The following is a 142,075-nucleotide window of genomic DNA, read 5'->3' as shown; positions in this document are numbered from 1 at the left end:
ACTCAGTTCCTCCGGCCACCCCTGCCCCTAACATCCATCCCCGCTGTGCGACCCCTCAGCCTGATGGGCAGAGACTGCTCTGGTTGGGGCCATGGGGTGGGGGTGGGGGGGCGCAGAAGGCAAGACTGGCACCCACAGCATGTGGACAGGAAGAGAAGCTAGGGGGCAGACACTGGGGTCTGGAAACTAGACTTGGTCTGGACAGTGCTGGCCTGCACCCCGTGGGGCCTCCTCTGGCTGCTGAGATGTCTGCGAGCCATGCTGGAGAGGGCATCTGGGTGGGCCCAAGCTGGATCTCCAGCCGAGGAGGGCAGGGACAGGGCCTATCATGCCTGAGGACCTGAGGTGGGGGTGGGCTGGGCTGGGCTGGGCTGGGAGCGCCCCGTGACACACTGTGCTTTTCCCATGTGCTCTGTGTGTGTCTGGGCTGTGCCCAGGGTTTCACAAATAAAGTCGTGTGGCAGCAGTGGGGAAAAAAAAAAAGGACTTGCCTGGATGGTGCTGGTTTCCCACCCTGTGGGGTCTCCTTTGGCTCCTGAGAAGGGTAGTCATTCCCTTCTCCAGGGGATCTTGCCAATCCAGGGATCAAATCCAGGTCTCCCACATTGCAGGTGGATTCTTTACCAGCTGAGCCACAAAGGAAGAATATTGCAGTGGGTAGCGTATCCTTTCTCCAGCGGATCTTCCAGAACCCAGGAATTGAACTGGGGTTTCCTGCATTGCTGCTGCTGCTGCTGCTAAGTCGCTTCAGTCATGTCCAACTCTGTGCGACCCCAGAGATGGCAGCCCACCAGGCTCCACCGTCTCTGGGATTCTCCAGGCAAGAACACTGGAGTGGGTTGCCATTTCCTTCTCCAATGCATGAACGTGAAAAGTGAAAGTGAAGTCACTTGGTCGTGTCCGACTCCTATCGACCCCATGGACTGCAGCCTACCAGGCTCCTCCTGGTAGGAGGGATTTGCTATGGGATTTGCCAGGCAAGACTACTGGAGTGGGTTGCCATTGCATTATCCATTGAGAACAAAGAGCAGAGATAAAGTGACCACTGCAAGTGCAGCGGGCCAACAACTCCCGACAGGCCAGGGAGAGATGACAGGTTTTGCAGGTTAATAGCCGATTTTTAAGAAGCAAGGTCCAATGCTGTAAAGAGCAATATTTCATAGGAACCTGGAATGTCAGGTCCATGAATCAAGGCAAATTGGAAGTGGTCAAACAAGAGATGGCAAGAGTGAACATTGACATTCTAGGAATCAGCGAACTAAAATGGACTGGAATGGGTGAATTTAACTCAGATGACCATTATATCTACTACTATGGGCAGGAATCCCTCAGAAGAAAAGGACTAGCCATCATGGTCAACAAAAGAGTTTGAAATGCAGTACTCGGATGCAATCTCAAAAACAACAGAATGATCTCTGTTCGTTTCCAGGGCAGACCATTCAATATCACAGTAATCCAAGTCTATGCCCCAACCAGTAACGCTGAAGAAGCTGAAGTTGAATGGTTCTATGAAGACCTACAAGACCTTTTAGAACTAACACCCAAAAAAGATGTCCTTTTCATTAGAGGGCACTGGAATGCAAAAGTAGGAAGTCAAGAAACACCTGGAGTAACAGGCAAATTTGGCCTTGGAATACGGAATGAAGCAGGGCAAAGACTAATAGAGTTTTGCCAAGAAAATACACTGGTCATAGCAAACACCCTCTTCCAACAACACAAGAGAAGACTCTATACATGGACCTCACCAAATGGTCAACACCGAAATCAGATTGATTATATTCTTTGCAACCAAAGATGGAGAAGCTCTATACAGTCAACAAAAACAAGACCAGGAGCTGACTGTGGCTCAGATCATGAACTCCTTATTGCCAAATTCAGGCTTAAATTGAAAAAAGTAGGGAAAATCACTAGACCATTCAGGTAAGACCTAAATCAAATCCCTTATGATTATACAGTGGAAGTGAGAAACAGATTTAAGGGACTAGATCTGACAGATAGAGTGCCTGATGAACTATGGACTGAGGTTTGTTACACTGTACAGGAGACAGGGATCAAGACCATCCCCATGGAAAAGAAATGCAAGAAAGCAAAATGGCTGTCTGGGGAGGCCTTACAAATAGTTGTGAAAAGAAGAGAAGTGAAAAAAGCAAAGGAGAAAAGGAAAGATATAAGCATCTGAATGCAGAGTTCTGAAGAATAGCAAGAAGAGATACGAAAGCCTTCCTCAGCGATCAATGCAAAGAAATAGAGGAAAACAACAGAATGGGAAGGACTAGAAATCTCTTCAAGAAAATTAGAGATACCAAGGGAACATTTCATGCAAAGATGGGCTCAATAAAGGACAGAAATGGTATGGACCTAACAGAAGCAGAAGATATTAAGAAGAGGTGGCAAGAACACACAGAAGAACTGTACAAAAAAGATCTTCATGACCAAGATTATCACGATGGTGTGATCACTGACCAAGAGCCAGACATCCTGGAATGTGAAGTCAAGTGGGCCTTAGAAAGCAGCACCTGGCAGAAGGAGGGGGTTGGGAAGGGAATGATGTTCTAGGCAAGGGCTCAGCCTGAGCAAAGACACAATGCTCAGAACTTCCTCAACTTACTTAAGACAACTTACTCAGAGCAGCACAGCAGTGTAGGTGTTGCTGAAAAACCCAGTGCAAAAAAAACACAACTGGACGATCAGCTGGAGGGGAATCTGGACTTGATGCTGAGCTCTGAACAAGCACCGCTCCACCTGCACAAATATTCAGGGAGAACAAGGAAGTTGGCTTCATTACAAGGAAGGTAGGCTTTTGTCTGGTGGACTGGAATGGCTCTGTCTACAAGGGGACAAAGTTATCTCGACCATCCCTGTGATCTAGGGCTCCAAAATCATTCCTGCCTGGGATAACCGGTTTGCAAACATGCCACCAGGATGTCAGGGGCATGAAATCAGGTTTGGCTCCTTGCTTCTGGCATTGTCTTCCCTCTGCAGTGAGCTGAAAACTAAGTGCTTGCCTCAAAGTTTGCCCGGCGTCTGTGGTTAACCAGGCCTGTATCGGCGGGTGATCAAAATCATCTCAGAGCTCAACTTCAGCTCCCACCTGCAGCCCAGGCCAGAGCACTCAATTTTCCTGTGAGATTTCACCTCTCTTTGTGATTAATTTGGTGTAAACACGCTGACAAAGCATTGTTAGCAGTTAATGGGGGCTGGAGGTGAAGGTCAAAGCTGGTCTCTTCAGGAATGAAATTAACTAGCTACCATTAATACAAAGAATGATTAAGTCCATCTATCCCCAGCCTTTTGCTCTCACTAGCTCATCCATTGCCCCAGGTTTTTCAATGATTCTTGTGCACACAGAACTTGAAGCCTCTGGAGTGGGATAGGGTGAGGGTTGGGATGGGGAAGGAAGAATTTCCTACTTGAGTTAAAAGCAATTTTCCAAAATCACCATGACCTGCTCACAAACATGATTCTATTTTCCTTCTTTTTAAAAACATTTTATTAGAATATAGTTGATTTACAACGTGTCAGTTTGCTGTACAGCAGTGAATCAGTTAGACATAAATAAATACCCACTCTTTTTTAGATTATTTTCTCATATAGGCCATTAAAATATATTGAGTAGAGTTCCTCTGTGCTATACAGTGGTCCTTTTTAGTTATGTATTTTATGTATAGTGACGTGTATTTGTAAATCTCAGCCTCCCAATTCATTTCTTCCCCACCCTCTTTACTCCCTGGTAACCATTAGCTTGTTTTCTACATTTGTAACTCTATTTCTGTTTTGTGGAAAAGTTCATTTGTTCCCTTCTTTTAGATCGCAAGTATAAGCGATGTTATGTATTTGTCTTTTTCTGTCTTTCTTATTTCACTCAGTATGACGCACTGTAGGTCCATCCATGTTACTGCACGTGGCATTATTTTGCTGAGTAATGTTCCATTGCACACATGGCTAAGTAACGTTCCGTTGTACCTGTGCACCACATCTCCTGTATCCATTCCGGTGTCAGTGGATGTTTACTTGGCATCAGGTCTTGGCTACTGGAAACAGTGCTGCAATGAACGTTAGGGCGCATGTATCCTTTCGGATCTTGTTTTTCTCCAAATATATGCCCAGGAGTGGGATCGTGGGGTCAAAAGGTAGCTCTAGTTTTAGTTTTGAAAGGAAATAGCAGTATGTGTCGTGGTTGGCACGGGGGTGGCTACCCACCTGGACCATTGGTTGTCTCGGGGCAGGGGGAGCAGGTTCCCGTTGCTGCTGTAACAAATTGCCGCATGTGAGGGGTTTAAAACAACACAAACTCAGCATCTGGTCCTGGAGGCAGACTGGATGAAAGTCATGGCTTGAGCAAAGCCAGTTCCTCCGGAGATTTGGCAGAGAACCGTTCTCTTGCCTTTCCTAGCTTCCAGGGGCACCTGCTCTCCTGGCTCACGGCCCCTCCCTCTATCCCCAAATTGAGCAGCATCACATCTTCGATTCTCTCCCCTCCCTCCTCTTTCCACCTCTTCTAAGAACCCTTGTGATTACTGTCTGCCCATCCAGGATAATGGTCCTTTATCAAGGTCCCCTCAAGGTCCTTTATCACCTCCACACCCTGCAAGGATGAAAGGGTATCATGCACAGTGATTTTCAGCTCTCAGAACATCTAACAAATGCTGAGTTCCAGTCCACCCCAAATCGACTGATGACAGTCTCTGGGAGAGAGGCCTGGGCTGGGGTATGTTTTTTAAAGCTCCTCTGTGATCCCAAGGAGCCCCTTGGGGGCTGAGATATCCCTGCCTGGCTCCAGTTGGACATACCCAGGACACCAACAGACCACAGCTGTTAGGACCGCAGAAATCCCTCACCCAGCATCACCTTCTGGCTGGTGAGGGAGAGCGTCTAGAGGGAGCCACGTCCCAGCCAGGTTCAGGGTCCCAGGTCCCAGGTGGCCCTCAGCCTGGGCTGTGGAGGATTCGGGTTCAGCCTTTCACTGCTTTGGTTTGAGCGCCACCTGCTGGCGACAGACAACTTGGCCACTGGCCGGCTGCAGCCCCCACCAGGCTGGGCTTGTGAACTTCCAGGGTCCCAGTCTAGGGTGGGGTGGGCTGGGACCATTCCCTCCCATTAAAGTGGCCAGACTTACATCTGGGGCCCTGCCTCACAACCTAAACTTGTCCACAGACCCCAGATTAAGTCCCTGCACTGCCCTCCCTTCCCCCAGCTGCCAGCACTCCAAAATCAACAACCCAGTGCCCGCAAAAGCTGATTCTCTTTCCTCAAGAGGAATACCCCTATAAGCTTGGAGACCGACCCCCACCCCCTGGAAGATCCCAGCCCAACTTCTGCGGGAATCCCAGGGACCTGGTCTACAGCGTCACAGCTCTGAGTCCTGACATTTGTGGAACTCCTACTTGCACTAACTCACTTCATCCTTCCATCCAGCCTGTGAAGAAGGGAATTCTCATCCCATTTCACACAGTGGGAATACTGAGTCACAGACAGGTTAAGCTCCTTGCCCATGATCACACAGCCAGCATCCAATCCAGGGGACAAAGTGGGTGAAAACAGTCCCTCGGGGTGTAAAAGAAAACCTCTGTACATGGCAGGCCCACATGCTTGGGCAATGCCTTGGTCTAGGAGGTGGGGGTGGCTCCCAACTTTCCCCACCTAAGTGCAGTCAGCCACCTGTCCTCAGGCAGGCCCACCACGCAGGTGAATGCCCCCATGTCTCTGCAACAGTATAGGGCTGAAGGGAACAAGCTCGGGGCAGCCCGTTTCTGAGTTCAGCCGCTCCCTTTCCTGCTGTGTGATTTTGGGCAGGTGTCTGGTCTGTCTGTGCCTCAGATTCCATATGTGTGGAATGGGCTAATCATGGCTCTTCCTTCACAAGATGGTTTGCAGGATGAAATCAGTGTCTGGTTCTTAGGAACCAGAAGCCCCTGTGGCAGTGCTGTTGATAAGTGTGGCCCTCCCATATGGCCCCCTAGGAGACCCACATCTCAAAGGCTGCCCCTTTCCATGTTGCCCACCCCCAGGCCCCCATCCTCCTCCAAATCCTGGTATAGCCCCTGGTTTTACTCCAACATCAGTGTGGACAGGATGGTCAGAAGCTGCACCGCCCCTAGCAAGCCCCGTCAGGCCCAGTAGGCAGAAGCTTCACCCTCTGGGCTGCGACTCACCCTGAGTGATCTGCCACCTCGGGCCTCAGCACCTCAACTCCACAGTGCACACACAGCTCAGGGCCCAGGACAGAAGGGGTGCCCCTCCCGACAGGGAAGCCCCCTCCCACCGGGACGCGCGCACACACACACACACACACACACGCTTCTGGGCAATATCACCTCCTCCTGCCTACCCAGGGGTAGCCAGGCCTGGGACCATCAGGGCTCATATTCTTAGCAGAGGCTTGGCCCTGGAAACACTGTGCAGTCTTTCTGAGCTTCGGATTCCCCATCTGCAAAGCAGAGGTTAACACATGCTCCGTGGCAGTGTCCAGCGTGCAGTGAGCATTCCGCGGACATCTGTGGACGTGGCTGCTGTGATCCTGTGCTCACAGCTTCCCACACAGCCATGGCCACAGTGACAGCAAACAGCGAGCCTAAGCTGCTGTGACTTAATGCCATGTGCTGCTCAGGCCCCTCCTAGGAGGTATCCCGACCCTGTCTGCAGAGGACGAGAGCAGGCCAGGCCTCATCCCATAGCCTGTGACTCTGCGTTTGAATGCTGAGCTGTCCCTCCACACAGACGTCACCTGTTCAGCCCTCACACCAGCCCTAAGAAATGCACAAAGAGATTTTGCCCACTTCACAGATAAGGAAACTGAGGCCCAGGAAAGATCATATCTCGGTCTGACCAGCCCCCTGGTGGGTCAGGACCCTCCAACAGAACCTGGGGCAGGTTGTGGGGTGACTCATAGATGATGCTAGGAGGCTGGGTGGGCCTGGTCCCCAGAGCCATGAGGTGTGTGTCCAAATGTGGATTTGTCAAAACTCCCTTCTTATCACAGAGCCAATGGCTTTGAAGTTTCAATCTTCCTCAAGGGATGAGAAACTCTGGAAAACTCACTTTGCCCTAATAAATCCAACCTACAGTGCTCAGCCAGCCTGAATCACCCTTTGGCCACACCCAGAGGGCATGTGCAGCTGCTCAGATTATATTGTGAAAGAACCTTCAGTGACACGGAAGGAGACCCAGCATCTTGTGTGTGGGGACAATCCCGGCAGGTCCCAGAGCTCCATGTCGGGGGTGATGCACTTTTTGGATAAAAAGTATCTGGATGCATGGGAAAGAGACGGAAGAGTCGGTGTATGTGTGTACGTGAAGAAAGGCTCTCCTTGGCTGAAACTCCAGGTGCTTGGTTTCTTTCTGCTTTACCTGCGTCTTCGGCTTTCCCTGCAGGGCGAGTGCATTAATTGGGTAACTATAAACATGGGCTTCCCAAGTGGCACCAGTGGTCGAGATTCTGCCTGCAATGCAGGAGACACAGGAAACGCGGGTTCAATCCCTGAGTTGGAAAGATCCCCTGGAGGAGGGCGTGGCAACCCACTCCATTATTCTTACCTGGAGAATCCATGGAGAAAGGAGGCTGGCCAGCTACAGTCCATAGGGTTGCAAAGAGTTGGACATGACTGAGGGTCTTCCAGGACAGGAAACATCTGTCATAGGGCCTCCTGGGCCCCCCAACCCTGTGGGCCCTGACGTGGGCCATGGCCAGGGCTCTGACCACCAGGTGGCGCCCCCGATCTTCTTTTGCAAATCAAGCCCAAGTTTGGAATTAATGGGGCAGTGGGGCGAGTGCTCATGGGATTCAATTTTCTGCCTCTAGTGAGCCCAGGACACCCAGGGTCAGGACTGGGTCCTGAGATCCAGAGCTTCAGACTCTGAGAAGTGGGTAGGAGGTCTCTGTGGACTCGCCACACCCAAGTCAGCAGTTCTTCCATAGAGCAAGGCGATCACCCTGCACATCTCTTCCCTCTGCCCAGAGGTGTGTGTGTCCTCAAAGTGACCTTCAGGTGACCTTGTGTTCAGTCCCCGCAGGGATCCCACCTGTCCTGGCCCCTTCCCAGCCCTCACTGACCCCCTCATTCTGGTCAGTGTCACACCCCATGCAGGCCTGAAGTGCCATCAGCTCTTGTCTTCGGCTGCCTGTCTCTCTCAGCATTTCTATCTGATTTCCTCTCTCTGCCTCTGTCTGCCTCTCAGCATCCGCTCCTACCACATGAAATCTTACTGTCCAGCAAAGTCCAGGTGTCTGCACAGGCAGACTACCAGACCCCACCCTTGAGAATTCAGGTGAGTAGGTCCGGGTGGACCCTGGAATCAGCATTTCATGCAAATCTCATCAGCTGCAAACACTCCGTGGTGAGCTCACTGCTCAAGATCCCTGCCAGCCTAGGCTCTGGGTCTGACCTGGCTCTGCCAGCCCCTCGCCTTCCTCTCCTGACATCCCTCTGTCTCCCTCCCTGGCCTCAAATTGCATAGCCTTGAATTTACCCCAGGCCTCCTGCTCCAGGGCCTGTGCACACACAACTCCCTCCAGTATCCTGTCTCTGTGTCTTCCTGGCTCGCCTTCCAGGTCTCAGTTCAAGTGTCTCCTCCTTAGAGAGTCTCCCCTCAACCTCAGGCCCTCTTTGCCACACTCGCTGAGCTATTTCCATCTAAGCATCCAGAGTGATCTGCCATACCTTATGTCCCTGCTTCTTTCATTACCGTCTCTCCCTGGACCACATTCTTTGCTCTACCAGGGTAGAGATCTCGTCCATCAGTTTGTCTGAGATCCTCTCAGTGTCAAGAACTATATCTGGCTCTCATATACGACACAATATGTTTGTAATTCATAAATGAATGAGTGAACACCCCCAGGTGACTGATGCCCAGTGAGGGCTGGAACCTGGTCAGTTAGCCCGCCCTTCAGGGCCTTTGAAGGTCAGGGCTTCACTCCCTGCATTTTCCCCCAGGTGCTTCCCAGACCTGATCACTCCAGTCCAGGGTCACCCTTTCCAGCCCCTGAGCCTTGGCTTAGGCAGTGCCCTCCACCTGGGTGCTCTCTCAACTCTGCCATAGAACTCACTGTTAAGGCCCCACCTAACTTTGGACTCTACCAAGAAGCCTTCCTGGACTGTTCCTTGAGTCAATATTTATCATTCTGTCCCATAAACTCCACCCCATGCTTTATGGGTTTCTCAGGGCATTTGCTGTTTTCTCCAGGTGCAGCACCCCCAGGCACCTGGCCTGTATTGATCATCCTCAGACCCCAGTGTGGGTTCCATAGAAATGCTGGCTCAGGGGCCCCTGACGAAGAGGGGCAAGATGAGTGTAGCCCGGGAATCAGCATCAGCAGCCTGCTTTCTGGGACCTTATGTGGGCTGGTGGTTGGCTGAGCTCAGTGACTCATGTCTTACCAAGCCAGGAGCCCAAACCCAGAAGGAGCAGCTCTTGCCCTCTGCTCTCTGCCCTTTGCCTTCTGCAGGACCCAGGGCAAGCAGGGGAAATAGAGGCCTCCTTGCCCACCTTGTCCCAAGGGCAGGCGCTTTGTCCCAGAGTAGCCTCAGCAGTTCAAACCCTCTCCCAGGCTGTGCAGCCCGGGGCAAATGCACACCCTCTCTCTGCCCGGCTTCCCGCCTGCACTGAGCTCACAGGCTGCTGTGGTGGTTCAGGAAGCCCAGACACCTGACGTGCTTGAACCAGCCTGACACAGAGAGGCAAGAGCCGTTTACTGAAGAAGAAACAGTCCAAAGAGTGGGCAACTCTTCCAGTCCCCATACGACACACAAGGCAGAAGGGCGGGTGTGCTGGGGACCCTCCAAGGTCATAACAGGGACCCTCATCCATCCACCTCCCACCTGGACGGCAGGGAGGGACTTAGCTCAGCGCCTGTTCTCTCCACTGGAAAGTGAGATCTGAAGACAGCAACTGTGCCATCATTTGGGGACCCTGTCCCTGTGTGCAGTCCCAGATGATCCTGTCCCCTCGCCCTATAAGGGGAGTCCGTCCCAGCAGGACTGCATCTTAGATTCCTCAGGGGACCACAGTCACAATGCAGGAAGGTCAGGTGCCCCAGGAACCCCAGTCTCTGCACCCACCACTCTTGGGGCCCTGGCTGCTAAGCACCCCACAGAGTCGAGCAGGTGGACTTGAACCCAACTGGCGGGCCAGGACTTTGGGCTGGGACTTCGCTCTGGGCTGAGGTGTTTACAGAGACCCCGGGCCTGGTCCAAGTGCTGACACCGTGGCTGATGTCCCTGTTGGGTTAAGCATTGATGGTCCTGGCTGATTCCGGCTTTGGACAGGGGACGCCTAAGGGAACTGCTGGGGCCAGACATGACAGAAACGATTCAGAGTCTTTCCACCTGAGGTGGGGGCTGCCCTCCCACCCCAGACCCAGCTTCTCCTTTGCTGGCTTTCAAAGCCCGGACCAAACCTCCTCTCTGCCCTTGGCGCCAAGCTGCCCTCCCTCTTGCCCCAACTCCTTTGACCCTATCTCTCTCCTCCAGGCTGATCCCCCACCCCCTCTTCCAGCCTGCCCTTCCTCTGTGAGGGATGGGGTGGGGGGTGGGCTGAGCCAGTCTTCCCTGCCCCTTCCACTGCTCTGAGGTGGTCCTGGCTCCTCCTAGGTGAGACAGAAATCCTGAAGGGTGAGGCCTGGCACTCTGGGTCTCTGCCCTCCCAGTGCCCCGGAAGTAGGGGAGGGCCTGGCCAGGCAGCTCCAGGCATCCCCAACCCCTGCTCATCACATTCTTCCCAGGACCCTACAGATCTCTCTTGAGCAGTCTCCCCAGGGAGAGAGACAACCTTCACCCAGTAGAGCCCTCAAACCCACCATATCCCCCTGCTTCCAAATCCACCCGGCCCGGACGCCACCATCTTTCTACAAACACTGCAGGAGCCTCCCCACTGACCGCCCCTCTCTCACCTCTCTGCCCCTTCTCCACCCGGCATCCAAGAGACTTGGAAAATGCTACTCCAGTTCTGCTGCTCCTCCACTGCAGCCCTCAGTGGCTCCCCATTGCCCCCTCAAACTCGGCCCTCAGGCCAGCCAGAACCGGCCCTCCAGCCCCTCTGCCTCTTCTCCCCACTGCTTACCCCCAGCTCAGCCCACCACCCCTAACTACCGCTTCTCTTCCCCACATGCCTCGGCCTCACCCTGGCCTCCAAGCCTCTGCACAAGGCTATTCCCTCTTATGGGACGCCCTTCCCACTTCTTCATGTGGCTCAGCTCAGACATCTCTTTGCAGGCAGGAGGCTCCTGTCAGTCTCCCCGTCGAGGTGCTGTCTTGGCCCTGCATGTGGCCCTAGGACTGGCACTTGGCCTCCACTGGAGGCAGCTGTGTTGCACTGAGTGGGCCTGGGATGACCAGAGACTGTGAGTATCCCCGGGACAGAGCAGAGTGGGTGGACCCAGTTCCTGCCAGGCGCTCGTGGGGACATATTCCATCTGCTGCTCAGGTCCCCTCCCAGCGAAGCCTCCCCCACCCAGCTCTTCACTCCAGCTAATGGTAGCAGGTCTCAGCCCTGCCCCAGGTGGCCCTTCTGGGTCTGCGAGTCAGCGAGTCCTCAGCCACCCCCACATAACCTGCTGGGGAGCTGGCCATTGGCCAAGGGAACATGTCCGTGTCGCTATCCATCCCAGGCCTGCCCACAATTGGCTTACAGGTGACAAGGGGCTCAGAGCTTACCTGCTCTGCTGTTTCCTGGCAGGGGGCTGACCCCTCTGAGCTTCAGGCTGCCCTGGAGTGGAGCTAATGGTAATCTCCCCACGCAGGGGGCCAGGGTGAGCTGGGCAGTTGTTGAGAGCCTGGAAATAAGCCTGATATGTAGTAAAAGCTCAAAAAATGTGAGCATTTCCTTGTTAATTTCAACATCCTTTTACCAAGATTTCATTTTCACATTTGTGTCTGCCCCTGGTGTCTCATACCACCAGGTGTTCTGCAGGTGTTTAGTGAGTAAACAACGGTTCCTGGGCTCCAAGGAGACCCTGGCCCTCTTTACAGGCTGTGGCAGGAAGTGGGGGGTCTCTGGAGCTGCCCAGCTCCTGTGCCCCAGCCCCTGTTTCTCATCTAATCTCATCCCACCGCCTGTTGGCTCTGGAAGGAGTGTGAGACAGTGTGACCCCAGCCATAGGAACTCAGGCCTTCCCTGCAGACCCCAAAGTTCCCCCTTCCTCGGGCAGGTCACAAAACACCCCACGGGACTGATCACAGCCAGGCATGATGCTGGGGCCTGGGCTAGCTGGGCCTGGAAAGTTCTTCCAGGCAGGACTCCAATGGACAGGGAATGATTAATGGAGCTGGCTAGGGCTGGATCTCTGGCTGGAAACGTCCAAGCTCTTTGAAACAGTGGTTTGGATTAGCTGTGGCAGCCCGTCCCTACCCTAGCAGGTCTGCACCCCACTGCCCAGGACTTTGGTAAAGCAAAATCAGGCATGCAAAACCCTGTCCTAGCAGGGCAGGGGCAGTGCAGGGGACACCGGGGTGGCGGGGGGGAACCTCCCCCCACCTGCCAGGAAAGGAGAATTCCCCAGAACTGGTGGCATCCAAGGGGCAATGGGGCAGGGAGACTGTCCTCAAGTCCTTTGTCCTGACTGTGCTCTTTGACTGGCTCTGAACCTGAAGCCATTCCTGGGGAGCGGGTAGCTTGTTTGCAGACTGGGGCTCCTGGCTCCCCCAGCTCAGCCCTCTGCACTGATAAGCCCACCTCCGAGCTCTCCCCTGGGGCCACAGTCCTGATTCAGAGTGCAGCCCCTTAGGGTCAGGTTGGGCCAGGCCTGCTGTGTGCCCAGCTGGGATATGCCCCAATTCCTCCTCCCTACAGCCCCAAGGGTAGAGAAGGGTGGTAGGGAGGAGCCAAATCAGACTGGGAGCCTTTCCCAGCTGAGTCCAACCCCAGATGTGTCATGATGTTCTCTGAAAAATGGGCAATAATCCATCTCAGGGAGCTGCACTTGAAGCGGGGAGACCACTGGCCACGGATCACACAGCTGGGAAACAGCCCTGTAGGAATGCTGTCCACATATCTATCCATGACTCCCCCAGCCATCACTAGAATCTCTGCCCTCCTGCAGATGCTGTCTGAACTACAGCCACTTCCAGGCATACCCTGGGTGTCAGTGTAAAGGATGCTGGCTCAGAGTGGAGCCTGCTTTTTCTGTCCATGAGGAGGAAGTAGTAAGGATAGCACTGTGTGGTTGTTAATTACAGGGGCTCCGCTATTTGGGAATGCATGTTTGTGCTAAGCCACTTCAGTCCTGTCTGACTGTTTGAGGCCCTATGGACTATAGCCTACCAGGCTTCCCTGTCCATGGGATTCTCCAGGCAAGAATACTGGAATGGCTTGCCGTGCCCTGCTCCAGGGGATCTTCCCAACCCAGGGACTGAAGTCATGTCTCTTATGTCTCCTGCATTGGCAGGCGAGATCTTTATCACTAGCACCTCCTGGGACCTGAGTTCAAATCCTGCCTCCCTATGTGGCCTCAAGCAGGTCTAGTCTCCCTTGTCAGAGTGTCCCCATTTGTAATGAGGACAAAGACAGCTCCTCTTATGGGAGGTGATCCGAAAGCGACTCTGGGCCAGTCGCCAGAAGCATCTTCGTTTTCACCATTCATGTGCTTGACTTGATTCCTTAGAAGGTCTAGGTTAGTGTCCAGGGTTAATATCCAGGGTTCAGCCCAGGGCTCAGGAATATTGATCATAAGCCACTTGTGCTTTCTGGCCTTGGTTTCCTCTTCTGTTAGACAGAAATAGTAACAGTCCTCCTCGAGTGCTTAGAAGTTACCAGGCCCTGCTCTAAGCTGTTCATGTATATTTGTTGTTGTTCAGTCACTCAGTCACATCCGACTCCTTTCCATCCCATGGACTGTAGCACGCCAGGCCTCCTGTCTCTCACTATCTCCCAGAGTTTGCCCGAGTTCATGTCCATTGAATCGGTGATGCCATCCAACCATCTCTTTCTCTGCCATCCCCTTCTTCTGCCCTCAGTCTTTCCCAGCATCAGGGTCTTTTCCAATGAGTTGGCTCTTAGCATCAAGTGGTCAAAGTGCTGGAGCTTCAGCATCAGTCCTTCCAATGAAGATTCAAGGTTGATTTCCTTTAAGATTGACTGGTTTGATCTCCTTGCAGTCCAAGGGACTCTCAAAAGTGTCTTATCTCATTTAATTCTCACCACAGCCTAGTCTGTGCAGGTGTGGGGAGGGAGGGCCACACCTCCCCAGGCTGCTAAGAAGAGAATGTGGCTTAGTCCTTCTAAGAAGCTAAAACACTCCTGGCAACAGAGAGTGCCTTGTATGGGCACCCGTGTTACTATTCCCAAGGTGGGACTGTAGGTTTTACTTATGTCCTCGCCCCACCCCAGGACATACCAGTGTCCGCAGAGTCAGCCTGAGGGTCCAAGCTCACTGTCGTAGATGCCTTTCTTCCCCTCTTGCCTCTTCCAACTCCCAGACTGATGTGAAGCAACACGGGGATGCTGCAGGCTAAACCCCAGAAGCCTCCTTGGAAGACCAGGTCTGTTTCAGGCATTGTGTGAGGTAAACAAGGGAGGGGCCACCCACACCAGGGCAGCAGGATCTAAGGAGGAATTGCAGGGCTCAATGTTTTCTGGGACATAGACACAAAGCCCTTGAGGACGTGGAGGGGCTTCTGGCTCTTGACCCCTTTGGATATAGCCATTCTGCAGCTACTTGGGAAAGAGGGAGGAAGCTTCCCATCCCAGGATGAGATCAAGCAAGGAATGTACACTCCATTGTCTATGGTCTCGCAGTGGCTTGCCCTGGGTAAGAAGGTGAACTGATGGTTCCCTCAGGTGGCAGTTTGACAGTGGGAGTGAGTGGATAAATGAGTTAGTCCAGGTCAAGTGTCTACCATAGCGTCAAGCTTACAGCACCCTAATGTGCTGGTTTTTCCATAAATGTCCCTTCCTGGCCTGAATTGCATGAGTCTGTGACTTTGCATTGATGTGTGCTGTGTTTTAAGTAGCTTCAGTCATGTCCGACTCTTTGCAACCCTATGGACTGTAGCCCACCAGGCTCCTCTGTCCATGGGGATTCTCCAGGCAAGAATACTGGAGTGGGTTGCCATGCCCTCCTCCAGGGGATCTTCCCAACCCAGGGATCAAACCTGTGTCTCTTATGTCTCCTGCATTGGCAGGTGGGTTCTTTACTACTGAGCCACCTAGGAAGCCCTTTGTATTGATACATATGACCAATTGCATAGCATGGTGAAGAGACACCAGGTGAGAAAATGCTGAAGGATTTAGGTTTAAGTCAGAAACCAATTGGGAGAAGGCAATGGCACCCCACTCCAGTACTCTTGCTTGGAAAATCCCATGGATGGAGGAGCCTGGTGCGCTTCAGTCCATGGGGTTGCTAGGAGTCAGACATGACTGAGCAACTTCACTTTCACTTTTCACTTTCACGCATTGGAGAAGGAAATGGCAACCCACTCCAGTGTTCTTGCCTGGAGAATCCCACGGATGGGGCAGCCTGTGGGCTGCCGTCTATGGGGTCGCACAGAGTTGGACACGACTGACGCGACTTAGCAGCAGCAGCAGCAGCAGAAACCAATTAAGGAGTGAGTTGAGACACATCTCTGAGCCCCAACTCCCCAGGTGCTAGAACTTTGGTGGGAATGTGACAAATTGGAGAAATTCATATTTACTAGGGCTCCTCTCAGGAAGAGTGTGTTTGTGATTGCAAGAAATCTCAGGACAGACTGACTGGTCTGAAGATGAGACTCTTTTCCAAAGATGTGTTTAGATGATCAAAGCATCCCCTACAGCTGCTTCTAAAGAGGTGCAGCCATGGCTCCAAAGGACTGGTTTAACAGAGCAAGGCTTCCCTGGTGGCTCAGAAGGTAAAAAAACTGCCTGTAATGCAGGAGACCCAGGTTCAATCCCTGGGTCAGAAAAATCCCCTGGAGAAGGGAATGGCAACCCTCTCCAATATTCTTGCCTGGATAATTCTATGGACAGAGGAGCCTGGTGGGCTACAGTCCTATGTAAACAATCCTATGTATGGGCTATGGGGGCATAAAGAGTCAGACATGACTGAGTGGCTAACACTTTCACTTGCACTTTGGAGCTGAAGCAGAATAGCTCCAATGAAAAAAGAAGGTTAAATCCTATCCATCACCTTCTCAGTCTTAACATAGGAAACAGGCACAGGGACACCCAAGGAGGAGGAGTTTTCTGGGCCCGCTGTACTCTCTCTTCAAGAGTCAGTCCCAAATTGAGAAGCCTCCTTTTTGGATGGAGAAAGAGGCAGGGAGACAGATAGGTCCCTTATGGCAGCAAAAATGTGTCTCTCCTTCTTCTGGAAGAATCCACAGGGTGTACTGTTCAGTCCTCTTTGCTTGAGATACCTCCCAGCTATCCCAGCAGACACTGGAGGCCCCTGGGGTGCCCTCAACCTGCCCCCAGGGAGTAATTTCTCAAGGATGACCTCATATGATGACCCTTAGCTAGGCCACCCCACTGAACTGTGTGCTCTATGGGGACAGGGCTGTGTCTGTCTGCTCCGCCATTGTATCTACACGTGTGTAAAGTTGGTGGGTACTCAGTTAATATGTGCTGGATCAGGTTACACACAATCAAAGCCTTGTCCAGAGATGAGCATCTGTTTTCGTCCTCGATCTGACATTTCTGAGCTCCTATGTTCAGTGAACCTGAACTTCTCTGCCCAGCCTGATGGGCTACTCCACAGCTCAACCCTAGGCATCTTCTGAGCTCAGGGTGCCACCAGGCCAGTCGGTCCCCAAATGTGGTCCTTCCCACGTTGCTCCTTCCTGCCGCATCTGCCTGTTGTCACCGCTCTCCACTTAATTCCAGATTTCTGCAAGTCCCAAATACGCTCACTTCTCCCCTCCTCTCCATTCTGCATGAACATCCTCGGGCGGCATCAGACATTGTTTTCCTAAGCATGTAGATAATGGAATTATTTTTCAGCGCTTATTAAAAGTTATCATCTGGTTTTTAAGTTGGCTCTGACATCAGGATAACTCTGTTCTCCGACATGGACACCGTGGTGAGCCCACCGGTGTCCCAGACAAAGCCCTCTTCGTACCTCGGAACTGCCAGGATGTGGTCATCCTTGGAGGGCTCCACGTTTGGGTGGACAACCATCACTTTAAAGCTTGGAATGCAACTGTGGGACATAGCTGTTGAGTTTTTTTCCTGAGCAGGGGTACAGCCAGCCTCACCTGCAGTGTTCTCCACTCTAGAACTTACACCACAGCCTGGCTGAAGCCAAAAATCTAGGGAGCATCCTCGGTCCTTCTTGGTGTCCCACCATCAGCCTATCCATCTCCAGGCTGGTGGCCCAACCCTAGAGGTAGCCTGAATCTGACACATTCTTTCTACCCTCCTCTCTCTGCTGAAGCCCCTCCTCCATAGGATGGAGACCCTTTCTGTCCCCCTCACCCATCTCTCACATGACAGCCAGAAGGAACATTTGAAAACCGTCTACACTACTGTCTGCACTGTGTGTGCTCAGTCGCTTTAGGCATGTCTGAAGCTTTATGGCCCTACGGGCTATAGCCCACCAGGCTCCTCTGCCCATGGAATTCTCCAAGTAAGAATGCTGGACTAGGTTGCCCAGTATTCCTGTCTTCAGCCATCTTCCTGACCCAAGGATCAAACCCGGGTCTCCTGCATTGCAGACAGATTCTTTACCTTCTGAGCCACCAGGGAGGCCCTGCTCTGTTAAACCAGAGTCCTTTGGGTTGGCATCAGCAGGCAGGTTCTTTACCACTAGCGCCACCTGGGAGTGGTTCTCAAACTTGAGTGTGGGCCAGAGTCTGAATGGGGGGAGTAGTCCTGGGCCCCACCTCTAGTCTCTGATTCAGCATGTCAGGAGTGGGGCTCCCAAGACCGCCTTGGTAACGAGTCCCCAAGTCCTGCTGCTGCTGCTGCTGCTGCTGCTGCATGGGGCCCTGTGCTGACTTCAAACCAAAAGCAGAACCATACATCCAATACCCCGCTGGGCAGGGGTTAGCGCACAGACTCGGGAACCAGACTGTCTGGACTCAAGCCCTGGCTCTGCCACTTTCTGTGTGTCCTTAATCAAATGGCTTAACATCTCCGTGCTTCAGCTCGTTTTCCTTCTCTTCAAAATGGGAGCAATAATAGCATCTCCTTCCCAGGGTTTTGTGAGGATTGAATGAGCTAACACCATGTCTGGGTCAGGTTCTCCCGAGACCAGACTAGAGACAAGGATGGGAGTGACTCTGGAAGCCCCAGGGGAAGAGTAGGGAAGGGAGACCGGAAGCAGGAGGCAGGCAGTGCAGGGGCTTGGACGAGGTAGGTCATCCTCAGGGGCAGCTTGGACTTGGCCCTGTGGTGGGGAGTGGGGCTCCAGGACCCCATGCAGGACACACTGTTGGTAACTGTGAGATGGAGTTTATTCCCAGCAGGAGGTGAGGGAGACTTGGGGTTTACCCAACAACAGGAGGAGCTGTGGGTTGATGGCTGCCCCCAGCGGGATGCGGGGCAGTGTAACCAGCCTGCCCCACAGTGGGAAGAGCAGTTCCAGTGGCCTCAGAAAGCCCCCAGCACTCAGAGTCACAGCTGCTACTGGGAGAGAGCTAGGGGCACATGAGGACATCCTGAAAATACCAGCCTTGGCAGACAGAGCATGGGGAAGAGCTCATGGAGTTCAGCTCCCCTCGTAACCCCCCATGAACTGAGCCCTAATCGAATCGTCTTCCAGGCTTGCTGCCCCTCCCTGGCCAGCTTCCTGCTCCCCTGACATGCCCAGCCTGAGAGCCCTTGCCCTGGCAGCGACCTCTGCCCAGAGCATCATTCCCAGCTCCCACAGCCCCTCTTCCCCTCCTCCCTGCATTTCAACACCATCCCCTGCGCAGGGAGTGCCTCCCTACTGCTCTTGTAAAGCCCACCACCACCAACACATCCCTCTCAATTCCCATTCCCCTTTCACTCCCAGCCTAACCCACCTACTCTAGAACCTCCACATCCATTTCCTTGTTTATTGGTTCATAGTCTGTCTCCCACTGGAGACAACTGTCTACCTCACCCTGAATTCCAGAAACAGCAGTGTTTACCATTCTGTCCTCAGACTCTAGCAAGCACAGAATGGCCTTTACTAGATGAATAAATGACTAGAAGTACTTGCCTGAGAGGCAGAGAATCAGCAGTGTCATCTAAGGAAACTGCTGTCCTGAGCTGGCATTGTAAGGCTTGAATCTCAGCCCATTTCTCACTCCTGTGTCCTCCCTCTGACCCTCAGTGTATTGCTTTTCTCATGGGATCACTAATACCCCTCTCACTGTGGGACCTGGAGGCATTGACCATGACTGTGTAGAGGGGACTCCTCCTGCAAGGGTGAGACCCATAGATCTGAGGACAACCTGGACAGGGTCAAAAACATGTGCTTCCTCCTCTGTCCTGGGCACTCCCAAAAGCCTAGTTGAGTATGAGTTAGAAGTCAGAGCAGAGAAACCAAGGTAAAAGCAGCTTCAAGAGTAGCAACAGATTATTTACCCTCCTGTAGGAGAAGCTCAGAGGAAGGATGTCTGGGGTGAGTAAGGCACCTTGCAGAAGTCAGCAAAGTCCAGTGCTTTCTGCCTTGTTGCCCCTCTATCTGCAACACAGAGCTTCTACCTCATAGTCCAAGATTGTGGCTTGTGCTCCAGCCATCATGTCTGCATTCCAACCATCAGTTAAAAGAAAGAGGTGAAGAAAAGCTTGCTCTCTCCCAATATGGACACCTCCCAGAATGCCACACATAAGACTTCTGCTTATAACTCATTGGCCAGCATGTGACTGAACATTTATCAGACACTGATAAAACAGCAGGGGGCAAGATGAAGAAAGCCCTGCTTGCTGACTGATGGGACCCACACTCCAGAGAACGGGACAGAGAAGAATCAGATCAACACACACATGAGCTGGTGGCAGTGAAGCCCTCTGAAGAGAACAACAGTGATGAGAAGGAGCAGTGGGGAGTGAGGGGGTGGAAACCTACCCAAGCCGAGGAACACAGAGTCGGCCTTTCTGAAGAGGAGCCGTTTGGATGGAGCTACTGACCATTCCAAGAAGCAGGAGATGGCTTGCATGCCTCCACTGGGCTATGTGCCTGCTGTGTACCCCTGGGCATGTCCCAATATCTCTCTGAGCCTATCTTTTCTCCTCTATGAAGTGAAGAGCAGCCACTCTCTCACTGGGTTGTGGGGTGGAATCTTGCTCACAGAACTGGATCTCCACGAAGAAATGAAGCTTACAGAGACCAAAGAACCTGGTTCTAGACCAGTAATTCTCAACTGGAGGGGGGTGTATCCTAGGGGACATGTGTCAATGTATGGAGCCATTCCTGGTGGTTACAGAGAGAATCATGAACCCCAAAAGTCAGCAGTGCTGAGTCTGAGAAACCCCGCTCTCTGCAGTCACCTGGCCAGAAGGATCAGAGTCAGGGTCTGAATGCAGGGACAGTTCATTCAAAGTCCACTCTGTCTTCAGGGTGAGTTTCAGAATCCCTACCCCAGACCCCTTCTGTGTCCTCCAGACAATGGGGTTTAGGTGTCTGCTTTCTCAACAAACAACCACTTCAGTGATGACTCAGATATTCACTGTAGTTTAAGGAGAACTAAACTTTGTGCTTATAAAGTGCCAGGCACGTATTTGCCGCTTCCCCCCGGCTCCCCCACCACCACCCTCGCCCCCCCACACACCAAAATCCACACACCAAAATCCGTTACGAGTTTAAAGTACAGCTATTATTTTTACAGCATCGCTTAGAAATGGCTTGCAATCTCTAATTTGCTAAATTGATGTGTATATTGACTAAATAAATATTCGGCACGAAGCCCGAGTCCCCCTTCCACACTTATTAATCCTCAGGAAATGGAAACACAAGACATGAAATGAGCTTTTGCTCAGAGCTACAGACAGGAATACATTAGGTTGTTTTTCAAGTGCTCGGGGACTTGACGCGCTGCAGCAGAGGCGGGCCAATCAGCTGCCTCTATGGTTTCCATAACGCACGTGTCTGCCAGCAGGCGTGATTGTGTTGCTAAGGCTCTTCCTCTGACTTTGAGAGTCTAAGACAGAAGACTCTTATCTCAGTGGGGGGACATCTGGAGTGACTGCCTTTTGGGGAGTTGATTTGAGGGGCTGATGTCTGGCACCAATATTCATTAATAGAAATCAAAACTGCTATAGGACCCCCAAGAGATAACCTGGGGACAGTTTTCTTTCTTTAAGGACTGGGGTTGTTTTAGTTCTCTCAGCTATGGGGAGATAAGAGAGCTACCTGAGGCAGAGGAGGCAGGGGAACGTGTCTTCTGTCAACAGCCCCTCCCCCTGCAGCAGGGAATAAGGAGACAGAGGGGTGCAGTTCCCAGGGGCAAAGTTTGCTCTTAGTTTCTGGAGGCTCTGACCTGGCATGCTGATGAGTCCTGGGGCTGACATTATACCAGGATGGCCAAGGGGAACACTAGACAGGTAGGGGTGACCCAGGGGTAGAGAAGGTCTTGCAGGTACTACCATCTAAATGTTCTTAATCCACAGAACATTCACCTACCAGGCTGGCTGGCAGCAGCGAAGAAACAGAGCCCGGAGTTAGCAGACAAGTTTGTCTCACGAGAATCAGGAGATACTAAATGCTCTCTGGAGAGAAAAGGTGAGAACTTTGCTTTTGCCCTACTGGGAGGAAGTGAATCCCAAGAGGGAGGCATTTCTTCAAGTGTAGTCTCTGCCCAAAGCCAGCCCAGACTGCTCAGGGTCTCCTCCCCGAGGGGGAAGCCAGACTCCACGGACTAGAGATGGAGGGGGTTGTGGACATGGTGGAGACTTCAGTGTCCTGGTCTGTCTGATGGGCTTGTTCACAAGGGGACCACTGGCAGTGACCTCGCCTGGCACCTAATCCTGCAAGCAAGCCCCTCACTGCAGAGGACAGTGGTGACACCCCCTGGACATGCGTCCACTGACGGATGGAGCCAATGGATGGGAAGGCAGCAGAGGCTTCTCTGCAGACTGTGTTTAACCCCCAGTGAGCCTGTGGGACCCCAGGATGGAGCAGCTACAGAGGACACAGGGGTGAGAGAGCAGAAAACACAGATATCTCCAAGGGAGGCCCCTCACTCTCGGGGCAGGAGGAGCAGCCAGTGCAAAGGCCCTGGCTTAGGACCAGATCTGGTTAACAGGTGGGATGGTGGCCCGAGATGCGGGCAGAGGGAGCCTAGAAAGCCAACTCTCCTGCAGACCAGCAGAGACTTTGTGGATTAAATAAAGGGGAATCCTACGGCAGATGCCACCATCACACATCTGCTAGGGGAGGAGACAGACATCAGACCACACTGAGTGCTGGCCAGGGTGCCAACTTCTTGTCCACTTGGAAGTGTGCCTGACAGTTCCTTAAAAAGTTAACTCTGTATGTGCCCTACCCAAGAGTAAACGTCCGGAAGGAAAGACCAGGACAGGCATTCACAGCAGCCTTATCCTAAACAGGCAGCACTGGAAACAAACAAGGCAGCCATAGAGAGGGGAATGGCTCAATCAACTGTGCTCACTGCTTCCAGTGGAGAACCACACAGCCAACTCCCAGCAGTCTCTGCAGTGAGGTTGCCTCTCCTGAGACCAAGCACCAGGGAGGGCTTCTGGAAGTGCAGTCTGGTGAGGACTCAGGGCAAAACAAGCAGAAAACAAAACTGCGCACGGAGGGTGAACCCAAGTCGACCTGGGACTTTGTCTGCCATGGGTAAGGAGAACCTTGTTTCTAGTGACAGAAGGATCAGTGGTTCCCTGGGGCTTGGGGAGCTGGGGGTTAATAAAGAAGGGGACTTTCAGGGGTGAAGATGGAATGTTCTGGATCTTGCTCCAGATCTGGATCCAGGTGGTGGGTCCGCACAGGGGTCCAAACTGCTCCCACTTCCGACTTAACACCTGTGAGTTTTGCTGCAGGTAAAATATGCTTGAGTAAACAGTATCCGTGCAATGGGGTCTGCAGGTGGGTTTGGGATCCACACCTGCCCCTCCTCTGTCTCTCTCTCAAGCTGCCCAAGTTTCCCAGACAGAAGGCAGAAGTTCTAAGCAGGTGGAAAGTGCCTCACTCCAGGGCCGAGGGCTCCTGAGGCCACCGCGCCTGCCTGCCTGCGCCACATCCATCGTGTTATTGCCAGAGCCTGAGAACTGCTCCCCAGGCGGAATCTTGAATATTCATCTGATTTACTGCCCGCTGCCGACAGCTTTATGAATCCGCCCACCAGTACCTGCAGCCGGTCATCAATCTTCCCCCGAGACTGTGCTGCTGCCAGTAACTCATGAATTAAAGAGGCCCCTGGCGGCCCCCACACCTCCCTCCCCCATGCGGCGCGTCGTGATGGAGAAGAACCTGACCAGAAGTCAAAACACTGCTGCTGCCTCGCCTCGCAGCTCAGGCGACCTTGGATGACTCCCTCAGCCTGTCTGCAGTCAGGAAGAGAAACTCAGGGGCCCTCAAAGCAGCCCCTTCCGAGCTCCCAATCCCAGTTTCCCTGTCTGCAGAGACGCAGGGAGTGCTCAGCATCACCTCTGTCTGCTCACCTGGGCGAGGGGCTGAGGCAGTTGGGTGGGCAAGCCCAGGCGAATGCAGGATGCTTGCTACGATTCGACTTGGAGATGCTCACTGAACGAGAGAGGTGGTGGTCCTCGCAGCAAGCTCTCCTAGGCGTTCTTATCAAGAGTGGGAACGAAGGGAGCATCTCCCTCCAGGACTTTGGGGGTCTCCAAGTGCGCCCCCCGGCCCCCGTCCATAGGGAATAAACATGATGATGTTTGTCCAGGAAGGAACAAATCTCACAGACTTAGCTCTGGGCTTCAGGAAGCAGTCCCAAGGGTTGCAGAGCTGACTCCTGGGCAGGAACCCCTGGTCCTGAAGCTGCTACCCATGCCTTAGCCAGTCTGGCTCACCCAGGACCCCCAGCACCTGCCATGGGGACAACATTCAGCAAGTGGTCCCATGGCTGAGCAAACCTTCGCCAACAAGCAAGATGTTAGCGACCCATGCAAAAGCATCGGGTCAGCCCCTGCCTGGCTCCTCCCTGATCCGCAGGTGGCTGGGAAGCAGAGTGGTAGATGAGCCCCTCTGAACCCAGACACACCAGGGTTCAAAGCTGCTCTGCTCCTCAGCATCCAGCGACCTTGGCGAGTGGTCTGGCACTGCCTGACCCCCATCTCAGCCTCAAAAGCCAGACACATGGGTCACAGTTTCCTCAGAGAGTTGGTGGGGGGCTCGGAAAGGCAGCCTGTTGTCAGTGCCCCCACCGCCCCCCCGACCTGAGCCCTCGGGAATGTCTGCTCACTGTCTTCCTGACACTGGGCTGTGCTGGGTGCCAAGGTGGGGGCCCTGTTCCTCTGCAGGTCACTCAACAAATACTCATGCATCCCTCTGGATCACAAAAAACTCATAATACCTGTGCCTGAGGACAGGCTGAGGGAGGCCCCCCTCCCCAAGTGCATGCTCCCAGCAGTCTCTGCAACGAGGCTGCTTCTCCTGGGACTGTGACCTGTCGCCTGACTGAGGACCTCCAGCCCTGCCAGTGCCCTGCCAAGGCCTCTCAGAGGCACGGGCTTTCTGGGCCGCTTCAGGCCAGCTCCAAGTCAAGGTGTTGACAGGTTAACCAAGAGGCAATGGGAGCCCCCAGCACAATCCTGGGTTGTGGGGGACATGCACCAGCATGTCCGTCCCTCCTCCTTCCTCTGCTGTGGACCAGAATCCCCTTCCCCATGTGTCAGGAGTCAGGAGGTCAAGGAGCCCACCAACCACCAAACTGGTTCTAAGGATGGGGTATCGTGGAAGGAGGGGAGGGAGAGGCAGAGGCCAGAGCCAAGGGCACCAGTTTCTCTACTGGGCTTCCCTGAAATAGGGCAGAGCTCATGGGGAGAAAGGTCTCCGCTTCTGGGAACACTTCCCGGGGGGCTTGGCCTCAGCCTCTAAGGTTTCTGACCCGTGGACTTTTCACCTTGGCACCAGCTCCCTGACCACGCTGGCAGTGTTTACCTTGTGGGAAAGGCCAGATACGGGGGGCGAGTGTGTGTATGTGTATGTGTGTGTGTCAGCGTGCACACACCCACTGGGGCAGGAGATCAGAGCCAGGGCAGCCACACTCGGGCCCCTGAGAGCCTCTGGGCCCTGGAACCCTCTGTGGCCCCCTCCTCCTTCACATCTTGCACTTAGGGCTGAAATGCTGGTGAATGAATGACGCCAAAATCACCACCCTCCTCTCTGGGGATTTGCCCCCAGGATGGAGAGAAGAGTTAAAATCCAAGTCCCATCCTGGCTAGCCATTCTAGTGCCTCATCTATATAATGGGGACAATATTAACTCCCCAGCCTCAGCACTGAGCAAAGGAACCAAAGAGGCAGTGCTTGGCATGCTGTGAGCACGCTATAGAAGCTACTGTTGCCGGACCATGAATGCTCAGTAAATGTTTACTAACTAGATGGGTGGGTGGGCAGAGGATGGATGGATGGGCGGAGGATGGATGGATGAATTTATAAGCAAGTAGACCTCTAGATAAGTAAGTGGAGGTAGATGGATGGGAGAGTGGATATGCATTCATTCGCTACCCATCCCTGCATCCATCCATCCATGCGTTCTTCCATCCAACTCTCGGTTGTAGGGGCAGAAAGCGGATGGATAGGTAGACAGATAGACGGATGGGTAGATGAATAAATGCATGGGTGGATATCTGGTTTGGTGGGTGGATAGAGGAAGGGTAGATGGACATTCCGATGAACAATTAGATGAATGAACAGATGGAGAGAGAGATGAATGGGCAGATAACTTGCTGGATGACTGGGACCACAAGCGAACACCTAAATTGCCTCCCCCTGGAAGGTGGAGATAACAATTGCTTCAGCTGATGCCTGGCACCACAGCCATGAACAAGGCCGCAGGGGCCGGAACACCGCAGCCTGAACAATCTGCTCGTTAACTGGCTCACAAAGCTTTTCACCTATTCCAAGCCAACGGGGTAGCAGCGTGACATTTAAGGTTTCCTTTCAGCAATCACTTGTGTGCCTTTCACAGAACGCGCTGTGCAGCTGTTCTCTGGCTTGCATTCTCCTCCACAGGTGCCTTCAAGCCCCCAGGGTGCTAATAGGTCCAGCTTCCCCAGGGCCAAGGTGGGGGGTCCCCTGAAATGTTGGGGCCCCCCTTGCCATCTCCTCTGTCTGGAGCTGTGCCACCAATCACCTTAATCACCCTTCAGTTAGGGGGATTAATTTATAACAGGGTGGCAAGGAAGTATCAGAGAAAGGGTTTCCTTGGCAACCAAGGTTTTAAACCCAAGATCCTCTGGGTTTTAAAAGCCGCTTGGCATCTAATTTCCCCCCTCAAAATTAGCTTGAAACTTTTCAGATGCTGAGATTTTAGCATAGCAGCAGGCTAGCACTTACGTCAGAAACCACAAAAGGTAGATTTCTCCCCTGCCAGAGGCAAGACCCTGGCAAATTGTTCGGTTTCCTCTGCCACTTTGTTCTTGGTGGAAAACCAGGCCATTATGAAATGACCACAGAGATGTCGTTTTCTGAACTGCAGGCAGCCAAGCTCCCAACAGCAACTTGTTTTTTGGCTCAAGTTGCTTCAAATCCTGTTGAGTTCTGCTGTGAGGGCTGAATGGAGAGACCCTCGCCCCCGGCCCCTCTTTAGGCATGGCCAAATGGTCTCGGGCTGTACTCGCTGACAACCTGGGCCCATCTTCCCAGGTTGAGAAGGCTAGTGCCACCGGTACCCACCCCCCCAGAGGGGATAGCGCACGATTTCAGGGTCTCCTCTTGGCCCAGGTTTCTCTCACTGGATGTTCCCCATCACCAGCAGGCTTCCTACCTCCCTGTGTCAACAAATGAACCCCAGCCAACTCCGCGGCCTGGCTTTCTGTAGTCTGCACCAGCCTGGGACCCACTCTACCTTTCCCTCCTTCCACCATCCATATCCTTCACTCCGCCCAGGCCACACTCCATCCATTCTGCCTTTAACCACCCACACAGTATCTACCTTCTCTTCACCCTCCACCCATCAGCAAATATATTCCACCCTTGACCCACCCTGACACTCACTGACACCCCTCGCTCCACCTGGATTTCCTCTACTTTGCCCTTTAGATCTTGGTTTTCCAAATCTGACAGGAGTCTAAAAAGAGCTTCAGTCGCTCAGTCATATCCTACTCTTTGCGACCCTATGAACTGCAGCACAACAGGCTTCCCTCTCCTTTACTATCTCCTAGAGTTTTTTCAAACTCATGTGCATTGAGTCGATGACGCCATCCAACCAACCCATCCTCTGTTGTCCCCTTCTCCTCCTGCCCTCAATCTAGCCCAGCATCAGGGTCTTTTCTAATGAATCAACTCTTTGCTTCAGGTGGCCAAAGTATTGGAGCTTCAGCTTCAGCATCAGTCCTTCCAATGAATATTCAGGGTTGATTTCCTTTAGGGTTGATTGGTTTGATTTAGGAACACTGCTCAAATGCTGCTTCCTCTAGACCTCCTTCTTCACACCTCCCCTTTCTCTGAACCTTTATAGCAACCTGTCTTTACCCTGGAGGGCACCCAGCTCTTCCTCTCCATCCAGCTGAGCAGCTATTCTGGCCTGGAGGCATGTTGTCTAGAGAAAAATCAAGCTGAGTTGATTCAAATCCTGGCTCTCATAGCATCATAGCTGTATGGCCTTGGTGAGAAGATGGAAGGGTGGCTCAGGGATGGATGCTGAGTTTACGGCTGATTGACCCTGAGATTAGGTGAGCCCCTGAGTGGAGGTTGGATGGGTGTCCAGATGGAAGGTCTAAGGGGGCATAGATGGAGGACGCAAGAGTGGGTGATTAAGTGCAAGGGTAGGGCTGGATCGGTGAAAGGAAGGAAGGGAGGGAGGGAAGGAGGGCCGAAGATGAGCCCAGCTTCCAGGAAGATTTACAAAGTCTGAGGGACGGCCCAGGAGGCTGACTACCCAGAAATTCTGAACGGAGGAGAAAACAAACCTGTGGATTCTTTTTCACAGAGACTAATGCTCCTGATAACTTGAGGCTTGAAGTTTTTTGGTGACCCTGGAGAAAGGACAAGGCCTCCCTTGGGACCAATTCATTAAGAAGGACAGTCCTGATCAGCTCCTCTAAGCACTTGGGTTGACTCTAAGTGCCAGGCAGTCAGAGGGCGTTCAGTAACTGTTCATTGGAAAGTGACGAATTGATCTTGGAGACCAGCCATCGAGGGGGGGCGGCCAGCTGGAAACAGCCCATAGGAGCTCGTTTCCTCACTCTGAGTGGCAGGAAAGTCTTGTCCCACAGCAACAAGCCCAGACCCCAGTCTTCAGTTATTGGCCCCATGTTTGTGCAGTGACTGTAACCCCAGAGGCTCCAGGGGGTACATGCCTCCCAAAGAGAACTAACATCCACGGTTCCAGGAGGTTGAACCTTTGACCATCTGGGTTCAGGCATGAAGGACCTGAGGTGGGCCAAGTCAATTCAAGGCAACTTGAGTTATAAACTAGTTCTCAGGAGTCAATCTGCCTGTGAAGCCTGGAAGACCCCATAGATAAAGGGCAGTGATCGTGGCATTGAGTGACAACAGGCCTCTTCCACACAAAATGAGGCTCTCCTTTCCAGGAGGATAAACCACCATAGATGCTGATCAGAGATAGGCTCAGAGGTCCCAGGAAGGTACAGACCCCTCAGCTTGCCCGCCGAGGTCTGTTCTGACTTGGACAGTCTTACAGACTCTTGTCCGGGCACCTGAGAGAAGGTTACATTGCACAACCCCAGGGGGCACCCTTCACAGTGACTCAGGGGGAGGAGGGTGGGTTTCAGTGCACTTCATTGTGGGAGGGGGTCTGTGGGCCTCTGGTCTCCCAGTGATCCATCTAAAAAAACAAAGAAAACTTCCTAACATAAGTCACTGAGCCTTGTGTTGTTAATAAAACTGTCTCTTTTCTTCTTCCCTCAGACTCCCTCCCTGCCAGGAAATAAAGAAAGGGGTGAGGGGAGGGGGAAGGTACAAATTCACTTCTGCTTTATCTCTAAAGTGTTTAGCTAACTGCCAGGCACATAATAAGAACTCAATAAATAACCATTATTAGAGGAGGAAGAGATGGAAGAAATCGGACAGATCAGAATTTAATTCTGCCATGCGGATTTATTGTGCTTCTGCCCAAGGAAGAAGAGAGAAAGAATATCTCAGCTTTCCATCTTCTCTTTCCTGAGCTGACTCTGAGGTAGGCAGTGTCCTCTCGTCCCCTTTTGCCTGCAGCCTGTTGAAGGAAAAATAAAAAGAAGCACCGATCTAGCACGCTTGGCTGAGCCCCTGCTCCCAGCCCACAACTCCCTCTGACTTTATGTTTAATTTCCCCAGGTCGAGAGGAAGCACTCTGATGATCCGAGTTAATTCAAAATGTAAATTCATCTCCTATCACCTAATGGCTCTGACTCAGCTCTACAGGACGGGAGCAGCTGCCGCATGAGTCACCCGGGGCCCTGGCTCCCGGGACCCTGCTCCTAATGGTGATGAAGCCCTCGGCCAGGCTTCAGACAGACACTGCTGCCTCTGTGCCCACTGAGGCCAGACCACAGCTCACTTCGGAGGGCAGAGTGTTCCACTACCAGGGGGTGGGGGTGTGGTGGGGTGGGGAATGGGGGTGGGAGGGAAAACCACAGCGCAGGGGTCAGCCCAGGAGACCCCAAATGAGCCGAACTAGTCTCCCAAGAAACCCACTAACCGAGATTCGGGATCCTCAGCCCGGGCAGAGTCCACTACAGGCTGGGGTTCCCCACTGGGTACTGAGGACTATCTTCACCCAGATCCCAAAATATAGCCGTGAACCCTCCAGAAATCTTCACTTGAGTGACAGCCAAGGTCTTCCAGATGCTGGCTGGACGGCCCCAGAGCTGCCACAGAGCGGGTCCCCTCCCTCCCTGGGAGGTGTGAAGGCCCCACTGTGTAAGCTTTGTGCCAAAGACAAAACCAGCAGCAGGTTGTGAGTTTCTGTGGGGGAGCCAGGCTTTGGGTCAGGATGGGGGTGGAGGCGAGGGGACCTTGGGGGTGTGCTCATGAGTTTCCTGTTCCCCACTGTCCTTCCCTGGGTCTTAGCATTGGAAGATCTCAGCAGTACAGGAGGGACAGTGGAACAGACAGGGAGCAAGGGGGCGTCCCAGGGGTGGCAGGTTGGAGCGGGAGAGACTTTCTGGGGGCAAGACAGGGCAGTCTTGTACAGCTGGGGAAACCCAGGCTTGGAGAGGAAGTATTTACACTGCACCCAGCGCCTACCGTTAGTCCCTTCTACAGGCTTCTGCTCCCAGGTAGGGCTGAGGGCTCTCCTGCCGGGGCTGGAGCCTCTGGGTCCGGGGCACCAGAGTCTCGCCCTCCCCTGTGGGGTGACATGAGCCCCTCTTCCACTGTGAGAGCTTCCAATCCACTGTCAGAGGGGGCTGGGGCCCGTGACCCCCCAGACTCAGGAATCCTTCCCTTTGCTGAGGACCCCTCGACACCTGGAATCTGAGGTCTCAGCTCTGCCACCTGCTGGCCTCCATGAGTTCTGCAGGCTGCTGGTATGTTTCTCCTCTGCCAGTTGCTGTGATGACTTTTAGGGTGCTCATGATCATCTGAAACCAGGCCAGGCATTAAATGGCACTGAATCCCATAATGAATCAGCCCATCCTGTTTCCATTTCTCTGAATCCTCCTGGTGCTCTTCAGGAGAGAAGCTCAAGAGGCTGCCTCCAAGGTGGCCACATTCCCCTTCGCCCCCGCCATTATCTCTCTTTGTGACATGGCAAACCAGGCCTTCATCTCAGAGCCTTGGCAGATAATTGGTTTCTAACACAAGACCTGACTTTTGTTTTTATTGTATTTATTCTTTGTTTTAATCACTTTATGGAGCTTTAATTCACATGCCATCAAATTTACCCACTTACAATGTACAATTTAATGGTTTTTATTATAATATACTCACAGGATTGTGCAACCTTCGCCACAATCCAATTTTAGAACAGTTTCATCAGCCCCCAAAGAAACCCTGCATCCATTAGTGATTTCTCCCCAATCTCTCTCCCTGACCCCTGACCCCTGGAAACCACAAATGTTCTTCCTATCTCTGTGGATCTGCCTATTCTGGATATTTCATATCAATGGAACCACATAACGTACGTGTCTTTTGTGGCTCGCTCCTTCTACTCAGGCTTTATGTTTATATGCTTACTTTAGTGAGGAATTCTGGGTTTAATTAACCATTGGGATGTAATATTTTCTTCTTCATTCACTCTAAAGTATTGATCATTTGCTTAAGTTACCAGTTACCCAAGGAAGGTAGGATGTGCTTAGAACATTTGGAATACACAGTGCAAATCCTGTCTGAGAGGTGGGGTCCCATTGCTCTTGTTTCTCTGATTTGGGGAAATTTTCCCCTTTCTCCTCTTTTCAGAAGCCACTAAGCCCCTTCCTCCATCCTCTCTGACTTTTCTCCAAACCCTCATTGCACAGAGGAAAGACGGGGACCAGAGCAATATTTCCACAAACAAACCGTTTTGCCCCTCTATTCAACAAACACAGAGGAACAGATGTGGCCTCGGCTTCTCCCAACCATGCTGTCTGGAATCAGCATATACATCGAGTTTAATTATGCAATTAAAGTCATTTTCTTGAGCTGAACAAATATTTACAGCATATTTTGCTGAAAATGGCTTTGCCTGGAGAAAGGTTCTGCTGTTGGGCTGGCAGGTCTGGTGTGCGAATATTCACACATTTACAGACCCTGTTACCGGGGGGCCACATGGTGATGAGCAGGTGGCAGACAAGCAGGTCCCCAGGAACAAATATGTCAGTGAAAAATGTGGCAGGTGTCAGCCAGGCCTGTATGTTCTGGGCCTCACCATGGTGTCACTGTGGGTCAGTGACATCTGCTGTTCCTCCATGGCAGCCCTGAATCCCAGCTCTGCAGCATCAAAGAAACCTCTGGGCTGGGGCAGAGAGAACACAGAACCTGAGAGCAGCTGTGTGATAATCAGAACCATAGCCATCCTGCCCTGTGCTGTGATCCTGGGAGGTGATACTTAACAAAAACCCATGTAGAGCATCTCCCAGGGGTCCCACTGTGTTCAGCTTCCCATGCAAGAAAATGCAAGGCAAAATTTCCAAAATGCAGAAAAACCCACTTTGTAAATTTTACTCCCTCTGAACCTTGTCTCCTTATCAAGCCCCCAGTTTTCCCCTTGGAGGAAACTGGATCTCATTGCACTGCAATGAAGCCAGAGGACTTAAGGTTTTCTCAAGGGCTTCTTCTCCTCCTGCAGAGTTTTACAGTTTTCATCCGAATTCTGAGTTGGGGGGTGGTTGTGTAGCATCAGAACATTGGGGTGGGGCTAGGACAGGAGTTATGTTCAAAATACTTAAAAACCAGTGGGAGTGATGATCAGCCAGAGATAATCCAGAAGTCAGATTTGGGAGCCCCCCCCAGCTGTGTGGGAAGGTCTGGAGGTCCTGGGGGAGGACCTGGGATGGGTGATTTGGGGCCAGTCTGGGAGCTGGGGAGGGAGCTCCCCATCAGCCCATATGGGGGTGGGGGTTGGGTTTCAGCTTCTCACTTCCAGTCCCATTGTATTGAATGTCAGCCTAGAGTGGAGTGGAGCCCATTATACAGTTGAGGAAACTGAGGTTTCCAGAGTTGTGTGTCATCACCTGAGAATACCCTGCTACAGGGAAGGGGGGTAGTGACTCACACCCAGACCCTCTGCATCCCAGAACCGGTGCAGAGCTGGCCTGCTCATTTCATGCTCCTTGGACTCTAGCAGGGGCATTATTACTATTATGTCACGCTGCAGGTCCGGGTGTCACTTCAGGTGACACTGCTGGTCAAAGGCAGAGCTGGGAGGTGTCCAAGGTCACCAGTATTTACTACCTTCAAGGAGGGAAGGGGGCAGGAGGCTGGGGGCAGGCAGCCGGCCCTTTCCCATACATGACGGAACCCAGTCCCTGTTGCCGCAATCGCTGACAGTGAGGACAAAGCAGGGGTCACCGCCCTGGCGGGGCACAGCACCAGGAGCCTCCAGAGCCCGTGCCTGTGGCCTTAGAGCCCTGGAAGGTACATGTTGTGTGGCCCAGAGGTGGGGGGCAGCAGACCAGAGGCTCTGGGTTAGGGCAGGCTGAAGGAGAGAAGCGAGAAGGCCCCCAAGAGCCCCCTCCTCACCACCACCCCCCACTGCCCTGGATTCCCCTCAGATGCCCAGGTGAACATAGGGACAGGTTTGTTGTCCTGGTTCAATATGTGTTGTGTACCCACCGCATTCTGGTCTTTAACCCAGACCCCAGCAGGGCTCCGGGAACCCATGGAGGTCAGGGGGCAGCTGCCACCCTGGATTCCGGTAGAGGACGTCAGTACCAAACTCTGTTGGTTTGGATTCACGTGTACCGTGGGGAGAGCTGATCAGGAACTGGGAGCCTGACTTCTCATTCTTACCCTGACCCTGAGCAAAGGGCCACTCTCAAGGCCTCAGTCTGATCACCTGCAAATGGCCTTGGCCTTAGCTGACTTCCTACTACAATAGAACCTCAGCCATCAAGGTCCTGCTGCTACTGCTGCTAAGTCGCTTCAGTCATGTCCGACTCTGTGAGACCCCATAGACGGCAGCCCACCAGGCTACCCCGTCCCTGGGATTCTCCAGGCAAGAACACTGCAGTGGGTTGCCATTTCCTTCTCCATCAAGGTCCTAGCGTCCCTATTATTGTGGGCTCAGCACAGAAACTAGGACTTGGAGGTGAGTGGAGCACAGCTGGCTCGGTTTGGGGAAACCAACTTAGGTACCAACGGCGAGAGCTGAGTCCTTTTGGTTCCCTGAAAATTCTTATTCTGTTTAAGACACTTCCTCCAGGCTGTCTCCCTCGCTTCCTAGGCCAGGTGGCAACACAGTCCTGTGTGAGTCTGCTGGCTGGGTGGGTGATTCTGTGCGCAGGGAACTGTGAGATGGACGGCTTTGCTCGAAAAGAGATGAAGCCTCCGAGAGCCTAGAACATGATGCCAAAGTCTGGGGCCTGCATTTTAAAAATGGTGCCCCAACTATATCCTGAAAGTGCCTCTCAGGGGTCCAAGGAACTTCCTCAGAGGCCCCCAGGGAGTAGAAAAAAGGAAAACGGGAGGCCTGGGTCCCGACACCTGCCCAGCCTCAGGTGGGCAGCCTCCCGTTCTGTCTCCCTTAGAAGCTGGGTTTCTGAGTCAGAGTAGCTGTCAAGCATGGGTTCTGTAGTGAAAAGGAAGAAACAAGTTTGAAAGCCACTGATTTAAATTAATACAGCAGATAGCACTTAATTCAGTTAAATGATTTTTTGCTGTCAGTGATTTTGCTATCAGAACATGACACTTTGCCAGCGGAGCCCCGTCGGCTCTCAGCTCCTTAAAGGGGAAGAAAACTCTGGTTATGGTTTGGCAGCCCTGAAGGACCCACCTGGCCTTGGTTTCCCCACCTATAACATCGGGTGGATCTCAGCTTGCCCATCCACGTGGATCCCAGAAGAAACAGAGGACTTTAAGGGGACGGTGAGTCCATAAGCTGTGGAAGCGAGCAGAGCTGAGAAGAACTGACTTCCTGGTGTGTGCTGAGCAGGAGAGCTGGCCCAGAAAGGAGACTAGCAGCCAGAGAAAGCCCGGTGCATCTATTGAACACATGTGCCCGGTCCAGCATGTGGTCTGTTCAAACTGCCCGGAGGACCCGATAAACACTGGGGACAGAGGCACCAGAGGAGGGTGCAAGGCAGCCCACTTGAGCCCATCAAAGGCATGATGCCCTGTATACAGAAGGTGCTCCATCAATGCCTTTTGCTGTTTTCTTCTGAAGGATATTTCTGTCTCCACTCTCCTCCCCAGTGGATGACAGTGAAGAAAAGAGTTGCTGAAAAGGGCATTTATTGACAAAAGTCTGTGAAATTGGACACAATATAATTCTTATGAAAGGCCTAAGCCCCACACCCAAGGTTTTGTCAAGAAGCATGCTTTAAACTCTCCTGTTCCCCTTACCCAAGACCCACAATTTAAAGGTTTGTGGATGTTCAAGGGCACTAATGGATGGCTTCGAGTTAATTCAGAAAACCCAAAGCATGGTGCCGTGTCACCTCTGGGTGACAGTCTCTCTGCTCACACCTCCCCATCTGGCCCCCTCCACCCCCCAGCTCACCCCCTCCACCAAGGTGGTCCCACGTTCTTTGGAAGGGATTCTATCACAGAAGGTTTCATCAGAGTCCCCTCTTCTTGGCTGTTCAGATAAGAAAAACCAGGCAAACAAATTCATCTTTTCTATAAAAGTTTATTTTGTGATTTTTTTTTCCAAGAAGTGTTAGGGGAAAATGTTGAAATTATGTAAAGGTAAGGAACCATGGTATATAAAAATAATTTAAACACACATATTAATAAGAAAGCAACATTGCATTCTAGCAACAACTAGGAGGTAATCTTGCCCAAGATTTTTCCAAAGTCATTAAATACGTTTTAGACGACAGTACACAGACACACACGCATGTGCACACACACATATATACAGCTCAAGTGTCCTTTTTCTGTGCATCCTGGCTAACTGATACAGCTAAGGGGAAAAGACAAAGAAGACTGCTTGAGTGTCCCTAAGTTGAACAAACGTGCATTGTATCATGAATGTTTGCTATTTCCTGGAGCCTGCTATTTCCCTCCCCAACCTCTTTAGTGACTAGCTTCAGTCTGCTGTACGGTCTTATCTGAAAAATTAAGGGTTTCGATCAGCCCCTGGGTGCGCTCATTGCGGTGCTGCAGGCAGTGAGAATTCGGGAAGCGCCGTGTCTCCTGCTCCTGGTGCGTTGTGTGGATTGGAGGTGGACAGTCAGGCGAACCTGATTACATCTGGCTGATTCTCTGCTTCAGGGCCAGGACCTGATTCTTGATCTCTGGGGGTAGATCGACGTTCACTTGCTCCTCAAGGTACTTCTGTATTTCCTCCACCTCCTCCTCCCAGAACTCCTTGGAGATGTGGAAGAGCTCCTTCACGTCGACATCCCCCAGGCCCCGGAGGTCCAGGGCATCCTCATCGGGGATGTAGCCGATGGGCGTGAGCTTGGCGCCGCCTTCCCTGACCACGCGGTTGAACATCCACTCCAGCACCCGGGAGTTCTCGCCGAAGCCGGGCCAAAGGAACCTGCCGGCCTTGTCCTTTCGGAACCAGTTGACATGGAAGATCTTGGGCAGCTTGGCTGCGGGGCGCTGGGCCATGCTGAGCCAGTGTGCCAGGTACTGGCCGAAGTTGTAGCCGAAGAAGGGGCGCATGGCGAAGGGGTCGTGCATGATGACTTTGCCTGTTAACAGGGGACTCTGTGGGTAAGTGAGGCCTCACAGGACTATGGGCACACTTACTGTTGACACAGCCCCCTGGCTTTCTGTACCTCTCTGCATATACAGAGAGAGACAAGGGGAGACAGAGAGATAAAGAGACAGAGGGGCAACTGAGAGACAGAGATATAGAGACAGAAAGAGACAGAGAGACACAGAGATATAGAAACAGAGAGAGAGAGACAGAGAGACATAGAAACAGAGACAGAGAGAGACAGAGAAGCAGAGCAACAGAAAAAACAGAGAGTCGGAGAAACACAGAGATAGAGCTGTCACTGTCCCTTCTTGGTGGCCCCGGATCTTGGCCAGACTCACCCTTGTACTCCGCCGCTGCCGTGGCCTCAGATCTCATGGCCGCCCCCACAAACACACCGTGCTGCCAGCTGAGAGCCTCGTAGACCAGAGGGACACCTTTAGCAGGAGAAAGAAACACTCCTTAGAGGCCTTGACCCCCAGCCCCCTTCAGCCACGACGCCATCTCCCAAGTGGAAAGACATGCTGCATGTCGTCTCTCTTCTAAAGGGGCTGATGCTGGAGCGCCAGAGCTAAGGGCGGACACTGCCACGTCAGAGTCATGGCAGGAGGCCACGTGGCCAAAGTCAAACTAGGAGCCCCATCCCTGGACAAGGACCCCGGAGTTTCAGCGGCCAGAGACTAAGTTCTACGCCCGAGCTTGCTCATTACCCTGTCATTTGTGAAAGGAAGCTCCGTATCCCTGACATCCTTCAACCAGGTCACGGAACGTGAGCCCTTGTAGTGACACATCCCCCCATAGTGACACACCCGTGTCCCAGCCTGATTGCCCAGGAGCCTCACCAACAGGCCGGCGCCCTCCGAAGATGATGCCCTCAATGGGCACGCCCTCTGGAGACTCCCAGTCAGGGTCAATGATGGGGCACTGGCTGGCCGGAGTGCAGAACCGTGAGTTGGGGTGGGCACAAGGCTCCCCTACAGCAGCAAGGGAAGACAGGCCCTGAGCGTCTGGCCAAGCACACACACCCAAGGGCCGGGGCGCCGGGCCTCCTGGGGGGCTTACCATCCTTGGGGTCCCACTCCTTGCCCTTCCAGGAAATGAGCTTGATGCCTGAGGCCAGCGGCTGATCAATGCCTTCCCAGTAAACGCCCCCGTCACTGGTCTCGGCCACGTTGGTGAAGATGGTATTCTTCTGGATGGTCTTGATGGCGTTGGGATTTGTCTTCACAGAGGTTCCCGGAGCGACACCAAAAAACCCATTCTCTGGATTGATGGCCCGCAAGTTACCTGGAAAGTTTTAAACCAAGGAGTGGAAGTGAGTACCAAGGGAAGTGTACCATCTTATATCTTGCCAGGTTAATTTCTGCACCAAATTCTCAAGTCTTTATTTTTTCCCTCCTCCCCAGAATCTCTTTCTCTTGCCTCATGCCAGCATTATTAATCAACTTTGACTTTCTTACCAGTTTCCCATCAAACTATTTTAACCAACCCAGGTATCTAAGTGGTAAAGAATCTGCCTGTCAATGCAGGAGATGTGGGTTCGATCCCTGGGTCAGGAAGATCCTCTGGAGAAGGAAATGGCAACCCACTCCAGTATCCTTGCCTGGGAAATCCCATGGACAGAGGAGCCTGGCGGGCTACAGTCCATGGTGTTGCAAAGAGTCAGACATGACTTAGCAACTAAACAAAATATAAACAAACAGTGATAGAAGGTCCCATTTCAATCCAGATTGGATATGAGATTAAAGAAAGCTGATGGAATACATATGTCCGAGCTTTTGCAAGAACTAACTGAATTTAAAAATCCAGACACTGTGGACTTGGGAGGATTTGGCATGTTTAAACCCCAAAACTTCACTCAGGTCCAACGATTATCATCAACACCCGGGCCTAAAAGAGTCACCTTGTTGGTCAAATTTCATCCAGGCGATATCATCACCCACACACTCTACTTTCCATCCCGGGAGAGTAGGGTTCATCATGGCCAGGTTGGTCTTCCCACAGGCGCTGGGAAACGCAGCCGCGAAGTACTTCTTCTGGCCCTTGGGGTTGGTGATGCCCAGAATCTGTTGGAGACAAGATTTCTCCTGAAGCACTTGGTTCCTTTCTGCCCCAGAGGTCCATGCCCTAGTCTAGGAGGGGGCCTGGAAGCCATTCATCGTTACTGATGGAATTCCCAGTGTCCTTGGAGCACTGGAACTCTGATGCATACCAGGAATGCTAATGCAGTAGGGGTCTGCCACTTCCCCTCCTCTGCCCGACCCTCTGCTGCACACATTTAGAATTCCCTGCGTCTTACCAGCATGTGCTCTGCCAGCCACCCCTCCTCCTTGGCCAGCCGGCTGGCCATCCTGAGGGCAAAGCACTTCTTCCCAAGGAGCGAGTTCCCGCCGTACCCACTCCCAAAGGAGATGATTTCTCGGCGGTCGGGCAGGTGGGCGATGAGTGTGAGCTCGGGGTTACAGGCCCAGTTGTTAACCAAAGGCTCTGTGCAGGAGGACACGCCCACATGAGTGTGCCAGGTCCCCAAAGGAGTTTAAGGGCAGGCTTTTTCTTTTTTTAATTCTGGCTTTTGATTTTGAAATAATGTGCTTACTTTTTAAAGGCAAAGGGCACCCCACGGAGTGGAGGCACTTGACGAACTCGCCGTCCCCCAGCGCTTCCAGGACGCTGGTGCCCATCCTCGTCATGATGCGCATGCTGGTCACCACGTAGGGCGAGTCTGTCAGCTCGATGCCAATCTTGGACAGAGGAGAGCCCAGGGGCCCCATGCTGAACGGGATGACATACATGGTGCGACCTGTGGGGCCGGGAGGTGGGAGCTGGTGAGAAACAACCCCAGACTCACAGACAACCACCATCTGTGACCCTTCTCATGATCCCCCTCCGACAGCATCACGTCTTGCTTGCCACCAGCCCCTTGATTGGAAGAGTCCACTGAGAGTCCTGTGGACTTCAAGGAGATTACTCCAGTCAATCCTAAAGGAAATCAACCCTGAATACTCATTGGAAGGACTGATGCTGAAGCTCTAATACTTTGGCCACCTGATGCGAAGAACCAACTCATTGCAAAAGACACTGGGAAAGATTGAAGGCAAAAGTAGAAAGAAGTGGCAGAGGATGAGATGGTTGGATGGCATCACCAACTCAATGGACAAGAGTTTGAGCAAAGTCTAGGAGATAGTGGCGGACAGAAGAGCCTGGCATGCTGCAGTCCATGGGGTTACAAAAAAGTAGGACACAACTTAGCAACTCAACAACACCAAATGAAAAGGTGGACACAACAGCAAAATTAAAGAGTTTTCATAAATGTGCAGCTGGGTTCCACCAAGCTATCTTAAATTCACAAGCGTAGAAATTAGTCTATAAAACAAGAACTGAGATGTACGTTTTCAACATGTGGCCAGTTCTCATGTGGAATTTATAACTCTCTGAGCAATGGGAGTTCCTGGGACAATTACCAGTAGGACAGAGATGATAATAAAAGGTTTGCTGATATTGTACCCAGTCAAATAAATGTTTCACTCACCCTTCATGCACCCCGGAAATCGGATGTTGAATGCTTTTTCAAAATCCTCCTCGGACATCCAGCGGCCCAGCTGGCTGAGGCCGTTTTTGGGGATGGGCACCGTATCTCTTTGCTCTCGAGTGATGATGACCGTCTTGCTTTCAATTCTGGCCACATCCCTGGGGTCAGTGAGAGCCAACCAGCTGCAAAGAAAAAAAAAATAAAATACACAGATTAGGGGCTTCCCTAGTGGCTCAGTGGTAAAGAATCCACCTTGCAATGCAAGGGACACAGGTTCGATTTCTGATCCAGGAAGATCCTACATGCCATGGAGCAACTAAGCCCTTTCACCACAACTGTTGAGCCTGAGCCTGTGTGTAAGATCCCGGGAGCCTCAACTACTGACGCCCCCACACTCTAGAGCCCGTGCTCTGCAACAAGAGAAGCCACCACAATGAGAAGCCCTGGCACTGCAACCAGAGAGTAGCCCCTGCTTTCTGCAAGCAAAGAAAAGCCATCGCAGCAATGAAGAACCTGCACAGCGAAAAATAAATAAGTAAATAAAAATTTTAAATACACAGGTGGGGATTAGAGAAGTGCTGGTATTCTGCATGGCATCTGCTCCCTAGGTTCCCTCAGCCATGGACCATTCAGGAAGGGACCAGTGTTCTCATCATGTTCTTCCCACACATGGCAGGTACCAAGGGCACTAAGGATGCTGCATCAATGTGGACACAGCCACGTCCACTGCGAATAGTCGGAGGGACACTCACTAGACCAGGAGTTCATGTTTTAGGACAGGGCGTGTCTGACCTTCCCTTGAATCAGGGACCTGGTTTGCAAAGACAGTTTGCATGTGCCCCTTCATTGATGACTTGGACTGCTCTGCAAACATTGTAAAATTAAGTCTACACAGTTCTGGCTCTTTTACTAAGCTTTTCAAGAGTCTGCAAACCACACAGCCCCGCCCCAGCTCTGCTGAGGCCCTCCGCCCCCTTGTTCCACCTGCACCCTGGGTAGAGAGGAAAGCCGAATGCCAGGGGGCAGAGGCGTGCTCACCAGTTGTCATACTTCTTCAGCCTCTTGATCACACCCTCCTCCTCCATGTGGCTCAGCAGCTGCCGGTTCTCCTCCTCGGAGCCATCGCAGATGTGGACTTGGTCGGGCCGGCACAGCTTGGCGCTGCTCTCCACGAACTCCCTCACGGCCTGGGGCAGGCTGTCCAGGGAGCCCCGGACGATTTTGGCTGAGTAGTTGAGGCCGTCTGAGAGCTGAGGAGGCATCTCTGCAGAGCTGGGCTGGGGGGCACGGATGCCAAGGTTCCCTGCAATAGAAAAAGCACAGGCTTCCTGAACAAGATAACCATGGACACCCTCAACTCTGCACACTTGGTCGGGGTCACCGATGTGGCTGGGAGGAAAAAGAAAAGCAGTTCCAGTTAGCACTGAAGTCTGTTAGAAACGCATGTGAACAGGCTGTGCCTACCTTTCTCTTTGGACGATCAGGTCAGAGGCCAAAGGGTCCCTTGCAAGGCTCTTCCCGCGGGTGAGTGTGCGTTCCCAATGGGAAGGCCCTGTTTAGGGTTTGGAGGCAGAACTTCCTGGCCTTTAAATTCCAAGAAAGAGAGAGGCCTGGCCCCCAACCACACCCAGAGAGGCTCGACTCTGACGTCAGGGGCTGGTCTTTGGATCACGGCCACGATCAGTTATGCTTTGGACTGGCTCACCACAATAAACCCAGGCAGATAATCATTGAACAGACAGTCGTTAATGAGTGCCACGTGGCCTGCGGCCCCTGGACCAGCCATGGCAGGCCCTTACACAACTTCTGATTGATGGAGCTCTGCCCCAGTCCCCTGAAGATGCGAAACACAGGCCCTCCCATTGAAGGGCAGGGTGGAATGGCACAGAGCCTCGTGGGGGACCTCAGGGGTTTTGGCCATGCGTCTTGTGTACAGATGGCTGCTGGTTGCCAGAATAGAGCAGTGGTGAGGTGTCACCCCACAGGCAAAGGCCCATGGGAAGAACACCCCCAAATGTGGGATGGTGCCTGGCTTATTGGCAACTGTCTGACCTAATTAAGGGCTATTAACCTTATAGTGTCCATGGTGTGCCCCCTGCCCCTACCCCAAGTATAAATTCCACAAGGGCAAGGATCTCTATCTATTTTGTTCCTTTCTGTATGCACAGTTTCTGGCACACAGTAGGTGCTGAATGAATAAATGCAGAGCGTTGTTGTAAGTGCTCTGCATTGACTAACTCCTTGCACCCTAAGTGGAGTCCACAAGCCCCACTGTGTGCAGACAAGGACACTGAGGCATCAGGGATCTGGCGACTACCCCCCAATCCCAGACTGGACTCCCTGAGGACCCTCAGTCACACCTGCCTTGTGGATTTTTCAATATGTTCCTAGGTGGCCAGGGAAGGTGGGGGCTACCTCTGCCCAGCCCACTCTGTGAGCTGCATTTGTCGTTTCTACATTTGCAAACACCACAGAGACCCCTCCGCTTTCCTGGGGCCGTTTAAACATATCCTAAGGTACAAAGTTTCTCTTCTTTTAGAAAGCATCTAAAAGACCAAGATGGTTCAGACAGAGTTGCAGAGAGGGGCTGGAACACAAGCCGCCGAGCTCCGGACTGCCTCTTGTAAGGGACCTTTGCCCTTCCTGGAACCTTCCACGTATCATCCCAGGAGTTCTGGGCTGGGTGCAGTATTTCTGGAGTCAACTGTACACTTTTTTGTTGCCCTTGCAAATCCTAGCGTCCAGGGAGTGGAGGGGGCTTGGCAGTTTTGCTCGATTACACTTGAGCAATGAGACCTTTATAACAGCTGTAAAAAAAATTTGCTTTGCAAGCCATCACAACATCAGTCCAATTTAATGAGCTATGGAACTGCTGGCTAGCTTTTCGAGAACACTGGGTGAGAAGTCAGGAGAACAGGGCCAGGCCCCAACCACCGGCAGCCAGCCCCACAGCTCAGTGGGCGTCCTCTCACTGGAGGAGGTCAGTGGAAACCTGCCCTCGTGCCCCGTGGAGTGTGAGCCGAGACGGCTCCAAGACTGTGTCTGTGAGGAGCTGTGACAATCACAAGGCATTGGGAACAACAATCTCAGACCAGAAGTTCTTTGAGGACCATCCTATGGGACTTCACTCCCACCGCCGTGTTGAGTGTACACACGTCACCAACTTCCACCAAAACTATCAACCCATTGCTATGTTTCATTTACTCAGATTTTGTGTGTGTGTGTAACATAAGGCTTTGTTTGTAAAAGCCAAAGCTGAAAACAAGCCAAATGTCCACTAAGTGGGTAAGGAAATTGTGGGGCACCTATACAGGATAATACATGACTATAAAAAGAATGAAGCTATGAATTATGAAATAATAATGCAGCATTGAGGGAAAGTACAATTTTTAGAATGTAAACATTTTTATGATTCCCATCATATAAAATTCTACAAAACAAACTAATTTACTGTGAAAGTATAAATCAATAGTTGCTGTGAGGGCAGAAGGAGAGATTTTTTTAAAGGATACAAGCAAGTTCATTTATTCAGACTTTTAATTCAGCCAATTGAATCTTTCAGTGTAAGTACAACGGGAGATGTTTCTGTTTAGTTTAAAATCATTTGCCTAAATGGTCACTGAAATTCATTCATAACAATGCTGTCAACCAAACAGAAGCGTGTCCGGTCTAATTTCTACCACAACGTAACACTCCGTTGCTGGGGACACTTTCTGAGCATCTGACATGAGTGAAATTAGCCATTCAGAGGCACAACCTTTGAGTGAATACGAAGCACACACATTCACACCCGGGTGGCTGATCTTCCCAAGTGAGTAGAGATTCCCAGTTTGCTGATTAAAAACTGTAATAGTGAAACCGAGCCCCCCAAAATCGTGTTCCCTTACTCAGTTTATGATTAATCTCTCTACCCAAACTGTCCCCTTATCTGCCTCTTCTGACCTCAATCCTGTTCTTGTCCCCTCAGAACTCCATGCTGTGCTAACTGAGCACTAATCAACCCGAGTTAGATAACTAAGACCATTGTTGTCAGAACTTCATTAACGCACTGAGGTTGCTGCTGTAGGTCTCATCATTAACGTACAAACTCGGATTGTTTCTCCAAGGCCAGGTGAACTCACAGACCCCTGAGCCACAGATCACCTGGCCAGAGAGTCATAAACCAGAGAATCCTGACCCCTGAAAGTATGGTTAAGAAATGTCACAAAACAATGGTCAATTCCTGTTTCTTTGCTCTTCCTCTTTAAAAACACCCCAACTCAGAGACCAAGATGGAGCAGATCTGAGGCTTGTCTCCGGCTGCCCCACTTGATGCCCTCTGTTGATGATGACTCAGGACCCAGGTCTGTCCCTGTCCTCGGAGACTCCCTGCCCCAGAAGGGACTCACTGAGCAATGTTTTCAAAGGACTGACTGGTGATGTTGTGTCTTCCCCATTTACCCACGGGCTTCACTGTAAATGGGTTTCCCAGGTAGTTCAGACGGGAAAGAATCTGCCTGCAGTGCTGGAGACCTGGGTTCAGTCCTTGGTCCAGGAATATCCAATGGAGAAGGGAATGGCTACTCACACCAGTATTCTTACCTGGAGAATTCCATAGACAGAGGAGCCTGGCAGGCTATATATAATCCATGGGGTCGCAAAGTGTTGGACACGACTGAGTGACTAACACTGAGTTGTAAGTCAGTCTCAGAACTGAGTACCAGCCATGGGGACCTGCCGTGGCAGCTCTGCTATCGCTCTGCTGCTGGACTCCCTGAGGACCCTCAGTCACACCCGCCTTGTGGATTTTTCAATACATTCCTAGGTGGCCAGGGAAGGTGGGGGCTACCTCTGCCCAGGCCACTCTGTGAGCTGCATTTGTCGTTTCTACATTTGCAAACACCACAGAGACCCCTTGGCTTTCCTGGGGCCGTTTAAACATATCCTAAGGTACACAGTTTCTCTTCTTTTAGAAAGCATCTGAAAAGTTGAGCCCAGACACAAAACTGCTTTGTTGAAAGGAGAAAGATCAGACACTGAAAAAAAAAAAAAAAACAGTTTCACTACATCTCCTTGAGGTCACACACACTTTTTTTTGTTGTCCTAAGCTGTAGCTGGCTGACCCCAGGGTTCTGAGGAGTGAGGAAGCAAGACTTTGAAAAGCCTTTGTGTAATTTGTGCTGTGTCCGACTGTTTGCAGCCTCATAGACTGTAGCCTGCCAGTTCCTCTGTCCATGGGATTTCTTAGGCAAGAATACTGGAGTCGGTTGCCATTTCCTTCTCCAGGGAATATTCCTGACCCAGGGATGGAACCCAAGTTTCTTGCATCTCCTACACTGGCAGGCGGAATCTTTACCACTAGCGCCACCTGGGAAGCCCACTGAAAAGCCTTTATCGTGAAAAACCTTTATCATGTGCAAAACAGATAAGTAGTGGGAAGCTGTTATATAACACAGGGAGCCTATACGTATGTGTGTGTGTGTGTGTGTGTGTGTGTATAGACACACACACACATATATATATGTGTGTGTGTCATAGAGCCTGGTACTCTATGACAACCTGGAGGGGTGGGATGGGAGGAGGAGGGAGACTCAAGAGGGAGGAGATATATATATAATTATGGCTGATTTATGTTGTTGTACAGCAGAAAGCAACACAACATTGTAAAGCAATTATCCTATAATTAAAAAAGAAAAGAAAAGATTTAAGTTGCCTGTGTGGATGGAGCCGTCAGGAGGGCAACTCAGAATCCGAGGCAGGACCAGGATGAAAGGTATGAGCAGGTGAGGCGAGGGGTGGGGAATGGCTGCATTCCAGATAAGCAATGAAAAGCAAAGCCATGAACTTGGGCGGAATCTCCCAGAAGATTTTGAGAACAGTTTGATTGACATATATTGGAGTTTTCCTGGTTACCTTGAGGCCAATAAAATTAAAACAGAAATTCCCAAGACCAGCCAACCAGAACTTGGAGTTCCTGTAGAGTCAGGAGCCGTGGTATCCACCCTGTGTTCTGAGGGATTTAGGGGGCATTCTTCTGAGTCTTCTCAATGTTAGGTCCACGGATCAAGGCAAATTGGAAGTGGTCAAACAGGAGATGGCAAGAGTGAATGTCGACATTCTAGGAATCAGTGAACTAAAATGGACTGGAATGGGTGAATTTAACTCAGATGAGCATTATATCTACTACCGTGGGCAGGAAGGAGAAGGCAATGGCACCCCACTACAGTACACTTGCCTGGAAAATCCCATGGACGGAGGAGCCTGGTACGCTACAGTCCATGGGGTTGCTAAGAGTCAGACATAACTGAGCGACTTCACTTTCACTTTTCATTTTCATGCACTGGAGAAGGAAATGGCAACCCACTCCAGTGTTCTTGCCTGGAGAATCCCAGGGACGGGGGAGCCTGGTGGGCTGCTGTCTATGGGATCGCACAGAGTCGGACACAACTGAAGTGACTTAGCAGCAGCAGCAGCAATGGGCAGGAATCCCTTAGAAGAAATGGAGTAGCCATCATGGTCAACAAAAGAGTCTGAAATCCAGTACTTGGATGCAATCTCAAAAAAGACAGAATGATCTCTGTTCGTTTCCAAGGCAAACCATTCAATATCACAGTAATCCAAGTCTATTCCCAAACCAGTAATGCTGAAAAAGCTGAAGTTGAATGGTTCAATGAAGACCTACAAGACCTTTTAGAACTAACACCCAAAAAAGATGTCCTTTTCATTAGAGAGGAATAGAATGCAAAAGTAGGAAGTCAAGAAACACCTGAGGTAAAGGGAAATCTGGCCATGGAATATGGAATGAAGCAGGGCAAAGGCTAATAGAGTTTTGCAAAGAGAATGCACTGGTCATAGCAAACACCCTCTTCCAAAAACACAAGAGAAGATTCTACACATGGACATCACCAGATGGTCAACACTGAAATCAGATTGATTATATTCTTTGCAGACAAAGTTGGAGAAGCTCTATACAGTCAGCAAAAACAAGACTGGGAGCTAACTGTGGCTCAGATCATGAACTCTTTATTGCCAAATTCAGACTTAAATTGAAGAAAGTAGGGAAGACCACTAGACCATTAAGGTATGACCTAAATCAAATCCCTTGTGATTATACAGTGGAAGTGAGAGATAGATTTAAGGGACTAGATCTGATAGATAGAGTGCCTCATGAACTGTGGACGGAGGTTCGTGACATTGTACAGGAGACAGGGATCAAGACCATCCCCATGGAAAAGAAATGCAAAAAAGCAAAATGGCTGTCTGAGGAGGCCTTACAAATAGCTGTGAAAAGAAAAGAAGCGAAAAGCAAAGGAGAAAAGGAAAGATATACCCATCTGAATGCAGAGTTCCAAAGAATAGCAAGGAGAGATAAGAAAGCCTTCCTCAGCGATCAATGCAAAGAAATAGAGGAAAACAACAGAATGGGAAAGACTAGAGATCTCTTCAAGAAAATTAGAGATACCAAGGGAACATTTCATGCAAAGATGGGCTGGATAAAGGACAGAAATGGTATGGACCTAACAGAAGCAGAAGATATTAAGAAGAGGTGGCAAGAATACACAGAAGAACTGTACAAAAAAGACCTAGATAATCACGATGGTGTGATCACTGACCTAGAGCCAGACATCCTGGAATGTGAAGTCAAGTGGGCCTTAGAAAGCATCACTATGAACAAAGCTAGTGGAGGTGATGGAATTCCAGTTTAGCTATCTCAAATCCGGGAAGATGGTGCTGTGAAAGTGCTGCACTCAATATGCCAGCAAATTTGGAAAACTCAGCAGTGGCCACAGGACTGGAAAAGGTCAGTTTTCATTCCAATCCCAAAGAAAGGCAATGCCAAAGAATGCTCAAACTACCACACAATTGCACTCATCTCACATGCTAGTAAAGTAATGCTCAAAATTCTCCAAGCCAGGCTTCAGGAATACGTAAACTGTGAACTTCCAAATGTTCAAGCTGGTTTTAGAAAAGGCAGAGGAACCAGAGACCAAATTGCCAACATCTGCTGGATCATGGAAAAAGCAAGAGAGTTCCAGAAAATCAGCTACTTCTGCTTTACTGACTATGCAGAGTTCCAAAGAATAGCAAAGTCTTTGACTGTGTGGATCACAATAAACTGGAAAATTTTGAAAGAGATGGGAATACCAGACCACCTGACCTGCCTCTTGAGAAACCTATATGCAGGTCAGGAAGCAACAGTTAGAACTAGACATGGAACAACAGACTGGTTCCAAATCGGGAAAGGAGTACGTCAAGGCTGTATATTGTCACCCTGCTTATTTAACTTATATGCAGAGTACATCATGCGAAATGCTGGGCTTGAAGAAGCACAAGCTGGAATCAAGATTGCCAGGAGAAATATCAATAACCTCAGATATGCAGATGACACCACCCTTATGGCAGAAAGTGAAGAGGAACTAAAAAGCCTCTTGATGAAAGTGAAAGAGGAGAGTGAAAAAGTTGGCTTAAAGCTCAATGTTCAGAAAACAAAGATCATGGCATCTGGTCCCATCACTTCATGGGAAATAGATGGGGAAACAGTGGAAACAGTGGCTGACTTTATTTTGGGGGGCTCCAAAATCACTGCAGATGGTGATTGCAGCCATGAAATTAAAAGACGCTTACTCCTTGGAAGGAAAGTTATGACCAACCTAGATAGCATATTCAAAAGCAGAGACATTACTTTGCCAACAAAGGTCCGTCCAGTCAAGGCTATGGTTTTTCCAGTGGTCATGTATGGATGTGAGAGTTGGACTGTGAAGAAAGCTGAGCGCCAAAGAATTGATGCTTTTGAACTGTGGTGTTGGAGAAGACTCTTGAGAGTCCCTTGGATTGCAAGGAGATCCAACTAGTCCATTCTAAAGATCAGTCCTGTGTGTTCTTTGGAAGGACTGATGCTAAAGCTGAAACTCCAGTACTTTGGCCACCTCATTGAACTTCCTCCTAAGGAGGAGGAAGGGTGAATGGCCAGTGAGATGTGGTCAGAACCCTCCTCACCCACAGCATTTTGACCTCACCTGTGCTATATATTGGGTCTTCCCAAATGGCTCAGTGGCAAAGAATCTGCCTGCAATGCAGGAGATGCAGGTTTGATCCCTGGGGTGGGAAAACCTCCTGAAGGAGGAAATGGCAACCCACTCCTGTATTCTTGCTTGGGAAATCCCACAGACAGAGAAGCCTGGCAGGGCTACGGTCCATGGGGTCGCAAAGAGCTGGACACAATTGAGCACACACGCACATGGCACATATTGTATTAGAGGGACATACTAGATCTATGTTTGAGCAAGGAATTTCAGAAAACATTGGAAATCCACCGCTTACAATCAATTCTTTCATTGGAAGGATGGAACAGCTGAGACTCAGAGAGGACAAATTACACGACTCAGTGACTAAACACCAACAAGAGAGAGCAAATAAACCATTTTCCCAAGCTAGGGCTCTCAACTGCAAGCCCATGACCTCCCTTCAGTTCAGTTCAGTTCAGTTCATTCGCTCAGTCATGTCCGACTCTTTGCAACCCCATGAATTGCAGCACACCAGGCCTCCCTGTCCATCACCAACTCCCGGAGTTCACCCAAACTCTTGTCCATCGAGTCGGTGATGCCATCCAGCTATCTCATCCTCTATCGTCCCCTTCTCCTCCTGCCCTCAATCCCTCCCAGCATCAGGGTCTTTTCCAATGAGTCAACTCTTTACATGAGTCAGCTCTTCGAATGGCCAAAGTATTGGAGTTTCAGCTTTAGCATCAGTCCTTCCGAAGAACACACAGGACTGATCTCCTTTAGAATGGACTGGTTAGATCTCCTTGCAATCCAAGGGACTCTCAAGAGTCTTCTCCAACACCACAGTTCAAAAGCATCAATTCTTTGGCGCTCAGCTTTCTTCACAGTCCAACTCTCACATCCATACATGACCACTGGAAAAACCATAGCCTTGACTGGACGGACCTTTGTTGGCAAAGTAATGTCTCTGCTTTTGAATATGCTATCTAGGTTGGTCATAACTTTCCTTCCAAGGAGTAAGCGTCTTTTAATTTCATGGCTGCAATCACCATCTGCAGTGATTTTGGAGCCCCAAAAAATAAAGTCAGCCACTGTTTCCACTGTTTCCCCATCTATTTCCCATGAAGTGATGGGACCAGATGCCATGATCTTTGTTTTCTGAACATTGAGCTTTAAGCCAACTTTTTCACTCTCCTCTTTCACTTTCATCAAGAGGCTTTTTAGTTCCTCTTCACTTTCTGCCATAAGGGTGGTGTCATCTGCATGCTGCTGCTGCTGCTAAGTCACTTCAGTCGTGTCCGACTCTGTGCGATCCCATAGACGGCAGCCCACCAGGCTCCCCCGTCCCTGGGATTCTCCAGGCAAGAACACTGGAGTGGGTTGCCATTTCCTTCTCCAGTGCATGAAAGTGAAAAGTGAAAGTGAAGTCACTCAGTCGTGAAGAGTCTTGCCTGGAAAATCCCATGGATGGAGGAGTCTGGTAGGCTGCAGTGCATAGGGTCGCTAAGAGTCGGACACGACTGAGAGACTTCACTTTCACTTTTCACTTTCATGCATTGGAGAAGGAAATTGCATCTGCATATCTGAGGTTATTGATATTTCTCCCGGCAATCTTGATTCCAGTTTGTGCTTCTTCCAGCCCAGCGTTTCTCATGATGTACTCTGCATATAAGTTAAATAAGCAGGGTGACGATATACAGCCTTGACGTACTTCTTTCCTGATTTGGAACCAGTCTGTTGTTCCATGTCCAGTTCTAACTGTTGCTTCCTGACCTCTCTACTCTACCGCAAAACTGATGGGAGTGACCACAAAAATGTCCTTCAGTTCAGGAATCTGAATTCCTGTGTCAGCCTGCCCCTTTTCTGGTAAAGATCAAAGGGACAGTGGTTTTCTAGGAGATGATAAGAAACTAACAGTGTAAATCCCATGTCTTGTCCTGGTGTCAAAGGTTGTGCTCAAATCAACTCTGGGTGTCCATTGTCACGGATGCTGCTCCATGGGCACAGACTGGCCCAGCCGTGGAAGTTTCCAACAGCAGGAAAACACTGGCCAGTCCTGCAATGATCTGCGCGGAGTCATCTGCCCTGGGAAATTGCCATCAGCCACTCTGGCCATGTTTGTTAGAGACAAATATTTAGATATTCTACTTTTATGGGGAATCTTAAAATCTCTACAGCTCGGAGGGGTCTTGTTTTATCCTCTTTTGTTTTACAGAGCTAAATGAGTTGAGTTCCTATTTTAAAGCCATAGAGTCATACAATTGAGGTCCTTAAAAGATGATGCTCATCCAGCTTACTGAAGAAATAAAAATGGATCTAGAAGGAACCCATTTTGCCCCCGCATGTTAATAAAGCAAAATTTTTGCACCAAAGACATGCACATAATATGTGTTAAATGAATGCTAATAACCAAATGTTAGAATCTATCTAGGGGCTTGGCTATCTCCCCTTTCAGTCATTAGTGACCCATGGAAATAGCGACTCTATAAAGTCTTGTTTATTTCCTTTGAAGATTTCTCTGCCAGGTGTTTGGAGAGCTGTAAAGACCATCTGGGTGTGCAAGAGTGATGCACATGTTGGAATTCAACATCCCACCCCACATCCACCCCGTGAATGACCTCAGAGCACAGGGTCACCTCTGTGGGATGCTGACGCTTAACAGCTGTGGAAGCTGGGGCACCAAGCGGGGACAGGAGAATCACCCTCCAAGTCAGGATCAGCAGAAAAAGTCCACGACTCCTCTGGGCCACCTTTGCTAGATGGCTGTTTGAATTAGGTGGCTTATGGTTTGCAGCCAAAAACATCTTCTGTAAGACAAGATTCCAACCTACACAGAACCCCAACTCAGGAGACCCAGGTCGATTCTGGGCCCAGCTTCTCTGGAAACCTGAGACCGGCATCCATGCCTCACTCTATTCACCTGTGTGGGGAGGAGGCGAATGAGACACTGCACATGTTCATTGCCATGTATTCTGAGGTCCCCGGTGGCTTTGGTTTTCATCTTCTTCCCCTATCACTTACTTTGGAAAATCAGTGACTCTGTGTCTGCTAAGTCTCCTTTCTTGTTGGAGGCTGGGGAGGACTTAGTGTCCATGCTACGTATACGTATTAAAATGGGAAGTCAGAGTCACATGCCGGCTAACTTAGGTGCACAGCTACATCGGCTGGAGAATGGTCAAAAAAAAAAAAAAAAAAAAACTACAAAAGAAAATTAAAAACTCGGGTTTGCCCTAATTTTTTTTTTTTTTGCAACCTTGCCTTAGTTCTCTTCGTCAGTTTCATGCTGCATTCAGAGTGTAGCCAGATTTTGGCTCCAATCCCCAATCTTCTATTATTTCTATATTCCAACTTTCTACTCTGATTTTCAGTGTGGAGGGTGCTAGCTGGGCAAAACAGCTCCACATGGTCTTTGAAAATGCGTGTGCCCCCTGTGCTCAGTGTCCCTGGATCGGTCACCTACAGTCTCAGTTTCCTTATCTCTAAAATGAGATGGCCTTTCTGACTCTCAGTGCCCTTGGGATTTCAAGTGCTACAGAGGAAGTTAAGTCCATTTTCGCAGTGTCTGGGAGAACACAGAATACTGTTCCAAGCACACTAGCAGAGAAAAGACAGCACCACCAGGTGAGGTATGGAGCAAAGAGAACTCATTGCATCGTTACCACAAAAACAATCCAACACACTTGTTCTGCAGCGAGAAAATAGATCCACTTTGCAGCGCAGTTAACTGTCTCCGAAACAGTGACAATTGCTCGGGAACTGAACACTCCTCTTCCCCAGTGTTCCACAGTAACTATGCAAATTCTTCCGCACGCCCGCGATGTTACGGCTCAGAACTAAAATATCTTTTCTGATGTATGCTAGGGATAATTCTCCAAACTCAGTACATCAAACACTCTCAGCTCCTCTCCTGAGGGTGCGTGCATGCTAAATCACTTCACTCGTGTCCAACTCATTCACGACCCCATGGAATGTAGCCTGCCAGGCTCCTCTGTCCATGGGATTCTCCAGGCAAGAATGCTGGAGTGGGTTGCCGTGCCCTCCTCCAGGGCATCTTCTCAACCCAGGGATTGAACCTGCATCTCATACGTCTCCTGCATTGCAGACGGGTTCTTTACCACTGAGCCACTGTGGAAGCCAAGGGTTGGGGGCGGGAATTCACAACATCGAGACTCAGGGACACGTGACACAGGGTCGGGGTCCAGCCAGCACGTTTCATCAGGGACTGAAGCATCTAACTTAGGCATGATACCCTGAAGTATTTTCAAGTTGAAATATGGAGGAAATGGAAGTCCGTCAGGATGCTATTCTTACATCCTGGTACTGCATCAGAGTCCAACTTCATACACACAGAAAACCCTGTTTGAACAATGACCACAGAGTCTGATGGGGAAAGATGCCAGCCCATAAGCCCCCTTCACTAAACTAGTCTGTGTTGCTTTGAAGAGGCAACCAAGTAAAATAAATGGTAAAGGTGGAAAGGAACTTCCATTTTGGTGTTTTGGGTATTTCAGGAAAAAGTAAAATTGTCAAAGGGGTGAGAAATCTGCTGGAGGCACCTAGAATCAGGCCAACACAGATAGAGGAGATTCATCTCATCAGTGAGTCAGTGTTTCAGATGGGAAAATGGGAAGCAGGAGCTGGGGAGACCTCTGCCCCTTATATGTGTTAGTGTCTGTCATTCTTTAATTTTCAATCAGGCAGAATTCCAGGGACTTCCCTGGTGGTCAATCCAGTGGTTAAGACTTCAGCTTCCAATGCAGGGGGTGAGGATTTGATCTCTGGTCAGGGAGCTAGAATCCCACATGCTTCACAGCCAAAAATCCCAAACATAAAACAGAAGCAGTGTTGTAACAAGTTCAGTAAAGACTTTTAAAATGGTCCACATCAAAAAAAAAAAAAAACTTAAAAAAAAAATTCCATTCTGCAGTTCTGCCAAAAGCTGAGGTTAGGCCAGGTTACTTTCCCTGTATTGGCTCAGGGAAGCTGTGACGCAAGAGGCCTCTTTCTCAATCCTTCTCTGCCTTGTTGCGGGTGTGCCTGGCCAGGACCACAGGGTCTAGGGCACAGTCGTCTGTCTCAGGGGCTGACCTCAGCCCACAAGCCCCTGTGGGCTCCCTCTCCACGTGGCAGGGCCAACTGCTATGGGGCTGGAACACAGTGGGAAGTCTGGGCTCCCAGACACCAGTTTTAATACAGAGATGGGTCAACGTCGCTGAGCAGTGGACCCTCTCTGAGCATTCCAGTCATGAGAAACAGAGATTGGCTGGGTATTTCAACCTGAAGATGGGACCCCCAGTGTCCTTCAGGGAGGCATAGTAGCCAACAGCATGGACGCCAGAGTCCAACACTTCCATTGCTGCCTGGACCACGCGGCCTAGTCAAGTCATAGTCTTTGTATGCTTCTTCAGTCTCCTCACCCCTTAGGTGAGGATAATTATAGTACTTACATCAGAGGGTAGCCAGATCATACCTGGTAGCCCAAATAAACACCTTTATGTTTTTATTTTTTATTGGAGTATAATTGCTTTATGATGTTGTGCTAGTTTCTACTCTACAACAATGTGAATCAGCTATATGGATACATATATTTCCTCCCTCTTAGCCCTCCCTCCCACCCTTCCCATCCCACCGCTCTAGGTCATCACAGAGCACCTAGCTGAGCTCCCTGTGCTTTACAGCAGCTTCCCACTAGCTATCTATTTTACACGTGGCAATGTAAATACATCAATGCTACTCTCCCAATCCGACCTGCCCTCCCTTTCTCCCCACTATGTCTACAAGTTGGCTTTCTACATCTGCATCTCTATTTCTGCCTGCAAATAGGTTCATCTGTACCACTTTTCTAGATTCCACACTGTATGTTTTTTTTCGCAGGGACAGAAAGGCAAAGGCAAGACCCCTGATTTCTAGGAGTCTGTGTTCTCACTCCTTTCATCAAACTCCGCCCCCTTAAACCAAGCCCGGCACATAGTAGGTGTACAGCAAACGATCGCTAAACAAACCAAGCTGGAGGACAAGTTCTATACAAGGAGGAGTGGAACTTCCCACGGCCATAGTGACAAGCACATGGTGCAGGCGATAAATACGCCCAATCCATGCACCACCCCTACTAAATCCCTAACCGTGGAGCAACAGCAGCAGCACCTCAGGTTTTTATTTAACTTTTTCCATATGCTTTCCTGTCTACTCTTCTACCCTCTCATTTCCTGGAATCAGACTCATGTTATCATGTGTGGAGCGAGCGGCTCGTTTTTCACTCCATTCCCCTCGTTGCATCAGCTCCCTGGAGCACGGTCTACCTGGACTTATTCGAAGCTGCTGGGGAAGGCGTTTTTCTGAGCAGTGTTGTTTACTTTTCCAGAAGTCCCACAGTGCCTTCTCATAATTAAGACCATCAGCAACCACAGGAGTACCCACACTGAATCAAATAGGTGCACTAAATATCCCGAGTCGTTCCCCAAATCCAGAGTTCCAGCCAACCGGGCTTCTATTATCAGCCCGCAGAGCTCATTGTGAATATTGGTAAACAATTCTGGTGGGAGACGTGTCTTGACAGCTTTGATAAATGGCTGGAGTCATTTTCCATCTGGCCAGACGCATTCCAATCGCAAGCCGCTGAAAATACCCTTTTCACACCTGACCTTTGCTAAGTGCCGAGGCACGAACCAAAGTCCATTCCCAGGCTGGGTACCTAATTTTTATTAATAATATCTCCACTCTATCAATCATCGTTAACTAACGAGAACATTTGAAGAAATTAATTTAAGCCCGGGAAGAGGGAGCATGGCAGCCCACCACGCTTCCCTCCCCGCTTGATTCTGCATCATGGGCCACATCCCAAGTGCCCACGGTGACTCAGGTCCTCCTGACTTGACTTTCTCCAACAGAGGACGGTCTCTCCTTCACAGAGCCATGTCCTGGACTGGGGGGCTGTGCGAGCAGCATTTCTTAATGGTTTTCCATCCCTGATCTCATTCAGCACTGGGGAAGCCATTGGTCCTGACACTGTGGGTGCCACGGCTGGTCCACAGGTAAGGGTGAGCCGCCTGTCCAAGAATTCACCTGACAGCAAGGTCAGCCTTTTTCTCCCTGGGCTAAAGTCAGGCCTCCATATTTTGACCAAGGGTGGCAAGCAAAGAAGACATAAGAGACGCAGTTTTGATCCCTGGGTTGGGAAGAATCCCCTGGAGGAGGGCATGGCAACCCACGTCAGTATTCTTGCCTGGAGAAACTCACGAACAGAGGAGCCTGGTGGGCTATAGTCCATGGGGTCACACAGAATTGGACACGACTAAAGTGACTGAGCATGCACGCAAGGCAAAGGAAGAGAAAGAGGAAAAGGCTGAATCCCAGGCATAGGAACAGCTCTTTAGTACCCTTCCCACTGACCTGTTCCATCAACCCATCCTGTATTCAGGATGGGAAGACATTTGTCTTCCTGGTCCTCTGGCATTTCAGGAAAATGGTAGCCATGAACCAGTCCTTCAGGGACTCGTGTTTATTTCTTGTGTTTATTTCTATTCAGCAAATTATAACTTCTGGGTTCCAAGTTTCAAGATTCATGAGCGTTTTGAATGCTGTGGGCACCTGTGAAAAATGCAACGAGCCACAAACAAGCAAGCTTGGATTCTCCGTGAGCTGGCCTGTGGTGGTAAATTAAAATTTCACATGCTGAATACAATTATGTAAAGTTTAAAAATAAAATAAAATTTAAAAAATAAATAAATAAATAAAATTTCACATGCTGGAGGGCACGTCATGTTTGCAAAATACCTGTATTTAAAGATGCACGTCAAGCACTTCTGTGTTTAGAACATTTTTGCATACATTTTGAACACGCAAAACACAGCTGAGCAAATGTAATGCTTTGTTTTTTCCTTTCAAGTGAAAATTTCAGGTGTTGATTCTGTTAAAATGAGTCTTCAGAGCCTCCATTTGCAGAGAGAAAGAAAGAGAGAGAAATTAAATCACATTCAGTAGGCGTCCACATATAAAGTAGCTCATGTGAATTATTAATGATAGATTTTGGGGTGGGGGGAACTTCTTGGACTTTTTTTGTCGTACTTTTAACAATTGAATGCGATGCTCATCAGACGTCTCCTTGTGAGATGTCACATTATTTAAATGAGAGCACATCTGACATTTCCAGAAGAGCATGCTAAATTCTGAAAAGAGAATGTTCTTCTCACTGATTTGATGGGCACCACTTGGGCTTTTCAAAATAAAGGTTTTGAGCACTTTAATTTTGGAGTGACTTGCCTTAGTTCAACACAGAGATTTAAAATACTCTCAACTACTTTAAAGAAGAACAGCGAAAAAGTTTTCTTCAAGACAAACAGAGGAACACTCCACAAGTGACATTTGAAAGGCACTGATGGTGGATAATAACTGCTCCAAATATACTTAGAAACACTTGGCGTTTCATTGTTCTTTATGTATCTAATTATTCCAGGTATTGTCATGTCAAAAAAGTTTCATATGACACATGTTGTTCTTTTTTTTTTTAAGTGTAAGTCAGAGATGAAATCTAACTTTCCATGCAAATAGAGGCCTGGATGGGTAATCTCTGTGAGATGACCTTACTATCTCCAGTTGCAGGCACTCACATTTTAACAAAAGGGGATTTACTTTTGCTAAATAAGTTTTTGCCCATGCTGCTCCTTCCCTTTCTACAAGTGCCTGGGACATTTACTGATACATAAAGTGTGTTAATCACTCAGTCATGTCTGACTCTTTGCGACCCCATGGACTGTGGCCCACCAGGCTCCTCTGTCCATGGAATTTTCCAGTCAAGGATACTGGAGTGGGTTGCCATTCCCTTCTCCAGGGGATCTTACTGACCCAGGGATTGAACTCCACTCTCCTGTATTGCAGGTAGATTCTTTACCATCTGAGCCACCAGGGAAGCCCATATTCATGCAATTCATGAGGCCAGATACCGTGCTAACTGATGTGAAGGATGAGATGGGTGTGGGATGGTGCATAGAGCAACAAGAAGAATCTGAAAATTTTCAGTCCATTGGTTTTTTAATTTTTTTAATTTATTTTTTTCTAATTTTATTTTATTTTTAAACTTTACATAATTGTATTAGTTTTGCCAAATATCAAAATGAATCCGCCACAGGTATCAATATCAATATCAAAAAAACCGCCATTGGTTTTTTTAAATCTGCTTACCTCACCCTCCATATCAGTCTGTGATCAGCCCCTGGGAGCTACAAGGAGCTCTTCAGAACTCCAAAACCAGCTTCCTTTTTGTGAGTTAAACTTGGTCACATCCTTGAGCCACCTTTGTTTCTACCTCAGGGCCTTTGCACCTGCTCTTGTCTCTGCCTGGAGCATTCCTCCTGCCACTCGGGGCTCAGCCCTTCCCAGGACCCCCCAGCACACTGTCTCCTCATGTGTCTCTTTCCTTTACTTCCTTTACTACTACTTGACATTAGTGTCTTCAATTGTTACAGGTTAAATTCAGAATCCCTGACTCAATCATGATGAGCTCTGTGCTGGACAAACACCTTGTCAGTCTTGGTCATGATTATGTCCCAGATCTGATCATGGTAAATATCCAGTGGCTGCTGTTGTCTGCATAAGTAAATTCAGCTTATGCTAACCAACTCCTTTGCTTGAGTTCTCCACTCCTGGGCATGCTGAGAGTATAATTTGGCTTCTGAAAGCCATGCAGGATGTAGATGCCAGGAGCTCAGTCCCAGCACAGCTCTGGTCTCATTGCAGGTTAGCATGTTGGGGTTCTTGTTCTAAACATCAGTCTCATGAGCTTGGTTAAGAGGAGCCCAACTCTGAGTCATCTACTCCTGGGTTCCTCACAACATTGGGTTTAAGGATGGGAGCTTGGGACTTCCCTTGCAGCCTAGAGGTTAAGACTCCACATTTCTACTGCAGGGGGCATGGGTTGATCCCTTGTCGGAAAACTAAGATCCAGTATGCTGCATGGTGCTCCCCTGCCGACCCTGCCACCAAAAAAAATGATGGGAGCTTTGAGTCTTAACACTGGGCTAAGGGAAAATCAGCCAGAAGTAAATGTTCCCCTTAACATAACAGGAGGACAGCTCTGGGGGCCCTGCCCAGGCCCCAGATTCCTTGCCACTCTTATGTCTTGTGTGGACTTCCAAGCACATCAAGAAGGCTCCAGGTTTTATCCGTACTAAGTACTTTACCTCTCTAGTTTCCTGACTTTGTACAAGAATTCTTCTTTGAGTAAACAAAGTACCAAAAAACCCAAGCAAGTGTCTTGCTGGGAATAAATAACAACAGCACTAAATTAGATGATCGATGGTAAGTTAACAAAGGGATCAATACAGGCCTGCAAACTTGTTCCAAACTCCATCTCTGAAAAAGCAGTACCGTCATGAGTCACCATAGACATAAGAGCGAGAATGCAGAAACGCCTTTAAATTGGTGATTCATTTGTTTTTTAAACAATAATTTCCCTCATGTTCTGTGCATTTACATAACCACGCCATGAAAACTCTTAGGAGTCAGGAAGGAGAGTCAGCGTGGGTGGTGGGGGGGCTTAAGTTCATCTTTCATCATAAGATCATAAGACCGTCTCTATCTGCTAAATGTCAGCCAAAATGCCCCAAACACATACTGCTTTGCTGGGACCTTTCTCTGGTCATTTTTAATTTATTTATTCATTAAACCTTTCATGGTAATTTGCCATCTGAAAAAGAAAGATGATGGCAAAAGGTTTGTGGCGCAAAGTCTACAATATAAGCCTGAATGAGCCATTTGAAATGTTTAAAAGATTTTCAATGGTGAAAATATAAAAATTAAAGGAGGAAAAAAGGAAAGCTTTTGGTGCTAACTTATAATATGCTAACATATAAGAAATGCAATTACATATTCATCACTTGCAGTGAAATGGTTATTAAAACAGTATGGTATTCTAAAAATGATAGGGTTATTATAAAATAATAAGGAATTTATCTCACCTTCTTTTGCATTAAGATACAATAAAATTACACTCTGAAAACAAATTACTCTTCCTGTTATCTTCACAAAACAGCAAGGCCTGGGCCGTCCGCTAGAAACTTTCTTTGCCTTGCTGTGTCAAGGCATCAATTTCAAAGTCAGACTTTCTTCCTTCCTTTGGTCATGACATTTGAGAACTGGAGAGAAACTTCTAGAAGGAGACTGAAACCCTTCTTAGACTGCAGAGGCCACTGTGGCTGTGTGTGGTTGCCTGACTCTGTGGGCTAGAGAGAGATGGAGTGAGGAATCCCATCTTGCCAAGACCCTTCCTTTCACCTGGACGCTGAGCTAAGCTGCCCCATGCATCACCTGAGGCCCACCTGAACCCCAGGCTGTGGCCAGCTCTGCAGGCTGCTTGGGCATGGCTGGTGTTTGTTGGGGGGAGGGGGATGGGGGGTTTCTGTGCAGCTTGTTCCTGAGATACAATGAGACACACTCTGTGCAAGGCATTATTCTGAAGCCATTGCCAATGGAGAGAAGAAAAAGACAACTGAATGCAAAAAAAGATCAAGTGTTCAGAGTGGCCCTGTCCATTTCCTTTATGGTGTCAGGACAAGCGAAATCCATGTCATCCAAGTCCAGGTGGTCCCTGAAAACCCCTCCCTCCAGCCCTGGCTGGGAGAGGCATGTTCAACCATGCATGCAGTGGCTCCAGAAGGAGACCCAGGAAGGGAGACAGGTGTCAGGGAGGTTAGAAGCAGGGCATCCTTGGTGCGTGTGGTCATGCAAGCTGTCCCAGGGTTCTCGTATGGAACAGCACAATGAGAATAGCCCCATTGCACGGGGCCTTGGGAAAAATCAGAGCGATAAGGCCTGGCAGCCCACAGCTGAATACACAGCTCTCCCCTCCCCAATAACATTACTTGTCTTTGCCTCTGTCTGCTATTCTCTTTCTGAACAGAAAAATCCAGAGGTCCTGCAAAACCCCCAAGCATCACCCTGCTCTCACTCTTGCACTTCGCTGACACCTGCAAACCCTGTCAAGTCCTGACTGTCCCCAAAGGAGTCGGAGACGTCAACCCATAGGACCCCACAGCGCCACTCACCACCCCTCCAGGAGTGCCAACCTGAGACTGTCTGATCATGTTTCCCAGGGAAGATACACTTATAATTTGTCTGGCTTCTTAATTTCTCCAAAGACAATGTGACAGACTGCTCTTCCCCTCTGTGTTGGCTTTGATGATGTCTTCCTTTGTTTTTCCATCTCGCCCACTCTTCCCTCGCTCAGCCCCCACTTCTGTATTCAATTGTCACTTTAGTATTAGCCCACTGTCTGCCTGGCAACCCACTATTATGCACTTATTTTATTACTTGGTTTCCTACCCTGATCTGGTGATTCATTTCTAACCTTTACCGACTGTAACATAACTCCTTTTCTTTACTTTCTTTCCTCCCCACCAGCCCCCTCCACCTTTAACTTTCAGATGTCAGTTTCAGGTAAAGCTTGCTGTCCTCATGTCCCCAGAAACTGGCCTTATCTGCAGCTCTAAGTTGACAGTCTTGTTTTTTTCACTTAGAGCCATCAGTTTAATAGAATCAAGAGCTGTACCTAATGTTTTCAAGTCACTTTGAATAAGATCAGGAGACATAAACAGGAATCAAGAAAGAAAATAAGGTGATAAATTGATCCCACGGGCAGATACTGGACAAAAGTCCAGACACTCCTTTTTCTAACCTCACCTGGCTTGATTGTGTAACCAGAAGGTTACATAAACATAGGTCAATGGTCACAATTCTGATGACCCATGCATGATGTTTCTAAATAATTTTAGAATTGTATGGGACAGTTTAAGAAGAGTTAAGAATGTCCGGCTTTAAGGATATCCTGTGCAAAGGAAACCCAGCATATAAAACATTCAAAGTTATTTAACACAATAAGCCCTCTTCATGTCAGTGATAGCAGGGAGGTGTCAGGTGGAATTTTCTGGGGGTGATGCTTAGGAAGAAAGAAGATAGGAGGAGAATCTTGGAAATCACAGAACATTTAGAGTTGGAAAGGAACACATGGATCATTTTATCTAACTCCCTAAGGTTTCGATGAGGAAATTGAGGCCCTGGGAGTTTAAGAGATTTGCCTGAAGCTTAGAGGCAGGTCTCTGAATTCCAAACCCCAAACTCTTTCCAGCAACTCAGCAACTGGAAGTATTGCTTTTGTTAACAGAAATAATGATTATAAAAATCCTATTTCAAGTTTTTATGACCATAACCTCCTAATTCTCTCCCCCCCATAACATAATTCAGACACCCTAAAATAATTCATCCTTTAAAAGTACAGTGTACAGTTCAGTGGTTTTTAATATATTCACAGAAGTAAGCAACCATCACCCCACTCACTTTTAAAACATTTCATAACCTCAAAGGGAAATGAGTCGCTCATTCCCAGCTACTCCTCATTACTATCTCCTAACCCCTTAGCAACCACCAATCCCTTTTCCATCTCTATAGATTTGCCTGTAAATGAAATCAAATTTTCTATAAATGGAATCATACAAAATGTGGCCTTTTGGAGCTTCCTTCATTTAGCATAATATTTTCAAGGTTTATCCGCATTGTAGGATATGTCAATACTTCATACCTTTTTGTGGCTGAATAGTATTCCACTGTGTGTTTATATCGCGTTTTGCTTACCCATTGATGGACACTTGGGTTGTTTCCATTTTGGGGCTTTAAAGACTGATGCTGAAACTGAAGCTCCAATACTTTGGCCACCTGATGGAAAAGACCAACTCATTGGAAAAGACCCTGATGCTGGGAAAGATTGAAGGCAAATGGAAAAGGGGGCGGCAGAGGATAAAATGGTTAGATAGCATTGTCGACTCAATAGATAAGAATTTGAGCAAACTCCGGGACACAGTGGAGGACAGAGGAGCCTGGTGTGCTACAGTCCATGAAGTCACAAAGAATGGGACATTACTTAGCGACTGAACAACAACAACAAATGGTCGATGTTGCTGGCCTTGTATGAATTTACTTGGTAACTGTGGTTGGTGTCCCATCTTTCTCCTAATCTTGCCCTCCATCAGGGCATATACTAAAGACCCAATATTCCTGGGCCAGCCCCACCCCTCCACAGCCAGCACTGCCTCTCCAGCCTTAAACGTCACATTATCTCTAAATGGCTTAGAGAGCCATTTCATGTGTTTTATGAAACACCCTTTGTGACATTTCTGCCTTCTTCCATGGCTCCCCTTCTGCCCTCTCTCTCTTAAAGATCTTTTCAGAATTCTGTCATGCTAACCCATCCATTTTCATTTTGCAGATCTGAGAGATCCTGTGGACAGGATTTTATATGAAAACGTCCTGTTTTCTGCCTCTAGACCCCTTCTCTTCTTAAATCTGATCTTTATGATTCTGAGAAGGGAGAAAAATGGAAGATAATTCCAAAACACTGAAACTGAATATCGAAGAAATTAACACAGTTTGTTAGAGACCAGCGCAAATCTGACCCATGTCTAGACAAGCAAGCTTTCCGGGAGACCTCATGGCAATGATTCAAGTTCTAAGACAAAGAACAAGGAGCTGGTGTGGGTGAGCAGGAATTAAGATTTCCTGTTAAAAATATTCATTTACCTTTGAAAAATCCATAGTTAAAGCAGGACACACACAATTAAATTGGGTGCCCCAAATTAAATTATGTGAAGCAGTTATAAAAACGGTGTCATGACATGAACATTATGTATTTCAGGAATATGGAACTGTTGCCCTGGTAAGTGCAGCAGAGGTGGAAACAAGCTAAGTGAACTTCATCAGTTCTGCACCTCTAACGGCAATCCTGACAGAGGCCGAGTTAAAGTTTACCTTTTAAGATCCTTTGAGAAAGCCTTTGCTAAGCAAATTAACCGTGTCAACAGGATTTCTGGTGACTGTTGAAGCTCCTTAAGAGTTCAAGCTGTTCCCTAACACATTAAGCAGAGCAGAGATTATGGATACACTTATGTACTGGTGGGTACTGCACAGGGACAAAAAATGCACAGGCAATCCAGATCTTACAAAATGAAGTTCCCCGTCTTCTTCACCCATAGTTAACTAGCCCAGTTCTTGCTTGTTTTGAATGTGATAAAATACCTTATTTCGTAAATTGGAAAATTATTTGCACTTTTACTAATTCAGCCAAGCCTTCTCTGACATTAGTCCAAATTACAATGGGGCAAGCTCTTCTAGATGGGGCTTCCCTGGTGGTTCAGTGGTAAAGAATCCACCTGCCAATACGGGAGACACAAGTTCTATCCCTGATCCGGGAAGATCCCCTAGAGAAGGAAACGGCAACCCACTCAGTATTCTTGCCTGGGAAATCCCATGGACAGAGGAGCCTGGTGGGCTACAGTCCTTGGGGTTGCAAAGAGTCAGAGATGACTTAGCGACTCAGCAACAACAACAAAGTTATTCTGGCCATGATATAGAGATCTACAGACTACTGAGTTCTGCTGGTAAGGAGCATTTTGAAACTGGATGGTAATGCAGACAAATATAGGCATCAGGAATATAGAACCAAAAACTGAAGTTTAGACACGATAACTTAACCCTGTCTTTAAAAATCACTCTGTGGTAAATATCAAGCGGTCAGAGGAGGTACAATTGAGAACAAGGTTATCCTTAGAAAAGAGAGAGAACAGGTAAAAGGGCCTGGAATCTCGGTCCACCTGCATGCAAGCATCACCTGGGGGACACATCATTGTTCTCGTTTTACACAGGAACCTGTGGTCCAGCGAGGCTTATTCGCATCCCCCAGGATCACAATGCTAGAAGATGCCGTGGGCAATCACACGGGGGAAAAGATGAGCTCTCCAGAGAAGCGATTCTCTGCAGAGAAGTCTTGATTCCGAGGGGGCGAGGGGTGTCCTGGTCCAGGCTGAAGGGAGATTCCAAAAGCTGGAGTCAAGACAGAGACCCGAGCAGGAGAGTGTGGACGGAGGGCGTGAGGTGGAAGGTCTGGAGGGAGTGTCCCCGAGGGAGAGGCTGAGCCTCACTCCCCGATAAACTACCCGCCAGGTACTTGGTTCACTGTAGCCGTTCGGTATCTGTCATCAGACAAATGATAGCAGAGATTAGTCTGGAAAAGGGAAGATCAAAGCACACTTTCAGTCAGGGAGGAGTCTGCACAGGTGTGGACACTGAAGTGTGTTACAGAGGACAGTGGACTTCGGGGTGAGGCTGCCCCTTAGACTAGAGCTCCTCCAGTGGGGTGATTCTGTCCTCACTCTGGGGATATGTGTCAGTGTCTAAAACCCTGAGTATTCATTGGAAGGACTGAAGCTGAAGCTGAGACTCCAACACTTTGACCACCTGATGTAAAGTGCTGGAAAAGACCCTAATGCTGGGAAACATTGAGGGCAGGAGGAGAGGGTGACAGAGGATGAGATGGTTAGATAGTATCATCGACTCAATGGACATGAGCTTGAGCAAATTCTGGGAGACAGTGAAGGACAGGGAAGCCTGGCATGCTACAGTCCACCGGGTCACAAAGAGTTGGACACAACTTAGTGACTGAACAACAACATCTTTGGTCATCACAGTGGGGTGGTGATACTAGCATCTGGGGGTAGACACCAGAGATGCAACTCAGCCCTGGGTAATGGCACAAACAGCCCCACACAGAGAATCCCTCCGCCTGTTCAGTTCAGTTCAGTTCAGTCACTCAGTCGTGTCCAACTCTTTGCGATCCCATGGACTGCAGCATGCCAGGCTTCCCTGTCCATCACCAACTCCCAGAGCTTGTTCAAACCCATGTCCACCGGAAATACCAATAAATGATGGGTGGAGAAGCTCTGCCGGCTACAGTCAACCTCTTCACTCAGTTCTGTGCTCACCAGGCAACCTTCACCTCTTGCTTGTTCTGCTTGGTTGCTGGTGGTGTCACCATAGCTACTGTGGTTTCCACCAGCCAAACTACTGATTCCTCATGACAGGGCAGATTCTGTTCACCAGAGCCCATGCTATTTCCAGGCAGCACGATCACCACTCCATGTGTCCTTCAACATAAGAAGATCTATGCAAGAAAATCTATGCAGTAATAATATTCTGTTCAGTAAATGCTACTGTGATCCCATTTAGCAGATGAAAAGACTGAATCTCAGAAAAATGAACCAGTTTATTTCAGGGGACAACTGCTGGAACAGGAAGCCACTCGTTGACCCTGAAGTCTATACTCTTAAACCACTGGATTTAGCTGTCTCATTAAAACCATGCAATGCTTCTTTTTTGGACCCAGCAGTTTACATAAGTATTTTCCTTTAATCTTCCCAGTCATCCTATGAGTAGGAGGCCGGACGGCTGTCTTACAAAGGCAGAAAATGAGTCTCAGAAAAGTTGCAGCTTGCTGGAGCTAACCAGTGGAGCTAGGACTCACCTGGTCTGTCTGTCCACCAGCCACAGTACTAATCACAGTAGCTGCGAGAAATGAGAAACCCTAGATGGTAGAGTTGGGGCCTATCTTTCTAGAAAGGGAGTGTTTTGCTGTAAATTAAGAAATTGGCACCAACTGATACATCAGTGCCTTCCTGACAGAATTAAGTTCCTAGAACTTCATGGCAGCAAATCAGACCCTGAGCCCAAGCAACAGCCTCAAGGTGATCACCCCCTCACCCCATCCCATTGGTCACCCTGTGCCATCAACCCGTGACACAACCCGCACTCATTATAATGAAGCACAATGCCACACAAACAACTGTAGAAACAAATACCAATGCCACCTTATGAATATTAGCGTGTATAAGTTTGACATTTTTGCAGATAGCAACAGTGCAGAAAAACTTCCACTTGCAGAGTCAAGCTCCCATGAAAAATGTCCCAGCGATATCTTTAGGCATTATTATCTAGAATAAGCGTCAATAGCTATTACATCCTGAACATTTGCACTGATAATTCGGGCTCAGAATCGTTCCATCAGATGAAGATGAGCATTCTGATACTGCTAAGAACACAGACGTCCTTGAAGTGTGTTCCCTTCATCAGTTCTGCTAGGTTAACTTCCACGGCTGGCCCTATTGAACTCCACTCTCAAGCAGCCAAACTCTGCCCGGCACTGTCCCCTCATTAGTAAAAGAAGCAGAAAGCTAATTGGCTTTTAAGCTGTTGATTCCCTGCATTCATCACTAAGACACCACAACCGGTTCCTGCTGGAGTGAAGGCCCATTTGTGCCAAGGCAAAGACTCAGCGGTCTTTTGTCTGTTTATGTGACGACCACTGGTAATTGGAAAATTACCTCTAAATTCATCTTTCAAAACACAACTAAAGTCTGGGCTAACCGTTGAAGGGTGCTTAGTCTATAACTGCCTGACAGGCTACTGGAAAGAAGCCAGATGAAAGTCTCGGGAAGAAAGTGAACATATGGTGCTAAAGTAAACAGCGAGATGAAGGGTATCGGTACACGTCCACTCCAGAGCCTAGCGCCTTCTTTCTCTGGAATGTTCCTTGACTTGGAGAGCCTGTTTGCAAGAGCTAAATGCTTGCACAGTTTGATGAGAAGACTGAGTTTCAGGAATCACAAATGCTTATGTCTGCTGTTGTCAAGGAAGGTCAAGACCATCAGCAGTTGGGACATGCCTGGTGGTTCAGTGGCTAAGGCCATGAAGTCCCAAAGCAAGGGGCCCCTGTTCAAACTCTGGTCAGAGAATTAGATCCCACATGCTGTAACTAAAGCTCCTGTATGCCATAACTAAGACTTGGCATAGCCAAATAAATTAATTAATTAAAAATATTTTTTAAAAAGACCATCAGCAGTGCCTTGCTCTGTCTACCACAGGAACTCAAGACTTAAAAGTGTATTATATCAACTATAATTCAATTTTTTTTAAGTAACTGATAGATTTATAAAGTTTTTTTTAAAGGACATCGACATTTGGATTCTTCAAGTTCACTCAGCGGTTGAATGTCAGGTGCTGTTCACACCTCTGAGGGACAGAGGGGATCAAGGGAGCCCTTCCTTCCTGGAGCCACATTCTAAGCGGAAACAAACAATGATCAGGCAAACATATGAACAAGAATTCAGATGAAAGAGAAACTAACACACGGGGTGGTGATAGAAATCATGTGTTGGGGAGAGGAGCATTCTAGACTATGGCTCTACCAGGGAAAGCACACTTTTGTTGAGCAGGAGTTGCCATGTTTACATCAGAGGGAGGAGACCCCCCCCTCCCCGCAAGATGGGCCTGCATTTAGTATTTATGAGGAAAGCTGAGGCCAGGGAGTCTGTGGCCAAGAAACAGTGGGGCAGAGAGGGAGGCGGTGGGATAGCCCAGAGACCTCTGGCAGGTGCTGGACAGGGTGGGCATCGCCACCTCCTTCTAGATCAAGCTTTCAAGGTCAACAAACTGAAGACTAATTTCCTCATGCTCCAGCCCAGGCCGTTTAAAACAATAAAGACTAAATGGGTCCCAGGGAGCATCTCCATGAATGGTAACCTGATGAGAAAAATCTTTTGTCTGTAATAATGGATGTGTCTTTCATGGGAGAGAGAGAGAGATGAGCTGGGTCATGTTTATGATCTTTATGGCTGTAGGAAAATGATTCCTGCTCCTTAAGAAGTTAAGATGACCCAGCAGCTTGCCTCCTTGCCACCCAGTCATCTCATCCATCACCCTCGACAGAATGACACCTGTGTCATCTCTCTCCTGCAGTCAGAGGGGATAAGGCAGGCATTCCCATCAGCAAAGATCATGGTTACCATTGCTTGGTCAAAAGCATGAATCTAAGCACCCAAGGGTACAAAGAGACATGAGAGCAGAGATAAGGAAAGGAGAGAACTTCGTAAAATAACTTGGGTGGCATTACTCCCTGAGGCAAAGCCCACCCGTGGCTTTCTCTGGAACCCAAAGAGAGTTCAACTTCTGATCTGGGACCATCTGTGCCCCTGTAGGAGCTAGCCCTGTACTTCACCACCTCCCAGGAGCTCAGAGAGCAGGGAACGAGGGGTAGGGGCTTAGATGGGCTGTATGGCCCAGGCAGACACAGAAGAAGCAGACGTGAAGGAGTCCTGAGGGAATGCTTCAGAGTTGGACTAGTGAAGAGACAGGCAAGTGAGAAAACCTGCAGGATGCAAGTGTGTGTGTGTGTGTGTGTGTGTATGTGTGTAAGAAATGGGGGACATTTCCAGGAGGAAATGGGGGACACCTGCACCAGCATCGATGTGGTGAACCTGTCAGCACTATACAAAGTTTAATTATCATGACTCCAGAGCTGTCATTTGACAAAAACAATGACTTTATAAGTTCATAAAGCGCTTACGAGTACTCTTGGAATGATCCATGGTGCCAACATCCAGTCCCCTCCTTTTGTTACTAAGTAGTGGGAAGTGATGGGAAATATCCCATTTGGCTTGGGGCCAATCTGCCTCCTGCATCCTTTTGTTTGATTGACAAAGGACTTAAAACTTCTTTCAATTAGTTGCCACGGTTTGAAACTCAGAGGAGTTTACTTGTACGCTCAGGCCCTGACTTGTCTAGAAAAATAAGGCTCGAGGCATTGCCTCTCTGTGGCTGTGGCTGAGTGGGGCTGGAAGCATGGGACCCCTCAGGAGAGGACATCCCCCTGCTTCTGGCAGCCAGAGTCACCCATGGGCCTGGTCCCTAGGGGCCATGGCTTTGCTGCTTTGTCCTAGATTTTAAAACATATCCTTTATCCTTGGACAACAAGGAGATAAAATCAGTCAATCCTAAAGGAAATCAACCCTGAATATTTGTCATAAGGACTGAAGCTAAAGCTCCAAACTTTGGCCACCTGATACAAAGAGCCAACTTATTGGAAAAGATCCTGATGTTGGGAAAGACTGAGGGCAGGAGAAGGGGGCAACAGAGGATGAGTTGGTTGGATGGCATCATCAACTCAATGGGACATGAGTTTGAGCAAACTCCGAGAGATAGTGAAGGCCAGGGAAGCATGGCATGCTGTAGTCCATGGGGTTGCAAAGAGTCGGACATGACTGAGCAACTGAACAACAACAATCCTTTCTCCACAATGTTACCACTCTGGGGTGCTACATGGAACAATTGCTGTCACAGGGCATGGCATAGGTTTCCAAGGGTGTGGAGGAAATGACTCTGGTAAAACAGTCCCCAATGCTTCCACCTCCACGAGGCTCTCTTCCCATCTCCACGGACACCCTGGCACTCTGGGACCCAGCTGACAAGGCTTAGATCCCAGATGCTATCCCCACCCCTCGTCAGAAGCTGTCTACATGTGGACTTTGTGGGTGAGAGGACTTTGGAGTGTGAGCTATTTAGCACTGAAGTCATAGTCATTCTGTCACATCAGCGTAGTTCCAGGGCTGTGTTGCAAAGACCAACATGGCCCTCAATGTCAAGATAAGACAGGCGAGACATGGGAATGTTTGAGTTCTGTTGCACACACACAGACACACTCCCATGCAAGTTGTATGGAAAAATACAATATCCTTCCCAAGATTTCTGTCAATTTGCAAGGGGCTTAAATTCTTATGGTTACAGGGATGGGATGGGAAAGAGGGGGTGTGGCCATGGAGGGGGTCCTTCGAGGGATTCCGGGGGGTGATGGTACTTGGTATCTTGATGGTGGTGGTGCCTGCACAAATCTACATGTGTGAAAGAACTACACACACACACACACACACACAGAGGAGTGCAGGTAAAACGGAGAATTTAGGTAAACTCTGTGGACTGTACCCATGTCTGTTTCCTGGTTTTGATATCGCTCTGCAGGTACGTAAGATGTAACCACCACAGAGGACTTGACAAAGGGTACATGCCCCTCCCCTTCCACCCATTGGCGTACACTCTTTCTTGGCAACTTCCTGTCAATCCCTCATAGCTCAGTCGGTAAAGAATCTGCCTGCAATGCAGGAGACCTGCATTGTTTAAAAACAAAACCAACACTCTCATGGTGGCCTCTGTGTCCAAACCCCAGTTCTGGGTTAAATTTATGTGTGGACCATTCCGCCAACCCACACTGCCCTGCACTGCACACCTGAAGACGTGGAAGCCAGCCCTTCCTACACATACACAAACATCCCATAGCACACACATCACCCCCAAACTGAGGATTCTGTGTGTGCAGCAGAGCTCACTGACAGCTGGAAGGAGAGACACACAACCTGCAGCTTAATAAGATAACCTCAGCTTAGGAGATAACCTCAGCCTTCCCTGGTGGCTCAGATGGAAAAGAACCTGCCTGCAATGTGGAAGATCCAGGTTTGATCCCAGGGTTGGGAAGATCCCCTGGAGAAGGAAATGGCTACCCACTCCAGTATTCTTGCCTAGAGAATTCCATGGATAGAGGAGCCTGACGGGCTACAGTCCATGGGGTCACAAAGAGTCAGACACAACTGAGCGTCTAACACTTTCACTTCTAGGCAATACCTCAGCCATTTCACAGCACAGTTGACCCCCTGGACAACACTGGCTGGAACTACACAGTAGGTCCCCTAACAATGGGTGTTTTCAGTAGTAAATATGGCAAGGTTTGTCAGTTTGGGGGTGATGTGTGTTCTATGGGATGTTTGTGTATGTGTAGGAAGGGCTGGCTTCCACGTCTTCAGGTGTGCAGTGCAGGGCAGTGTAGGTTGGCGGAAGGTCCACACATAAATTTAACCCAGAACTGGGGTTTGGACACAGAGGCCACCATGAGAGTGTTGGTTTTGTTTTTAAACTTTCTGCTTGGATTGTTGGATGTGAATTCTGTTGGATCCCTGGATGTGAATGTAGGGGACCCCTGATGGGCGGGGAGAACTGCACGTTATGAGTGCTTTCAACTCTATGGGGGGGTCAGTGCCCCAATCCCTGTGCTGCTCAAGTGTCCACAGTATTGTCTGGTCGTCCCTCTCCCCCATTCTCTCTACTCTTTTCCCTGCTGCCCTCCTCTTTCGACATCAGACAAGGAAAGGCAAACGCAATAGAAGTGAATTCCCCAAGTCTAACGAGAGTAGTTTCCTTATCTCACCTAGGGTGTTGGCTGGGAACCTCTCCTACCCTCAGGCAATTTATCAAGGTGATTATCCACGTTAGGACAGTCCTGCTCTCCAGAGATATGAGTCAAGCTGCTTTAGACAATGGGTCTCCCCTTGGGTGGCTGCCAGAGGGGCTCCTGGCCTGCCCCAAGCAGCCTCTGGGAGACCTGGTTGATCTGCCAGCCTCCCACTGGCTCATCTGGGCTTCTAGTTTGCTTTCCAAGCCCCTTCCTTCCTTCTTTCTTTCCCCGCTTCCTTCCTTCCATCTATCCATTCACAAATATTTGGCTGAAATACAACCCTGAGGACCCCTAAACTAAAGAGAAGCCCATTGGCTCTGCATCTCAGGAGGCAAGCCCTACACACAGAGACTCTGAGTCCCTGTCAGCCACAATGCAGCCCTTGTTCCAAAGGAAAATGATCCCTTCCCCTTTCCAGAGTCATGATTCTGAATTTTAATTCTGTAGAATATATATTTTGGAACACGTCTTGATGAAAACCCAGAAGGACTTTGGGGAGAAGACAGAAACCATGAAAAGACTCTCAGCTTCCATCTGGGGATTGTTTCCTGTTGCTGTTTTATGGCAGGTAGCCTTTCTAAACCCTTCAGATTGAGAAGTTAAAGAAGTATTAGACACGTGTTATGTTACAAGGTTATAGACAGCTAACCTTAAAAGGTAAATGGAACCCACTACATATTTATTCTGAACACTTGACTCTTGAAACCAGGTAACTTTATTGCATAAAATGATTGCACAACTATTCATTCAGGTCCATTCATTCAACAGACATTTGTTGAGTGCCTTGCACGTGGCAGACCTGACCCAGTACCGGGAAGAAACAAACATCAGATTAAAAAGCACACACACACAGGAGGGACCTTGGCCCTCGGGGAGCATGCATTTTAGTGATATTTGTTGTGAGTACACCATGAGCCTTCAGGTTTTAGAGGAGATGCCAGCCACTCTGGAATGCTGGGGAACGTGGATCTGACAACAGACGGGGGGTTCAGTTTTAAACAGGGAGGTCAGAGAAGGATCAGAAGAACTGAGATCAAATTTTACGGGAGGCAAAACTTTTCCTTTGTCCTCAAAGGATCTCCAGCTGCGCCTGAGAATTAAATGATCTAAGACAGATTACCAGGCTTCCCAGGTGGTTCAGTGGTAAAGAAACCATCTGCCAATGCAGGAGATGCAGATTCGATCCTTGGATTGGGAAGATTCTCTGGAGAAGGAAATGGCAACCCACTCCAGTACTCTTGCCTAGAGAATCCCATGGACAGAGGATCCTGGTGGGCTACAGTCCATGGAGTCGCAGAGTCAGACACGACTTAGCAACTGAGCACTCACCCAAGACAGGTTAACAGGAGTAACGCAGATTGTTGCATGGACTTGGGTACCCCCAAGGGAACAAAGACCCAGTGAAGGGACCAGGTCTGGGTGTTTATCCACCAATTGAGCAAAGACAGGCAACCATGGAAAAGTAATAAAACCTGGGGAGACTAAAGGAAGATAGGAAGTATTTGAACAAGTCTGCTTGTTCAGATTTCTTTCTGCCTCCACATCCCATCTCTGTGACAAGACTGTTTCTCTCCTCCTAGTATCAGGAAAGCAGCAGGTGGGGGTTTCATCTCCTGCTTTCAGGAAGAAAGAAAAGGGAAGGGAGTTAGGGGCTCCTGCTTGCATCTGATCTTTTCCACATGCCTTTAGCTCAAAATAATCCTTATGCCAAAGCAAGGTCTTTGGGGTGGCACATTCTGCCATCTTTCAAACTCCAAAGTCCTCGAGGGACACCCTGCTTAGGGTGCGAGGGACAATAAGGGGCTGTGTGGCAGGAGCAGGTGGGAGAGAGGTGGTCACTTGACATCTGGGGGTGGATGGGAGACACCAACTCTCATGGCATCTGGGAGGCTCTGTGTGGGGCAGGGTGGTGTTTCGAGCAGAGGTGAGATTCTAGTCACCTGGGCTGAGTGGGAGCAGGGGAGGGTCGGAGGGGTGGTCAGAGCACTGGGAACCGAGCAGGGACCCATCGGTATGGTTACCATTGACCTTGACAAGAGCAAGAATGGAGTAGCTTCTGCGAAGACCAGGACATCCCAAGCTCTCCTCAGGACCGGGCAATGTTGGACCTTACTCATCTTAGGCTTTAGAGTAGGATTACCAGGGAGAATATCAGCGAGATAGCGAAGGATAGGGAAGTCTAGTGTTCTGCACTTCATGGGGTCACAAACAGTCGGACACGACTTAGCAACTGAACAACAACAACCATGTTGCTGAATTTAGACCTTTTTTTAACGCTGAACCTACAGGAGAAATATAAAAATGTAAAATAATACCTCTCTATCTGTTCTGTGCCAAAAGATTTAGGGATGTCATTTTGTTTTTAAGGCAGATTTAATTTTAGAACTAGCAAAAGAAATCTAAACAGTGAAGCTTAAAAGACTTACAGGATTCCAACGACATCAACTCATTTTATTATAAATAATAATCGTTGCACAAATCAGTGAAAAATATTAATACCTGACATTTATTTTGTATTTACTATATCCCCAGCACTGTGTTCTTTTTCAGCACTTGGCATGGATTATTTCATTTATTCCCCATAATAATAAAAGTAAGAAGGCACTATTTTTAGGCTCAAGTTAGAGATGGAAAAATAGAAGCTCAGAGAGGGTGAGTAAACAGTTGAAGGCCACACAGCAGGGAAGCAGGGTACCACTTTTACTGCTACTTTATGCTTCCTCTGGATGTTGAATAGCAGTGAGACACTTCCTTGGGACGTAGAGACAAATGGAACAGCCCATAAACCCCCAGCATGTATTTCAGACTTTTGAACCTACAGAATTTTTTTCCAACAACAAAAAAGTGAACCACCTTTTCTTCTGCATTAGTTTCTTGTACTATTTTTAAAAATGATGTACAGAAAAAGATCCTTTCCATTGACCTCTTCACCTCTTCAGCAGACCAGCCCGTAAGTTAACTACCAATCATGGGCTGCACTTTTCAGATTTTTACCCCCAAAATACGCTTGTTATCACACTCCATTTAATCAGACAATGTAATCAAGCATTAATTATTTATTTATCTATTTATTTCCCCAATGTTTCTTCATGTAGAAGCAGGACAAAGTAGAGGTCATAATGATAAAGTTCTGGGCAATTTCAGAATACTTCCTGAACTTGTGCTTAACAGTAAAACTGGGCTTCCCTGGTGGTGCGGCTGGTAAAGAATCCGCCTGCAATGCGGGAGACCTGGGTTTGATCCCTGGGTTGGGAAGATCCCCTCGAGAATGGAACAGATACCCACTCCAGTATTCTGGCCTGAAAAATTCCATGGACTGTATAGTCCATTGGGATCGCAAAGAGTTGGATATGACTGAACAACTTTCACTTTATTCCCATGCTTGTACCCTGCCACTTCCCTTCTCACAAACATCCCACACAATTTTAAGAATTCTCTCCCACACCTTCTCTGTCCCCAAACTCTTCCTCCGTCCACCAGCAATGCTGAATGGCTCATTATATAAAAGTACATTTGCTCTGCGTTCATACCAAAGGTCAAAGTATAAAGACCCGTATAACAACAACAGTGTTTGCCAAACAGGTTAACTGGCATGTTTGAAAACGGACACTCCTTGGCAACCCATTGGTTGAAGCCAGAATAACAGCAATCACATCTCGGGCAAAAGAGTGAGGCTGTTTAGGTACTCTTTTGGGATGAGTTATCTTTATGACGTGCAGAGGAGCCAATCCAGTCCTTGTAAAAGTGGATTAAAAAATAATTTACTACCAGTTGCTAGTCAGGCTTCAGTGCAACAGAAGTAAATAAATACAGAAACAACCAACTATGCAGAAGAAAACGTTGGTATCTGCTCTCCAATTCTTAATATTTAACAAAGTAAAAGTTAACTTTCACTCTCCTTTTTCTTAGAATTGAGTTGATTATAGTAATACCTGCAGTTGAGGATCTTAGCACCAGGGCTACCTCCTAACCTATTATGTGTTAAATTCTCTTTACCTTAGAGCAGGCCCACCATCCATTCAGGCAAATGGGCCATGGATGTTGAGTCCGGAAATTCTGGGATCAGATCTGCTTTTGAAAGATTCTTAGCGCCCCCATCTCCCCACAATGGAGCTATCTGAGTTTATTATCAACACCTACTGCAGGATGAACAGTTGTTGAAAACAGTAAAGAGTTCTAGGAAGGCTTCTTAAAATGAAGGGTTTCAGAGATGTCTTTCCATTGTTCAGGTGATTATCCCTGCAGGGTGATAATAGAAAACCACCCTGACATTTACTTATGTGAGACTCAGGATATAAAAATCACACTCACCCTTCATGGACGCTGGAGAAGCCAGAAAAATGAATGGTGAAGCGTTACAGGCGCCAACATCCAGCGATTCCACAAAGAGCTGTGGAGGGTCCCCTCTGTCCCAGATACACTGGATACACAACCACTGACAAAGACCCCTTGTCGCAGATTTTCTGGCAGTTCCAACCTTTAGTCAGCATTGCATCATCAAACTCCTTTTTCACTTGGGACGCTCAAATACTTCAATGTTTACCACGTGGCTTGTAAAGATTTTGCACTCAAGTTAGAGGGGCAGGGACTCATTAAGAGGTAAGGTCCATGACATCACATTGAGCAGACGGAATAATTTCAGAAGACGATGACAGCCTGGCCTGCCTCATTTAGTGCTGTCCTGCAAGACATTCATTTAGTATTTTTTGTTGTTTCAAAATATTTTTACATTGACCACATACATATATCTCTGTGTAAATCTATTACATTTCCAAATAATATTAATAATATATATCGTGTCTGTCCCACGCATCCATGCCTCCTGGGTCAAAAACAGACTCTAGAGGTAAAGCCTGTAGCCAAGAGAGCTAAGTAGAAGGTGCTCGGACACTTGCACCAAGCACTAACGTAGCTTCCTGCCCTTGTTCTATGTAAGCACCATACACTTGGCAGGACCCTTTTTTACTCTGAGCCACACTGGCTGATCAAAAGCTGATACTGTGGGCGGGCAGAGGAACAATGCTGCCCTGGATGCTAAAAGGCCAGAGGCTACAGGCCCCTGAGTGTCTCCCAGGAACCCATCCAGCAAGCAGCTGTCAACCACACAGAAGTCCCCTGACATCCTGTGCAAGAGACATGGTGAGCACCTTTGTCTTCTGGAGGAGCCAAATGACCGACAACTAAACGTGGGTACTGGAAGGACCGGAGACTGGCTCATCCCAACCCCAGGCATGTTTAGGAGATGAAATAGCACTTGCCTTAGGAAGAGCAGGCAGACCTCCCGGGTCTTGGCAGGGCTACATTACACCCATCAGTGCCATCAAGGACACCGATGACGGCAAAGCCCAGCCAGATGCAAAGCTCTGGATATTAGAACAGACACACAGCTCAGCTTACACCCTGTGTGGCCACTTGTGATAATTAGGAGATGGGTCTGGATGGAGCAGGGATAAGGAACTGCAGAAGAAAACATCTGGGAAGAGGTACGGAGGTAAGTGAAAGTGTTAGTTGCTCAGTCATGTCCGATTCTTTGCAATCCCATGAATTGTAGCCCATCAGGCTCCTCCATCCATGGAATTCTCCAGGCAAGAATACTGGAGGGGGTAGCCACTCCCTTCTCCAGGGAATCTTCTCGACCCAGGGAATCTTCCTGACCCAGAGATCAAACCTGGGTCTCCTGCATTGCAGGCAGGTTCTTTACCATCTGAGCTACCAGGAAACCCACCAAGGAGGCAACTAAATCGAATCTGGGGCATTTAGACTCAACCGTTGTGGGCCCAGGAGTTAATTGCTCTTTTCATTTTCAACTAAATGCAAGTGGCCTGCCTCCTTCTCTAACTCCTGATAAACAAGGATCAAGAGTTTAACTGGTGGAAACTGCCCCCCACACTCTGGGTGAAACAGGGTCACATCTCATTTTGCAAGTCTCCTGTGCTCCAAGAGCCTATTAGCAGAAGTTCAGCATCTTCTTCTGAAGATGCCCACCCCCCAACACACATCCCACCTCCCCTCATATTATATCATCCAAGATGGCAGGGAGGCTTAGGAAGCAGGAAGGGAAGGGTCAGTTCAGATTCCACAGAGAACCCGGAATGGACATGACAGTCACCTGCCTCATTGAAGAAGCAAGCCCTGCCAAAATCAAGCTTCCACATTCCAGATCCTTCCAGAGGCTGCCAGCCATGCCCACTGCCTTAGGATTGAGGTTGGCCAACAGGTGGGCTCCAAATACTGTCCATCTTTGGAATCCAGCCCTGGCGCTGCCTGGGGAGCAGCCTCACCAGCCCTTCATGGCAAGGGACAGGTTCACTTCATCGTGAATCACATGTGAGGGCTCCTCCCCATGCCCTGGTCAGTGGGGCTGCCTGGACATCCTGGAAGGAAGACAACCTTCTGGGGTGTCCCTCTTACCACTGCCTTCTGAACGAAGGCCTTTCGGAGGCTCCAAAGTGACATGTCCTTCAGCGGGAGGTCTTCCAGTGAGTCCCAGAGATATCTGAAAAGAGTAAAGGAAATGCTTTACAATCTTTGCTGGAACTTCCTACGTGAGAACCAGTTTGGAAAACCACAGGTCTGTCTCCTCTGCTTTATCTCCTTTGAGTAGTTCATCCACGTCACCCTTCTCTCCTTTTCAAGGAGGCTCTCTCTTGCTTGCCCTCCACCCCTTAAAGCCCCTACTTTTCCTTCCAAGTCTATTTCTGTTTCCCCTTTCTACGTCTCTCCTTTCCTTTAAAAAATGTGCTTTTAATCAGTAGTTGAAATTTCTAAACACAAATTTGTGATATAAATACTGGCAAAACATTGTAGCTGGATGAGCATTAGAGCAATAACACAAAATTACCCAAGATGACACTAAAGAGGTTGTGATTGTTCAAGGAGAAAAACTCATTTCAATGATTTAAAAGAAGTTATTGAAACACACTCTTTTCCCAGTAACCTTCAAATATTTATCTTCTCCTCATAAAGCATATAAATTGTCATAGAAACCCAGACATAGTGTTAAAATTAACCATCCAAGGTTTTAACCAACAATCCTATTACAGCTGGTATGTGAAGGGATTTTTTCTTAATTTTATTGGAGTATAGTTGATTTACAATGTTGTGTTAGTTTCAGATGAGTTTCTTTCAAAAGCAACTTTAGTTTTATCTTTTGTACTATCAAAAAACAACCCCCCAAAATGAGTATGTACTATACACAATAATGTGAAATAAAATGAGAAGAGGCTTGGAGAATGAATGGGCAGACACATAAAAGGCACGTTGATGGGCATAGTTCTCTGGCTGTGTATGGGAGGAAAACCCATCACCAGTTTGTTGGAAGATGTGCTCAAAGGCCATTGCTCCCCTGAGGTTCTGGAGGCACCCGCCCAAACCCATCCTCAAGACTGCTGTCTTCTTTAGTTTTTGTTTGTTTTCCAGGGTGCATTTTGTTTGTTTTCTAGTGTGGGAGGGTGCTAAGTCACGTGGTCATGTCCGACTCTTTTGTGATACCATGGACTGTAGCCCACTAGGCTCCTCTGTCCATGGGATTTTCCAGGGAAGAATACTGGAGTGGGTTGCCAGGCCCTCCTCCAGATTCAGGGATCTGACTCACGTTTCTTATCTCTTCTGCATTGGCAGGCAAGTTTTTTACCATTAGAGCCACCTGGGAAGCCCCATCCACGTATATTTATTCACAATCAGAAACTAAGACAATTGCACTAAATTTCAAGATTTTGAAAAGTAAAAACAACACGGAATGAAATTTTCCTGGAACCGTGTAAACCATAACTTAAAAAAAAAAAATGAGTGAACTGAAAATGATTTTAATCATCTGTTGGCTCCAAACTTGTATTTATTTGTATCTAGTGGAGACAGAATCCTGGAGAAATCAAAAATCAGTCATCTCCATTAAAAAGAACTTACTGAGGTGAAATTCCAACAGAAAGTAACCCCTTTAAAGCAAACAATTCAGGGACACATAGCTGGTGCACCATGGCTCCTTCTGAGTTTAAACTCTCTTCCTCCCATCTCCCCTACAGCGCTCCCTTTCTGCCCCTCCTCCTCAGTAATCTACTCCATTGATTTCCATTTCTTACCTCCCCACCATCATGTCCTGAGCTCCCTCCCGTTCTCCATCACACCCACCATATTTCTCCCCCTCTGCTCCCGCCCTTGCCCTCCTCCATAATCCACTGCTGACCCCAGCCCGGGCCTCAAGATCCTCCTAAGAGTTCCCTCCTCTTTCTTCAACCCACTCCATCTGTCAAAACTCACTTCAGTTCATTCTTGACTTTCTCCCATTGCCCCATTCATCCATCTATAGTCCCCCAGGTCCCAGCGCCCCCTGCAGGTCCCCCTCCACTCCCCCATCCATCTCCCCTCATGGTCTCCCAGCCCCCAGCAGGTCACCCTCTACTGCCCCATCCATCTCCCCTCATGTTCTCTCAGCTCCCCCTGCAGGTGCTCCCCAACTCCCCTGTCCATCTCTCCACGTGGTCTCAGCGCCCCCTGCAGGTCGCCCCCCACTTCCCCGTCCATCTCCCCACCTGGTCTCTCAGCGCCCCCTGCAGATTGCCCCCCACTCCCCCATCTATCTCCCCTCATGGTCTCTCAGCGCCCCCTGCAGATCCCCACCACTCCCCCATCCATCTCCCTTCATGGTCTCCCAGCCCCCAGCAGGTCATCCTCTACTCCCTGATCCATCTCCCCTCATGGTCTCTCAGCGCCCCCTGCAGGTTCCCGCCCCCCCACTCCCCCATCCATCTCCCCTCGTGGTCTCTCAGCGTCCCCTGCAGGTTCCCCCCCCTCCCCCATCCATCTCCCCTCGTGATCTCTCAGCGCCCCCTGCAGGTTCCCCGCCCCCCATCCATCTCCCCTCGTGATCTCTCAGCGCCCCCTGCAGGTTCCCCGCCGCCTTCCCCCATCCATCTCCCCTCGTGGTCTCTCAGCGCCCCCTGCAGGTTCCTCCCCCACTCCCCCATCCATCTTCCCTCGTGGTCTCTCAGCGCCCCCTGCAGGTTTCCCCTCCCTCCCCCATTCATCTCCCCTCGTGATCTCTCAGCACCCCCTGCAGGTTCCCCGCCGCCTTCCCCCATCCATCTCCCCTCGTGGTCTCTCAGCGCCCCCTGCAGGTTCCCCCCCTCCCCCATCCATCTCCCCTCGTGGTCTCTCAGCGCCCCCTGCAGGTTCCCCCCCCCCAGTCCCCCATCCATCTCCCCTCGTGGTCTCTCAGCGCCCCCTGCAGGTTCCTCCCCCATTCCCCCATCCATCTCCCCTCGTGGTCTCTCAGCGCCCCCTGTAGGTTCCCCCCCTCACTCCCCCATCCATCTCCTCTCATGGTCTCTCAGTGCCCCCTGCAGGTTCCTCCCCCACTCCCCCATCCATCTCCCCTCGTGGTCTCTCAGCGCCCCCTGTAGGTTCCCCCCTTCACTCCCCCATCCATCTCCTCTCATGGTCTCTCAGCGCCCCCTGCAGATCCCCACCACTCCCCCATCCATCTCCCCTCATGGTCTCTCAGAGCCCCCTGCAGGTTCCCCCCCCTCCCCCATCCATCTCCCCTCGTGATCTCTCAGCGCCCCCTGCAGGTTCCCCGCCGCCTTCCCCCATCCATCTCCCCTCGTGGTCTCTCAGCGCCCCCTGCAGGTTCCTCCCTTCACTCCCCCATCCATCTCCTCTCATGGTCTCTCAGCGCCCCCTGCAGATCCCCACCACTCCCCCATCCATCTCCCCTCGTGGTCTCTCAGCGCCCCCTGCAGGTTCCCCCCTCCCACTCCCCCATCCATCTCGCCTCGTGATCTCTCAGCGCCCCCTGCAGGTTCTCCCCTCCCACTCCCCCATCCATCTCGCCTCGTGATCTCTCAGCGCCCCCTGCAGGTTCCCCTCCCCCATCCATCTCCCCTCGTGGTCTCTCAGCGCCCCCTGCAGGTTCCCCCCCCATCCATCTCCCCTCGTGGTCTCTCAGCGCCCCCTGCAGGTTCCCCCCCTACACTCCCCCATCCATCTCCCCTCATGGTCTCTCAGCGCCCCCTGCAGGTTCCTCCCCCACTCCCCCATCCATCTCCCCTCGTGGTCTCTCAGCGCCCCCTGTAGGTTCCCCCCCTCACTCCCCCATCCATCTCCCCTCATGATCTCTCAGTGCCCTCTGCAGGTTCCTCCCCCACTCCCCCATCCATCTCCCCTCATGGTCTCTCAGCGCCCCCTGTAGGTTCCCCCCCTCACTCCCCCATCCATCTCCCCTCATGGTCTCTCAGCAACCCGTGCAGGTTGCCCCCCACTCCCCCATCCATCTCCCTTCATGGTCTCCCAGCCCCCAGCAGGTCATTCTCTACTCCCTGATCCATCTCCCCTCATGGTCTCTCAGCGCCCCCTGCAGATCCCCCCCACTCCCCCATCCATCTCCCCTCATGGTCTCTCAGCGCCCCCTGCAGATCCCCACCACTCCCCCATCCATCTCCCCTCGTGGTCTCTCAGCGCCCCCTGCAGGTTCCCCCCGACTCCACCGTCCATCTCCCCTCATGGTCTCTCAGCGCCCTCTGCAGGTTCCCGCCCCCACTCCCCCATCCATCTCCTCTCATGGTCTCTCAGCGCCCCCTGCAGATCCCCCCACTCCCCCGTCCATCTCCCCTCATGGTCTCTCAGAGCCCCCTGCAGGTTCCCCCCGCTCCCCCATCCATCTCCCCTCGTGGTCGCTCAGCGCCCCCTGCAGGTTCCTCCCTTCACTCCCCTATCCATCTCCTCTCATGGTCTCTCAGCGCCCCCTGCAGATCCCCACCACTCCCCCATCCATCTCCCCTCGTGGTCTCTCAGCGCCCCCTGCAGGTTCCCCCCCACTCCCCCATCCATCTCCCCTCATGGTCTCTCAGCGCCCCCTGCAGGTTCCTCCCCCACTCCCCCATCCATCTCCCTTCGTGGTCTCTCAGCGCCCCCTGTAGGTTCCCCTCCTCACTCCCTCATCCATCTCCTCTCATGGTCTCTCAGCGCCCCCTGCAGGTCCCCCTCCACGCCGCCCCCTCAGCTCCCCCGTCTCAGGGCCCTTTGCAGGTCCCCTCCACTCTCCCTCCATCCCCACTGGCCATTGTCTCAGCACTACCTGCCGCTCCCCGGGCACCTCTCACCTCCTCTCCCTCACTTTCTGCCTCCTCCATCACCCTCTCCCCAGGCCACGCCCCTTGCACGCCCCCCCCCCCTTTTTCCCACTCTGCGCCTGCGCACTGCACTGCCGTCTTTGACCCTCGAAGCCAGTCGGGCTGGCAGCAGCAGGCAGTGGACTGCCAGCATGCAGCACGAGGCGGATTCCAGTGGGCTTGGCGGGCGGCGCGTCCAGGCCACGCTTCTTGGGTGAGGACCCTCCCCAGGGGGGCCAGACTCCAGCCTCCTCTGGAGGAGGAGCTGCTCCGCGTGGACGCGGGTGTGGGAGTTGGCGGGATGGCGGAAAAGTTCCGGGAGCTGCACCAGAGAGGTGGGGGAGGGGCCCAGTCATGGAGGGACCAAGCCGGGAGAGGTGGTCCAAGAAGGGAACGATGCCCCAGGCCTGGACATGTGGTGAGCCTGAGGCCTGAAGGCCAAGGCTGCGTGGGTGGAGGCCCTAGGCCTGAAGCCTCCATGGCTCAAATGGTGCACAGTCTGTAATTGTGTCCTGGTGGGAAGCTGGTTCAAGCCACCCTTCTGGACCTGGAATGTGCATTTGCTGAAAGCCTGGCCAGTCTCAAGCCTTCCAGGCCTGGAATGTGCATTTGCTGAAAGCTTGCCCAGGCTCAAATCTTTTGGTTCTAGAATTTTCTAGACAAACACCTACTTTAGCCTAAATCCTGCTTAGCCTCAGCTCCTTCTCAGCCTAGGCTGAGTTAACTTAGTCCTGACCCATGTGAGCCCCCAAGTCTTTGGGGACTGGAACCTTATCAGGCCTTGATCAGCCCCAAAGCCTACTAGGCTGAACCCCCCACTGTGCCCACCCAGACAGGCTTGCTTCTTTCTCTGACAGAGGCGGAGTCATAATGGCAGGGGCTGAGCTGTCTGTCCCCCCTGAGCAGTTCACCCAAATCAAAGAACCAGAGTTGATACCAGACAGGGCCCTGGAGGAGGAGAAAGAAGAGGAAAATGACAATGACGGGGTGCGCCGAGTAAAGGAACAGTCGGGCTCTGCGGGTTTGGAGGTGGAGAGTGCTCAGGGACCCTTCCAGACCACGATCCTGGAGGAGGTGCCGGAGCTGGTGCTGGCTGCCCCGGAGGAGATCGAGAGGCACATCCTGACCCTGCAGACCGTGCACTTCCCCTCGGAAGAGGCTGAACTGCAGGACCTCAGCTGGCTGGATCCCCAGCAGGAGGACGAGATGCAGGTGAGGGTGCGCCAGGCCGGTAGTGGGGTGCAGTCGCTGGTGTGGCTCGAGGAGGCAGCCCAGCAGAGCCTGCACCAGTGTGTCCTCAATGTCCAGGAGGAGGTATACTCGCTGCAGCAGATGGAGGTGATGCAATTTCAGCTTCTGGAGGAGAATGTGACTGGGGCCGTTGAAGACTGTAAGTCGGCAGTGAGCCTGGAAGAAAGCACTGGATCCATAAAGGTACACCTGGTTTTAAGAAAAGGAAGGGGGAGCCACAAAACTATTTTTTAGAGTTCTCCTTCCCTGGGTTGGGGAGATCCCTCAGAAAGGCATGGCTACCCACTCCAGTGTTCTTGCCTGGAGAATCCTATGGACAGAGGAGCCTGGCGGGCTATAGTCCATGGAGTCGCAAAGAGTCGGAAATGACTGAGCGACTAACTTGTGCATTATTACATATGGACAAGGGGTTTAAATTTTGTATTTTAAACACAGGGACTTCTCAGGTGGTCAGTGGTTAAGACTTCTCATTTCAGTGCAGGGGGGTGCAGGTTTGATCCCTGGAAGCTAAGATCCCATATGCCTTAATGGCCAAGAAACCAAAACATAAAACAGAAGCAATATGTTAACAAATTTAATAAAGACTTTAAAAATGGTCCACATCCAAAAAAAAAAAAAAGATTAAATTGTTACAATAAAAATATGTCCCAGAAAAATCATGGAAGAACTTGTGCAGTTTTTTTAGAGTTTAAGAAGTTACACTAATTAGAATACGATAAGATCCATTGAGTTTCTAAACTGTATTAATGTTCCATTCAAACCCTTGATGCTTAATAATTACAGTTTAAGCATTTTGGTTACAACGGGCAATTTTCTGTACTTTTTTGTGTTTTCCTCTGTGGATTTTATGGTTTCATCAAGGCAAAGAGTTACACCAGGCTGTAATTAACAGTATTGTGCTTGTTTGAATACTTGTTTTTGTGTATTAGCTCCAGAAAGGTCAGGAAGAGGAACAGCTGCTGACTGAAGGTGGATTCAGTGAAAAAGCAGAAGAGCAGTTTTTTCTTGTGGAAGCAAGGCCAGGAGATGAAGGAAGAGATGAAATTGTTCTGACATTTTCAAACTTAAATATGGAAGAACAAAAAGAGAAACCTGAACTGAGTCAAGCACACCTTGAAAAACCCAGCACTACGAAAAATCGAAACAAGGCAAAGGGTAGGCCAGTTCCTTTGGTGCAAAAAGCTCTGCAAACAGCAGGGCAACTGATTCTCTTTAGTAGGGAGAGGGCAGTTTGAGTTTGTAGTGGTTGCTTTAGTCGTTTTCAGAATGGCAGGAAACTTTGAACTCTGTATTGTGAATCAAATGCAAAAGAGTTTTGCGTTTTGTGACCAAATGTTTTAAAAGCATAGTACAGAGACTCACTTCTACTTAGGTGCACTTAAATAGAAGCTTGGATTTCCAAGGTGGCTCAGTGGTAAAGAATTTACCTGCTCGTGCAGGAGATGCGAGTTGGGTTGGGAAGTTGATCCCTGGGTTGGGAAGATGCCCTGGAGAAGGAAATGACAACCCACTCCAGTATTCTTGCCTAGGAAATCCCCTGAACATAGGAGCCTGGCAGGTACAGTCCATGGGGTTGCAAAGAGTCGGAAACGACTTAGCAACTAAACAACAGCAACAGATAGAAGCTTGGGCCCCATCTGCCCCCTACTTTGCAGCCCTGGGGGCTGGGAGGTCTGATGGAGACCAAAGCCAGTGTGTCAGTGCTGGGAGATGGACAGAGTGATACCCAGAAGGCAGCCAAGACATCTTCTAAGGGAAGGGGATGTTTAGTTGAGGCTAGAAAAGAGGATAAACCTGACCCTCAAAATTTATTTGTTCAGGTTTTTAAAAAGTTTAGTTTCTCTCTTATCTAAATCAAGAGATTTCACCCTTGAAATTTCAATCTTTAGCTCTTTTATAAAAAGCTGTATCTGGCCACCCTTTGTTGTTTCCTCCTTCTAGCAACAGTTGGTCAGGGCTAAAAAGTGATTCAGTTTAGAAAACCACACTGCTACCACTGTCCCTTCTTACTTGTGGTTAGCATCATCTCAAAGTATTTTGCAATTTCTTCTTTGACCTATTGGTCCTTTAGGAGTGTATTGTTTAAATCTATATATTTGTGAATTTTCCAAATTTCTTTCTTTTATTGATTACTGACTTCAGTCTGTGATGGTCAAAGGGCAGATTGTTTCTGTCTTTTAAAATTAATTGACACTTGTTTCCTGGTTTATTCTATTGTCTTTCCTGGAGAAGGTTCCATATACACCTGTGAAAAATGTATATTTTGCTCTTGTTGAGTGGAGTGTTCATAGAAGTCTATTCTGTCAGATAGGTTTGTGTTGAGTCTTCTGTTTCCTTGATGATATTTTGCCCAGATGTGCTGTTCACTGTTGAGAGTGGGTTGTTGAAGTCTCCAACTGCTATTGAAGGCTCTCTTCGTACTTTCAATTCTTTCAGTTTTTGCTTCAAGTATTTTGGAGACCTATTTTTAGGTGCACATGTGTTTATAATTGTTATATCTTCGTGATGATTTGACTCTTTTACTATTATGTTCTTTTTTTTAAATGCTTTCTTGTTTATTTTTGACTGCGAGGGCTTTTCCCTCGCTGCAGCAGAGCAGGGACTACTTGCTGGTTTCCATGTGCAGGCGTCTCATTGTGGTGGCCTCTTGTGTTGTAGAGCACAGCATCTAGGGCGTGCGGGCTTTAGTAGTTGTGGTACATGGGCTTAGTTGCTCTGTAGCTGGTGGGATCTTCCCTGGATCAGGGATTGAACCCCATGTCTGCTACATTGGCAGGTGAATTCTTTCCCACTGAGTCACCCAGGAAGCCCTACATTATGTTCTTATCTGTCTCTTGTAACAGTTTTTGTTAGAGTCTATTTCGTCTATTAGTATAGCCACCCAGCTTTCTTTTGGTTACCATTTGCCTGGAATGTCTTTTGTTGGGTCACCACGTTAGGTTTAAAAAAAAAAAAGGATGTGCCAAGTTACTTTGATGTATTTAAGTGGAATCTGAGCACCTAAAGGAAAATGTTTACAAACACATAAATGTTGTCTCTCCCTCCCGCAGAAGTAAAACAAACCTTCCACTGCAACTTCTGCAAGTTCACGTCTTCTAGAATTTCGAGTGTCAATCGTCATATGAAAATTCACAGCACTGAAAAGCCCCACGTGTGTCACCTGTGCCTGAAAGCTTTCCGTACAGTCACCCTCCTTCGGAATCATGTCAACACCCATACAGGTAAACAGCTGAGGGGGGCATTTCCCTTGCAGGATGCGTGTTGAGACTTGTGTAAGAAGGCACATCCACCTGTTTCTAAATTAAAATGGTGTCTTTTTTTAGACTTTAGTTTTGTCTTTTTTTCTTCCACTTTGGTTAAAAACATTGGATGGTCCAAAGATTTTTCTTATATCTCTCTGGAGCATTTGGTTTAAAGAGCCTCTTCTGAATTTTTAAATCATTTTGAGACTGAGTATCGTTTATACATTATAATTGCCTAGAAAAATTGTTGTTAAATCTTGTTTGAAAGAATAAACTGTGTGCTTTTACAGGAACCAGGCCCCACAAGTGTGGTGATTGTGACATGGCATTTGTCACCAGTGGAGAACTCGTCCGGCATAGACGTTACAAACACACTCACGAGAAACCCTTTAAATGCTCCGTGTGCAAGTACGCTAGTGTAGAAGTAAGTTCACTCTTTGTAGTTAGTGTCTTATTAAGAAGTTTCTGTAAATCAAACTGCTAATAGAATCTCTTCCAATATCTCGTTCTTGTTTCTAAATTTAATTTTTAAAACATGATTCTTTTTTTTTTCTTTGACACAAACTAGTGAAAGTAATATATAATGGTGTACAGATTACAAGTAATCTATGGTCCTTGAGAAATAATTCTCATATTTGTGTAAACATTCTACCCAGCATTCCATGTAGCACTCATTCCACAAAACCAAAATGTATTTGCTCTAACACAGAGCACAGATCCGGTTTGAATTTTTGCTGAAATCTTTGAGCTTTCCTCAGTGGTACTTGGTTCCATGCAAAGCAACTTGCTTGAAGATTTAAACATGGCCATTTCTGTTCTTAAGGACAGAGACCACCTTTTTGAATCTTCGGTTTTATCATGATCATTTCAACTAGATTGGTTTACTTATACATCCCAGAAAACTGAGCTCATTCTCAGTGAAATGACAGCAGCAGGGTAGAGTCACTTTTTAAATTTCTTATTTATTTATTTTTATTTTTGTCTGTGCTGGGTCTTCGTTGCTGCACGCAGGTTTTCTCTAGTTGCAGCAAGTGGGGGCTACGCTGTAGTTGTGAAGCAATAGTCTCTAGGGCGTGTGGGCTTCAGGAATTGCGGCTCCCGGGCTCTAGAGCACAGGCCCAGCAGTTGTGACTCACAGACCCAGCTGCTCCGAGGCATGTGAGATCCTCCCCGACCAGGGGTCAAACCAGTGTCCCCTGTACTGCAAGGCAGATTCTTAACCACTGGACTGCAGTTACTTTCGAATGTCACTTTTCTGCAAGTTTTAAGGACTCTGCCGTCCAGTACAGCACATGCTGAGTCCTGAGCCCATTGGGCAAGGAAAAGACACTCGAACTCAACTAAGCCGAAGGGGACAGCGAAAGTTTAAATGCAGTAGTGATGCAACTGTGTTTCATCAACTAGGAAATTTCACAGACAGTGTCAGGATTTGATTCCAAAAATAATTTTCTTTTTTGCTATTACTATTTTTAAAAATTGTTTCTCATCTGAGTTAAAGGTTGTAACTGTATAATGAAAATGTAACCAAAAGAGTGTGTGTGGGGTCCAGCTGCTCGCCACTCAAAAGCCAATAAACAGGTCAGGTTGGTGGAAAGGAAAGTTTGCTTTATTTCAGGTGCCAGCATAGCCCAGTCAGTAAAGAATCTGCCTGCAATGCAGGTTCGATTCCTGGGTTGGGAAGATCCCCTGGAGAAGGAAATGGCAACCCACTCCAGTATTCTTGCCTGGAGAATCCCATGGACAGAGGAGCCTGGCGGGCTACAGTCCATGGGGTCACAGGAGTCAGACACACTTAGGGACTAAACCACCAGCAACTTGAGGGAGAGGGTGGCGAAAGTCTGTCCAAAGGCCGACTCCCCCAACCCCGACAAGCAGAGGGTGAGAGCCTTTATAAACAGAGTTGGGGGGTGGGGAGCTACATGCAGAAACAGCAGTCATCTGTAACACTCATCTTGAAATTGGTCATCACTGGTTGGACCAGCATCATCTTGGTTGTTTTAGGTACAGTTAATCTTCAGTTCCAGGATCCCTTTGTTCCCATTTCTTTGAGGCCATTTCTCAGAATTGTGGCAGCTCATGTCCTCGGTGCTATCTGGTCTTCATGTAGTTAACTTTTCCACCTGGTGTTTTAGTATCTATAAGACAGTTCACAGGATATGGCCCAGAATATTGTCTATAGCCCTTGAGAAAGAACTAAAGGTCCTTCACTATGCTGAATGAAAACATCGTTATTTAGTGTCTTTTGACTTTGTTTTTCTTTAGTTTCAGCATTTCTTGCTCTCTGGTTGAACTTATTCTTTTTTTTTTTTTTGAACTTATTCTTCGACTAAAGTTTTGCACAGACAAAAGGCAGGCAGAGAACATTTCGGGGGGAGGGGAGGGGACAAGGACCGTAGGATCCTGAAAGTGAAAGTGTGAGTCGCTCAGGTGTCCGGCTCCTTGTGACCCCCATAGACTGTAGCCCCCCGGGGTCCTCTGTCCATGGAATTCTCCAGGCAAAAATATTGAAGTGGGTTGCCTTCCCCTTCTCCAAGGAATCTTCCAAAGCCAGGAATCGAACTTGGGTCTCCTGCATTGCAGGCAGAATCTTTACTGTCTGAGCCACCAGAGAAGTATAGGCTCCTGCTCCATTTCAAAAACACAAATGGGGGGTTTCACAGAATGAAGCCACAGAATGAAGGTCTGCTCTAAGGAGGAGTAGCCCAGGTCCCCTCCCTAACATCACCCCTATACACAAGTGCCAGCAGGAGTAAGTAAGGCTGGGGTGTAGGTATAGCAGCTTCTGAACTCCCCTCTCTCCCCATCCTCGCTTTCACGGCTGTCCAGAGAAGGTTTATACACAGGCTTCTTTGATGGGCTTCCCTGGTGGCTCAGACAGTAAAGAATCTGCCTGCAGTGCAGGAGACCTGGGTTCGATCCCTGCGTCAGGAAGATCCCCTGGAAAAGGGAGTGGCTACCCACTCCAGTATTCTTGCCTGGAGAATTCCATGGAGAGAGGAGCCTGGCAGGCTACAGTCTATGGATGGGATCACAGAGTCGGACACGCCTATATGACTAACACTTTTCTTTGATCATTCACACCGTGCAACTTATCAAACCTTTTGTGCTATGATTTTAAAAGTTCTTTTTGTTTTGCTTTCTGGTACACTCAAAGATCTCTTTTTTTCTTCTAAAAATATAAGCTGGGACTTCCCTGGTGGCGCAGTGGATAAAGAATCAGCCTGCCAGTGCAGGGGTCCGATCGCTGGTCTGGGAAGATCCCACAGGCCACAGAGCTCCTAAGCCCGTGGGCCACAGCTACTGAGCCCACGTGCTGCAACTCCCAAAGCCCGTGCGCCTAGTACCTGTGCTCTGCAACAAGAAAAGCCACCGCAGTGAGAGGCCATCACACTGCGACCAAGAGCGCCCCCACTCACTGCAGCTAGAGAAAGCCTGCCCGCAGCAGCGAAGACCCAGTCCGACCAAAAATAAATAAAAATGAAAATCTAAAAGCCGAATTTCTTTGGTTCGGCTGTTGTTTTCCAAGTCTTCCCCTGTTCTAGAATGTTCTTCAGGCTTATTAGGGAACCCAACCCAGTGCAGCCCTCCTAAGATTACAGAGAGGCTGCTCAGGGCTTTCTGACATCTGTATTCCAGGCATGGGTGATTACCTTCTGTTCTACTAAAGGTAGATAAAGGCCCCAAATAAGTGATTACAGAGTAAGAACAGTTCTTGAAGGTAATAAAATAGGCAAAAAAAAAAAAAAGATCAAATGAGAGGCATGTCTGCCTTTTAACTAAGCAGGATACATACATTCTAATCAAATTAGAATGTGGTGTATTTTTTTTCTACTTAAATGTTACTTTTCTTCTACTTAAAAGTTACTTCTCTGGTGGTACAGAGGACAAGAATCTGCCTGCCAGTGCAGGGGACACGATTCGATCAATCCCTGATCTGGGAAGAGCCCACATGCCACGGAGCAAGCCCTTGGGCCACAACTACTGAAGGCTGAGTACCTAGAGCCCATGCTCCACAGCAAGAGAAGCCACTGGGCTGAGAAGCCCGTGCCCCACAACCAGAGAGGAGCCCTCGCGCTCTGCAACTAGAGAAAAGCCTGTGCAGCAAGAAAGACCCGATGCATTCAGAAATAAAATAAATAATTTTTTTAAAGTTACTTCTCATGGAGAAACTACTGCCGCGTGGAACCTATTCTTTTGTTAAAAGATAGTTATTTCACTCTTTGCTGTGGGTTGTGGCATGTGGGATCCAGTTCCCTGACCAGGGATTGAACCTGGGCTTCCTGCATTGGGAGCGTAGAGTCCTAGCCACTGGATCACCAGGGAAATCCTTGGAACCTCTTCTTAATTACCAAGAAGGCTTTCCTCCATCCCTGGGCTGTTTAGGGTCCACAGGACTTGGAGCTGTGAAGTGCCTCCAACAGATGCAGGTCCATTCAAGAGCTCATGTTTCAAGTTTCTCTATTTACACAAACAATAGTTTTATGGCCTCCGTGCTTCTGCAGCATAATCTAAACTTTGCCGCTTTTGAGAGGATGTTGCTTTAGAAATGAAAATAAAATCGTGTTTGCACTGAGTGTCTGGATTTCCATCTTCTCTTGCAAAGCGAAGCTGAAGATGAGAGTCTCTTGATCCTCCTGCTCATTATTGCCCGAGGATCTCAGTGCACACAACTCAGATGAAGAACACCATCCAACCCAGAAAGGAAAATGAAAGGCTTAGCGTGTTTTCCAGGGTGTGAAATGGGCTCTGATGTTAACGTTGGACTCATTTACATATCTTTTATAATGCTACTTTATTCAAGAGTCCGCAGGTTTGATGTTTCCATTGCAATAAATATCTTTCATTTGTTTACCAGGCAAGCAAGTTGAAGCGCCACATCCGCTCACACACGGGTGAGCGCCCCTTTCAGTGTTCCCTCTGCAGCTATGCCAGCAAAGACACCTACAAGCTGAAGCGGCACATGAGAACACATTCAGGTAGGACTTTCTCCTGCTTAAGGCCAAATAGGTACAGCATTGCTTTCTCTAAGGGCTTCCCAGTACAGAACCCACCTGCCAGCTCAGGAGACACAAGAGACGCGGGTTCCATCCCTGGTTCAGGAAGATCCCCTGGAAGAGGACATGGCAACCCAGTCCAGTATCTTGCCTGGAGAATCCCGTGGACAGAGGAGCCTGGCGGGCTATAGTCCATAGGGTCACAAAGAGTTGGACATGACTGGGCGACTGAGCACACAGGCACGCGTGGGTCTTGAACCATGAGCAGCCACCAGATGGTAGGAGAGTCGCTCCCTCTGGCCCACTGTCCACACAGCTGGACATGATGTTGTCCGGCTTGATTCAGGAATCTCGCGCTCACTGGAGAGTCAAATGTAGGATGAAGGAGCTGAAAAGGGAATATTGGGGGAAAGAAAGGCTTTCAGCCGCAGGGGAGCACCTTTGGGGAGGTGCTCTCCTTTGGGGAGCACCAGGGTTTCGGGGTGGGGCGCCTCAGCAGGGGTCACTGCTGTCTTCCACGTCCCAGGTGAGAAGCCCTACGAGTGCCACATCTGCCGTGCCCGCTTCACCCAGAGCGGGACCATGAAGATGCACATCCTGCAGAAGCACAGCGAGAACGTCCCCAAGTACCAGTGCCCGCACTGCGCCACCGTCATCGCCAGGAAGAGCGACCTGCGTGAGTGTCTGGCGGCCGGAACTTCCTTTATTGTTCTTTTCATTGGCGTGTAGTTGCTTTGAGCTTTCCCGGTGGCTCAGACCGTAAAGAATCTGCTTGCAGTGCAGGAGCCCTGGGTTCAATCCCGGGATCAGGAAGATCCTCTGGAGAAGGAAATGGAAACCCACTCCAGTATTCGTGCGTGGAGAATCCCATGGACAGAGCAGCCTGGCAGGCTACAATCCATGGGGTTGCAAGACTTGAATATGATAGAGCCGCAAAGACTTTGACTTTTCACAGCTGCTTTACAGTACAATGTGACTTAGCTATATGTATTCATATATCCCCTCCTTCTTGAGCCTCTCTCCCACCCACTGTGTGCAGCTCTGGGAAACCTGAGGAGTTCTGGGCCTGATGGCAGGGAGGCAGTAGGATTCAAGAACTGCTCCTGGGGTTGGGTTGGGGGTTTTTGTGTGTTTTTTTTGGTTGCTGTTGTTTTTTCCAGCGGTCCTATAGTGCCATCTTGTGGCTCTGTCGCATAATTGCAGTTTCAGAGTTTGGTCCAGGTCCAGTCTAGGTACAAAAATGAGCTCTCACAGGCATTTGAGCTCATAATGGGCTTCCTCCAGGTGTTACTTGGCTCCGTATTGGGTCTGTTTTTTTTTTTACAAATGACGAAGGGGATCAGAGACAGAAAGCGAACTTACCCCAGAGTCCCGTGACCAGGATGCCAGGACATGGCCTCGTTGCAGGTTCTGAATCTTTTATCAGTGTTCTGTCCAGTGACACTCAGTAAGCTTTTCTTAACCCCCTGCTGTGACCCTGAAAAGTTCTGGGAACTAAAGGTACAAAAGAAAGAAGTGAGACATGGTTCTTTCCATAAGGAACTTGCTTCAGTGAAACAGTCCTCTTCCTGTGACATGAAATCCACATTGTGACCAGGTAAACCATCATAACAGAGGAGGCACCTTGAGCACGTCTGAGTGCCGGGTTGAGAGCTGGGATCATATGCCACCTTCAGGGAAAACTGGTTGTAGTTGGTGTCGGGTGGGGGACAGGTAGAGTGAGTGAGCCAGCCTCTCTCCTTTGTTCCAGGGTTCCTGGTCCCTCAGTTTCCACTGCCTCTGTCCTCTTCCTAAAACACATAACACTGTGATGCTCAGAATATGCCAGCAGAGAGAGAGTCCCCAGTTTGCCCGGAGAAATTCTAGAGATGAGAGACGCTATTTTGAAAACATTTCTGAAAGGGTAAAGGTGTTTAGTGAAGCCTTAGCTTTTATTTTTCTTCAAAATCTTTGTCAGTTTCAAAACACAGCCCAGCGGGACCTTGTAGGGCGTGAATCATGAGCCAGTTGCCAAGAAGGGACGTTTTCGACACCACCGCCAAGACATACAGGTTATGGCCCATCTGAGTCAGTGACACCCTCCATACATGTCACGAGATGTTCTGTAAACAAGCCAAGCTCAGCCCTCCTTCTTGTCTCTATAGGAGATACCAAGCTCTTTAAATGACTGAGCGGCACACCTGGCATGTGTACCTCTACCCAGCAGTTGCTGACTTTAGTTTAGCCTCTGACACAAAGGATCACAAAGCCAAGTCGCGCTAGACTCAGTTGACAAGAAATTATCTCAGAGTGTGTCTGTCCATTACGACATAGGAAAATCAGAGGCTTGACATCTAACAGAACATCTGGGCTTTTACATCAGAATACAGAGGTTAGGGACTCCTCTGGTGGCCCAGTGGTTAAGACTCAGAGATCCCAATGCAGGGGTCCAGGTTTGATCCTTGATCAGAGAACTAAATCCTGCATGCCCCAACTAAGACCTGGTACAGCCAAATAAATATATTTTTTTTAATTATGCAAAAATTGCAGAGGTTATATCTTTGTTACGTAAAACCATCCTAGGCAACAGAGTGGTAAAGAACCCACCTGCCGATGCAGGAGACGCGAGACACGGGTTCTATCCCGGAATTGGGACGATCCCTCGGAGAAGGAAATAGCAACCCATTTCAGTATTCTTGCCTGAGGAGCCTGGTGGGCTACAGTCCATAAGGTTGCGAAGAGTCGGACACAGTCAGCATGTGCACAGACACGCACATAAAACCATCTTAACATTATCCTAAAAATCCACCCACATAGTAAGGTTCTCCAAGTGCTTTGTTTAATGAACATGTTGGGTCCGATATGTCCTACCTTATGTGCTTAACTCCATGAGAAAGAATATTAGCATGAGATGTCAGTACACTGTGCATTTAAAGCATCAGTTGTCAGCCGAGAATGACTTTATGGCTGGGGAGGTGGGCATTTGGCAGTATCTGAAGGCACTTTGGCTATCACCCTGGGGAGGAAGGGATGTGACTGGTGCTAGAGGGGGGAGGCCAGCAATGCTGCTAAACATACATCCTGCAGCACCCAGGGTGCCCCCACCCCGCCCAGGAAGACATCAGCCAGCTTCAAGTGTTACTACCAGCAGACCCCATTCTATTGCGCTTTGCTTTATTGCGCTCCTCAGATGCTGTGTTTTTTACACGTTGAACGTTTGTGGCAACCCTGCATTGAGCAAGTCTATCTGTTCCATTTTTTTCTGACTACAGCTGTTCACTTCTTGTCACTGTATCCCATTTTGGTATAAATCTCACAATATTTCAAATCCTCCACCAGCAAAAAGATTATGACTTGCTGAAGGCTCAGATGACAATTAGCATTTTTTAAAGCAGTAGTTTTAAATTAAAGCGTATATCTAGTTTTTTAGACACAATGCTACTGCACACTTAATAGACGATAGTTTGGCATAAACATAAGTTTATAGGTACTGGGAAGCAAAAACATCCATGTATTAATATTTGTTTTATTTGGTTTATCGTAATGGTCTGAAAGAGAACCTGCAGTATCTCAGGGTAGTTCCAAAGCTGAGAAACTCTACTTGAAGGGTAGGGGAAAATCGACCTCACAGAAAATAATTTCTTGTACATGATGCTCCATGATGCTTTTAGGTGTCCATTTGCGCAACCTGCACACATACGAAGCTGCAGAGATGAAGTGCCGTTACTGCCCTGCTGTGTTCCACGATCGCTACACTCTGATCCAGCACCAGAAAACTCACAAAAATGAGAAGAAATTCAAGTGTGGATACTGCAGCTACACCTGCAAGCAGGTACTGTGTATCAGGGACCCCGGGCAGGCGCTGAGGGACAGGGGGAGATGGAAGAAGGAAGGGCTGGAGTGGGATTCTCTTCCACTTTGAACATATTCTGGAAAATCATGCCTTCCATAAAAGAGACTATTTAGAATAGCCAAAAGACAGCTGTGCGTGACCCAAGAGTTGTTTTTACAGCGTGGGTTCAAAAGCGTGGCTCACAGACCCCTTGAGGTCCTTGAAGCCAATCAGAAGCATAAGGTCAAAGTCACTGTCATTAAGTAGTCATGCTGCCAACACACTCTCTGCCCTTTCGCTATGTGACGTTGGCATTGATGGTGCAAAAGCAGTGGGGCTGCCCGAACATGAGTCAGAGCAGCCACACCAAGCAGGACTGTTGTGTGTCTTGTTTTTTAACTAATTTGCAAATTTTTGGTTGTGCCGGGTCTTTGCTGATGCCTGTGGCTTTTCTCAAGTTGTGGACATTGGGAGCTACACTCTAGTTGCAACGTGTGGGGTTCTCATCGCGGTGGGTTCTCGTTGCAGCACATGGGCTCTAGGTGCACAGGCTCAGTAGTTGCGGCACGAAAACTCAGTTGTCCCACCGCATGTAGGATCTATATTTTTGTCTTGATGCCCCAAATGAGTTACTCATAGAAATCTTAGTTAAAATTTCTGGTGATTTCTTTGCTGAGAACAATGATTTTCACCACTGTGCTTTTAAGTCGATAGGGAGATTTGCTGTACACCGTCGGGTAATAGCCAGGAATACGTGTAGATGCTTAACTTCCTTCAACCCCCAAATATCCGCTGAATTGAAACTCTAACAACAGGTTTTCAAGTTTGCAGGATCTGTCTGCTCTTTGTAAACTCGGATCATGGCAAATAATTATAGGAATGAGGTTGCAGCTACATGAGCTCTTCTGGAGAAGAAATTGATTTCGGTTTCACTCTTCCAAGTGTGGTCTGCCTCATCCCCCCGGGAGTGAAGGACCGGCTGGGATTAATCGTGAGAACTTGGTAACCTAGGGGCAAGGACTGGGTAAGACCTTGCTTCCTAGAGGCCATACTGTGCAGCTTCCATGGTAGAGCTGTGTTGAGAATGCATTGGCTTTGTTTTTTCTTAAAAATGCACATATCTTTGGAGGAGCGGGGGAGAGGTATGCAGTTAATAATGGGGCTTCCCCAGTGGCTCAGCGGGAAAGAATCCGCTGCAATGCAAGAGATGCAGGTTCAATCCCTAGGTCAGGAAGATGCCCTGGAGGAGGAAATGGCAACTCATTCCAGTATTCTGCCGGCTGCAGTCCATGAGATCACAAAGAGTCAGACACGACTGAGTGACTAAACACACACAATAAATAATGCCTGATACTAAAAAATTGTTAGTAGCTAAGCCTGTTTGTTTTCCTTGCCTTCTAGGAACGTCATATGACAGTTCACATACGTACCCATACCGGAGAGAAGCCGTTTATCTGTCTCGCCTGCACTAAATGTTTCCGACAGCAGCAGCTTCTAAATGTGCACTCCAAGAAACAGCACAATATCAATTTCGTCCCGACTGTTTACGAATGCCCCAAGTGTGGCAAAGGTTTTTCCCGCTGGGTAAGCTCACTCAAGTCACAATAAATCCTCCTTGAAAAGATCCTGGGATCCCCCAGGCACAGTGTCAACCCAGGCAGTTTAAACCTGATTATAGAAACTTGCTACGATTTAAGATAGCATCTGTCATGCCTTAGGAAAGTGGTTATTAGTTTTTTGGAGTCACGAAAGTCTTGGAAATCTTATATAAATGTGTGGTCTCCCTTCTGTGGAAAAAGACAATTCTGCAGACAGAATCTTGCAAATGGCTTTAGGGAGTCCTCAGACTAAAGAACCCCTGCTTCTCAGGTAACGTTTTAAAGAATTGTCCTTGTGGATTCAATTTAGGCTACTTCATAGAGAGAATGCTGTTTTTCATACGTTTTGTAGATATTCTTAGACTCGTGCCATTGGTACTATGCTGAGAAATACACTTCCTCTTCTATTTATCATTTTTTAGATGTTATATTAGTTATCTATGGCATAACGAATTACCCCCAACGTACTGGCTTAACACAACCCACATTTGTCCTGTCTCATTTCCTGTGGGTCAGGAAGTTGGCATGGCTCTGGCTCTGGGTCTCTCACGGGTCGCAATCAGCATGTTGTCAGGGCTGCAGTCATTTGAAGGCTTGACGAGGGCTGGAGGGACCACTTCCAAGCTGGCACCCTCAATATTGGCTGGAGGCCACAGTTCCTGATCACATGGACCTCTCCATTGGGCTGCTCAAGTATCCTCATAACCAGAGCGAGTGAGACATAGCAAGGAGGAAGCCATGGTGCCTTTTGTCCCCTAGTCTTAAAAGTGACACGACCCTACTTCTATTCATTGCAAATGCATCACATAATTCAGGCCCTATTCCAGGGATGGGGGATGAGTCCCTTTTGAAAGAAAAAAGTCAATTTATGGACATTTTAAAAGCACCAGAGATGATTAGCCAGATTCCTAGATATAATGTAAGCTTCACTCTAACTTTATAAAAGTTTAAAATGATCTGAATTTGACTTTTATGGAGGAAACTGTCTTTCCTCTTAAGAGACGACGGTAGGGTCGTTGTGTGTTTGGGTAGTGTCATGGGACAGTTTTAGAGTGTTAATGCTAAAACTTCAGAATTTCAAACAGAAGCAGTGGCAGTGCTCCAAAAACAGTGTCATTCATGCTGAGTTAAAATTGTAAAGAAGCCACAGGGAAACAGAGGAAAGAGTAAGTCAGCCTCATAGACTCCTTCAGAACATAAAATCAGAAGTTTTGAAACTTTTCCTCCTATTCAAGCAAGCACATTGGGGCTTGCCTCTAGAATATATAAAGAACTTTTACAGCTCAATAATAAAAAGATAAGTATTCTATTAAAAACAGGCAAAGGATCTAAGTAGACATTTCTCCAAAGAAGATATACAGATAAACTATAGGCTTGTGAAAAGATTCCTCACTAAGGAAATGCAAAGCAGGATGACGGTGAGTTACCCCATGGGACAGCCATCAGGATAACTGTTATTAAAGAAGGCAGATAACAAAAGATGTGTGGAGATTGGACCCCTCATACACTACTGGTGAAATTTTTAAATGATGAAGTCCCCTTATAAGATAGCCTGGCAGGTCCTCAAAAAGTTAAACGTAGAGTTACCATGTAACCTGGCGATTCCACACCTAGTCATGTACCCCAAAGAAGTGAAAGCTTATGACTACACAAAAATGTGTACACAGCCGTTCACAGCAGCATTGTTCATTAAGCAGTGGAAACTGCCCAAATGTCTATCAACTAACAGATAAAATGCTGCCCGTCCATTTGATAGAATATTTGTTGTTGTTGTTCAGTTGCCAAGTTGTGTCCAACTCTTAGGGACCCCGTGGACTGCAGCACGCCAGGCTTCCCTGTCCCTCACCATCTCCCAGAGTTTGCCCAAGTTCATGTCCTTTGAATCAGTAATGCCATCCAACCATCTCATTCTCTGTCACCCCCTTCTCCTCATGCCCTGTCTTTCCCAGCATCAGGGTCTTTTACCAGTGAGTTGACTCTCTGCATCAGGCAGCCAAAGTATTGGAGCTTCAGCTTCAGCTTCAGCAACAGTCCTTCCAATGAATGTTCAGAGTTGATTTCCTTTAGGATGGACTGGTTTGATCTCCTTGTAGTCCAAGGGACTCTCAAGACTCTTCTCAAGCACCGCAGTTCAAAAGAATCTATTCTTCAGTGCTCAGCCTCATTTATGATTCAACTCTCACATCCATACATGACTACTGGAAAAACCATAGCTTTGACTATATGAACCTTTGTCCACAGAGTCATGTCTCTGTTTTTTAATATGCTGTCTAGGTTTGTCATAGCTTTTCTTCCGAGGAGCAAGCAGCCTTTAATTTCATGGCTGTAGTCACCGTTCACAGTGATTTTGGAGCCCAGGTCTATTTAGAGCAGTTTCTTTTATACAGTACATCATGTCCAGCTAACAAGAAAAAATTCCAGGGCATGCCAAAGAGCAAGAATAAATAAATAAAAATTTGAAGAGAGAGAGCATCAGGAGGGCCAGGGACCTTGGAATTATCAGACCAGGAGTTTAAAACAACTATGATTCATATGCTAAGAGCTCTAACAGAAAAAATAGACAGCACACCATGTAAGCTGAGCTGGAAATCCTAAGAAAGAACTGAAAAGAAATGCTGGAGATCAGTAACACTGTAACAGAAATGAAGAATGCTCTGATGAATGAAGTCAAAGAATAACCAAATGAGTAGAGAAATATTCCAGGTTTATGGATAAGAAAATTCAGTATCATCAAGGTGTCACCTATAGACTCAGTGCCATTCCCATCAAAGTCTTGGCAAGTTACTTTGTCGTTACTGACAAACTGATTCCAAGGTTTACAGAGAGAGCAGAAGACCCGTAACATCGAAGGAGAAAAATGAAGTTGGGAGACTGATGCTCCCTGACTTCAAGACTTAGTATAAAGCCTTAAGGACTTCCCGGATAGTCCAGGGGTTAAGAATCTGCCTTCCAGTGCTAGGGACGCAGGTTCAATCCCTGGTCGGTGAACCAAGATCCCACATGCTGCAGGGCAACTCAGCCCTGGTTGTCGCAACTACTGAGCCGCGTGCTCTAGAGTTCCCAGGACGCAACAAGGGATCTCAGGTTGCTGCAACTGAGACCCGATGCAGCCAACTAAATAAACTTTTTTTAAATACAAAAAAACTATTAAAAAGTAAAACTTCAGATAGTGTGATATTGGTGCAAGAACAGACCCAACAGATCAATGGAACAGAATAGAGACCCCAGAAATAGACCTCCAAAAACACAATCAGCTGATCTTTGAAAAAGGAGCAAAAGCAAGACATTGGAGAAAAGATAATCTTTTCAATAAATGATGCTGGAGCAATGGGACAGCCACATACAAAAAAAAAAAAAAAATCAAGATCCAGGCCTTACACTCTTCCAAAAATTAGCTCAAAATGGATCACAGACTTAAAGGTTAAAAAAAATAAAAAGCTGTAAAAGTCCTAGAGTATAACATAGGGGGAAAAGTTCCAGATGACCTTGGTATGGTGATGTCTTTACAGAAAAAACACCAAAGACATGATCCATGAGAGAAATAACTGATACAACGGGTTTCAGTAAAGTTAAAAACTTCTGTGAAAGACTATGTCAAAAGAATGAACACACAAGGTACAAACTAGGAGAAAATATTTGCAAATGTCACATGTGATAAAAGATTTATCCAGAATACAAAGAACTCTTAAAACTCAACCATGAGAAAACGACCCAATTAAAAAATGGACCAAGGATTTTAACAGATACCTCACTGAAGAATAAATTTGTCATTGTTGTTTAGTCATTAAGTTGAGTCTGACTCTTTGCAACCCCACGGTCTGTGACACTCCAGGCTCCTCTGTCTTACACTGTCTCCCAGAGTTTGCTTAAATTCATGCCCATTGAGTCAGTGATGCATCCAACCATCGCATCCTCTGTTGCCCTCTTCTTTTGCTTTCAGTTTTTCCCAGCATCAGGGTCTATTCCAGCTAGTCGGCTCTTCACACCAGATAGCCAAAGTACTGGAGCTCCAGCATCAGTCCTTCCAATGAATATTCAGGGTTAATTTCTTTCTTTTAGGATTGACAAAGGTCCATCTAAAGGTCAAAGCTATGGTTTTTCCAGTGGTCATGTATGTATATGAGAGTTGAACTATAAAGAAAGCTGAGCGCTGAAGAATTGATGCTTTTGAACTGTGGTGTTGGAGAAGACTTCTTGAGAGTCCCTTGGACTGCAAGGAGGTCCAACCAGTCCACCCTAAAGGAAATCAGTCCTGAATGTTCATTGGAAGGACTGATGCTGAAGCTAAAACTCCGATACTTTGGCCACCTGATGCGAAGAACTGACTCATTTGAAGAGACTCTGATGCTGGGAAAGATTGAAGGTGGAAGGAAAAGGGGATGACAGAGGATGAGATGGTTGGATGGCATCACCGACTCAATGGACATACGTTTGAGTAAACTCCTAGAGTTGGTGATGGACAGGAAGGCCTGGCGTGCTGCAGTCCATGGGGTCACAAAGAGTCGGACACGACTGAGCGATTAAACTGAACTGAACTGACTGGTTTGATCTCCTTGCAGTCCAAGGGAGTTTCTAGAGTCTTCTCCAGCACTACAATTTGAAAGCATCAGTTCTTCAGCACTCGCCCTTCTTTATGGTCCACCTCTCACATCTGTACATGTCTACTGGAAAAACCATAGCTTTAACTAGATGGACCTTTGTCAGCAAAGTGATGTCTCTGCTTTTTAATACACTAAGTTTGTCACAGTTTTTCTTCCAAGGAGCAAGTGTCTTTTAATTTCATAGCTGCAGTCACCATCCTCAGTGATTATGGAGCCCAAGAAAATAAAATCTGTCACTGCTTCCACTTTTCTCCCATCTATTTGCTGTGAAGTGATGGGACCGGATGCCATGATCTTCTTAGAAGGCTATACAGATGGCAAATAAGCCCACGAAAAATTATTCCCCATCATATGTCATCAAGGAAATGCAAATTCAAACAATTGCTATTTTACCAAAACATGTATAATAGCTTGTTAGAATAAAAGTCATTTTGTTTAATCCTTAAAAAAAATGGGATGCCACAACACACCTGTTGGAGCAGCCAAAATCCAGAGCACTGACAATACCAGATGCTGGCAAGGATGTGGAGCAACAGGAACTGTCATGCGTTGCTGGGGAAAGTGTGAAACAGCACAGCCACTTTGGAAGACAGCTCGGAAGTTCCCTGCAAAACTAAATGTACTCGTACAGTATAATCCAGCAACCCTGTTCTTTGGTATGTACCCCCAGAGAGCTGAAAGCTTATATTTACATACAAACCTGCTCACAGGTGTTCATAGAAGCTTTACTCATAATAGCCCAACTCAGAAGCAACCAAGGCTTCCTCAAGTAGGTGGATGGATACATAAACTGCAGTGCATCCAGACAGTGGGATATTATTCAGTGCTAAAAACGAATGAGCCATCAAACCATGAAAAGACATGGAGGAACTGTACATGCTCATTAGGTGAAAGAAGCAGTCTGAAAAGACGACAGATTATATGATTCCAACTACATAACTCTCTGGAAAAGACAAAACTATGGAGACAATAAAAAGATCAATGGCCTCCAAGGGTTGGGCTTGAAGGAGGAATGAATAGGCGCAGAGCAGGATTTTTAGGACAGAAAATCTCTACCTCTCTCTCAATTTTGCTGAGAATGTAAAACTACTCAAAAAAAAAAAAAAAAAACTCTGTGTAAATAAATGAAAGCATATCTGGATACTCCAATTTACTTTTTTTAAAGTGGCAGAGGACAGTGGACACAGCAGGGGAAGGGGAGGGTGGGATGGATGGAGAGCGTGGAATTGACGTATATACGCTACCGTGGGTAAACCGGTTAACAGTGGGAAGCTGCTGTGTAGTGCAGGGAGCTCAGCTCAGTGCTCTGTGATGACCTAGAAGGGTGGGGTGGGGGGTGGTAGAGAGGTCCAAAAGGGAGAGGATATATGTACACCTGTAGCTGATTCAGGCTTACCCGGTGGCTCAGCGGTAAAGAACCCACCTGTGATGTAGAAGATGCAGGAGACGCGGGTTTAATCCCTGGGTCGGGAAGATCCCCTGGAGGAGGGCATGGCAACCCGCTCCAGTATTCCTGCCTGGAGAATCCCATGGACAGAGGAGCCTGGCAGGCTGCAGTCCACAGGGTCACAAAGAGCTGGACACGACTGAGCACGCGGGCATGCACAGCTGATTCACTTTGCTGCATAGCAGAAACTGACAACACTGTAAAGCAGTCCACGCTCCAGTCAAGAGTGATTCACAGACTGCCTGTCTCTAACACACAGTGGACCCTGTGTACTCCTCAAGGGAGGAATACTGGAGTGGGTGCCAGAATGCCACCCCGCTTCCTCCCCAGAAAGGACCCCCACTCTGGATTCAGAGTACCAGGGGCCTCCTCTCTTGAGAATCATTTCCCTGACACAAATGTCTGTTGTATTATTACACTTTGCTCTCTGGGCCCTGTGTGATGTGTGCTAAGTCACTCAGTCGTGTCCGACTCTGCAAGCCTGTGGATTGTAGCCTACCAGGCTCCTCTGTCCATGGAACTCTCCAGGCAAGAATACTGGAGTGGGTTGCCATTTTCTTCTCCAGGGGACCTTCCTGACTCAGGGATTGAATACTCATGTCTTGTATGCTCATGCATTTGAAGGCGAGTTCCTTACCACTGGTGCCATCTGGGAAGCCCCAAATATCGATATGTTTACTAAAATCTTACCCCACTTACTTTTTAAAGGCTGGATGTTTTTTGTTTTGTTTGTTCATCCAAAACTGGTATCAGGGGTCCTTAGCCATGAACTTCATGACGTCGGGAAGTCGTAGATGGAGATTTATGAACTTTGCTGGGGGTGGAGCCATTGCTTTTTATCATATTCACAGAAGAATCTTTGACTCCAAAAGGCTTGGTTTTATATCCATTATCATTTTATTAACCAAGGATTGGTACACTTTTTTTCTGTAAAGGGCCAGAATGTACGTATTTTCAGCTTCACAGACCAGTTTCTGTCCCAGCTACTCAAGTCTGCTGTTGAAGCAGTGTTCCAACCCCTATGTCTAAGCATAAAATGAAAGAAATTTAAATAATATTTCCCCTCCCCTGACATGTGAATCCTCCCTCCTTCTCCCCACACACCAGGATGGCCCTTAGCACCACATTGAAGTCAAAATGGAAATTAGGAGGCGTGTTTTATATAATGGACGTATTTAATGACATGCTGCCAATATCTGACTTTAGTTTATGAACTTGTCAGATAGTGTAAGTGTTCTCACTTATTTTAAATCATCCTGAGTGTTTGCTGACAAAAATATATGGTTAATAGGTCTGATATGAAAGCTCTGAGCTGCCTTTTTAACTCCAGATGTTGTACAATCTTAATACCTTCTGGGGGGAAGCTGACAGCACAGTGAAACATACATGGAATATCACTGATTTTCATAAAATCCGGGATCCAGTCTTTAAATTTTCAAGCCTCGCTTCATAGAGTAAAGACAGTCCAGAAAAATAAATGTTGTCTTCTCACTGACACCTATGATTTTTAAAATAGTTAAAGACGAGCTGGATTTTGGCTAGACCTAAACACAACAGAAAGCAGTCTCCTTTAAAAAGCTGTCTTGTTTGTACAAACTGTGTGAGGCACGCGATCTTCCCTGCGTCCTGTGTCTTTAGCCGTGGGTTTTCCAGGCCGTTCCTGGCAACAATGACTTGCCCCCTGCTGTGTCGTTTCCCTCTCCCCTCTACAGGGCAACATGCACAGACACTCCAAAAAATGTAACTCTGGGCAGGAAACGCCGACCCCCGTGGAAAAAGAAAGAGCAATGAAGAGGAAGCCCGCCAGCCCAAGAGAGCCAGCCAAGGAAGACGGTACCTCCTTTTAAACCAGTCGGGTTTTATTCCACAGTGGTTTCTGGTCGTATGTTTCCCTGGGTGCCGGGAGTTACTGTGAAAGGGAACCCTCAGTGCCCGACTCGGGCAGGCGCCTGGTCCTACCAGTGCTGCTACTGCCGCCGCAGTGGGTGGGTTGGTAAAGTGGGGGCGATGATGGCAGTGAGGAATCAGAGAGGAATGAGCCTGGGGGCCCGGTGGATCCACACCCCCGTCTCCTGGGGTCCTGGCTGGACCTGTGAGCCAGGCGGTGACGTCCTTGGCCACTCTGGTGGGCTGTCCCTGGGCCTGGTGGAGCTGATGGCCACCATGTCCATCTCCTGGGGCTGCTACAGCAAATGACTGTGTTGTTGTCATTGTTTAGCCACTCAGTCGTGTTCTACTTTCTGTGACCCTGGACTGCAGCACTAGACTGCCCTGTCCTTCACCATCTCCCGGAGCTTGCTCAAATTCATGTCCATTAAGTCGGTGATGCTATCCAACCATCTTGTCCTCTGCCTTCCCCTTCACTTACCATGAATCTTTCCCAGCATCAGGGTCTTTTCCAGCACTTCGCATCAGGTGGCCGAAGTATACTCCTTCCAATGAGTATTCCCAGTTGATTTCCTTTAGGATTGACTGGTTTGATTTCCTTGCTGTTCAGAGGACTCTCAGGAGTCTTCTCCAGCACCACATTTGTACTGTTCTATAAACGGAAGGATTGCTTTCTAAAACGCTTACTGCTGTGCTAAAAATTCAGCAGTCAGTTCCAAGATACAGTTGCACCGTCTATCAATTTTAATTTCTCGGCTTTATTTTAAATATACCAACCCTGTGCCTTTTTCCCCAAGAAGCTGCAGCCAAGGAGGTATCCCTGGTGAGTGGAGAGCTGTACCCAGGAGAGATGGTGCCCATTGACTTCTTAGAAGCCAAGACCGGAGGTGAGGACCTGGAGCAGGACCTGGAGCAGGACCTGACCTGTGACATGATCCTGGCCTTGATGAATAAGTGACAGGAGGCAGGATTCAGTCTCATAGCCACAGAATTCTTACATAGAGTTAGAAGGTTTTAGCACTGTGTTTGAAACAATTGAATTCATCATAGGGAATTATCATAATTTTTTCTAGAGCTTGTGGTAGTGCCTAGAATTGTTTGCCTATTTTCAACTGGATGTTGCAAAACATTGCAGGTATTTGATAAAGGGCGCAAATCCTGAATTGGAGGATAAAACCTCAAACCTATGAATTCATTTGCTTGATGCAATGTGGCCCATGATGAACGAGCAATAATTTTTGGATAATTGTTATTTCCATCATAGTATAGACTTATTTAGACATCATAGTATAGAAGTATAGACTTATATAGACATCATAGTATAGAAGTATTTTAGTGCTTCAGCAAATAGTGTCAAACATGGGAAACTGTAGGTTACCTTGTACACACCCATGATATTTCCGATATTATGAGTTTTAACGTTAAAGACTACTTTTATGTCCATTTTTTTAATATAAATAAATTTTCTGTAAAATTTAAGGCTAAATTTAAAGTAATATAATAAAATGTAATGCTTTTAGTTAGTTTTAAATTCAACATGAAATATCTTAATGTTATTTTAAGAACTAAATAGAAATAAGAAACTTTAAACTGGAAAATGTTGAGTAAATTTTTTTACTTTAGTTGATGAGCAAGACTCGATTTTAGATTTTGTATTCTTTCTTCGTGTCATTCTTTGGCAAGTATGAAACCCCTCCCCACCCCCTTTATATTCCATTATTGCTTATTAATTACTAGATCAATTGGTCACCCTTTTGTTTTGCTAAAACACCTTTGTTTATATTTTTTAAATAATTGGCAGAGAAAAAACAAAAATCCAATAAGGCGAATGTGTACCTGTAAAGAATGTGTACTTTTTTAGAGCTCCCTATAATGAGTATTTCTCTTTTGCCAATTGAATTTTCCCACATTTGAGTAGCACATGAAATGCCTCTTTTACTTAAAATTAACTAATACCTATCTTTATAGTGAGGGTTTCCCATGTGGCTCAGGGTACAGAACCCGCCTGCCAATGCAGGAGACGCGGGTTCGATCCCTGGGTGGGAAAGAGCTCCTGGAGGAGCAAATGACAACCCACTCCAGTATTTTTGCCTAGAGAATCCCATGGACAGAGGGGCCCATTGGGCTGCAGTCCCTAGGATTGCAAAAGAGTCAAACATGACAGCAACTAAACAAGAACAGTCTTTATACTGAGTCATATTTTTCTTCTTAGCACAGCAACTGCCTTTGCTGTGAACTCTTCCCCTCCCATATTTTAAAATCATTGATAGGCCCTAAGTTCTTTTTTTTAGCTTTATTGAGATGTAATTGACAAATAAAATTGTAAGGTTTTTAAAGTGTACCTTCTGGTGACTTGATAAATAATTTGATGTACATACACATTGTAAAAGAATTTCTCCCATCTAATTAACTAAATTCAAATTCTTAAAATGCTGATCTGCTGTTAAAATACACCAAGTTCAGAAGGCCCATGTAAGGTGAACATATAGAAGCAATTTCCTAGCAGGAAAGGCCGTATATTCATTTTATGACAGTGAATTAATGGAAATCACACAATAAGACTTAAATCCCATGCTCTGCTGTATGCTACAATTGGATCTATTTGAACTTCTGTAATACTTTCTTATTCTTTGACTGTTGTTAAAAGATGTTTTTTGCAAAACTCAATAAAATGAATTGACTTAAATTTGCTGTCTTTTGTTATGTGTGAGTGACGGTTCTAAAAAATGTTTTCTTTGCCCGATGAGAAGGTGGAGAAACTGAAACCCTTGTGCATTGTTGGTGAGCTTGTAAAATGGTGCAGATACCAGATGCTATGGAAACAGTATGGTGGGTCCTCAAAAAATTAAAACTAGAATTACCACGTGATTCAGCAGTTTTGGGGATAGACCCAAAAGAATTGAAGCAGGGGATTGAAGAGATACTTGTATACCTGTGTTTATGGAAGCACCATTCACCATAGCCAGAAAGTGGAAGTAACCCAGGTGTCCATGGATAGATGAATGGATAAGCCAGATGTGGTCTATCTATACAGTGGAATATCATTCAGCCTTAAAAAGGAAGGAAAATTTGACACCTGCTAGAAGGTGGGTGAACCTTGAAGATACTATTCATAGTGATATAAGCCGGTGATAAAAGGACAAATACTGTTTGTTTTCACTCATGTGAGGTTCCTCAGTTCAGTTCAGTTCAGTCGCTCAGTCGTGTCCAACTCTTTGCGAACCCATGAATTGCAGCATGCCAGGCCTCCCTGTCCATCACCAACTCCTGGAGTTCATTCAGACTCACGTCCATCAAGTCGGTGATGCCATCCAGCCATCTCATCCTGTGTCGTCCCCTTTTCCTCCTGCCCCCAATCCCTCCCAGCATCAGAGTCTTTTCCAATGAGTCAACTCTTCGCATGAGGTGGCCAAAGTATTGGAGTTTCAGCTTCAGCATCAGTCCCTCCAATGAACACCCAGGACTGATCTTTAGGATGGACTGGTTGGATCTCCTTGCAGTCCAAAGGGCTCTCAAGAGTCTTCTCCAACACCACAGTTCAAAAGCATTAATTCTTCGGCGCTCAGCTTTCTTCACAGTCCAACTCTCACATCCATACATGACCACAGGAAAAACCATAGCCTTGACTAGACGGAGAGGAGTCAAATTCACAGAGACAGAAAGTAAGATGGTGGTTTGCAGGGGCTAGGGGGAGGGGGCAGGGGAGTTATTGTTTAATGGGGACAGTTTCAGTTTGGGAAGACAAGATGGGTTCTAGAGATTGGTTGCAAAGTGAACGTAATGAACCCTACTGAACTCCACACTTAAAATGGTTAAGATGCTAAATTTCATATCATATTTTACTAAAATATTTTTTCAATTAAAAAAAAAACAAGAAACGTGTTTGATAATGGTTGCCGGGGGTAAGGATGGGAGGAAGAGATAGTTGGGAGTTTGGGATTGACATGTACCCACCACTATGTTTAAAATGGATAACCAACAAGGGCCTACCGTGTAGCACAGGAAACTCTGCTCAGAGTTACGTGGCAGCCTGGATAGGAGAGGAGTTTGGGGAGAATAGATACACGTGCATGTATGGCTGAGTCCCTTTGCTATCCACCTGAAACTATCACAGCACTGTTAATCGGCTATGCTCCATAATCGGCTATGCTCCAATAGAAAATAAAAGAGTTTCAAAAGAAACATGTTTGAAAAATTTAAGTCCAGTTGGTATGTAGACACCATCAAAAACTTCCTGGAAACAGTCTTTTTCGTAGGTTATTTGCAGAGTTTTGAACACATACCACCTGGATAAACTATTTGGTAAAATTAAGTTCAGATGCCTGACTGGTGCCCAGACTCACACCAGCTTTGAAATTTCCAAAAGGAAAAATTCCCAAAGCCTGTGGCAGGAGCAATGACACAAGTGCCCACAAGAGGGCGATAGTTTCTTCCTTTTCAAACATGGAGCTGGACTCCAGTCCTTGGAGATGGTTAACAAACACAAGTTACAAAAAAGTCTTGGTGATTCGTTTGATCACTTTCGTACCACACAGAAAGATGAACAAAAATCTGTATGTCTTTTAATAGTAACAGGAGGGTTTCTGGCCCATTGCTCAGTGAGACAGGGGCCTTTCCCAGACCTGGAAGTGAAGATACCTCGTGGGCTTGGAGTCAGGATGCCTGGAGAGAAACCGCCTTCAACACACTTCTGCTTTAAATAGTTGTGAGATCCAGCAGGAAATTGTTGTGGAATACACACCTCTTGCACAATTTAATGTCTCTGTCTGGAGGCAAGGGTGTTCAAACTGCAGCACTGTTTGACAACAGTTTTATTGTATAAATGATGCTTTTTAAACACACCTGAGGCTTGTCTGATGCCTCTGTCGTTTGAGGTCAGTCTCTGGTGGCTCAGTGGTAAAGAACCTGCCTGCCAATGCAGGAGACACAGTAGACTTGGGTTCGATCCCTGGGTCAGGAAGATCCCCTGGAGAAGGAAATGGTAGCCCACTCCAGTATTCTTGCCTGGAGAATCCCATGGACAGAAGAGCCCGGTGGGCTACAGTCTGTGAGGCCTCAAAGAGTCAGACACAACTGAGTGACTAAACAACAAACAGCAACAACCGAAAGAGTCGGTACCACAAGGGGGTTAACCCTGGTGGAGCACAAGCGGTTTATACTGGAAAGTTCAACAGCCTTGTGAAAATGGCAGGAATTTCTTATTTTCCAGGCATTATTTCCAGGACAGTAAGTCCCCTACATACAAACCTGGGAACTTTCAAAGATGTGAACCTGGATTCACACGTCCAATCATGTAAGTTAGCTCACGTGTCTGGGGATACTTTGTCGTGTGCCCCATGTACCCTCTACACGTGACTGGGTTTTGTGTGCATTGCTGCACAATACTGTATAGAGTAGAGCAGTTTAGTACTTTTATTTCAAGTCTAGGATATCCAGTTAGTGTTAGTCTCTCAGTCGTGTCTGACTCTTTGAGACCCCATGGACTGTAGCCCGCCAGCCTCCTCTGTCCATGGAATTCTCCAGGCAAGAATACTGGAGTGGGTTCATTTCCTCCTCCAGGGGATCTTCCCAACCCAGGTCTCCTGCATTGCAGGCAGATTCTTTACCGTCTAAGCCACCAGAGAAGCCCAGGATGTCTGGAAGAAAGTGTAAAAGGGGTAGTGATGTAGCTGGTATGACTGTACTTTTTAAGGTACTGTACTGTAAGATTTAAAGTGTTTTTTTTTTTTAATGTATTATTTGTGTGGTAAGTATTAGAAACCTATTATAGTACAGTACTATATAGCTGATTGTATTAGTTGGGTATCTAAACCAACTTTGCTGGACTTATGAACATGCTCTTAGAATAAAACTCGTTTGTCGGTAGGGGACTTACTGTATAAATGTTATGCTTTCGGCTGACCTTTGATAATCTCACTGAATAGTCCCTGGAAATGTATCCTTTATAGCAATCAGTCCTTTTAACGGGCAGTTAAGGACTTAACAGCATTGAACTTAACCACGTTCAATGAAAAGCCTTAGGACCTTTGGCTTATCAAACCAACTGTTTCTACATTTCCCCATCTTTATTTGCACTTTACTTTTAATGGGGTGTAACAGATAAAACAGATCTTAAGAGGCAGCCTTGTTCCGGGTGTGACTTAAGTAGCTTTTGTATCATTTCCAAGGCATGGCTATGATTATAAGCCTTGTTTCTATAAATCATTGTCTTTTATAGTAAGCGCAATTCAGGATGTCAAAAGACACATGTGCTTGTTTTTCTGAGCAGTTGCAGATTAAGTGCTGTACGGGATGCTCACCGTGCTTGCTGAGACAAAAAATGCGGTAAAGGAAAAAAAAAAAAAAAAACAACTATTGAACCCCAGTGGCTAGGAGCCAGTGACAGGAGACGAGATAGGAGGGCTGCAAATAGCTGTCATGGTAGAATACTGCCCCGCGTAGCAGCCAAATGGTTGAGCTGGAACGTGATGTCATTTCCTGTTAATGAAGGGTGACAGTTTGTAGACGAGTCCAGAGGTCGCTGATTAAAAGACTCATCCTGATAATTATTATAATTACATCCCAGTGCCTGAACTACCAGCATCAGGAAGGTAATAACAGAAAACAGTGCACTAGACAATGAATTACTTTAAGTCCATCAGCTTTGGTCACTAATTCGATCAGAAAAGCTGTGTTTAACCTTTTCTGAGGGTAGTCCTTTCACTTAATGACCATCTGAAAACTAAACACGGATCTGTTTGTAGTGAAAAGCCCATCTAGTATTTCAAAGCATAAGAACCGCTTCACCCCCTAAAAATGAGAGTAGCTGGTTGGTGGCGTTGGACTCATCTGTGAACACTGCCAAAACAATTCTAAAAGGGATTCTGGGATTTTTCTACGACATAAGAGTATTTTGTCAGTTAAATCATTTGTCTTAAGCAGAAAAAAATAAAAACCTTTCACAACACAGACATGCCCGAGTTTGCTGCTGGTGTAGCAAGATTTAAATACAGCTGCCCCAGGCATCAAAAATCAATTTTAAATGGAATACAGGAACAGTTAGGCTTTTCCCATCCTGGCCGCAGAGTGTTGTTATCAAGCGTGTTGCCAACTCCCTAAAGAAGCTAATATTTGAAAGTAGGAGTCTTTCAGAGGAGCGGAAGTTGAGTTTTGTTAGCAGACATGCCCAACTTTGCAGTGAAATCTCTGGAATGATTTTCACTGGGAAGAGCCCTGGAGGCCAAAGTGTCACCTGGCGTGATGGTCTCCCTAGAAATGGCCACAGTTGCTGGTGCTCTTTTTTCAACTTTGTGTGCCTGGATTTTAGGATGTGATCCCGAAGCTGTTCATAATACCGTGAACCCAACTGAATTCCCTCAGAAGTCCCAGCACGAAATGAAAGTCCTGTTTTCAGGGCTTGGGAAGAGCAGACGCGGTCACGAGCGGCAGGGGGAACCTGGCGCCTCTGCTGGAAAAGGTGGAGGGGTGGAGACCGGGGTGTCCTCGGGAACAAATGGAGCGGCCAGAGCTGCAGGCGGGCAGTGAGGACGGCTGGACTGTCCCACCTGGACTGGAGCCTGTGTCTGCAGGTGACACCCCAGTTCTCTGGGGGTGCTTCTGCCCAGCAGGCAGCCTGTCTGTACAGAGGGCCTGGGTCCCGCTCGGAACAGCGTCACCTGTCACTTGGGGAGAGTGGTGTGTGCTTCTCGCTGCTCTGGTCACCTGGTCCCCCATTGGCCAGCGTGGGTCCCCTCCTCGAGTGCCACCGCACAACACACTTGTCACTTGATCCTGTCCTGGGGGCGGGGGTGGTGTTCCTGCTCCTTCAGGGCCCTCAGTGACAGAGTTCAGAAATCTTTCTGGGCACTGGGACTGTCCAGGGGCTTGTGAAAATCACAAACTCCCAGACGGGACACCCCAGCACACGAAGTGAGCGGCCCTGAATGACACCCGAGAACTGGCATTTTCCACTGGCAGTGCTGTGGCTGAGCCAGCTCAGCGTCACCTGCCCTTCAGGCTGCACTGCTTCCATGCTTTCACTGATGTTGGAAAAACTGAAGGTGCTTTCAGTGCCAGGACCTGAGGGTTTTGCTCTGCATGGTTCTACCCCCCAAAGGGCACCTCGGCAGCCCTCTGGTGGCCTGGCAACGGCTTTTGCACCCCCTGGGAACGGAAGGAGACAGAGCTCTGGAAGCGACAGGTGACCTGTGTTCTGGAGTCTGCTGGGCCTCCTCCATGGTTTGGCACTGAGATCCCACACTCAGGTGGCCTGGGACATCTGTTTCGTGGTGGCAGAGCACAAAGGGAGAGAGACAGAAGTAAGATTCAGGGTCTGCCAATCGCACATGAGTTTCTACCAGGCTGACGGTAGACGTGTCATGTAGAGAACGGACATTTGAAAATGCATTGGTCTGACTGCATTTGCCCTGTGTCGGGGTAATAACAGACCCATTTCAGAATAAGAAGAGCTGGATCTTCTTAAAAATTATCCTTACCATGTATTGCAACAGGTAGGATAACGTCAGGATGGATGGATGAATGGGTAGGAACAGATAGATAGTTGCTCACATTCTTTTAAAATTTTGATCTTAAAAAATTTCTTGAAGGGACCTCCTTAGTGGTCCAGTGGTTAAGACTCTGCACTTGCACTGCAGGGGACATGGGTTCTATTTCTGGTCGGGGAACTAAGATGCCACACCCTTCATGGTATGGCAAAAATAAATAAATAAGTAAAAATAAACTTAAGTAAGCATCTTTAAAAAAAAAACAAAATTTCATGAAGAATCAGAAATTAGTCATGGAAATATGGAGCCTTCAAACGTTGGCCAAATGGAAATTAGTTTACTAATCACAAATTTTTATCTACATGATATGATAGTAGAATTCTCAGTTCTATTTTACAACACTACATTTTTTTTACATATTTTTTTATTTTTGAGGTATAACTTACAAATAGTAAAATTCTCCTTTTAAGCGCACAATTCTCAGTTTTGACAAGAGGATGGTCGTGGAAACACACCCCAAACCCCACAGTGCTCCTTTGCTGCTGCCCTGCTCCTGCCCTGCCCACAGCAAAAACCGGTTTCTTTCTGCCCCGAAAATCACCATTTCCAGAACGTCCTATACATGGAATCACATATTTCTAATCAAATACACTCCATTTTTGAGTCTGGCTTCTTCCATTCAAGGTAACGACTGTGAGAGCTAGCCTTACTGTTTCCTAGGTTATTTGTTAATTTATCTTTATTATGGGGTAATATTCCAGTGTACGGCTATTCCAAAATTTGCTTCTCTATCCACCAGGTCAAGGACATTTGAATTGTTCCCACTTTGGGTAGATTATGAATAAAGCTATTATAAAACATTTGTGTACAGGTTTTGTGCAAATCTATATTCTCATGTCTCCTGAGGTGAGATCGCTGGGTCATAAGACAGATGTTTGTTTGCCCTGGTAAGAAACTACCAAACCAGTTCTCAAAGTGGATGCTCCTGTATTCCCACCAGTAAGCAGTCAAGTCACCCCACTTCCTGGCCATCACTTGGTATTATCGGGGTTTGTTTGGTTTTGTTTTAAGCTGTCCTAGTAGGTATAGTGATATCCTACTGTGGTTTTGGTTTGTACTTTATTAATAACTCACGAGTCTGAAAACCTTTCCATAGACTTATTTGCCATCTACACATCTTCTCTAATGAAATATCTGGTCAAATCTTTTAACCATCTTTTCAATCAGTTTGAGAGTTTATAGATTCTGAACACAGATCTTTATCAGACATATGCTTTGCAAGTATTTTCTCTCTGTCTTCTCTTTTCATTCTCTTAACAGTGTTTTGCAAAGAGCAGGTTTTTCTTTTAATTTGATGGTGTCTAATTTATCCTTTTCTTGGGACGAATCATTCTTTTAGTGTCTTGGCTAAGACATCTTTGCATAATGCAGGGTTACACAGATTTTTTTTTCCCTAGGTTTAGTTCAGAAGTGTTGTAATTTTATGCTTTGCATGGGAGTCATGGATCTATTTTGAGTCAAATTTTGTTTATGATACAAGGTGTGGATCAAGGTTTCTTTTTTCACACGTGGATGACCAACCAATTGTTCCAGCACCGTTTGTTGAGAAAACTATCCTTTGTCCATTGAATTCCCTTTGCAGCTGTGTTGAAAGTAAATTGGCCACACATGTGGGATCTATTTCTGGATTCCACTCTGTTGCACTGATCCAGGCTTTCATCAGTACCACACTGTCTTGATTACTGTAGCTTTATAGTAAGCATCGAAATTAGAGAATGGGAGTCTTTCAAAGCTGTTCCTCTTTCCCCAAATTGTTTTGGTTATTCTAGATCTGCTGCCTCTCCATGTAAATTTACAAACCAACTTGTTGATTTGTACCTAAGATGTACAAATTCCTACATTTTGTTGGACAAAACTACATTTTGGAAGGGAAGAATTTACAGACTTGTTTGGGAAGAACCTATCGTTTTAACAATATTGAGTCTTCTGAATCCCATGAACAGAGGAGCCTGGCAGGCTACAGTCCCCGGGGTTGCAAAGAGTCAGACACAACTGAGCAACTAGGCGAGCACACACTGATTCATGAACACAGTATATCTCTCCACTTGTTTAGGTTTTTAATTTCGTTTATCATTGTTTTATAGACTGTGTACAGATCTTGCACAGATGTTGGAATTTATACTCAGTTTTTGGTGAGATTTTTCTTTTTTTTTTTTTGGTACTATTGTAAATTGTGCTGTTTTTAGAATTTCAACTTCCTACTGTTCATTGCTAGTACAGAGAAATACTGTTGAGTTTTATATTGACCTTGTATCCTGCAACCTTACTAAACTCACTTATTATTCATTCTGGCAATTTGTTTGTAGATTCCTTGGTGTTTTCTAAATAGACAGTCATGCCATCTGCAAATAGAATGATTTCTTCCCCCCTGTCCAATCTAGGTTTTTATTTTCTTGCCTCATTGCACTTGTGAGGGCCTCCAGTATGATGTTGAATAGGAGTGGTGAGAGTGGACATCTTTGTCCAGTTCCCGGTTTAGGGGGTGAGGATCAAGCCTTTTGCCATTAAGATGTTAGCTGTAGGTGTTCTGTAGATGCCATTTAATGCACCGAGGACATTTCTTCCTAATATCAGTTTGCTGAGAATTAATCATGAATGAATACTGAATCCTGTCAAATGCTTTTTCTATATCAATTAAGATGACTACATGCTTTGTCTATATCTGTCAATGTTTTAGATTACATTGGCAGATTTTCCAATGTTGAACAGCCTTGCATTCCAGGATAAACTTCACTTGGTCATGATGTATTATACATTTTATATTTTGCTGGATTTGACTTGATGATATTTTTCTGAGGATTCTTTTATTTATATACACTAGCAATACTGGTCTATAGTTTCCTTTTCTTCTAATATGTTTGGTATTAGCATATGCACCCCACTCCAGTACTTTTGCCTGGAAAATCCCATGGATGGAGAAGCCTGGTAGGCTGCAGTCCATGGGGTTGCTAGAGTCAGACACGACTGAGCGACTTCACTTTCACTTTTCACTTTCATGCATTGGAGAAGGAAACGGCAACCCACTCCAGTGCTCTTGCCTGGAGAATCCCAGGGACGGGGAAGCCTGGTGGGCTGCCGTCTATGGGGTTGCACAGAGTCGGACATGACTGAAGCAACTTAGCAGCAGCAGCAGCCTCAAGAAATGAGTTGGGAAGTGTTCCCTCTTCTTCAATTTTCTGGAAGAATTTGTGTAGAATTAGGATTATTTCTTCCTTGAATGGTAATATTTACCAGTGAAGACATCTGGTCTGGAGCTTGCTTTGTTAGAAAGTTTTGACTATGCATTCCATGTCTTTAATAGCTATGGTTAACTATTCCTTCTTGAGTGAGTTTTGGTTTTCTAGGTCTTTCAGGCATTAGTCCATTTCACCTAAGCTGTCAAATTTTAGGACATGACATTGTTTGTTACCTTCCCTTACTATCTTTTTCATGCCTGTAGAGTCTTGAGTGATGTTTTCTCTTTCATTTCTAATACTGCTAATGTTTATCTTCTCTCTTTTTGTTATTATCTGTCTGGCTAGAGGTTTATCAATTTTGTTGGCCTTTTCAAATAGTCAGATTTCTGTTTCATTAATTTTTCTCTTTCATTTTTTCTGATATTAATTACATTGCTTTCTGAGCTTATCTTTATAATTTCATTCCTTCAGCCTAAAGTTGCCATTCTTTTTCTAGCTTCTTAAGGTAGAAGTTTGGATAATTCATTTGACATGTTTCTTATTTTCTACCATAAGCGCTTGGCGTTATGAAACTCCCTCTCAGCTCTGCTTTAGTTGCAGTTTACAAATCTTGATATATTCTTATTTTTAGTCAGTTCAGAATATTTTCTACTTTCCCTTGAGATTTCCACTTTGACCTAGAAGTGCATTTAATTTTTAAATATCTGGGAATTTTCCAGATACCTTTCTGCTTGTGAACTCTAGATTTATTACCGTATGGTCAGAGAATGAACACTGTATGCTCCCATTCGTCTTAAATTGGTTAGGGTTTGTTTGGTTGCCCAGAATACGGTCTGTCTTGGCGACAGTTCCATGGCACTTGAGAAAACTGTGTATCCTGTTACTGAGTGGCCTGTTCTAATGCGTCACTTAAGTCACATCACTGACGCTGCCATCCAGGTCTTTTCTATCCTCACTGATTGCTTGTTTGTTTTGTCAATAACTTAGAGAAGAGTTTGAGGTCAACCAGACCTGTGGATTTGTCTATCCTTTCAGTTTTTGCTTTGTGCATTTTGAAAAGGCATATTGTTGTTCAGTTGCTCAGTCGTGTCTGACTCTTGGCGACCCCCATGGACTACAGTACGCCAGGCTTCCCTGAACTTCACCATGTCCTGAAGTTTGCTCAAACTCATGTCCATTAAGTCGATGATGCCATCCAACCATCTCATCCTCTGTCACCCCCTTCTCCTCCTGTCCTCAATCTTTAGAGACCTCATGTTATTAAATGCTGCACCCATTACTTGCTAAAATCATTTTGCAAAGCTGCAAGGTGTTAAGAAATGGGTGCTCTGAACAAAGGCTTTGAACTTTAGGGCCGCTGGGAAGGCAGAGTCTTCTTCATTGCCTGAGGCAGAGCATTTGAGCTCAGCTACCAGCTGGGCCTCTCAGTCCTCCAGGGGTCAGAGATGACTGGATAAGAAGGGCTGATGCCAGGGTGGGGCACAGAGTCTGTGCTCAGGATCCTACCCCAGCACCAGGTGACTTTGGACCCCGACTGCCTCTAGTCAGTCGATCCTCATAAATGGGCTGTCCGCGCTAGATGCTGGTGAAACCAAAGTGTGAATCTTGCTCCAAGGATGACTACAACCCCTCCTTCCTGGTACTCGGGGTCCCCGAAGAGCAGATGGGGCCCCACATGTGTTATCAGGCCTCCTTTCAGCACTATGCTGGCAAAAGTTCAACCACAATTTGGGGTGGGGTAGCCCTATTTGCAGCACTTGCCAATTTCCATGGTGTGAATACTCCCAACCATGATGGGTTTCAAGCTACCAGCCTGACTCCCTATGTGTGGAGCAGGGAGACACAGAGACCTGCACTGTCCAAAGCACTGACACTGCACAGAGACAACAGAGATAAATAGCCCCAAGGGCGTGGATTGGTAAAATGTACTGAGGGGCTTTCCTCCTGGCCCAGCTGCTAAGACTTCACTTTCCACTGCAGGGCTACAGAGGATGTGGGTTCAGTCCCCACTCGGGGAGACAAGATCCCACATGCCACAGGGCCAAAAAAGCAAAACATAAAACAGAATCAATATTGTAACAAATTCAATAAAGACTTTAAAAATGGTCCAGGGCTTTCCCTGGTGGCTCAGTGGTAAAGAAACCGCCTGCCAATGCAGGACACACAAGTTCCATCCCTGGGCTGGGAAGATCCCACATGCCACACAAAGCAACTAAGCCCACGCACCACAACTATTGAGCCTGTGCTCTAGAGTCTGGGAACCAAGACGGCTGAAGCCCATGCACCCTACAGCCCATGATCCACAGCAAGAGAAGCCACTACAATGAGAAGCCTGTGTACCGCAACTAGAGAGTACCCTCTGCTCGCCACAGCTAGAGAAAAGCCCATGCAGCAATGAGGGCCAAGCACAGCCAATAAATAAATACATTTTTTATAATGGTCCACATCAAAAAACAAAATTCTTAAAAAAATAGTAAAATAGATTACCTTTATTTTTAATATAACCCATTTAATGATAAGTTCATACAATTCAATTTTAATGTTGCCCATGTTTCACAAACGATATGCAAAATTCCTGCCAATTCAGCCATCATTTTGTGTAGATTCACTGGAGTGCTGACCCAACTGCCACTCAGACAAGCCTCAGACAAGCTCAGCCGACAGAAATGAATTGGTTCATGTGAGAGGTTCCGTAGCAGCTCTTAAGCAGAGTGTCTTGGGTTCTCCAAGCTTAACACATCTGAGAGGCACATCTAAGAGGCATCAGGAGATGGAGAGTGGAGGTCCAGTTGTCCGAAAGAGTGAGGGTCCATCACACAAAACCATAGAAGCCCTTTGCTAACTGTAAAATCCCATATAAACATTCAGGTTGAGATTTTTCAATCTTGGGATATATTTAAACTTTTTGGTGTTCAAGGTTCTCAAATTTCGGAAGTAATCCATACTTGTTTTAAACAATAAATACAAAGCTTTGCATAAGGACAGAGTTACTCGCCTCCCAGGCTCTAACCTCAGCCCCTAACCCACCCTCCCCCTGGGTCCCCCATTCCCTTAGTTAGCAGCCTGCCCCGTGCCCCGCCCAGGCTGAGCAGTCCCAGACACACATACACAGGGGGGTTTTGTTTTGCAGAAGTAGACCCAGACACACCTGTGGCTCTGCAGCTTGCTGTTTCTCACCGTGAGATAAATCTCGGGCATCTCAGCAGTCGGTAGACAGCCTGGCATAGAGTTTGCTGTAGCTGGACTGGCAGGGGCTGGGGATGGGGGCCTTTTCATCCATTCCTCCTACCGAGGGCATGGAAGTGCAAAGACCTCTTGTGATTTCTAAATTTGGTCAGAGTGCAGGAGGCAGTGCAGGGTGCCTGTGTGCTAAAAATACCAGCCGGGGTCTGGGGTGGAGGCCACTCATTCAGAGCAGACAAGACGGGGAAGCCCAGGGTGGCAGAGCATCGGGGTCCTTGGCAAAGCATCTTCAGGTTTTTCCAAAGAGCCTCAGCCTCTCACTGACACCCACGCCCACGGCCACATGTCCGCGGGACCAAGGTGCATTTGCATGCTAAGTCTTTTCAGTCGCGTCCAACTCCGTGCGACCCTATGAACTATAGCCCACCAGGCTCCTCTGCCCATGGGATTCTCCAGGCAAGAATACTGGAGTAGGTTGCTGTGCCCTCCTCCAGGGGATCTTCCCAGCCCAGGGATCGAACCCAGGTCTCTTATGTCTCCTGCATTAACAGGTAGGTTCTTTACCACTAGCGCCACCTGGGAGACCCAAATGACCAGGGTACAGATTCTAAAATCTGCTTCCAACTGAGTCACCATCACCCTGTGGGTCATGTTAACCTGTTGTTTGATACCACCTCAGGCTTTGGACCCTATCTGGCTACCACTGCACAGAAACTTATTTTCAACTTACTTTTTAAATATATAATTTCATTTATTTATTTTATTTTGGGCTGTGCTACGTCTTCATTTTTACACGGGCTTTCTCTGGTTGCGGAGAGCAGGGGCTGCTCTTCGCTGCAGTGCTCAGGTTTCTCATTGCGGTGGCTTCTCTTGGTGTGGAGCAAGGGCTCTAGGGCGCACGGGTTTCAGTAGCTGCAGCACGTGGGCTCAGTAGTTGTGGCTCCCTGGCTCTAGAGCACAGCTTCAATAGTTGTGATGCACAGGCCTAGTTGCTTCACCGCATGTGGGATCTTCCCAAACCAGTGATCAAATCCGTGTCTCCTGCATTGGGAGGCCGATTCTTTATCACTGAGCCACCAGGGAAGCCCTCAACTCAGTTTAAAAAAATCAAATTCATTTATTTCTAAATAGAACTTCACAACACTACAGTAAATAGAAAACCAGTATCGCTTACCATAAATAATTATGATACATAGATAAGTAGATCATATACACAGTGATTACACATAATGTTGTTATTAACAGTTCTGAGCACCTGCTCTGTGCCAGTCTGTGTTCTAATCTAAAATATGAACTCGATCCTTATAACAGCCCCCATTCTACTGTCGCCCCATCGTGTAGACAAGAAAATGAGGCTCAGGGTAGCTCCACCTTAAAGTAGACAGGTCACTACCAAAACAAAGTCAGGAACTGTCTTGATCACCAAGGTGCCCATGGGTGGGGAACCTCAGCTGTGCTGGACTTTGAGTTCACTTCCGGCTTTTGATTTGCTCATTCACTCATCTCTTTAACAAGTGTTTGCTGAGCACTTACTGTGGGCCAGGACTGTGGAGTGGAGGGGGCAGTGGGGGGATTCTGTGTCTGCCCTTGACGAGCTCTGTCTGGTGGTAGGGAAGGTGCATGTGGTGGGTGCTTCAGAGCCGCAGTGCTGGGGATAAGAGAAGGCATTCACCAGCCTAGGCTTGGGCGTGGGGGTGGGGGGTGATGCTGGGCCACGTTTCTAACCTTTTCAGGAAGAACAGGAGCTGAGTGGGATAAAGGAAGCGCAGAGCAGAACGTGGCAATTCAGGTGCATTAAAAAGGTGAATTCAAGTAATTTTCACGTCCTCACTGGAGACCCCTATTATGAGCGGATTGAAAGAAGAAGTTAACCTCAGTTTCTTCATCTGGAAAATGGGAATAATGGGACCAGCATCACAGAGTAACATCCGTGACGAGGATGGATGTGTCACAGTTTATGAAGCATTCTGGCAGTTCTCGCCACAGAATAAATGCTCAAAATGTCACTAATAATAATGATGATAATTATTCTTATTTCTGGCAAGTGATTGTGTTTTCTATGCACCAAAGCAGTACTGTAAAGTTCTTTCTAAGTATTTTTTATTTTTAAAAAATGAATTTAAAAGTGGCATGCTTCACCTAAAACTATCACAAATTTGTAAATCAACCATAATTTTTAAAAAATAAGGAAAGTGGCCCTCTTGCAGGGAGTTTAAGCTAATATTCATATTACCATGTTTGTCTTCATTTGCATATGTCCGACAAGTTTACAAGCACATACGGAAAACTTAACCTGTAACTTCCACCTGTCCTTTTTGTCTTCCCTGGGCTTTATTTTGAAAGAAGTGGAAATCCAAGACTATCCTTTCAAACTAATAGCAATACATTTACTTGACAGGGGATTTAATTCCTTACCAAATGACATGAGCAACCTCATAATGAACAGTATTTCTAAGTAGCACAGCTCACAGCACGGGGCTCCCTAAATCTGACTTAGACAGTGGGTCAGCCATCTTTCATGACAAAGTTTCTCATAGAAAAGGCATGGTTTTGCAAGGACACCTATCAGAGTAGCCAGTAGGAGCTGAATTTTTCCTCATGTCTCCCACCTACAAACAGGCTCAGCCACTGTCTGTGAGGAAGGTAGTATTTGGGGGAAAATTAAAAATCTGGAAGTCATTATCAGGAGCCCATGGGCCATGGGCTACTCCTGGTCCAAGGGGTTTACGCTCATGACCTCACATCTTCACAGCCATCCCTTGGGAGAAATGCCATCATTATTTACTTTTCACAAAGCAGAAAGCAAGGCACAGTCAAGTTAAGAAGCACGACCCAAGCCAAACAGCTCATAGACAGAGCCAGGATTCAAATCTGGGCAGTGAGATGCCCAAGGCTCAAGGAGAGAATCCATTTATACTTGCCTTTTCCAGCACCTGGAGCCTGCCAAAATCCCGTGGCTCATGGCCTCTTCCACCTTCAAAGCCAGGAAAGGCTGGCTTATTTTTCTCCCTCTGACACTGACTCTCCTGCCTCCATTTAAAGGATTTTGTGATGGCATTGCCAGGGGGATGCGGGGCTTCCCTGGTGGCTCAGACTGTAAAGAATCTGCCTGACAATGCAGGAGACCCAGGTTCGATCCATAGGTCTGGAAGATCTCCTGGAGAAGCGAACAGCAACCCACTCCAGAATTCTTGCCTGGAGAATCCCATGGACAGAGGAGCCTGATGGGCTGCAGTTCATAGGGTCACACAGAGTCAGACACGACTGAAGCCACTTAGCACGCACACACACTTGCACATGCATAGTGATGACATGGGTCCACCTGGATAGTCCAGGACAATCTCCCTGTTTTAAAGTCAGCTGATTGGCAACATCACTTCCCTCTGCAACTTTAACTTCCCTGCCACGTAAGGGAGTGTCACCAATTATAAGGATTAGAATGGGGACATCTTTGGTCACATCCTGCATTTCTCCACATGGATGCACCCTTTGGAAGGGACAGCCTGGACTGTCAGGTCTCCATCAGAAGGGGTTAGGGTGAGAAAAAGGGTGGGGAGGGCTGGGAGGGAGGAAGAGAAGGAGAAAGAGACAAAGAGAAGAGACAGGAAAAGAGACAGAGCAGGAGGGAAAGCCACAGCATCTCTCCCCACCACCGAGGGGACTCTGGCTCCTCTCCTGCCCCTGACAGGGAGTCCCTAACTCGGCCCCTTGGAAGGACCCAGGGGCCCCAGTCTCCGCGTCCAAAGCAGGTGGCCGGAATCATGCTGCCCGAAGCCTGGAGAGGCTGAAGGCTCCTTTGCATATGCAAAGAGCCTCCATGTCCAAAGCAGAGGCCAGGCCAGGATCTGGCAGATGTTGGGAGGCTGGTTCAGGGATCTTCAGCCCCCACACCCCCTCCAGAGCTCGCTGTGCCTGAGCTGTTTGTCCTCACACTCAGCCTGGTCCTGAGGAGGCTCTTGACCTTGTAGCCAGGCCTGCCCCGAACAGTCACATTATGTCTCTCCCAAGAACTTCACGGAAGGAGAGAAGGAGGAAAGAAGGCAAGAGTAGGGGAAAGAAGGAATGGAAAGGGGAGGAAGGTTGTGGATGCAGGACCCCACTACAATGTCAGGACAGCAAGGCAACATCACAACAGTCTGAGCAGTGAGTGGGAGGGATGCTGGGCTAAGGGGTCCACCTGAGTGGGGTGGGGCTCCCTGTGTTCAACCCTCTGTGTTCAACCCTCCACGGCAGCATGTCCCTGGTCCATGCAACCACCTGTGAGGTAGCTCTCCATGCCCATTTCACAGATGGGAAAACTGAGGGTTACACTGGGAGAAAGAAGATAGAGAACCCACCACTCAGATACCAATGCTGAGAACCCCTTGGAAAGCAGCCACCACTCATGTGTGCATCTCAGGACAGTGACAGCAGCCGATCAACTGTGTTGACAGGACTAACTATTCGTCCTGGTGTTTTGAGGCCACTTGGCAGCAGCAGGTTGAACTCTGTTAGCACCGCAGGAAAGGGAATACGCCACATCAGAGGCAGCTGGGGTGGGGGAGGAGGAGTTACAGCAGCCCCTCTTCATAAAAATGTTCTCAAATTTGCTTTTACTATTTTTTTAACAGAAAAAGAGAGACTTTGAGAGAGTGAGTTAATTTGAAGGGAGAGTTGTTTAAACAGAAGAGAGAACTTTTCTGCTGGGATGCGATGGGATTTCCAAAAGGACCTCACACCTGAGCTGTGAACTTCTACACAGCCAGAGCCCTCGTGTGTAAAATGGGTGGGATGCAGGGTGGGAGGGAGGGAGGTCCACAAGGGATGGGGTATATGTATGCTTATGACTGGTCCACTTCGTTGTCCAGCAGAAAGTAGCACAATATTATAAACGAACTATATCTGTGTGCTCAGTCATTTCAGTTGTGTCTGACTCTTTGTGACCCCATGGATTATAGCCCACCAGGCTCCACTGTCTGAGGGATTCTCCAGACAAGAATAATGGAGTGGGTTGCCATGCCCTCCTCCAGGGGATTTTTCCTATCCAGGGATTGAACATTTGTCTGTTAAGTCTCCTGCATTGGCAGGCGAGTTCTTTACTACTAGCGCCACCTGGGAAGTCCCATAAAGGAATTATACGCCACTGAAAATAATTTAAAAAATGTTGAACGAGATGAAACAAATAAATGAGAGGTTTGCCTGAAATCACCCCTGCCCTCAAGCCCAACAGGACCAAGTCAACCCAGGGCCACAATTCAAATGCCCCTTGGGGTGGGCAGGTGAAAAATGGGCAGGTAAGGAGAGTCAGAAACTGCATTTTCACGTGAATATTCCTCTTACATCAGTTCAGTTCAGTCGCTCATTCGTGTCCGACTCTTTGCAACCCCATGAATCACAGCACGCTAGGCCTCCCTGTCCATCACCAACTCCTAGACTCCATCCAAACCCACATCCATTGAGTCGGTGATGCCATCCAACCATCTTATCCTCTGTCATCCCCTTCTCCTCCTGCCCTCAATGTTTCCCAGCATCAGGGTCTTTTCAAATGAGTCAGCTCTTCGCATCAGGTGGCCAAAGTATTGGAGTTTCAGCTTCAAAATCAGTCCTTCCAATGAACACCCAGGACTGATCTCCTTTAGAATGGACTGGTTGGATCTCCTTGCAGTCCAACAGACTCTCAAGAGTCTCCTCCAACACCACAGTTCAAAAGCATCAATTCTTCAGCGCTCAGCTTACTTTATAGTCCAACTCTCACATCCATACATGACTACTGAAAAACCATAGCCTTGACTAGATGGACCTTTGTTGACAAAATAATGTCTCTGCTTTTTAATATGCTGTCTGGGTTGGTCATAACTTTCCTTCCAAGGAGCAAGCATCTTTTAATTTCATGGCTGTAATCACCATCTGCAGTGATTTTGGAGCCCCCCAAAATAAAGTCAGCTACTGTTTCCACTGTTTCCCCATCTATTTCCCATGAAGTGATGGGACCGGATGCCATGATCTTAGTTTTCTGAATGTTGAGCTTTAAACCAACTTTTTCACTCTCCTCTTTCACTTTCATCAAGACGTTCTTTAGTTCCTCTTCACTTTCTGCCATAAGGGTGGTGTCATCTGTATATCTGAGGTTATTGATATTTTTCCCGGCAGTCTTGATTCTGGCTTGTGCTTCCTCCAGCCCAGCATATCTCATGATGTACTCTGCATAGAAGTTAAATAAGCAGGGTGACAATATACAGCCTTGACGTACTCCTTTTCCTATTTGGAACCAGTCTGTTGTTCCATGTCCAGTTCTAACTGTTGCTTCCTGACCTGCATGTAGGTTTCTCAAGAGGCAGGTCAGGTGGTCTGGTATTCCCATCTCTTTCAGGATTTTCCACAGTTTATTGTGATCCACACAGTCAAAGGCTTTGGCATAAGGGTGCTAATTTGCAATTTTCAGAAACATTCCCATTTGTTGGAAAAAACCATCTGCGGCTGGATTTCCCTTTTCATCGCCCCTCTCAGCTGCTCTGGGTTCCCTCTTGGTTCTCCTCAGAACTCTGTGTCTCTCTGAGGCTTTCTGGGGCCCAAAATAGCTAGAAGCAGGCATTTTTATGGGACTCTGATAGCACAGGTCGGAGGAGCTGGGGGGCCAGGCCGGTGCTGGGCTTGGAGTCTTTTATCAGCCTTTATCACCCAGCTCTGAGCTGTTGGACTCAGAGTGCCTGGAGGCATTGGAGAAGCCCAGGAATGTTCCCACTGGCGATGTCTGGGGAGAGTCAGGCAGCCTGGGGTAGTTATAAATAGGACATCCGTGCAGGTGGAGCCCAGCCGGCAGGCTGCGGGAAGCTGGTTCCTGCTCCTTGAACCCTTCCATCTCTTTCTCTGCCAGAGCCTCGGGCGCCCATTTCCCTAACATTTGCATGACGGTTGCCTGGGTCTCCAGTCAAAGTGCATGCAAATCCAAGCTCTGTGCCCAAAACTTATCTCTTGAGGAACACTGTTCCCAGTAGAGCCCGGACCCGAGATGCCCAGGGAGAGAGGGAGCAGGTATTCTTCCATCCCTCAAATACATACTAAGCACCTACTGTGTGCTTAGCCTGTGCACCTAGCACAGGCAACATGCTAGGAGCTGGGTACCAGAGTGAGCAGCCAGCCCACACCCATGGGGCTTCCAGTCAATGGGCAGACAGCCAGACAGATCCTTCAAATGCCTAAGGTGATAGCTGGGTGTGTGTGGTGGGGGGATGCGTACATGCTCAGTCACTCAGTCATGTCCGACTCCTTGCAACCCCATGGACTGTAACCCACCAGGCTCCTCAGTCCATGGAATTTTTCAGGCAAGAATACTGGAGCAGGATGCCATTTCCAACTCCAGGGGATCTTCCCTAACTGGGGATGGGTAATACTTTAAACAGGATTGTGCAAGAATGATCTTAGCAATTTTATTTATAAGAGCCCCAAACTAGGAATAATTCAAATGCCCATCGATGGGATAGAGAAAAAAAAGGGCCATGTATACAGCTGTGGAATATTCCTGATCACTGAGGAAAGATGAGATACCAGACACAGGGATGCATCTTGATATGAGAAGGAAGCCAGGCCAGGAGAAGATCTGTGTGCTTCAATGCACAGATCATTCAAAGGCAGGAACTGTCTATGTGTGGAGCTGAAAATAAGGACAGTGGTAACCCTGGGGTGGAACAGGGGGCCCAGAGAGGCACATGGAGAACTTCGAGGGTCAAGTTCTCTTTCTGGATCTGGATGCTAGATACCCATGTGTGCTCCCTTTTTGAAGATTTGTGCATCTGGTCAGTTAACATCTGTGCCCTTTTCTGTTTATATATTTTACGTCTTGATAAAAGTTTACATAAAATAATAAAGGAGGGAAGGGGAGATGTGGGGCCATCCAGGAAGTAGGGCTGCAGAGAAAACACAGGACACCCAGTTAAATTTGAATTTCAGTTAAACAAGGAATCACTTTTTTTAGCGAAAGTATGTCCAGAATATCGCTGGACCTGCCCAGCGTGCTACTGGGAACCACAGTCCCAGGACCTCGGCTCTCTCTACCACCTCTCATGGTCTCCAGGTAGTCTCCCTGGTCTCCAGCTCATCTGCTCCCCAGATGGGTTGCTTTGGGGTGCTGCCAGGCCATGAACCCAGGGCTCTGGGCACCCCCCAGGGCAGCTCAGCTCTGTACCAAGACTTGGAATCAGGAAGTTGAAGACACCAGCAAGTCCCCCTCAAGGCCTTCCCTCTGTCCAGATGAAAATACTAAGTGGGAACATTGGAGCTGGATCCTCTGGAGTCTAATGCGTAATGGCCAGGATATAGTTCCTGAGTGCTCAGCAAATGCTGTGAGCCTCTGTGATCAGTGGCAGCACTGACTGAATGCTGACTGTGTGTGCACACAGGCGTGTGCAATTCCCGCCTTGAACGGAGAGGAGATGCTTTGTAGAAAGTTGGTTGATCGAATGAATGAGCTCTCCCACTGCTATCACAGCCCCCACCTACCACCTGTGTGGTGACTTTGGAATCCTTCCCTCCTTAAGCCTCAGTTTCCTTCTCTGCAAAACAAAGATGATGACAGTCACTGGCTCACTTGGAAGGGTTTCTCAGCCTCGGCACCACGACCATTCGGCCTGGACCATTCTGTGCAGGGCTATGTCCTGCACTTCCAGGGGCTCAGCAACATCAGGGTCTCTACTCACAAGATGCAGATAGCAGCCGCTCCTGACTGTGATGACCGAAACATCTCCAGAGGTCGCCAAGTGTCCTCTGGGAGACAGGATCACTGGCTGAGAGCCCCTGGGTTGTTATGAAGATTGATGAGATTATGTCTGCAGAGGACCTAGCAGAAACCCCAGCACGGGATGATCGCTGTCAAGTTGAGGAGCCTAAAAGTGCCGGGATGAGGACTTGAACTCAATGTGTCTGACCGCAAGGCCTGACTGTGCCCACGGATGCCCCAGGGATCTTGTTGGGTGCTGATCTGATGGGACAGGTCTAGGGTGGGCCCAAGATGCAGCCTTTGTATGAAGTACATGAACCCTTGCCCTTGACACTGCCGATGGCCTTGAGGTGCTTATGGTCCAGTGTTAGTCGCTCAGTCGTATCTGATTCTTTGTGACCCCATGGACTGTAGTCTGCCAGGCTCCTCTGTCCATAGAATTCTCCAGGCAAGAATACTGAAGTGGGTTGCCATTCCTTTCTCCAGGGGATCTTCCCAACCCAGGGATTGAACTGAGGTCTCCTGCACTGCAGGCAGACTCTTTACCATCTGAGTCACCAGGGAAGCCCAGTCCAGAGGGGAAGAAAAAAGGACACACACCACAGGACCTGCCATATGACAGGAAGGTGGGGGTTTACATAATAAAAATTAGGTGGCAGTGGGGAAGCAGTACAGTTTGCAAAATTCAGATCGGTAAACTATAGCCACTATAGGCTGCTGTCTGTCTGTGTAAATAATGTTCATTGGCATCGGGGCTGGGTCTAGGGCGAGGCAAGTGAGGCAGGATGGTGCCAGCACAGGGCTGCCACTTGTCTGTGCTAAACTTTTTCTGTATTTTGTACCTCATGGCTTTTTTCAGCAATTGATTTTTTAAAATTATTTATTTATTGGTTTCACTGAGTCTTCATTGCTATCTGCGGGCTTCCTCTAGTTGCAGCGAGCAGGGGCTTCTCTCTAGTTGTGGTGCTCGGGCTTCTCATTGCGGTGGCTTCTCTTGTTGCAGAGCACAGGCTCTAGGCACTCAGACTTCAGTAGCTGCAACACATGGGCTTAGGTGCTCTGTGGCATGTGGGATCTTCTTGGACCAGGGATCAAACCCGTGTCTCCTGCACTAGCAGGCACATTCTTAACTACTAGACCACCAGGGAAGCCCTGAGCATTGATTTTGATCTTTGAAAAATTTGCTTTGCAGTCATCTCTGTGCATTTGCTGTACACAGGGCCATGCCTCACTTGCCTCATCCTAGTCTCAGCCCTACTGGAAGGGTTCCAGAAGGGCTCTGTGCCTCCAGATGGGACCAGCAGGGGCTCAGATGTGACATTTTCCTGTGTCTGCACCCTGCTCTGCCCCCAGCTGGCTGTGTGGCCTTGGGCAGCAGCCTGAGCTCTGGGGCCTCCATTTCCCTCCTGTGAAATGGGGCCAGAAGTGCCCAACTCTCCTACCTGGCAAGGATGTAGAAAGAATTAAATGAGATAATATATGCAGAAGCTTTTGGGAGGCCTGAAGTATACTCACTGTCAGCTAGAACGCAAAGTCAAGTCAAACCTACCTCACGGAAGCCGAAAAGAAGCAGGGAAGCCTTCGAGGGGCTGAGCTGGGTCATCACAGGTGACTCTTGAAATGGGTCTTGAGGAATAAGGAAGGGCTCAGACAATCCAGAAAGACATCGAGGTGAAGGAATCTGCAGAGGGCAAGACTTAGAGGAAGGGGTTCTCCTGGATGGCGGGACCCAGATGGCCACGTGCAGAGGGAAAGTCAGAGCTCAGCATGTCCACTCATTGGCAGCGGAGGTACTTCTCTCTGTGGCCAGGAGGAAGGGGAAGTCCCAGCCCGGCATGGATCACCATGGAAGGTAATCACCATACCAGCAGCAACCATCCACATGCCAGGGCCCCAGCAAGCAGCCAAGGACTTCCCCGCACAACCTCCTTTGCCACAGACACCATGTGGGGTTACAGAAGTGAGAATGCGGGCTTCTGATGGTCCAGACCTGGAGGGAGGGAGAGTCAGACCAGGGTGGCCTGGATGCAGGAAACGAAACTGAAAATACAAAGCAGAAGATTTGGCATTGGGCACCAGGGAGACTTGGCTTTCCTGGTGGCTCAGACAGTAAAGAGTCCACCTGCCAATGCAGGAAACCCGGTTCGATCCCCGGGTCAGGAAGATCCACTGGAGAAGGAAATGGCAACCCACTTCAGTATTCTTGCCTGGAGAATTCCATGGACAGAGAAGGCTGGTGGGCTACAGCCCATGATATCGCAAACAGTCAGAGACAAGTGAGCAACTAACACTTTCACTTTTTTTGACTGAGGAGACAAAGAGCCAATGGCGCTCAACCTCAGACATATCAGCTTCAGATGCACTGAGTTTCAAGATACCATGTGGCAGGGAGACAGGCTCTGATAAATTGCTCTCTGGGTTAGAAAGCAGCAGATTCTAGCTGGGGGCCTGGTCTGGGTGATTTCCCCCTAAACTTACCCAGAGATGGCCCCAGGAGGCCTCCCTGAGTCACCCAGAGCTGGCGAGTCTCAAGAGGCACCACCTTGGGATGCCTTTGCTCTGTGTACACGGGGCGAGGTTGCACAACCCCAGGGACAGGGTGACCTGTAGAACATCAGCTTTATCTCCTTGATCTGTGCTGTCAGGACCATTATTATCCCCTTCTGCTGCTGAACAGAGTAAGGCTCAGAGAGGTGATGTAACTTGCACTTTGGCCAACAGCTAACGCAGGTGGAGAGGGATTCACGGCCAGCTCCTGTCCCTTTCCAGAACAAATGACTTCTACCCCACTGGCTTCTCCCCTGAGGACTCACTTTCCTCCAAACCCACTCAAATGATGCTAAGCATTCTCCCACACCCTCTGGTTTCTTTGCCTAGGAGAGCTGGAGGCCAGCCTTAAGGAAGTTCCCTGGGACTTAGGGTTTATTGAAATCGGAAGAAACCACTTCCTCCCAGGACAACACACCTGAGCCTGCTCTCTGTCCATCCACCTGGGCCTGTGGGGGAGGGGCAGCCTCCTGGAAGTCAGGCTGTTGGGGGTTCAGTGCTGTGCCAAGGTCTGATTTCATCAAGGAAATTGGCCAAGTCAGATTGCAGGATGTACGAGAAGGTTCCTAAAAATCATGTAGCAAGAGAGGTAGAGAGGCAGGCGTCACACCCTCCGGGGGAAGGCATGGGGGGAGGGGACACCATAAGCATAAGATGTTCATCCTTGCACATCTGCAGCAGCGGGAATCAACACACTTGTGGGGATGTAAGCTTTGCTTGAATGACAAGATGGAAGATTAATTATAATCACAGCCATTTATGACATCTGTATTCATTTCTCCGTGTCTGATGCAACGATGGACTACAAACCAGGTGGCTTAAGACAACAGAAATTGATTCTGTCCCAGTTCTAGAGGTCAGAGTCCAAAGTCAAATTGTTGGCTGTGCCTCTCTTCCTCTGCAGGCTGTGGGGGACAACCCTTTCCTGGGCTCTTCTGGTGACCCCAGGTGTCCTGGGCTTGTGGCCACATCACTCCAGTCTCTGCCTCCATCATCACATGGCTCCACCCTGTGCGTCTCCTTCTCTTCTCTTCTAAGGACACTTGTCACTGGACTTGGGGCCCACCCGGATCCAGGATGGCTTCGTTTTGAGATCCTTAACTTGATTGCATCTGTAAAGACTCTTTTCCCAATAAGGTCCACATTAGCAGGCTCCAGGGGGACACAACTTTTGCAGGGGGAGGGGCCACCCTCAACCCACGACTGCGCCATTCCCACATCCCACAGGCTGAGTGGGCAAGGGAGGGCTTTCCAAGCACAATCTCATTTGCACACACTGTTTTGTACATAAAAATATGAGCTCCTCGTGGAACAGTGTGTTGGCTGTGAAGCTGCACCCCTGTCGGCCAAAGTCATTGCCTGGTATTTCCTTCCCCTGCCACCCCCTCGAGGGTACAAGGGAGAAAGAGGGAGGGAGCTTGCAAACAGCACATCCACTACTTGTTAGGGATGTCCTATATGGGAAGTTAATGGTTGCACAGTCACACACATGCACACACACCTACACACATACAATTCCAAAAGCCAAACATCTGGTCATTTTACGGATAGGAAATCCGAGGCTGGGATGACTGGAGGGAGGATGATCGGAAGTCAGAGGATCAGAGTGACGGCTTCCATGCCCAGGTGGAGTCGGTTGACCCTCGAGAGTGCATTTCAACCCATCTTGAGACTGGCCTCAAAAGGACATCCGCAAACACCTCCCAGAGCTTTGGTTGAGAGGCTTCTAAGAGAAAATCCGCGCCTGCAGCCTTTTCACTCGCACACCTAGCCATCCGAACAGATCCAGGCCTGCTTCTCAGAGCAGAGCTGGGACAGGTGCTCCGCAGGCAGCATCGGTTTGGAATAAGCTTACCTTGCAGAGATTAAATCCGCTCTCAGGGCTGAATTAAAGTTCAATGAAAGATAGTTCTTAATGCCTTGCTGGCCTCATGGACCTCTCTGGGAGACAAGTCCTTCAAAATTCCTTCCTATGAGCCCATACCCTCCCCAAATCAAGCAGCCATGTCATCCGAGGCAGGGCACACCAGAAGCAGGCCGGAGGAAAACATGAGTTTTCTTCTGGTAGGAAGTTTGGCATCTCCACTGCTAGGATTAAAATTCTGGCCCTGTTTCAGACTAACTGAGAAGCAAAGGCTGTTTTCATCCATTCATTCATTCATTCATCCATCCATCCATTCATCCAGCAAGTATTTTTTGAGGGCCTGCTTAGCCCTGGGGCTTGCATGACCTCACCCTTTAGAGGGAAGGTGGACATGAAACCAATAACACAACAACCACATAATCAAGCCATGGGGGTTTAGAGTCGGAGGTGGGGTGCTACAGGGTGGGTCAGGTAGAGCTGAAGGATCCTGTTGGAAGGAAGACCCTCCCTAGGAGAAATGATGCTTGAAATGAAACTTTAAGGACAACCAGGACAGACCTGGAGGAGGTGGACCTAGGGAAGGGGAGTCATCCCAGCAGAGGAACAGCAGGTGGAAAGGCCCTGCGGTGGGAAGACACCAAGGTGGGAGGGCCTGAAAGCAGGCCAGGGGAGGCGGAGGTGGGAACCCCAGGTAAGAACTCAGGTGTGCCCTGGGGTGGGCGTGGCCAAAGCACAGAAGGGCTTGGATTTAATTCTGTGGGCAATCAGAAGCCTGTGGAGCATTTATTTTCAACTAAGCTTGTAATTTGTAGGTAATTGTAGATTTCCATGCAGGAGGAAGAAATAATGCAAAGAGATCCTATGTAACATCACCTCGCTTCCCCCAGTGGTTTGTTTTGTTGTTTAGTCGCTAAATCGTGTCCGATTCTTTCGTGACCCCATGGACTGTATAGCCCACCAGGCTCCTCTGTCCATGGGATTTCCCAGGCAAGAATACTGGAGTGGGTTGCCATTTCCCTTCTCCAGGGGATCTTCCCAACCTAGGAATTGAACTTGAGTCTCCGGCATTGGCAGGCGGATTCTTTACTGCTGAGTCACCAGGGAAGCTCCTCCCTCCATGATTATATCTTGCAAAACTATACTGTAGGGTCACAACCAGGACACTGACATGGACACAAGCCACCCATTTTATTCAGTCTCCCCCAGTTTGCTCACTCGTGTGTGTATGTGTGTGTACCTGTGAATGTGTATATGTGTGTATTTGTGTCCCTGTGAGTGTTTGTATACATGTGCATACATGTGTATGTAAGTGTATATACACGTGTTTAGTTCAGTGCAGTAAGTAGGCTTGTGGGGCTACTCACATTTATCTACCATTTCACAGTAAAAGAAAAGAGCTTGTAAACATGAAATACGACAGATGGGGTTCAAGTTGCCACTGACCACTCCCATTATGGTCCCTGTTGCCTCTCCCAGAGTGACCCTTAAGAGATCTCTTTGGTGTGGAGACCTCCACAGCTCCGCACTGTAGGTGGGAAGATGTGGCATCATTAATTTTCTAGGATGGCTAGAAAGTAAAAACAATACCACGTGGACTGTATGTGCCTGTGGTAGGATGTGACAAGAAGGGAATTTCACCTCTGTGGTCTTCTTTCCCCAAACCCCAAGCCTGGTCTAACTTTGAGGAAAACATGAGGCAGACCCAGATTGGAAGGTGTGTCACAAAACACTCGAGCTGTACTCCCCCAAACAGCCGAGACCACCAAAAACGAGGCATGATGGAGAAACAGTCACTGAGCAGAGGACCAAGGTAACAGGAGCACTAAATGTCACGCGCACCCTGGCTGTGGGCTGGCGCAGGCACCTGTGGACTCTAAATAAAATCTGGAATCGAGTGAATAATGATACCAGGATTGGTGCAGGACCCAGTCACGCAGAATGACATGATGGGAAATTCAAACCGAGTGAGAGCCATGGGCAAACACTCTGTACTATCTTTGCAACTTTTAGTACTTTTAGTTGCAAAGGTAGCACAGAGTGTTCCCATATGTCCCACATGCAGAGTTCAAGGGCACCCCCTTGAAGTTCACAAGGGACTCCAGGGAGCTGATACATTCAAAAGTATGCAAAGTACAAAATTCAAATTTCCCCTCCAGCATCTTCTACCCCGAATTTACTACCCAGTAGCTAGGACACGATATGGATTTTCTGCCACCTTTGGGAGTTCTTTTATAAAAGAAACGTCCGGTGCCTGATGACAAGCTCATCTTTGCAGACGAGTCCTAAGTCAGAGGAAAGTCTCTGAAAAGACCCTCACTTGGTCATATTTCAAATAACGTAAAACCCACATAGTCTGAACTTCTTCCAGGCACCAGGCCCTCTGCCTCCTCACCCCAGCCCACCAAAAAGAAACTGTCTTTAGCTCCATTTCCAAGAGGAGGAAACTGAGGCCTGAGTCACAGCCACTTGCAATAGGAGTGGAATTCGGTTCTAGCCTCTGATGGCAACACACAGTGTCAGCCCCACTCCCTGGGGCTTCTCTCCCACAGTTCTTCCTCCCCTGCTTCTTTCCTCCCTTCCTTCCTTCCTCTGTCCCTCCCTCCCTCTTCACCTCTCTCTCTTTCTTTCCCTTCCTACTTTCTTTCCTTCTCTCTCTCTCCAGACCAGCAGCATCAGCACCACCAGAACACACATTGTCAGAAGCCCACAGGGCAGTGGTGGGCACGTACCATCCTAAGGGGTCCTCTTAGAGTATCTCCCCTCATAAGGGATGCTAGTGAAAAGCCTCCAGGCCCATCTGACTCCAGACGCCGTGCTGGGCTGGGATGGAAACTTCAGGAGGCTCCGTGACTAGATTCAAGTACGCTTGGGTCTCACGCTTCAGCCAGGCACTTAACTGGCATATTCCTCTTTCTAGCCTAGGAAATGGCTTTAAAAAGCTCTGCAGAACCTAGTCCTGGGAACCCTGGCTCTGCCGATCCGTCATGTCCCCAGGGAGGCCACTCTGCCAGCCCAGGAGAGGCCTGGGCTGGATCTTGGCACTAACCACAAGGGGCCTACTCTGGTGGGTCCCATGGGTGGCTCACCCCCACCCTAATGATACAGCCACGGACCCCGAGCACCTCAAAGTCTTACACCATCTCCTGCACAGAGCAAGCCCTGGGGAAGGGATACTGTGAAGGGGGAGAACTTGTGGACACAGGACTCTGTCTTGTCTCCTCCGATTCCTGAGGCAGAGACTCTGTCCTTTGAGGCAGGAAGCATCTGTCCAAGTTCCCTGCTCTGCACCCTGGATTCAGCACCGTCTCGGCCTGTTGCTCCTGACTCCCAACCTCGACTTCCCCATCTGTAGAATAGACTGACCATCGTTTCCATCCCATGAGGGTGTCGTGAGGACTAAGCGAGATGCTGCAGCAAGGGAGGCCAGGCTGGCACTGGCTCAGTGAATCTATAACAGGAGAAAGGTCAGAAATTAAAGGAAAAACTGTGTGTGGGCTAAGTCACTTTAGTCGTGTCCAACTCTTTGTGATCCTATGGACTGTAGCCCCCCAGGCTCCTCTGTCCGTGGGATTTCCCAGGCAAGAATGTTGGAGTGGGTTGCCATGCCTCCTCCAGGGGATCTTCCTGACGCAGGATGTGTCTCTTACATCTCCTGCGTTGACAGGTGGGTTCTTTACCACTAGCACCGCCTGGGAGACCCAAATAGAAGGGTGGAGGATCAAAAATGGGGCATGGCAGGGCAGCTCTGATGGGGCCCCCGAACCAGGGATGAATGAACCGTTCCCAGTGGGTACACCTCTCAGGAGGAAGTAGACATTCCAAAATGCTTGTGGAAAACAGGAGCTCTTCCCATGCTGGGGGGAGGCAACCTCAGGGTCCCATCCAGACCCATAATCCTACGCCAGGGCCCAGTGAGAAAGAAAACTTGGGGCCTTTATTCAAAAAGTATCGAGACTTTCTAAACAATGGCGGCAGAGCATTAAAGTCGGTGTGAGGTGCTTCAGAGAGGGCCTGTGTGACCACCCGAGTCGCACACCCAGAAAGCCAGCCTTGCTCAGGGGTCTCTCTGACTTCAGAGAGTGAAATCTGGAGACCACTGTTAGCAGATACCTTTACCCAAGCAGTCTAGCCACACAGCCCCTCTCCTCCAATAGTTCCCCAAAGTGCAAATCAATCTAAGGGTCAGAGTGGCCCACACCATTAACAAGAGGGGAAGTGGGAGAGGGGGAGGTGACCCTGGGAAAAGTCAAAGTGTCACCACGCAGCTCCAGGAGATAAGCTGATGATAGCCAGCAGCCACCAGGCATTTGCCATGATGCCAGAAATGGCACTTGTCTGCTTCCTGTGATCTAGGAAGGAAGTCAGCTCACACACAAGGGACCCCTGCCCCAGTCCAGGCAGTGGGTAGGCGCTTAAAGCCTTCAAGTGCCCGCAGAGCACACTGCAGGATGGAGCCAGCCGCCGACGGGACCATGGAGCACAGGGACGAACAACCTTCCCAGAGCATCCAGGTGCCTCTGGCCACTGGGAGCCTGCAGATTCAGGGGCAGGGAGATGCTCCTGCCTGAGAACCTCAGTTTCTCTGGAGGTCTTCTGATGGGTGCGCACAGCAAGAGGGGAAGGAGTTGGGCCCCTCAAAACAAAACAAAAGGACTCTGGCACTGGGGACACTGCAGAGCAGCCAGGGCCCTGTGGGCCGTGGGGAGTTGGGGGAGGCCATGCGGCAGGAGAAACAGGGGAGTACAGGGTGGGGGGTCAGCTCCTCACCTCACGCCTAAGGCAGTGCCAGCAGACATGGCCACAGACAGAGACCAGGCCCCGTTCTCAGGGAGTCAAGGCTCTAGGGCAATTACAGACAGACAGCACTCCCCGCCCGACCCCCCAACAAATATGCCCCGCACCGTGCAAAAGTTTTCCCAATAGACAAGAAGAAACTAGAGGACCCAGCCATGCAGTCTCCCCCAATGCTGCTCTGTGTGGCCTCGACTAATCTGCCACCATCAGAACCTCCATCCTACAGAGGAGGAGCCTGAGGGTCAGGGAGGAACTGCATCTCTGGGGTCACACCACTGATCAACGGCAAAAGCAGTATTTAACCCAGATCTGAGTCACCTTCGGGGTTTTCTAGGGCATCCCAGGTGGCACTAGTAGTAAAGAACTTGACTGCCAATGCAGGAGACGTAAGAGGTGCAGATTCGATGCATGGGTCAGAAAGATCCCATGGAGGAGGTCACACCAACCCACTCCAGTATTCTTGTCTGGAGACTCTCATGGCTATAGTCCATGGGGTCACAAAGAATCAGACACTACTGAGGCAACTTAGCACACATGCACGCTTCTTTCCAATCTTAGGAAGTCCTCCTCTCCTCCAGGGATGGCTATATCCCCTTTGCCCACCCAGCCCTGAACTCTGTCCTCCAACCACCCACCTTGGGGAGGGCCCACTGACTCATACACACACACACATACAGATACACACACAGAGACACACAATGGCTTTAGAATTTCCCCACAAGGGATTTTGTTGGTGGTCCAATGGTTAAGAATCTGCCTTCCAATGCAGGAGACATGGGTTCAATCCCTGATCAGGGAACTAAGATCCCACGTGCCTTGGAGTAACTAACCTTGTGTGCTACAATACTGAGCCTGCAAATCACAGTGAAAGATCCCGCATGCCTCAACTAAGACCTGACGCAGCCAAATAAATAAATATTAAAAATAAAAATACTTTATTAAAACAAGAATTTCCCCTCAGTTGGCTTCTTGCCCTGGGTGGTGTGATGGGAGATATTCACACATACACACACACACACACACACACGTTTTTGTCTCATGGAATGCAGAGATGACTACATTCCCACTCCCATATCTTTTGGAAATAGCACTTAGAATTTTCTTACAGGACTCTCTACCTCAAGTCAATTCCCTATTGTTTGGGTAGTGAAAAAGTTGGCTTAAAGCTCAACATTCAGAAAACTAAGATCATGGCATCCAGTCCCATCACTTCATGGCAAATAGATGGGGAAACAGTGGAAACAGTGGCTGACTTTATTTTTCTGGGCTCCAAAATCACTGCAGATGGTGACTGCAGCCATGAAATTAAAAGATGCTTACTCCTTGGAAGGAAAGTTATGACCAACTCAGACAGCATATTAAAAAGCAGAGACATTACTTTGTCAACAAAGGTCTGTCTAGTCAAGGCTATGGTTTTTTCCAGTGGTCATATATGGATGTGAGAGTTGGACTATGAAGAAAGCTGAGCGCTGAAGAATTGATGCTTTTGAACTGCGGTGTTGGAGAAGACTCTCGAGAGCCCTTTGCAAGGATATCCAACCAGTCCATCCTAAATGAGATCAGTCCTGGATGTTCCTTGGAAGGACTGATTTTGAAGCTGAAACTCCAATACTTTGGCCATCTGATGCGAAGAGCTGACTCATTTGAAAAGATCCTGATGCTGGGAAAGATTGAGGGCAGGAGGAGAAGGGGATGACAGAGGATAAGATGGTGGGATGGCATTACCGACTCAATGGACATGAGTTTGGGTAAACTCCAGGAGCTGGTGATGGACAGGGAGGCCTGGCGTGCTGCGGTTCATGGGGTCGCAAAGAGTCGGACACAACTGAGCGACTGAACTGAACTGAACTGAGGGGAATCCCATTTCGAGGGTCCAAGGGTGGACATGTGACTCAGTCCTGGCCCATCAGCTTATTCCATCCTCCAGGCCTCAGAGATTGATTCACAGGCAGGAAGATGACCCAAATCAGTCCAGTCTGTTAATTCTGTGAAACTGTTGGAAAGAAATAACCTCAGTTTCTATTGGAAGAGGAGGTGGGAGGATGTAAATCTTGACCTGCCAGGAGTTCACTCGAAAGGAAGACAGAGCCACTGATGGAGAGAAATCAAGTCCTGGTGACAGGATTTGATCTCCTGGAGCCAGAACCAGACCATTTCAGTTACATAAAAATCGTTTTTCGTAAGTCTATTCTGTCAGAGTTGGTATCACTCATGACAGAGCCCTGCGCACTTTTCTGTCTCTTTCTTTTGTGAAGGATACAGTCACACAGGAGCAGATTCCACACTTGGCTCTCAAACACAGTGCCCAGAACTTGGAGAAATTCCCAAAGCTGGTCCAAGGAAGGCTCTGGAATGGAGCCTGTGCCTCTCACTGACTTTTCTTTCTAAGGCAATTTGACCAGGAGTTCTTCCCAAGAGTGCTCTTGTCCCCCTCATGTAGCACAGAGAGCCTCCAATCCTCGTGGGAGGCAGAACCCTGTCTTCTGGTGCAGACACCTGGCATAATATCTTTCCCTTGAATTTGGGCAGGACTGTGAAGAAGATGGAATATCAGTCCTAAGAAGAAGTCACTAATCAGTTGGCTTGGAGTTTCTCCAAGGGGAGATTACCTGGGATGGGCCTGGTTTAATCAGGTGAGGTATTAAAAGAGACAAGGCCCTCCTGAAATCAGAGTTTGAAACCGTGAGGACTGAGAGAGAGGGTCACATGGTAAGGGTCTTCAAGTAGCCTGAAGAAGCTGAGAGTAGTTTCCAGCCAACAGCTACAGGACAAAGGCATCTTAGTTCTGAGTCTTTGACAACTTGAGGTAGCTTATTGCTCAGTCGCTCAGCCGTGTCTGACTCTCTGCAATCCCATGGACTGCAGGATGCCAGGCTTCTCTGTCCTTCACTATCTCCTGGAGTTTACTCTGACTCATGTCCATTGAGTCAGTGATGCCATCCAACCATCTCATCCTCTGTCACCCCCTTCTCCTCCTTCCCTCTTTCTCAGTACCAGGGTCTTTTCCAATGTGTCGGCTCTTCGTATCACATAGCCAAAGTACTGGTGCTTCAGCTTTAGCATCAGTCCTTCCAATGAATATTCAGTGTTGATTTTCTTTAGGATTGACTGGTTTGATCTCCTTGCAGTCCAAGAGACTCTTGAGAGTCTTCTCCAGCACCACAATTCAAAAGCACCAATTCTGAAGATAGACTTTCAGTGGGTAAGCCTCCCAATGAGAACCCAGCTCAGCCCACTCCACGGCTGCAGCCTTGTCAGACTCTGAGCAGAGAACTAGCTACCAACTTCTGACCCATAGGCACCCTGAGTGCTTATTCAGCCACTAAGTTTATGGCTCTTTTTTACACAGTTTTGAAGATGAACAGACCTCTCCTCCGCCTGGCTCACCTTCTCTTTGTTCAGGCCTCAAAGGTCCCCACCTCATAGGTCCTCCTGACCCCTGCTGTAGGCAGAACCCCCACCCCCACCCCATCCCATCAGCCTCCAGTCTCTTACCCACTTTAATGGCCTTCTAGCCTTTCTACCTGCCACAGCATGGACACCACAAGCCTGCTGATTCTTTACCCATCTCCCTGTGGATATGGAACTCCGGGGGAGGCGGTGGGTGGGGAGGGGAGGCGGGGCATGGCCTGACTGTCGACTGGCTGCCATTG

The 142,075-nt window shown here is 48.3% G+C and overlaps 3 protein-coding genes and 3 long non-coding RNA genes across 10 annotated transcripts in view; 3 read left to right on the top strand and 3 right to left on the bottom strand.

The window, feature by feature from the left end:
- ZBP1 (Z-DNA binding protein 1) overlaps positions 1 to 3,833 on the top strand; it is a 13,962-nt gene extending 10,129 nt beyond the window's left edge. For both annotated transcript variants that reach the window (XM_086330926.1, XM_086330927.1), the window contains exon 8: positions 1 to 3,833. This exon is cut by the window's left edge and continues 601 nt beyond it. The gene's annotated coding sequence lies outside the window, so the exon portion shown is untranslated.
- Positions 3,834 to 35,453: 31,620 nt separating this feature from the next.
- Positions 35,454 to 41,342, bottom strand: PCK1 (phosphoenolpyruvate carboxykinase 1). 2 transcript variants are annotated; one of them, XM_086330924.1, is made up of 10 exons: positions 41,244 to 41,342; positions 40,818 to 41,082; positions 39,780 to 39,961; positions 38,847 to 39,050; positions 38,550 to 38,737; positions 38,154 to 38,316; positions 37,313 to 37,537; positions 37,093 to 37,224; positions 36,592 to 36,687; positions 35,454 to 36,242 (listed from the first exon to the last, which is right to left on the bottom strand). In XM_086330924.1, exons 2-10 carry the CDS (start codon positions 41,039 to 41,041, stop codon positions 35,788 to 35,790), a joined length of 1,869 nt encoding a protein of 622 aa, XP_086187050.1. In that variant the 5' UTR covers positions 41,042 to 41,082; positions 41,244 to 41,342; the 3' UTR covers positions 35,454 to 35,787. The 2 variants fall into 2 exon arrangements, with proteins under 2 accessions (XP_086187050.1, XP_086187051.1); XM_086330925.1 differs by lacking the exons at positions 38,550 to 38,737; positions 41,244 to 41,342.
- A 14,912-nt stretch (positions 41,343 to 56,254) lies between these two features.
- Positions 56,255 to 78,189, bottom strand: LOC147360517 (uncharacterized). 2 transcript variants are annotated; one of them, XR_015138661.1, is made up of 4 exons: positions 78,099 to 78,189; positions 75,999 to 76,368; positions 56,534 to 56,689; positions 56,255 to 56,347 (listed from the first exon to the last, which is right to left on the bottom strand). It is a non-coding gene; the product is annotated as an uncharacterized LOC147360517 (long non-coding RNA). The 2 variants fall into 2 exon arrangements; XR_015138660.1 differs by lacking the exons at positions 75,999 to 76,368; positions 78,099 to 78,189 and having other exon boundaries at positions 56,255 to 56,403; positions 56,534 to 57,442.
- Positions 78,190 to 82,048: 3,859 nt separating this feature from the next.
- Positions 82,049 to 108,309, top strand: CTCFL (CCCTC-binding factor like). 2 transcript variants are annotated; one of them, XM_086330913.1, is made up of 12 exons: positions 82,049 to 83,006; positions 83,650 to 84,004; positions 84,101 to 84,226; positions 84,973 to 85,198; positions 87,094 to 87,264; positions 87,576 to 87,709; positions 92,141 to 92,261; positions 92,806 to 92,955; positions 95,930 to 96,090; positions 97,492 to 97,674; positions 105,449 to 105,569; positions 106,421 to 108,309. In XM_086330913.1, exons 1-12 carry the CDS (start codon positions 82,945 to 82,947, stop codon positions 106,579 to 106,581), a joined length of 1,971 nt encoding a protein of 656 aa, XP_086187039.1. In that variant the 5' UTR covers positions 82,049 to 82,944; the 3' UTR covers positions 106,582 to 108,309. The 2 variants fall into 2 exon arrangements, with proteins under 2 accessions (XP_086187039.1, XP_086187040.1); XM_086330914.1 differs by having other exon boundaries at positions 82,721 to 83,006; positions 83,650 to 84,226.
- An 11,521-nt stretch (positions 108,310 to 119,830) lies between these two features.
- On the bottom strand, positions 119,831 to 120,655 carry LOC147360515 (uncharacterized). Its single transcript, XR_015138658.1, has 2 exons — positions 120,491 to 120,655; positions 119,831 to 120,184 (listed from the first exon to the last, which is right to left on the bottom strand). It is a non-coding gene; the product is annotated as an uncharacterized LOC147360515 (long non-coding RNA).
- A 104-nt stretch (positions 120,656 to 120,759) lies between these two features.
- Positions 120,760 to 122,538, top strand: LOC147360514 (uncharacterized). Its single transcript, XR_015138659.1, has 2 exons — positions 120,760 to 121,076; positions 122,259 to 122,538. It is a non-coding gene; the product is annotated as an uncharacterized LOC147360514 (long non-coding RNA).
- The last annotated feature ends 19,537 nt before the right edge of the window (positions 122,539 to 142,075 follow it).

This window comes from Bos grunniens, chromosome 13, assembly GCF_055505025.1.
Source record: "Bos grunniens cultivar Pamir isolate PY7600 chromosome 13, Bosgru_T2T1.0, whole genome shotgun sequence".
Classification (NCBI taxonomy): domain Eukaryota; kingdom Metazoa; phylum Chordata; class Mammalia; order Artiodactyla; family Bovidae; genus Bos; species Bos grunniens.
This window is presented reverse-complemented; position numbering and strand designations above follow the sequence as displayed.

Excerpts from the sequence above, each read along its gene's own strand:
- PCK1 (XM_086330924.1), bottom strand. The coding sequence starts at position 41,041 with ATGCCTCCTCAGCTCTCAGACGGCCTCAACTACTCAGCCAAAATCGTC. Across the intron at positions 38,317-38,549 it reads GGCTGGCAGAGCACATGCTG|ATTCTGGGCATCACCAACCC; the intron begins GTAAGACGCAGG and ends TGTCTCCAACAG. Across the intron at positions 37,538-38,153 it reads GATGAAATTTGACCAACAAG|GTAACTTGCGGGCCATCAAT; the intron begins GTGACTCTTTTA and ends AAAACTTTCCAG.
- CTCFL (XM_086330914.1), top strand. The coding sequence starts at position 82,945 with ATGCAGCACGAGGCGGATTCCAGTGGGCTTGGCGGGCGGCGCGTCCAG. Across the intron at positions 87,265-87,575 it reads TCATGTCAACACCCATACAG|GAACCAGGCCCCACAAGTGT; the intron begins GTAAACAGCTGA and ends GTGCTTTTACAG. Across the intron at positions 97,675-105,448 it reads GCAAAGGTTTTTCCCGCTGG|GGCAACATGCACAGACACTC; the intron begins GTAAGCTCACTC and ends TCCCCTCTACAG.